This window comes from Trichoplusia ni, chromosome 9 (assembly GCF_003590095.1).
Source record: "Trichoplusia ni isolate ovarian cell line Hi5 chromosome 9, tn1, whole genome shotgun sequence".
Classification (NCBI taxonomy): Eukaryota; Metazoa; Arthropoda; class Insecta; order Lepidoptera; family Noctuidae; genus Trichoplusia; species Trichoplusia ni.
Genome location: NC_039486.1, coordinates 8,797,385 through 8,922,624, shown reverse-complemented (window position 1 = coordinate 8,922,624; position 125,240 = coordinate 8,797,385). Strand labels below are relative to the sequence as shown.

The following is a 125,240-nucleotide window of genomic DNA, read 5'->3' as shown; positions in this document are numbered from 1 at the left end:
GTACCACAATTCTAAGTCAATAAATAGTAAGTAGTCCTTATACGTCCATTTGGAAGTATTTTTCTGAGTTTACGGTGATAGAAAATATAAAAACAGGATTTATCAGTAATATTACACTAAAGTTTCACAATACGTATGAGTGGTTTCGTACATAGAAATCTAGGCAATTGAAATGATTCGCGGTATTCTGCAAAAGCATTCCCGTCTAGTCCCGAACCAAGCGGAAAATTATTCCGGTGGTTTTAGTCGGTAGGTGTCTGATGTTTTCGTTTTCTAGTCCCTTGGCTTGTTCCAGGCTGTAGGAAGTCCTTGAATGTTTCACCGGGACAAAAAAGGTAAAGGAAGCGATTCTATTGATCCTTAAAGAACATCTGTCACTACGTAGCGGTATTAACAGTTTTAAACATTTAAGTGACTTTAAGTTATATTTAGTTTGAGAATTCAAGGGTTAAGATATTGTAGAGAGGTCAATTTTATTCCCTCGGGGTACTCATTCATTTTGTTTTTAGAACTTCTAGGAATATTGTGTGGGCTAGGTTCACTGTACGTGAATACTATTGTCTAATTTGACATCTAGCATTTACATTGCTAAGTCTGAAGATTTTTCTAGAAAATACTTGTACTACTACCTATAACTGATATTGTAACTGAAAATTTGAAAATTCATTCAAAAGTTTTTCCTTTCGATAAGGTTATAAAATATACAATGTTATAAAACTAATGTTTTAACTCATGTTGTTATTATTATTTCTGAAAACGAAATGCGTTTTCAGAAATTATAAAAAGAATATCAATAAAAAAAAATAGTATACAGTATATACCGATAAATTTAATTATCTAGATAATAAAACACGGAAATAAACTAAATTAAAAGCAGGAAAAATAAAATGAGCACAACAATATCTCACATTAATTTTCTATAATGTACTTATATTATTATTACATAGATTCATGCCCGGTTCCCGAAACAATAAGCAGATTTCAAAGAAATTCAACTTATCACGACCCGCATCAGTTTCTGCTACCTTTCCCATTAAGCGTATCTCGTAATTATTTTATTAAATACCAATTTATTGTTTAAAGCAGCCACTGTGAACGTAATTGTGTTTTCAGCGGCGTAAACGAATCATAACCACATCACTAGCAGTGAGCTTCGAGCATAAAGCGGTTGCTCAGTTAATTAGCCTTGAATTTGTACACTTCCACGTACAACAAAGCGCTAGATATCTCAATTAATGTCGAGTTGCGGGGAACGTAAGGCACGCCCGACATATGGACAAATAAGTTTATTTGCGAACATTTAATATTCGCTTCGGGGTTGTGTTAATTAACCCGGGTTAGGCCCGCGTGCCCGATGCCCGATGGCCGCGCCCTCGAATCACCCTCGACTCAATAAAAGAAACAAAACACAAGCCACCAACATCAACATGGCCAGGTCCTCCCAGCACACAATACGTTTCATGGGTTGTTTGTCGAATTTAAAAAACAGCGCTGACAAAGTTTGTTCCGCAAATCACGGGTGACGATAAAAAAAAGAATGAATATACATAAACATAATGAATATTTAAGTAGGGTAAAAATATAATTAAACCACTATGAAAGTGTTGTATGTTTATATTTAGTACCGTGCCTACACTAAGGTAATAGTTTGACTATCTAATAATTATTTATCGGATTGATTCAGATGAATTCAGATTTATTCTCAAAGATAGGAAAGTATATGTCTCGTTGCCTGAGGTAAGACGCAACTCAGATGTAATAAGTAACTGCTTCCAAAGCTTGACCGATAAAAGACGATATAAATCTCAATGAAGGCCCCTCACGTGGCGCACACGAATGAATGATTAAACGGTGGCGTTTCTTCATTTGTTTTCACTTTAGTTCGGACAACACCACGGCGTGTGTAGTCTAGCCTTACTAAGGGAAAATTACACCGCCCGTGGGAACTCGCGCGAGTAAATCATCATTAGAAGCACCGCTGGCGCGCCGCGGCTGGGCGGCCGGGCGGCCGTGTGGCGGCACTGGGACACGCCTCGTCTTTATAAAAGATTCAGCCTGATACAAACGAGACGGACGAGTAATGGCTGAGTTACTTGTGCGTTGTTCGCACAACTTTACACACGCAGTATTTCATTTAGGCGCCATTAAAATTAACTAAGACCTATGGGTGTTCCGGAACACGTAAAAGTAATCTCGCCAATTAAGCTTTAGATCGCACAATTTATGAATGGAATCTTGTATAATTAATGCGAATTAGTACATAAAACCTTATTGAACACGGCACAAAGCCATATAGGTAAATGGTAACAGTTATGTAATCAAGATTTAGTCCCTAATTGCCCGGTTTCTTTGGAAAGCTTCCATGCCTATATAAAATTTTGCATAATTCAGCAATTATGCAGATACCGTCTGACATTATAGCTCTCTACCGATCAATATTAGAACCTTAATGTTGTTCCAAGTCTAAGTAATATATCTTTTAAAATTATGCTCCTGATAGGCTAGTACGGAGGAAAGCTATCTCCTCAAAAATGGTACCGAAATTTATTTTTCAGTGCTTAAAAACTGGGTGTTTCATGTTAAAAGTGTGAAGTTGTTACAGGCATTATACCTATATATACCGCGAACCAGAATGAACTTACTAGTTACATTTGCCTGGTTCTGATGCCCTCGGCAAGTAATAAAGTTGTTGAACTTGATGCCAACTTGAGTCGCGACTCGGAAACGTCACAGGTAAATTCTACAAGGTAACTGGTATATTATTAAGTTGAAAACTTTAAATGCAGGACATTTATGAAACTGTCAACTGGGCGGTGGCCGCAAAGTTTTGTTAATCAGAAAAGCGGCGAGGTGGCTGCCGGGTCAAACTAGTTAGAATGTTCACCTCGCCGATCCCCTGACATGGGCCGAACCGGGAATATTTTAAAATTATTCAATTTACATAGGTTAATTGCCCACTTATTCTAGGGAACTACATGTTTCCTAAACTTTGTGAACAAATTAATTAAATTGGCTTATCATTACGGAACTTTAAGGTTTCACTATTCAGGTAACACTGCCGAGCTTTTTGTGGAACTAATTCTTTTGAAGTTTGGCATTCGGATAATTCTATTTGTAGCGGGCTGTTTTAAATTCTGAAAGCGTCTTTAACGTTTTTATTTAACTGATTTAAAATCACGTGAAGCTTGATCAGTACAAACATTCGCTTTTTTTAACTATAATGCACCTTAAAAAAAATTACTTTAATGTTATTAATAAAAAAAGACACATTTTCTTGACTAGATTATTCTTTTGTTTCTTAAGTCAATTCATATTTTTTGGATTTTTTAGTAAGTTTTTGTAAAGTTTGTTGTCTCATTAGATAGGACATTTATAAAACTATGTATTAAGAAAGGTATTCACTTTATTTAACAAAATATTTGACTACGTTAAGTTTAAGTCTTCTTACCTGCAAATAAACTGCTATAAGGTTCCCGTGGGCGTCGTAAGAAGTCTGTCTTTTCGATGTAATCCCTCGCGGTGACACAGGCATAAAAGTAGCCGCACTTCCCAGGAATCACATACATACGTATTATGGTGACCCCATTGATGGAGAGGTTATGCTCCCGGAGCGATTCATAAACGAAAACATTCTTATGATTTGTTTAGAACTGCTTCACCCTCTTTATAAGCTTTTTCTTCAATTTGCTACGTAATGTCTGTTGAAGTCAAATCTTGCAAACGATTATCCAACTTCTGACATCTAGTGGGCATAAAATTATGTATTTTTAGCATTGGTATTACAAGAAGCGTAATCTTTTGTTTAGGACCTAAATTAAAAAAGAAAACCCTTTATATAGGACAAAGCAGTACATAGTCTAAAATTAGACAAATTGATAACTATGAATAGCGCAGACTTTAAAGCAACATGACAACTTTAGCGTAAGTAGGTCTACCTGTGCCACGAACACATGTAGCTCTAATAGTTGATCTCAAATGCAGTTGAAGTTTCTTAAGCCAAGAGCTTACCGACTTACAAAATTAATATGTAAAGTACTATCTAAACTTGAACACGTACATAATCATATTCAGTTGTAACTTTGGACATGTGACTCACTCAACAGAGCATTTAGTACCGATAAAATTGTATGCAAATGTAAAGAATCTACCTCTGACATATTATGGGCAACTGTAGCCATTACACAAATTAACAGCATGTTAATGTACGTTTAAGGAAACACTCCTGGCAATTGTGAACGTGTAATATATCAGAATAGTCCGCCATTATCTCCTTTATGTGAAGGTAATATTGTTTATTACTACATGCCTACGCGATATTAAATACCGGCCCTCGTTACACTTATGACGGAGATTTTTGAATGTGTGCGTGAAAAAATGCATATAAATTTTATGAAGGCTTCTTTCTTACACGGGAGAAAATTAATAAACTTGGCGTCTTTATTGTGAGTCGACCGTAACTAATTTTGACCTAAGACAAAAGTCGAGTGATATGCATAAACAATATTCATGACACATGATTAAAACTATTTAATTAGCTAACACTAGGATGGATTTATGATTTAATATCGATAATCTATTGAAATTAGATTTCGATATTAATTAAATTCCAGCAGCTTACATTTGCAATCAATTTAATTAGGGTCATGCAAACATTGAACTATTCAAAAGTTATTTATTCAGGTGTATATACAGTCATGTTACATAGTGGTTTCTTAGGTTTACGCGAATATTAGACATTGAAATGAAACTACTTTTACGGATTTTATCGCGGTTTAATTTTAGATTTTAGTTCCCGACGTTTCGAAACCTTTGCAGGTATCATGGTCACGGGCAGACTGAGATGGCGTTCGTCTTGACAGGAGATGTTGCTCGTTCTACCTTCATATTTTAATTAATTATTTGTGGTCCGACCTACGCAGTATGAGCTCACTGTGTCTTGATGTCTTGCAGCGCTGCTCTTGGGTTTGGCCTTGAGTTTATTTATTATTGGATCCCAAGTAGTTGATATCTTCCAGCCATCTTCTCTATTGAAATTAGGGTGTTTTTTAATCTCAATAGCCTCGCGAAACATCCTAGGTAGGAATTTGGATTCTTTAGCGAGGATCTGTGGTTGGTCAAATCTAATATAATGGCTGGAACCTTCAGCATGTTCGGCGACTGCAGACTTCGTTGGGCGGCGGTGTTTCACGTCAGCTATGTGTTCTTTAACGCGGGTCCCTATGCTTCGTTTGGTTTGACCGATGTAAGAGAGGCCGCAGTCACAATCTAGTTTGTATACTCCTGCATCTTGTAGAGGTATGTGACACTTGACGGATGGTAAGGACTGGCTAATCTTCTTGGGCGGCTTGAAGTATGTTTTAATTGAAGCTCGCTTCAGGATGTAACCAATCTTGTCAGTGACTCCTCTGACGTATGGTAGTACAGCAGGCAAACGATCAACAGTGGCTGGCTTCACTCGGTTTCTGTGACGGGGCCGTGGAACTTGGAGCTTGTTGTCTCGCAGTACTTGCTTGACGTGTTGAAGATCAGCGGCAAGGTGTCTGTCATCACAGAGTCCGTGTGCTCTCTGAAACAAAGATTTTCCCACGGTAGCTAACTGTTTAGGGTGGTGGTGAGATTCACCGTTTAAAAAACGCTATTGAGATTAAAAAACACCCTAATTTCAATAGAGAAGATGGCTGGAAGATATCAACTACTTGGGATCCAATAATAAATAAACTCAAGGCCAAACCCAAGAGCAGCGCTGCAAGACATCAAGACACAGTGAGCTCATACTGCGTAGGTCGGACCACAAATAATTAATTAAAATATGAAGGTAGAACGAGCAACATCTCCTGTCAAGACGAACGCCATCTCAGTCTGCCCGTGACCATGATACCTGCAAAGGTTTCGAAACGTCGGGAACTAAAATCTAAAGTCATGTTACATGTTATGCAACACATAGGAAATAGAAAAAGTAATGTCCGACAAGATAAAATGTTATGAAATGTACCTATTTATTTTTGTAAATCTTTGAACGTTACTAACTCATATAAAATTCACTAAATAAATGATCAGGATAGGTTAATCTATTTAGTCTGCTTATTTAATAAAACATTTGTGAACTCGTGTTTCCTGCAGAGCTTAGCTCTGTATTGTGAATGGAACATAAAATCTTTTACTACTTCTGAAAGAAACGGAACTTTTGTAGAGCAGCTGCATTCAAAAGTGTTTTTAAAGTCACAAACCGCACTGTATTTAGCAAAACTTCCAATTCTAGAGTCAGACGAGCAATATTGAACTTTCCCAAGTAGCACGAACAAGAGTCATAGATATTCATTAATCTCGTTACAGAACCTGGTCAACTTTGCTTGTAAACTTGTGTCCTAACTTTGTGTACACTAGAAACAATTCAACTGCAAAAGTTGCTGTTTCGGCAGCTCGCCAATCGACAACTGCACCTTTCAGCTTTCAGTATTCAATATATCTTCAAAAGGTAATGCATCCGGGAACATTAAGACGTCAACGTAATAGGTGGTAAACTTGACACTTGCTGGCTGACTTTTAATAAAACTTTAACGTGCATTCACACTTCACGTCCCGGGAGTTACCAGGGGAGCAGCGCCAACTTCTCGTACTAAACTAAGAGAACAATATTTCAAAGATAATTATTATATATTCACGTTCTTTTGACTTAATATGGCATACCGTTGAAAAAATACTTAATTCGTTTCTGGAACGCGGAAATGTAGAGCAAACGTTATTACTACGATATTAGGTACAAATATTGTTTCCTTTCTAGATTAACATTTATTTGTTAACTTGTAATATTAAATAAAATAATGAGGAACAGGGTTGTAAATCCCTTGCATTGCATGCGCTGATAAAATCTATTGGGCGTACGGCTGATAGAGTTTATTCTAATCAATCAGCCGGACTGATCTCGACGAGTTATGAACGAGGGCGCTGCCGGTTTGTTTTGAATTCTCACACAAAATAAATATCAATGCTAATAGTTGGAAAGATATTGGGTCCCGATATCTCCCCTTTGGGTATCGTACAACAATAGCGTGAGCCATTTCCAGGCATTTCCCATTTAAATTTGTTCCCTCGGTTTCCTTATCGACAGGAGGGTAGCGTCGACGTGTAAGAGACACGCGGCGGGTGCATTACATGAGGGGATTGTTTGATGACTCACACAACACCAACGACGTCTGCCCGCTACCAAGGACCCAAATATTGCTTTTTTATGTAAAACAGCGGCCTCGCAGCGACTTACGAGAATTCGAGCCCTGATAAAATATTTGTGTGCAGATAGAGCGTATTAACTTTTTATTGACATAGCTATTGACTAAAACTGTAATTACACAAATCGGAGGGGAATTAATTAAATTCCTCATGTTAGTCCCGTTTCATAGAAACAAACACATATACACGTCACAGTACATAACAAATCAGGTACTTTATAAATGGAAAATAATAATCTAAATCCTTTCTAACTAAACTTTGTTATACATAATATATATAAGTATACGTGGTGGCATCGACTACTATAATTAAATTATTGTGTTCAATTATTTTGTAAGTGACTCTTTGAAAGATATGACAGAGGTTTAACTAGAGACTGCCAATTATGAGCATCTAACAAGTTCGATTAAATGTTATGATCGGTAAATAATGATGAATGATAAAATAACACTGTTCCTCGAAACATTAATTTTAGTTATATTAGTTTATGTTACTGAAATATGAGTGACTAACTGAAATAATATTAGAACGCAACTTCGTCAGCGTGTATTTGAAAAATGAATGTTTTCAAATTTAGTTATTACTCTTATTAAGCGTCATACACGCGTAAAGAATTCAAGGGTTCCTCTTAATATTCTTGAAATTTTTACTTTGTGTAAAAAGCGCGACAAATATACAGACAGAGTGACAGAAAGATAGATAGGTATACGATATATCATTTATATAGAGATCCCAAGAAGTATTTTTTCTTCATTTATAGATAATATAGATAAATCACCCCTTTGCAGTGATATCATACGTACTCGCACAGATAACTTGTATAAGTGCCAATTAGTCCCGTGATCCTCAAAAGCCCTATTTTGAATAGTTGATCTATTTTATTGAATGAGGTTAACGTTGTTAGTATAATTTGTATTCACGGCAAGCTTTGGCTGGTGTATATCCGGACATTTAATGTTTTATTCCTGTTTTTGTCGAGTAATCGCGGTAGGAGCTTGTTCGCGCATTTTGTGTACAAATCGCGGTTATTAGATTAACGGTGGCGGTGACGGTGACGAATATCGTGATTTTGGATAGCATTATTAGTAACGATAAGATGACAACGCAGGTAAATACGAGTAAACAAGCTTTTGGTTTTAAGGATTTTAGGTGGCTTCGAGGTAAGATTTGCCTTTCAGACATATTTATTTTATGTTAGCTTGTGTTTTTGCCTTTTTATGACTGTTTGACTAAAAAATATGGAGTACGTGCCTACAAAACATGGTTTTTTTTTTGTTATTGGTAGATCATACCCATGAAAAGTTTTTGTAAATTGAAAAATTCGTCGATACTAAGAATTGTTATTATCTTTTTTTTTTCGGGCAATCGGAAAAAGACACAAACATTTTATCAGCGCATATAACCAATAACAATGAAAAAAAATCGGAAGAAATTTAATACAATACTCATTATATTCAAGACGTTCAAGGAATTTACGAAATTAATTTCAAAAATTATCTGCATCGTCGGCTATCGACAGCCGACGTATATTAAAGGCAAGCTATGAACTGGCTTCATAATAGAATCATTTAATTTAAACGCAAAATGGACATTAAATCGTAAGTAGTTAATGTTGCAAGTTTCTGTACCTACAGATGTAATTTAAATGTTTTCAACGACATACTTTTCCTGCGAAAACTCTGGGTAAAAAGTATAAACCTTTTCTGGTTGTAATCGAATCCACTACTCCGTTATAGTAGTCAGGACAACTAACCACTAGTCCAAAAGGCCAGTCGAAACTTGTTAATATACCAAAGTATGTAAGTATCATCACCCCAAACTACCGAGACAAACCTTAGAGTTGATTATCTTTTGTTTCATTGTTTGCTTGATGTCGAATAGCACTTGAAACGAAAGAACGTTTATTTTTCTCGAATGAAAATAATTAAAATTCGAAAAGCAATGTCACACACAAACCAGCATCGCCGCTGTCCACTATGCAGAATTTATTTTTATACATTGGCTACTTCTTTTTCGCGCTGGGCCTTGTTTGTTTCCATTCTTCACGGGAATGATAATTGTCCTTTACTGTAGTTTATTAAGTTTTCAAGTTTTTCAGTTTGATGTTTTACAACTGTTTACTTCTCAATCTAATTGGAACATTCTTCGTAAAATCTCTGAGGATTCTACGCAAGAAAAGCTTAATATTGTGATAGCAATAAGATTTTATCATCTTTATGTTTACTCGAACATTACATATTATAAAGTAAGAAAATACAAATACATATATATTAAATCGAAACAAAGCATTCACATTAGCGTATTATTATGAAGTTTGCCGTTGTAAAACAGTGAGAACAAATAGATATAAATAAAAATATACGAAAATGTTAACCTTTGTGAAATATAAATTCAAAAAAAATGCAGTATATTATAAATCTTTTACTTTTTCATTTTCTTCAAGATCGTCATTGTATAGTTGTATATTGATAAGGTTTTCTGAAAATAAATACAAAAATAAGCCACACATGTACCTTAACTTAAGTTTAAAGCTTACTTATATGTAAGTATCTCACTTATGGTGACTCTTGATAAATAATCGGTCAGGTCCACAGATATGATGCGCATGTGTCTTCGGAAAACCATAATAAAGACGTGTATAAATGTTGGGTTATTGGTGGCATTACGAGCACCCCAAGAGAGTCCTCTGGCGTAGATATTTAATTTAGATTGTTAGATTAGATAAGTATTACCGAAAAAGGGAACAATGCGCCATTTTGTTTTGCGGTTTCTTAAGTACGTGTAAGGATATCAATAACTGCAGGATTCCTTCAACCTAAATACGAAAAGAAAGAAGAAGCCGAAAACATTGACATTACTTTGTAACTAAAACATAACTGTAAATAAATACCTAACACACAGACTTGATAAACATTCTGAAAAAGGAATATTAAAAGAACGTCACAAGTAGGTAAATAAATCACAATTTATTACCCGTAAGTAATATATTGGAAAATAATAAGTATCTAACATGATGAGCAGGGCGAACTACTCACAACCAACTTGTATGGGCACGAACTTTTCACCCAAGGTCGGCTACAAAGGTAAGGGCTTGGTAACCTGACCTATTTATTCTCATTAGTAACTGAATATTGATTGCTTATTATACGTATAGGTCGTATACAACTATGTTGCACAACAAACGCAAGATAATTAAATGTCCGATGCAATGTTGTCATTGTCATGATTCATCATAAAATACAAGTGTTTAATATTGTTTTGTGAGCTACATGGGTAGCAATTAAGAATTATGAATATGTTTGCGCTATTTGTTATAATGTGATGTGTTGGCTTGTAGTGTGTTCGTGCGGCATCAGCGCGGTATTGGCGCGGCTTCGACGCGGGCTTGCATCCCCGCAGCGCATCATGCAGAGCACTGCTAACGGCTGCGTGACACGCGAAGCTGATTCACACATTTTTTGCCGATGCGAACCCTCTTAATGAACGTGCAGTATAGCGTTCAGAATCATATACAGAAAGATAATAAAATATATAACCGATTAGTTGCGAGTCGGACTCGTCGTCATTGAGAGTTTCGTAAAAATAAGGTAAAGGAAAAGAAAACAGTTGTATGGCATAAAAAATTGTGGATACCCATTCTAGAATGAATTTGTCGCCTAAATAATACTATAGTAGCAAAAATTTTTTTTTGCGTTTTTCAGTATTTTCGCATAAAAAGTTCGGTAGATGCAACCAAATGCATGTACTCGTACACGTTTACTCTCATTTGTTAAGGTAAGGTACTTAAGTAACTAATATAGGTATTATAAGGTAGCGTTGTTCCCAGTTAATAATGAATAATAAACTACTTGAAGAATTTCTTCGTATATGTATATGGTTTATACATCATAAATGAGCCAGATTTGAAACTGGACAAACTTTGTTTCATGATAAGCAGAGTGGATACAACTTTAATATCAGTGTTTCATTAATTATTATGAGCCATGTAAACCACATAGTTATTTATGGAAAACTTCATACATATAACATGTGACCTCCTTTAAATTAGGACTATATTTTGAATCCTCATTTGTTTTTATGTCAATTTTTGTCCGTCATTACAAAAACGTTATTTTTCTGCCAAATCATGCTTACCTCGGAACTTTAATAAAGGTACCATTAATTGTGTTTACCTACTTATGTACAAATAGCTTTAGGAAGTAGTAATTCACGTGTAGGTACGCCATTACGATGACAAAGCTGGAGTACTCGAGGGTGAAGCGGAGGGTTGTGATACAAAGACCGATGCTGATGTATTGGTCCGGAAATCGCAATTGTACGCAAACTACCCTTAGCCGACGTGGCCGGGGCCGCTTACTGAAATAAATGTAGTAAATACAAGAAATCGAGCAATTCTTCTTGCTTGTATAAGTGGATATATTTAAGTGGAGCTTGGTTTATGCTTATAAACGATTGTGTGAATATTGTACTTAGTCATTTAAGGGTTTAGTAAAACGAAACTTAAACAAAAGATGTACCTACAATACTGCTGCTTGTGTCGTAAGGAATCCCTACCAGTTTATCCAGGTCTAGAGGTTTTTATCCAATCGTTCATAGTTTTTGGGAGAATTGATAAAAGTCTAACCCAGAAAATGTAATTCAGAAGTGGCAGTGATTTTACTAAAATAAGTTTAAGTTTTTGGACTAGATAAATGTTCTCGACCGAATATCAAACTGTTTTTACAGAAATTTTGTCCCAATAAGTGGTTGGTTTCCCTCTAAAGAGTAGACCTTAAGAGTGAAAGATAAAAAAGCAGGATTGTTTGTCGCGAGGACCCTAAGATTTGGGTCGTTCTATCAGGCTCCTTAAGCCCGTTTTCGACATAAAATTGACACACGGGATACCCAATTTATTCAAACAGGATAAAGTTTGTTCCGCTGATGTTACATGGGGTATAGGTTTCGTGCAATTAGGTATGCTGTGTTTAAGATTAGATATTTCAAAGTCACGTATTGCTGAGTTTTCTTTAGGTGTATTATTGCATATTTTACGTGGCCGTTTTGACAGTCAGTTTTGGCATATACTATAAATGTGGGGTCTGTGGTAATGACAGCTAGGGATAAAAACCGTAATTTGTAGATCCTAAAGTTATTTCAATATAGGATATCTGAAAAAATAACTAGGAAACGCCCATGTAAAAAGATGGTGAAGGTAAATTTTAATTAGTAAATGAATTCCGTAGGGCCTATTGTATAATTTTACTTTATTAATACTTTTAAGAGGGGTAAAAGTATCGGACAGATTTTAATCCTCGAAGTTAGGGTCTCGGCACGTATTGCTCTTAGTTAGTCTGAGTCCCGTCCTATAGTCTTAGAATATAACAATATGTATCCCTTATTAATTAAAGGTGAAATAATCGGAAACAGTCAAAAATATGCATTGACGTTGGGTTCAAGTGATATGTAGAGTAATTTAGATATGAATAGACCAGCCTGGAGGCTTTTAGATGAAAATGGTGATGCAAATGATTTACACAGAATTCGAAGAACAAAGCATCTGTTATGTTTATTATTTTGATGATTTAGCAATAGCGTAAATATAAACTTAGCTTTAAATAAATCTGTGCTATGGTTTAAAAACACTTGAATTATACATTGTGTAGATAATAAATCTTCGCAGTGCCACCCACGGTACCGCAGTCGCGGACAAAAACTATTAGAATGTGAATAAGAATTTATTCCAGTAAAAATGGCACCCCTATTTATACAGCTTTTATATTTAATTCTGCTTGTTTTGAAGTTAGACGAAATTTCATTTTAATTACCAATTACAGCATTTTAGATGCTAAGGCTACGAAAATTCACACGTTATTACAATTTGGTTAGCCCAAAAACTTTGTGATAATAGTTAGTGTTTTGCTGAAAAGCGCAAAAAAACCGTTTAATTTAATAAAAAAAAACGATTTTGTATGTTTGTAAACCCCCCGTGACATGATCACGGGGGGTTTACAAACATACAAATCACATGCACAAAAACACCCAGACTCCGAACAAGCATTCATGGATCACACAAAAGCTTGTCCTACGCGGGGATCGAACCTTCGACACGATGCGCACAGTGGGACTGGCGTGGTGACCTCAGCCACTCAACTATCCGTGCAGTCTTTGACCCCGAGTATATTTTCCAGATGTCTGGTCAATAAAGACTTTTCACATTTCATTAATAATAGTGTTTAGAACAATCCTACCGATTTTCAGCCAAGTATGAATTTTCCACCCTTATGTTTTGGTGTAATTTGACCAGCCTATTGAAAACAAATGTTATTCATGGTTCGAAATCATAATTTAAAAGTTTTCCAACTTTATTCGAAAACAATACATAGGAAAGCACTTTCATAAAATAAGCTTTCTTGAACGAATTCTTGTGAAAATCTGAAAACTAAAATTAAGACAAATTACTGTAGTACTCTTTAGGGTTCGGTAGTCAAAAGTAAAAATGGAACCTTATTAGTCACGCACTACGGTCCGTCTGTCAAGCCGTACGCTACCTGGCTGTGTCTCAAAAACCGTTGCAGGACAGTTTACATTTTCACAGATGATGTGTTGTTGCTGCTTGAACAACAAATACCTACTGAAAATAAAGTAATAATACTCGACTGACATAGATTTGTTATCCAACCGTTTTTTTATTTAACATACTTCCCTCATTATTAAATCGCGCCATAATATGAAAAGGAAAAACAAATAACATCACAGGAATTAGGTCACATGATTTATTTATATTCAATTATTTTGAGCTACACGATATATTCATTATGTACAAATTCGTATTTATACGCTATAAATATTTAATAACAATAAGCAACAATAACTGCGAACCGCGTAGTCTCACAAAATTATATTACACGAGTACTTATAATTTATTGTAGATAGTGACAGTGAACCTCTCTGCTGGCACCGAATCTTGTTGGGACCACAAATTACATGAATATCGGAAATTCCAAACATTACTTGTTATTAAGAGCCCGGCACACAAGCCAATAAATCTATTGTAAAACTTGACAAAATATATATTGTATGCCACAATTAATGTACAATGGCAAATAATTGGATGCATGATGACACAAACACAAGTACAATGATCGAATTCCAATCGCATTTCCATGATCCCATATTGTAAATACCATAGTGCGGGAAATGTAAACATTATTTAAATATTTTCTTCGAAAAAGTTCGAAATAATTTTGCGTAAGAGCGGTAAATGAGTGAGAGTTACATGAAAACCTTTTAAAACTCTTTTGGGAAGAAAAGGTAAGTCGCGGTAAGAGGTTATTAAAAGCTGTGTTAAGGTTCTCCATTTCGTTTGTATCGACATTGAACTGGTTAATAGTCTTGCACAACACGAATATGTCTTGTTTTTTTTTTTTGAAAATGCATTTTATAATAACAAAAATTTTCTTCTATTTTAAGACTTCCTTTTTTAATAGTTCAAGTTAGTTTGATATCCAAACCCATATCTGGCAATATTGTCGTCTCTTTTTTAAATGATTTCGATTTCATCACGATTTTTTATTAGTTTTCGGTTATTTGTCCAAGTCATTGGAGGTCAATGTTCATCCCTAATACCAATATGACTTCGTTTTGTAATATTAACTTTTTGTAAATTAATTTCATTCACTTCCATATATTTTTGCTCTAATCTTGATTTAGAATATACGTTTCCCTGTACATTTGACGATATATCAGAATACATACAATATATTTCGCACTCTTTCGTATATCGCGATAGTCGAATATATTTTTTTATTTTGTTTCTTTTTTTATACCGTTGATAATGAAAAAAGCAGTGACTAGTAAAATTATAAATTGACTGTATCATATAAATTGATGTGCTAATCCTCTCAGAGTGATTTAAACTACAAAGGTTCGGGAGTTGGCACAACAATTTATTAAACCGTCTTTATTACAAATCCTTTTAATTTACAAATAAGTATATACATTGTACAACTGGCTCTTGAAATACGAAAGAGGAATAAGTGTTTAGTTGAGTAGTTGACTAGGTATTTATCTATTAGGCGCGGTAATGAAATCAATTGATAGCAAAGAATTAATTGCGTTAATTGGTAACGATATTTGGCTTTCCTTTATTTTATAATCGCTGTTTGTACACAATCGGATTAGTTTCAAAATTCTATCTATTTTAATTAATTGTATTGTTAGTCCGAAATGCTTCTGTGTTAACTATCAACCTGGATTTTGTAATTTCAATGCGAATCCACATGTTTACACTAAAATGAACTGACTATCCCAACAGGCAGATTTAATCTATCTAATTTATAACTAAACAAATAATGTTTTGTAAAAAGCATGTATTATTGCAGTAGAACATATAAAGAATATAGTAGAATATTTAAAATCAAAATTCATAAATGATTGCGGAAATCGCATGTGTTTAAAATTCACTAAACAAGAAAACTTATATAAGTTTTATGATAAATAAAATGGAACATCGAAGTAAACGTCGCCACAAACTTTAAAACACACTGGAATCGAGGACTTGTAGTGTTGTGGGGAGTTTGTCTATCGCGCGGTGCTTGCCGGACTTAACTTTTGCTGTATCTAATGTCCAGTATCTCAAGTCCCAAGTTATAGTACTCGTCGACTGTATATGTTGAAGCAATCACCTTTTAAAATGGTCGAAGTTCATACTATACGTTACAGGGTTTCAGCTTTTTTTTGTTGTTGTCTGAAACATTATATTTATTGAACTTGTCATCGAATATTTTATTTTATTATTTCATATAATTTATTTAGATGTTTGCGTTAAAACGTAAGACCAGACAATTTTGTTAATCAATCTTTAACTTTCAGACAAATTAAGAAAAATAAAATAAGTGTAGCAACACGTGTTCGCACTGCACGCGTCAGACAATCTAACGCATTTGATGTTGTTATAAATAACTGCAAATGTTAAAATAAAAGTAACTCCCGTTGAACATACTGCGCCCCATTTCACGATGGATGCCACCTTTAGTGACATAAAATACACGTGCGTTTGGCGCATTCGATGATTGCTACAATTTACTGTATGTGCCATGTATTTGTCAAGCCATATGTTTTATGGGATGAGGACTATCTCAGCTATCGTTGTAGACAGTTTTGTAGTGCCCTTAGCAACGTCCAGTTTGTAAGAAATAATCTATCTGGAGTTATAAACGACAATGTTTGATAGTCAGAAATCGAATAAGTAAATATAATAAATAATTTTATCTAAAATATGACTACAAAGTAAGCTTTACAAAAATCATACGATATACACAGGTATACTGAACAGACAATAGATTTGGTTCGTTTTTATATTCACGAAGCTGACCTTTTTCATTATTTGTTCTCAGTTTTGTTTTGTGAGAGCCTCACTCAGCGTATACAGAGTTAATGCGTGGCTATACAAAGTTAAATCGATCCTTAAAAGTAAAGTTAGTCAATGATTGTGATATGTTAACATTAGATTACGACATACTATATACAATAAAACAGTTTATCACCTTAAAATGGAATGACAATATGTGAAAACTCGCGTTTCTTAATATATTTGTAACATACACTGATAACACACATAAATGCCGTACTTTGGTTATCGGAATAATCTTTGGAAATAACATGAGGTGAAACTAAATACAGCTGGTAAATAACGATAGTTGATGGCACACAATACATCACAAAACCGATACTATGATTGTTGATGTTCATCCTAATAACATTTCTTACAATTATCAGACATGCAAGATTTTGGATACATTTGCTTAAGCCTAGTAACTGTCGTATTGAATTAAGCTTTTTATTCAGAAAGTTTCAGCACGTTTTCCTCACTTCGTTTCGGTAAACTTTTCACTTAATTTAGTCTTTTTCGCAACGTTTCATTTTTCAAATGTTTGTTTACGATTCGTTTAGTACTAAGTGCAGGAGCGCGGCTGCGAGGATAGCGTATTGCGCAAGCACAGGCGCGGTGGCGGCGCCCGGCTTGCCCGCGGCCTGTACGCGGTCCGCTCTCGATGCACCTTCCGCCAGCTCACGTGACCTCGAGTACCCCTTCAGTTTTTCACCTTGAACACTTTCTTCGTTACTTCGCCAGTACACCGTTGCTATTGTTGCGAGACACTATAACAATGAAACATTAGGAGTCTTTAACTTAAATTAATAAATTACTTTCAATTACCAAAACAAATGACAAAGAAACTCTTCATCTTGCATTTCAGAAGTTAAGAAAAGGTAATTATGAGATGCCCTAAAAGATTTTGTATCGTCTGTCAAATCCATACCGGTAAAAGTTGTGAAAGACTTTTACCATCACGATAAACCAGTAAAATTAATTCTGAATACTGTGAAAAAACACAATAGTGAAAATTTCGGGCAAAAAATAAGCTCGCAAATAATTTCGTACAAGTAAGAGTTTTATGTATTAAATGTTGTTACAAAAATAACTTGTCTATTTACTTTTGTAAGCATATTTCTCCGACGGCGACGGTTGATTCTGTCAGTGACATGTTTAGTTTACCCACACTTCATTTACAAAGTAATTCCCTAAGAAATAAATCTTACACGAAATCATATCTTGATTATTAACATAATGTCTATTGAAAATGGTATAATTGATGATCCGATATTTATGTGAGTTAAACTTTTTACATCAAAAGCTGTGATGTTTATTTTCAAATTTATTCAAACTTTCAGTTCAGTTGCTTGGCGTTATGAAGAAGTTTTCCAAAACATGTTATCCCGGATCAATTGGCACGTTACTGAGCTAGCCTTGAAGTGGTAATAAGTTGGGATCCAAGGGTGTTTTATATTTTGGAATTCGGATCTCGTGCTCACATCACGCGCGGAGCTAACATGACGAATTGGGGCGCGTTGCGGTCTGCACGTCTGGCGATCTCCATATCAAATATAAACGCATTTGGCACATATGCCTTGTAGATCACATACTAATATCTAAAGAATTTTAATATTATTATTAGCTGTAGCAGCTTTATAAAAAAATTCAGACGAATGATGGTACTACGTAAACACGTCAACTGAAAGAGAAAAAATAACTATTCAAATCGGACTGATAAATTGCTGGCGTTGCGTAATATGGTCAAGCAAGTTGCGGAACAGAAACTAGTAGAAAATGAGCATTTTTAAATATATTTTTATGGTTCACCTTTCATATATGTACAGCATACCTCTTATTTAAAAATAGCTTAAATCTGTTAAAACCAACCTTAAGTTTGAGATCTCCTTTCCTAAAATGCTTCGGCTTGACTTTGAAGTCGAGCGCTAGACTGGTGGTCTCCAGTCCGTCTTCATGCTTCTCATGCGTGGCGGGCAGCAGCGCGGGCGGGGGCGCCGGCTCGCCGTTAATGTACCAGGCGAGGCGCGTGGCCGGCCGCGACCGCCCAGACGAGCAGTTCACCTGGACCCGGTCCCCGATCTGGTACCGGAGACGAGACCCAGTGATAGTTGGCCCGTGGTCCGGTAGCGCTAGGGACAAAATAACGTTTCAATTTATTTTGGTTACAATACGGTGTAACCAAAATTATAGATAACTTTTTAAGTTGATTTTGTACATCAATGTAGGTCGGTTGGGACCTACTCGCAGATATAGGTACGTTTTATTGTTAGTCTGAAACGTATTTAATAGAACATAGTTATATATTTAGAAATTTGTTACGTTAAATTTGTTAAAATCAACTTTTATGTCAAAGCCAAAATTTTATTATAGTTCGGAAATACGAAACATGTCAAAACACATAATTGGTTTTGGTTTGTAAAATTGGTTGACAAAATGTCGGCCAGCGAATTAACTCTTTGTATAAATTCGAATCAGGTTCCAATCAACCGACGTGGCTTTCATCCATACTGATATTATAAAGAGGATAGATTTGATTTTTTATTTGCTAAGGTGTATTACGAACATCGTATTAAACCTGATATATAATTACGTTAATCTTCGCAAGTATTTAATTTTATAACAATATTGATTTTTTTTTTAATTCAATAAATATCTTCCGCCCTGATAATTTTTAAATAACTTTGCAATAAAGTCAGTCATCATATAGAGGGGAGGAGCGATAGTCCAGGCTCATATGTTACAGGGCCTGAAACGTGGATTAATACATAGACTAGGTACTTATACCGCGCTCTAATATATCCAGATCCATGATAGATTATTTAGAAAAAACATGCTAATTATCGGTTAAAGTTCATTTAAAACAAGTTTAGCTATGCTAGAAATGGTTATGACCGTTCCTGTTTCATATAAAACAACACCTCAACCAAAAAACAAATGTTAACTTTCTGCCTACCTAATTTGCTAACAAAACGTACTATTAAACCCAAAACATTACACTTGTAGGTCAATGTTATCAAAAGTAATTTATTAGCAATACATTACTTTAACAACTAACTTACTTATCCGAACGTACAAAAATGTAGTAGCGGATGCGATTACTTAATTGTGTTGCAATTCTACCAAGTACTGAAGCAATAAACTAATGCTGCTTCCATTTCCAAATTGAAATTCACATTTGGAGTAAACGTCATGATGTTCCACATGTACTACTAGCATTTACAGAAACATTCCGTTCTTCAAATTCTAATGTCGAACATGAATTTTCGGAATTTCAAATAAATTTAAATCTTAGATTTATGGTGACGGGTAGTTATGTTCTCGCTTTTGTTTATGAAGTGGTATTGCAAAGTAATATTTGTTTATTTAATTTAGCTTGAATTCTAAGGTTCCATATGAGATATTCGGAACTTACAAACAAATTATAGCCTGAAATATATTAGCGTGGACATATTATAAAATACATAAAAGACATATATAAAATTCGCTCAACCTTTTTTTTGGATTAAAAGTAAATAGATTTATTATTTCAATAGGTATTTTGCTCTTTTACCGTTGGTTGTCAAATAAAAAAAGAAAAAATATTTAAATGTCATCCAATCGGCTTAGATTCGTTTTTTAGGTATTCTATCCATTTCAAAGTGTTTCGGCGAAGTCAGATAATATTTCAAATTCCTATTCTGTGCATGCATTTAAACAACTTTTTCCGGAAAACAAGTAAAAACAAGAAGTATATAAGCTTGACCCTTTATTCAAATGTCCAGGAATATTTTTATTTTGCGAATTATTTGATTACCTAGAAGAGAGTTGTTCATTTTCATGTGCAGAAAAATATGTAAACAATACCCGGGTCCATTTAAACTGTGTGTTCCTGTACGTTTTTCACGTTTTCACTCTGAGTCGCTAGCGGGAACGAATAATTAATATCTTTAAGGTAAAGAACATTGGCGTGACTTTCTGATGAAAAACTCAATTTAAATAGAACGCGACTTAAATGAGTATGGTAATATGTACATAGGAACATAAGTTAGTGTTAGGATACGTAACAATTAGGCTTGAAATCCAGTCTACTTAAAACAGCTATGTTTTAAGTTTACTGGGTACAACACTGCTGCGTCTGCTGCATATCACAAAAAAAAACGATAGATCAGATTTAGTTAACCGACTTGTGTAGTGACCTATAGGTACTTGGAAGTGATAATAACATTCTTACCGACGATGACCATGTCGGCGTGGTCCGAGACGGTGGGGAAGAGTGGTCGCTCGCCCGACACCTCGCACCGGTACCGGCCCCCCGTTTCCAGCACCGCCGGGTACAGCGTCACGTTCGCGCCGTTTGGACTTGATTTCTAAAGCAATCAAGAATTCAGGTTAGAAAAATAATCTAAAAGTATTCAGTTTCAAAGAAAGATTGTTGCGGTTGTGGAAGTTGGGTGAAACAACATGGTGGTTTATAGTGGCACCCCATTTCCAGAATAGCAGCAGTCTTGGTGATGATGAGGTGGTTATCAGTTCAATACTTTGGCGTGAATGTAGCGCTCGAAAAAAGTGTATTTTTATAAGCTACCCTATATATATAGCTTAAAAAATCACTATATAAATGTTTGATATTGCTCAAAAAAATAAGAGATGAAAATATGAAATGCAAATATTTACACCAAAAATATTCGTTAATCTTTTACTCTATTGATAATATTATCAACCTTAAGACAAATCAAACTTCAACATAGCCTGCGATCAGAATCAGTAACAAATAGTTGGTACTATTGGTGGATGTGGAATATTGCCAAGTCTTGGTTCCATTTTCGCTAAATCGCAACACGATTATTCTTTGAGAACCAAAACGTTTGCTTCCGTATCACCAGACCTTACTGTTAGGTTTTCTGACACTTTATATATTTTACTATTTGCTCTTAAAAGAGGTTTTATACACTACGCTTTTGTTGTGTTGCATCGTGGGTGTTCCCCAAAATTAAATACCAAGCAATTCTTTATATTCGTGGCATATAATAGGAACAAAATATGTGTTGCGCCAATTACTTCAGTAATTTTATTGATCATAGTGTTTTTTGTCTGTATGTACATTGAATAAACATGGCCTCATTTACATTTACTCTAATTTGAACAAAAGAATTAATCCGACCTAAAGAAAACAGCTCTAAAAGCCTACAAATTAGGGAACGGAACCCTAAAAATACAATGTTATCCTTTTTAAAGTCGGTTGAAAATAGAAATATATGACCAAAGGCACCTTATTCAAAACATTTTGTTTCGCGAAAAACTTTTGTTTCTGTTTTTAAGTAAAATTACCTATCATCTTAAAACTAATATTTTTCATAAAATTTTCTTTGAAAGAGCCTTTACTCCCCTGACAGTGGCAAGCTTTCAGACGGTCTCTCGGAGGGAGCCGTACCCCCTTTCTAGCGGGTATCAATATTATAGCTTATTAAAATAATATCATAAATCAATAAGACGGTGTAGTCGACTTCTTAGAACGTTTCCTTAATAGTTGATTTGATATTTGAGTTTTTCAGCGATATCGAGAAATCAATTTTTTGTTCATACAATTTAAAATATGGGAACTAAATACTTACTAAAGAGTTAATTGGGGCTATTATAATTATCAAAGACATTAAACATCCCTATTAAATATATTTCTAGTAAAAATAGACACCACCAATAAGGGTGTCACCACTAATGAGGGTATCAAAACGGGTTGGAAGGGCATCAATCAGCTTACACAGTATTACGAGTTCGAGTCTCTTTATTGGAAGCTCGCGTAGGTGGCTTCCGAGAAATTAAAACCATGTTAACTTCAGAAACATCCAAATACCGTTTGCCAAAACATTTAAAGTGTGACTTGTTACTGAAACTTATTGACTTTCAAGAGATTTTGTAACTAATGCTAATATATAATTTTGTAAGTGAGTATTTTATTAAAGTAAAGTTATTCAAGTTTTAACAAAATTTATAATAAATTCTATCCTAAAAAATGGATCTGAATTATGTGTTTGACTTTTCCTAATTAAATAATTTAGTTTAACTTAAATTAAAATTCTAGAAAAATTTGGAAAGGTAACTTAACGAAAAATATTGATTAACGAATCATCCAGTATGCCGTGGGGTTACAAGGCTTACACACAATAACTTAACTAAACAATGTTCGTGAGTGCGGCGGCTAATTATAATGTTGTCATTAGGTCCGGCCGGCGGCAGCGCGCTACGCGGCTACGACATTTTCAACCGTATTTTATATATTTAAATCGTAAACATCCTTCTGAATAGCCCGAAGCTTCACTCACAAAATTTACCTACGTTTTTCCCAATGACGTTTTTACCTGATAGAAGTTTCAAGCTTAACAATATCTATTAAACAGGCTTCTACTAAAAGGATTAACCATAATACCTGCCCAGATATATTAACCCCTGTAATAACTCCTTGTAACTTGGTATTTTCCTCCCACTTTGAGTTATGGAGTTCCGTAACACATAAAACAACAGTGTAATGTAAGAGCGGATACTCTCCACATAAAAACTCCTGAATGTTACATTTATTTGGAGATATTGTTTTCATTACGTTTTGTTTGCTCGATAAATATAAAAAAGCAATAAAAATTTGTAAATGGGTTGTAGATGATAAGCGGCGGCAGCTAAATGAAAGAAAGTATAAATGAGTCCCACACGAGAGCCAGTCTGTTTACACCTGCGCCTCTTCACCGCGTAATATCCGGTCCAGTTTTATATTGTTTCCTCCCGGGGAGACCTAAGCAAACTCGACTCACGACCGGATTAATCCAATTATACGTAGCTACTCTTAAAGTTCATCCGCAGTATTTGGTTTGCCGGCATTTGTACAACTGTTCGAGAACAAGCTAACCTTTGATAGTTCGAGGCTCCCAATACAGAGGACTCTTCACACTCGACAATTGCCACCGCAGCCGTAACGCGAACATATTAAAAGTGTGACATGAATATCGATTCAAACAGAAACCGCTTATGCGAATGCAGTATTGCTTTCGATTTATTTTTTGTTTAAGGATCAACAATCGTTTCAAGTTAGTGCCAGTAAAACTTGAAGCTTAAATTTCAAGCGGATAAATAGTTTTGAATCGTTTGCAAAAGTCTCGCAGTGGTACCGCGGTCACAGCAGAGTTTCAATCTAATGAAATTCTATTGCGTTACTGTCGCACAGAAACATGGCCCGGCATTACAATTGACATTACGAGTCGTTGGGATCAATTCTGAGAAATTGTCGCAAAAACAGACGCGCTGCTTTGATAACATCAGTAGTCACTTAGTGTTGTCCTTTTAGAATTAATATTGGTTGAGAAAAGCGCTTGCTGTAAGTTAGCTGACCTCGACATCAACTCCTGGCAGCGGGAACTTCCTGCGCGGCTCGTGGTCGCGCGGCACGTGCCGGAAGAACTCGCGCCCATCCTTGTACCACTTGACGGAGTACAGCACGTCGGCGGGGCCCAGCGCCCAGCGGCATGACAGCGACGCGCGCGTGCCCAGCGCCACGTGCGCTGGCACGCGCAGCTCCAACAACTCCAGGCTTGTGACTCCATACTCTGTGCAGAAATAATCTAAATTAATACGAAATAATGGGAACCTTTCTGCAGGTGGAATATAGGGGCATGTAATTAAAAAATGGCAGCTAAAAATAAATCAACATCATAGCTTTCAGCTTACGTGTGAGTGTACTAGGCGAGCCGTGTTCTTACAAAACCTTTTTCAATAAAGGCTGCTCTACATATGCAAGTGTTACTATAAGTAGATAGGTACCAGTATTTTTATTTGGCTGTAGGTAGCGTGTTATGAAGGCAAAAATCCATTAAACGCCACGTCAAATAATTTCCCATGTGACGCTCGCTCGCGGCCCGTAAAAGAGGCACTATTGCCGTCGCCCAACGGTGGATAATATTACTTTACGACCCGCGGGGCGAGCTCAAATGTAAGTAAATTGGTGAATAAAGACAACGAGCAAACAATAACGGCACATGCCAATATTAGCACAACAATTTGGCTAGATGATGGAAGTCGGCGAGTTACTAATAAAAATTCAGAACGATCCCTTTCCTAATCTTACGCTTATTCGAAATGATTTACTTAACGCCGTTTGTCATTGTGTTTTACATTTAGGGACATTATTATCTACATTTTAAGTTATGAATGAATGGTGAGGTTGTTTGCTGGGAGCTAAGTAGATGCTATCTATTAAGCTAAAGAAAAGTTTTTTAAATTATAGGGCTTTTTGTAGACTGTCACTTCAAAAGTATTAGTATTTCCACCGAGCATAATATGACGTAATTGAAAACAAAAGCGCATGTTATCCGCGCGTGATATTTAGTTATTTTAGGCACGCATCCAGAGGGCTAGTGCACTCCGCTCTCGGTGAAGACGGAAGCGCTGGTAAGTGTGGAGTCAGCGAGCGAGCGGCTCCGGCGGGCAGAGATAGTGCACGAACTAGTCGCCGCACTTTGTGCACAGTCGAGGACTCTATACAGCTCGGTACACTGCAGCACTTGCATGTTTACACTACATGTTCGTCCTTTTGTAGCCAAAAATATTTAGAACACGCGTTTTCGATCGATGAATAAATATTTTGATACAATACATTGCATTATCAACTGCATTAAATATTTTTAAATTTGTAATCCTATTTGAATGTGCAGTTAGATTCGATCGTGAAGCAAAATTGAAATGAATTATAACAAAAAATAAAAACATAACCGTCGAACGTTGCATTGAAAAGCTTAAATTCGTCGTGTTCATGAGCACAGATTTTCATTTTAGATAAGCCCCCCGCAACAGTGGGGCCGAGTGTACATTATTTGAAGTACGCATAGGACATGCCCCTCTCTGGCCGGTCTAGCCGCTATCCAGAACAATTGGAAGCCAATCGTACGCTCCGATAAATCTAACGATGTTCCTCGCCCCGTTGGTGTGCAAATATCGAATTGAATAAGTATCGATGGAATACTTCAACTGCTTTTCGAATAATTGTGCTCGTTATTGTAGGCACTGGACGGAAGACAAATAAACGACAAGCCAATTTGCTGAATTATACATAATTTGCCGCTGAGAACAACTTTGCAGATGTACTACTTAGATAGTAACAGTTTATGTTTCACATTCTGATGTAAAGGCAACAATGAATATCGTATTCTGGGTATTTCTACTCTAGACTATTAAGTACGTACTCGTAGTGCTTAGCACAAGCATCTATCACGCTAGTATTACAACCAGCTTTAGTTGCGCAGAGCAATAACTTTTGAAATAGCACATGTCAAGTATGTAATTAAATAATTAACAGTTGCGTCATCTGTCTGGAGCACTTTAAGAGAGCCAGGCTTGTGTTTCCTTGGCCAATTACAACGTACGCCAGTCTTCTATGTGAGTTGTATCCAGACGACCCATTTATTAGTTTTTAATTATACTTTTCTTCACAACTGAGAAAGAAATTCAATAGACTGCAATTACAATGCCACTATTGAATGGGTTTTTTATGTCTTGAAAGTACTGCCCCTCTAGCGAAGTGATATTTTTACAATCGTTAACGTTAGTAGGAAAAGCTCGAATGTAGGAAGATGACAAGTCAAAATCAGGTGACTTATCGAAACTTAATGACATTGCCATACATTTAAACTTTAATCTTTGCCTAACAATTGTTGTCACTGTGCTAAAAGGACTGCACGGTTTTCCACAGTAATATTAATATAACAATACTAGCTGATCCAGCAAACGTTGTTTTTCCCCATTTTTTTTCTAGTTGTATGTAAATTAATGCCCCATTATAAAAGAATAAAAACAAACAATTTCATCCTTATCACTTAGGGGTATGAAAAATAGATGTTGTTCTATTCTCAGACCTACCAAATATGTATGTAAAATTTCATAAAAATCGGTCGAACCGTTTCGGAGGAGTACGGTAACTAACATCGTGACACGGGAATTTTATATATTAGAGGAAGAAGAAGATGACATTTCAGTAAAAATACTAAAAAAATATATTATGTAAGGTTATTAAGTCGTCGAAAGTGCCTGACGTTATTAACATCCCTATTCAACACGAACATTTAATAGTTCAAGTCTATGTCATAGGCCACTACAGTTAATGGCGCGATAAAAAAGTTATTCATTAGCAAAAAATATTGCCCCGCCTTAATTAATTACAACAAGTGAATGCAAATTTCTAATATGTCGTCGAACTACTTACTCATGTTGTAATTACAAGTAATTTACTGCAGCTACATATCATGCATGCGAGTATATTTTTGCCGCGCTCGGAAATAGGATAATAGCGATCGCGTACCACGTTTGTTTTTAATCATCTCTAAAACGTGCGAGTAAAAAGAAAGAATGCGATACCTGAATACTAACAAGCAATCTTGGTATCAGGTGTAGCGGTAATACCGAAGATTCCAAGTAATGTATGGTTTCAATATGTGTTATCAAAAAAACGGCTCGCAAACGTCGTCGGTTTGCATCTTTTATTATACGACGCTCCGTATCCAGGTTATTTTTATTTTTATTTCTGTGAATACACTTTGGTATTATTGCAATAGTTTTTGCTCCCCATTGTTCGGTGTTTTATGTACTAATTTGGCTGATAATAAACTACTTCTCTCTTGTTTATTGTACGTATATGGCGTATCTGTTTACTCACCCATTTTGTCGTCCTTGTTTTAGTTTACTCTCAATGATATTTTCATTCACTTTTCGTTTTCCTTTCTTAGATCGGTTTAGGGTTCCGTACGTAGAGTCACCAGTCTGTATCTCATGAATTGTAGGCGCTTAATATGATTGATTTGATGATTTATCGAGTAATCTGAGTAAATTGAGCTGATAACAATAAAAATTAAAACGTTCCTAAGTGTTAGCTACAATAATTTAAAATTATAAATTTCGTTGCTCCAAAACGTTTAACAAATCCAGGTTCCTATGAATTCCTAATAAAGCTCAATCCGCAATAGGTGGTTACAGTGATAGCTACATTGCAAGGATTTAACTGTAAATGGTATTGTCTGACATTTAATTTTATGAAATTGGACGTCCGATAGACTCGTGGTAGGAACCTTTACGTTCCCAGCATGACGTATGTGTGCGAGTCACGCGATAATCCACCTCTAATGAATTGACAGCTGTCTCTAAAATTACGAACACAATCCATGCTTGAATATGTGAGCAAGCTGTTCGTGATACCCGAGTTTCACTTGTTTTTATTTACTTCTAAGATAGAGGGAAATAAAAGAATTGAATTGTTTCGTGCGTAATACCGCAGTGTCTAATTGGATGACTCTGTATCCAAGAAATGGTTTTTCATTGATTAATGCATTAAATAAAGGTAAAGCTTGTAGATTTGTCAATGATTATGTGTGATGGATAACCTTATCGCTTAAGATCAGTCAGCTAATTAGGAAATTCTAATGCGTTTTCAAGTCTTAAATTACGTGTCAGTATTTTACCTATTTAAAATGGTATCAATTTTCAATATTTTCGTAGGTTTTTACAACGACCCGCAAAGAAATTAAATCCTTGTGTAGCGGAGGTTTTCTCAAATATTCCAGTCATACGCACGAATATATCCAGACTCAGAACATGCGTTCGTAGATCACAAATACTCGTTCTACTCAGGGAGCGAACCTGGAACAAGTCAATGAAGTACGTTGTCACGCTCCCAAAACTGCACTATTACACGATTTCTCACAGTAATCTGTGAGAAATCGTGGTAGGGCCCCAGTTATAATTCACTTAGTTACAACACTACATCTGCAACAGGCAACAGTCCGAAATAAAATTCCCATCATCACAAGTTGAGCGTGAAACAAAATACTCGAAAAGAGAATCGTAAAATATCGGCGCGTTCTTAAACAAACTACAAAAACTTGCATTCAATATGGCGTTGGGCATCTGTTTCGTGTCGTGAACAAGTGGCGGTGGCATCGCAGATACTTCGCACATGAGGATCGAATTGAGTGCCTTTTAATCGCGACCCACTTCCATTGATTACGAGCAGGCAAGGTACACACCAAATAAATACGCATTCTGTAACAGTATTTGGTTCGGCGATATGTTAAGTGCTATTGTTACGACCAGGAAACTGTTTGTATACGGCTAGTTTCTTGATTAAACATATTTTTTATGGGAGGAAAGTTTCGGAATTGCAGTCGAGTAAGTAAATAATGTACATTACAGATTCGATTCTTAGAAAAGTATTTGAATAAACACGAAGAGAAGACTAGAGATAAGTGTTTAACGCACAGATACCAAAAAGCTGTGTTCAACTATAACAAACATGCAAATGCGGAAAAGAACTATAGGTACTCCATTGGAAAACAATCTTGGTCTCTATTTCAATCTAAAAATAAAACACGACTTAAAACCAATAATAAAACATGTTCCTTTATTTTATTTCGTGGTTCCTGTGAAAATTAAGTAATTAGCTGTCATCTCTCTCTTCGGTTTCCTCACATCGTGCGCGTTTCTAACAACATAAAGAGCTACTACACAACCAGCACCGAAAGCATTTCTCAATCTACGTTCTCATTTAAATAAATGGTAAGTTCTTGGTATTTCGAAATTAACAATAAACAATTGTGCTGAACATTTTCCATTTCAGTATTCTAAGATCTAATTAGAATTATCTAGGTTAGTTTCTGATGCTAATTAAAACATCTAGGCGAAGTAACGTTAGTTTTGTAAAGCTCTTACTTAGCTTCAAAGACGGAGCTAACTTTATAAAGTGACAAGTATCCCCTCATTACCGACCGACTCGTTTTTCTGCGTAAAAGCCACTCTTAAAGTACTGTATACTGGGAACTAACACAGCCAAAGAAAGATACAAAATACGATTTATAGTAAGTGCTTTAAAGTTTGTTTTACAGATATTTTTTTGTGATTGGTGTATATTTTTTTAAGAGAAATCAGACTACATTTATAGTCACTTCCGATTCCTGATTTAATCGGGATAAACTACTAAAATGGTTATATATCAACATAGTAGTTCGTGGGTATAAATTCAATGTAGCGGTGACGTGTATAACTACTTCGTTATATATTTTTGGTTTAAAAAAATAAAGAAGCTGTTTAAGGTTCTCTTTTACTTCACGCAGTGGATCAGCATTGCCATTCAACTTGGCAGCAGCCTTGTTCGCACACTCCTCGCCGGCAGTGATACGAACAAAATAATTCGTTGCATTATTTTAGTTTTTCCGCATTTTGATTTTAAGTGTACATGCAATAAGATTAATTTGTTAATATTTTGTTGTTGTAAATAAATAACAATATTATGAGTGAACAAAAAATAGAGAAATTAGTTTTTTTTAAGTATGCAATTCAAAATCATGTCAATACTAGGACAAAGGGTTTTATAAAAGTGAGATGTAAAATATGTATAAATGATGTTCCGCTTTGTCGCACTCATCGCATGACAAGGGCAACATAAAAATTTCATGTAACAATAAATGAAGCTTGTTTCCAAAGTTAGTGGTTAATTGCTGAGCCGGTTCCCCGTTTTGCATCATGTACAACAAAATAAAAACGAAATAATTAGCGAAACTTTTTCTGTATTTTAATCGTTCCTTGTTTATGTTTCGTACTGTTTGGTGAACGTTTAAACATTTTAATTAAACCACTTACCTAGTACGAACAGCATTAAGTGGGTACTATACGATCGAGGAGGGTTCTTAAGCGCCGCTTAAAAATTCTAACTTTCTATAACCCAGCCCATTACTATAGGTACCTGTAGACGCTGTAAGAGTTTGTTCTCCTTGCTTTTTCAATATTTAAACCTAAATTGCCTAAGATCAAAATAGATTCTATTAAATGAAAGCCCTTGTTCGTAACGATAAAATAATTAAGGGCACTTGTGAATAATAAAAAGAAAGGTCGTTATAGCCCATATTTCTGAAGTTCAAGTTACATTATCTCGGCTGGATTGTTTGTTATGAGACGTTTCGTTGGCTAGCACTCGATCCGTTTCGATAAATAGGGAGGTACTTATAGTGATTTGAGTATCGGTGGGTATTAGTCGGGTACTACGTGGAATTAGCTGAGCGTTGGGAACTAGGCCTGTGTAGTGAGCCGCGTACATCATGACTACTTTGTGGGATATTGTCGTAGCCCGCGTTTGTGAACATTGTGCTGTTAATTTAGACTGGGCTTTATTGTGAACTGTTGAGCCGACATGATTATAATGTTACTACATTTAGTAACTAGACAAAAGAGGTAAATTATAGAGTCCACACTTCACAGTTCATAAAATGATAGAGAATAAAATTACAGTTTTCATTGAGATGGAATGTTAAACATATTTTACAATGTAACTTTAATACAATAGTCAAAACCAGCTACCAAATCCACATAAAACGGATTAATGTTTGCACTGCATTTGTCTGATTCGATTGTAACGCTAATATAAACATTAGTACACATCTTTGTTATTTCATTTGCTGAAAGTTAATTAATTCGTTGGCACTGCATTCAGTCCAGATAGCCTTTGTGTCGAGATGTTTGTGAAACAAACCTGACTTGGGTGAATTGTATTAACTGTTTATTTTGCGCTTTGGCCATCATCGGCCTCTGTTCCAGACCAACAGGTACAGTGAACTTACATGACTCAGTCAATGATTTTGTGAATATAAGTAAAGGACATAAGAACTTTTTGCTAATATACGGGACTTTTTGTTATAAATGGCACAACTTTTTTATTTTCTTTATTGTTTTGAATTATGTGATTTTTTTTTAATAATAAACATTATTTTGATTTTGCTTGATATTTTGTGATTACAGAAATTGTATCAAGATCTTACAACCAGTGTTAGTTCCTAACCAGTCTAGTTTACATGTAATAACTATTTCCATAAACTTAAACCTCTAAGTTAAAGTGGAGATATTTATTGTCCTTGGTGCAGATGTATAATATAATATAACTTTACATACATGAGGTCCCTTCAGCAAGCAATTTCGGTATTATGCCGTTATAAATGTCATCGATGGGTGACCGTTATTTACAAATCGAGACCCTTACAAGTTGCGTGGGTAGTTTGCTAAGTATCTAGACGTATTATCATAAAAAATAAGGGATTGAGAAGTTTGATTCAAAATGTTTTCTATCAAATATAGATACTCTTTTTGAAATCGAATAGATCGAAAGCAATAACAATTATTATTGAGATTTTTTGTGGAAAATTACGTCTTATTTCAATAGCAGACACTGAGATATATTTTTTATACCATACACTCGCGTTGTTGTTACTCCCGAACGAGTCGAATAGAATTAAGGACTCCGGTTAGGTCCGTAACTAGACGGGCGATTAACATTTGATTTAAACATTTGTAATATTGAAGTAAGAAGGTAAACTGTCTCGGTAACGGAGACGTTAACAGTAATAATATCTTTTCATCTTAATAGTACATAATAAGCGCATTCCTCTACCTAGGGCAGAAAGACGTAGGAATTGCATTACACCATAACACACTCACATTAATATCAAATCAAAGGAGATATGACCAAGCATGTCATTAAAGGCACGCCACCAAATCGTTTTAAGCTAAGACTTGTGTGGAAGCGAGACAACGTATAAGAGAGCTTAGTTCTGCGTCTCCCTTCAACAACATCAGTTTGGTGTTAGGTTCCTAGGTAACTCGACTCAATATCGTCCTCGTTGCTAGGCAACTCGATACGTAGTTCACATTGTGATCTATGGCAGTGGTAAGATCTTGCAGCAATTACTAGTGGGTATAAGTACAAGCCTACTTTCTAACGTCTCACACAAACATTACAGAGCTCAGTTGTTGGGAAATCTCGTACTAATTGATAGGGTTGGCAAGTGTAAAAATGTTGAAAAGTGAGTGTTTGAAATTTTAACAAAGTTTGGGTCAAATGTTGTAATTGTTGTTTTAAAGATTAATAATATATTTATGGTTCACCCAAGGGAAAAACGGAGCCATACAACTGAGGTAGGTATCACTGTCTGTCCGTCTGTCACCTGGCTGTTGCCCAAGCTACCGTGAAAGCCGACATAAGAAATTTAACGGTCGTCGTGTTATAGCTCGACAGTTAAATTTTTCTCAGATTATATATTACCGATGATGATATTTGCAACAAAAAATCAAGTTAAGCAACACTCTATTGGGTCACTGATGAAAAGTTATTTTTTACTAAGTTCTTAGGGAATTCTCAATGACGTGAGTCCGAATCGCTATTGACTAGTTTTGTAACTTAAATTATTATTTTATATTTGTCTAAAACATACTACAGGACATGTAGCCATCATACATTATCGCTTTATGACTAACTGTGAGCCTCTATTTCCCAAAGGGTTGTTCGGGTTGCCGGCTGATATTTGGATCTAAGGTAGAATTAACCTAAATAAATATATTTTAGGTTAATAGCTTAGGAAGCTAAACTTAATTCCAAATTACTATTACGTAGATTGGTTGAAGATTTGGTGTATATACAGCAACAATTCCTTAAAATATATAATGTTTTAAAACTACACGAAAGATATTCTAAAAATATTTTTTGCGTGGCAACCCTAAGCCAAGTGAATGTGTCAATAAAGATTCCGTTCAGTGCTCGATAAATGTCGTGGTGTAGTAAACAAGCAGTTGTGCATTTTATGTGTAATTAAACGTACTGAACGCTCGGAGACTCGTCATTTGTTTACATGACTGTACCGTCCCACGACCCTTAGGGAAAAGGTAAGGTCGCGGTCACAAGTGTAACTTGGCGCAAATATTCGTGTGAAGTAAAAATTCAACAAATATGTGAAGGGTATTTGTAGCTGCCTGAATAGTTGCAACAAAAATGTTAATTTGGTAGCGGGCCTGTCTAATAAGGGCGCGATGTAATAGTTTCGCTAATTTTAAACTTCTGAAAATATCACATAGCTACATTTAGTTACTTCTTCTTTCATTTACATGATTTTCGTTCTTTGATGTTAATTATCCATGAAATGAATACATAATTCACCGTAACCATCATAATTCACATACAATCCGTCAATCAAAATAAATAAGTGGCAGTAATATTTTCAAACTCTTTGTTTAGTTTCCTCAGTGACATAGAATTTTCTTTACAGATCAAATCCCTTTGTGTTTCACTTGATATTGACATTTTTGACATCGCGGCCATGTTCAATAAGCCTCTTATAGGTCACGACTCCGGGTCCATGTGAGTTTCACTTAACTGGAGACCAGTGACTCGCGACAATCGAAACAAGGGTAACTAACGTCCTTAACTTAAGTCCTTTGTCTGTTTACAATTGAATAGTTACTGTTCATTGCAAACAAAATAAGCAGCTGGAAAGTTAAGAAAGTGTGAATAGACTGACACTTTCTTAAAGTTCGTTTTTTGATTGAATTGAAACTCAGTCAAACATTATGAGATTATAGTTGAAAAAGAAACACTTTAACATATTTATAGAAATAGCCCAAATTAGTTTTATCTCCACACTTTACAAGATTCGTAGTTTCCTTGTGCTGTGCATGTCCGTTTTTCTATGAAGCTGGTGTTGATAGCCCCTGGTAGATCACATCTTAGATTAAACGTCTCAATAAGGCTTCTGCATGCCGAACCTGTGTCGTCGTGTACGCCTTTGAAAAGGACACTGTTATATGCGTGCAGTTATCCGATTGAATTGATTGAAATAGTTTTACCTATGTATTTTAGATCAAATACCTAAGCCCTAGCTGATGCCACGTTTAATTTATGGCCATTTTATAAAGCTTATGTTGTTATAGACGGTGGACGGTTACGGACGGTTACGGTGCGTGAAGATTAATAAATAAGTGTATTCGCTCGTGAATTTTAACTATCGAATGTCTATGGTATTTAGAAATTTTTTACAGACTGTTTCTGATTTTAAATCTGTCCGTCTTCAAGTCTTTATAGCAGTACAGATTTTCTTCTTGTTGTGCTTTCAGGCTCAAGTCGTAGTGAGCTAACAACTGATCTGATATTTGTATTTAATGGAAACATATGGTTAATATTTTTAGCGCGATGTTTAGATGGTTTATTTCAGCTGTTTACTCGTCAAACATTGTTCTATTATTTAAATGATCTAATTCGGTCACCTAAATATCCGTTAAATTTAGAATTACATTTTACAGGATCGCAAAACAATATTACAGTGGATGGCGTACTAACCGGTTCAATTAATTGATAACGGCATCAATAATTCATAACAGATGGATTGAATTATTTCAACGATAGCTATAGACAGTATTGGCTTACGATATTATTTATTGCTGAACGAAATATGTTATTGATTTGTTAAGTTCGTAATACTTTTCTATTTTAGATAACAATTCAACGGGTAAACTGAAGACTACGCTACTGATTCTGTTTCTACAATAGAGTACTGATATTTGCCAAAAAAAAACAATTTTGTTCACCAGGCAAATTAAGTATTAAAAATCGATTTTTTAAATTCATATAAATTACGAACATAAAAAGCATCAAGGATGGTGTAACGTATGAAAATGGGGGCTAGTAAAGTCGCTTGTCGGTAAAGTGTATATTGATAAGTGACATCAAGCAAGATTTTATCTAGCCGTTTTTTATGCGATGACAGAAAAAATACGTATCCTATATTTTTTGTTAATCCTTCAGACGGACTTTTTTTGACAAATACTTATAATGGTTTGTATAATGCTTTTACATTTATCACAGCTCAGCAGCTGCATTAAAAAAAATGGTTATTGACTATTTTGGACCATAGGACAACTCCGTTGGTTGTAAATCCAATGCTGTCTTACAATTAAGTCAGAATTAGGATCTTTGGTAAAAATATTAGGTACTCTTCGTACACTTCGTCTCTTAACATAGCATTCTTTTAAATGAGCCAGTAAAAAATGGGAGCTTCTTATAAAACAAGCTTGACGGTCAGATATTTTAATCTCATTTTTAGTTTAAAAGCATATTTATATTTCATTACCTAAGAACTGTTCAATTTTGCTATTGAGATATAATTGGCGAGTCAACGAGTTTGTTAAGTCGACCTAGGGAGCCCGGACGATCCTACTTAGACCCCTTCAGTCCATTGTTGCATCGCTTCCAATTAATCCCAATCTGGAATTTTCAATCTTCAAAGCTCTTGTATAGAAAATATAAATTATGAATTGAAATGTATTATCTTTCTCGTTATTTACTTACATTATTATTATTTTTTTCAAGTTGTTTCTTTTTTCAATATTCATCTGAATAAACAAAACCGATCAAGTGCGAATCGGACTCGCGATGCTGAGAGATACGTACAAATTAGGCTGGTATCAAAAGTCACACAACTTCTGTATGTACGAGTATCATTTTCCTGTACAAGTAACGGAACTCCTCCTAAAAGGCTGGACCGTTTTGAATGTTTTTTCAAATAATTTTGTTTGAAATTAAGAATATTCAATTCGAAATTGAATTATAAATATGAAATTATTCTATTATTTGTCATCCAAATAACCCTATCTCTTAAATCATGCTTAGTAACGTTGATCTGCTTATCTATTATAATCTTGTACAAATCTGTGAAGAAATACGAAAATATGTTCAATAACTATATCCTAAAGAGTCCTGCACTGTTTGCATCTCGAACTTTTCCTCAATCATTCCTAATTACATTGCTGATGGGTTCCCCTTGAAGGTAAAAGGGTTAAACAATTAACCTCCAACCAATATCATTAAATACTCCGTCCTTACTAGTCATTACCACTGAGTACGGCGATGTTTCCTTGGGACATTTAACACTTGGTTTTTACTATTTGTATAATTAATTTGGTTGCACGGTAGCCGAGTGATTGAGATCTCCACGCCAAACCGTAACAGCGTAACATGTCGCGGTTTCGATCCCCGCGTAGGAAAATTTGTGTGATCCACGAATGCTTGACCTGAGTCTGGGAGTCTTTGTGCATGTATCTTGAATGTTTGTGAAGCGAGTGAATGCGCAAGGCGCCTTTAAAAAATGCAAAAATCTACTTTTTGTTTATAAAACCTAAAGTGGCTAAACATTACATAAATAAAGAAAATAACATTTTGTAAATCTCTCTCGGCTGCTTAAAGCTGCTCTTATAACAGGGTAAGAAGAATGTCAAAAGGAATGCAGATACCAGAAAGCCCTCATGATTTTTTATTAGTCGAAACTGTCATCCAAATATGTCTTATCTTTTATCTAGAATAGCAGAGTACTAAAATCAAGAAATCGCGTTACCAAAGTACATAGATTAGAATTGATTGATATATTACAGAAACTAGTATTACGTACCCGGATGAAATCGTAGAGCTCAGCTAGTACATATATACCAACATATAAGATATATGTAGTTAATTAGCTAGTCAGATCTGTTTTGATATAGTGGTAATAGCGAGGTTGGCAACTACGGAGTTTAAGCCGGAGGTATTAGTCGCTAGCAGTGTAGTAGTGTAACCTGTACTAAGCCCTGCATTACGTTATGATCAGACATTTTGTCACACGATACATTATGGAAAACTTGTCGACAAGTGTTGCTGTAGGTACTGGAATATACAATATTCAGGTGACAGTTTCTTTCCTTATTAAGAAACGATCATTACGTTTGCTCACTTTTGGGCATAATAATATGATTGAACAGGTTCCTAATCTGTACAAGTTATGGAATGTAATAATGTATTGAGTATTAGCAGCAATCGGCTGTCCTTTCGATGTTTGCAAGTTGAATAAATATGTATGGAAAAATCTTGTTTGCCTTTTAGGTTATTTATGTATATTAGTTGAAACTGTATACCAACTAACCGTACATTTCCACAAAACGGACATGTACTATTGTGCAGCATTTCCAGAAAACTTATTGTTCTCACGGGAAATCAGAATGGCTGCATTATCGACTTGCAATGCAACCGCTGAATACTAAGGCTGGGACAGCGCAAGTTCCACGATATCTTCACAAATATACAAAGCTGAACAAAGCGTCTACTTAAATTAAATTGTTCTGCCTGTATCTGATATAGTATTACGTTATACGTACATGTATGTATAAGATACGAGACAAACGCTTATCCTTTCACACACATTGATAAAGTTTTAGCGCGTTTGAATGGCAATGGCTGACATTATCGTAAAAGTCGAAACTTTGTGTTGAAATAGCTTCAGCAAAACATAAGGGGTTCACGTACAATTGCTAAAGTTTCTAATATACTAGGATATACGCTCCTATTGTTTCCATAATATGTCATAAAAATGTCGTGCGATGTAAACTGTCTTGTTGAAGTTTGCGCGTGACTCGTTCCGCGCCCGGCGCCGCTCGCGCTCCGAAGGTACATAAATTAAGGAACAAATTCCTTAATCCTGAAAGTGAAGCCGTCGTCGCCGGCCGCGCGAGGGTCTTCCCGCCTATAGAGTTACATCGGTATCGGAATACACTTGAACAAGTGCTCAGCCGTACGTTATACGAAAATTAGCATTTTGAAGGACGTGTTTGATTATAATCCTTTAAAATATTAACGGATAATACCGATTTGTTTCAGTGGAAACTCATGTAAATAGTATTTACTTCTTTTCCTGCTGAGTAAGCTTTTAGAATATATTAACAGCCACCGAACCTCAGTTATCAAATTAACAGCTTACACAAACTTACTCAGCTTAAGTAATGGGCGATTCATTCTCATGTAGGCACACAAGGAAAAGATTACGTAGAGCTATTTACTGCCCGAGTTTTTCGGACTTCCGAGAGACGCCGTCGGCCTTTCAAGAGTCAAACATTTTACCGAACTAAAAGCCTTTGCCATTGCGACTAATGTCAAAGTACGTGTCAGCTGCGAATGCTGACTTAGTGTTGTCACGAGCACACAATGACGACACGAAACGTAATTGGCCGGCCGTCCAACTAATAGCCGCATCAATGTTGATACAACAGCATCATTAAACCGACTCAAGAGGAAATAAACTACATCTCCCGTCACTCCACAATGGAATACGATAAAAACAAAGCCTCAGTGCTTTGTAAACGTAGTTAAAACGAATGTCGGATAATAACGCGTATCATATGATGACAAGCGTCATAATACGTGTAACAAATTTAACATAATTACCGTTGATTGTTTACTCTTAATGCAACAATGTCTACAAAGCTCTAGTGAGTGGCATTAAGCACTTCTCACGTGGTCTAATTAAGTGTTACACTTAGAGTGGTGCCGGGTGAGGGTGCCACTCAATTATTCGCAACTTGATGCGGGATCACGGCGGCGCCTACGGAGCCGGCGCGCGGCCACGCCTGCCGCTTCACGCCGCGCGCCTTCTCCCACAAATCCGGCCGACGCATAGCAAAATTCCACACCGCAATTATGTGGGTTACGCGACACTCAGATGGATTATGTGAAATTAAGCGCAGAACAGTAACTAAGTGAGCATAATTCACACCGTCTCACCGGCGCTGTGTAAACGTTGCGTAACATTATCATTATAGATAGACCACTGTAACTAAATCGGATCCCATTTATTTAACATTGACTTTTGAGCTTTTACTTATGTATTAAACTTGATACGGATGGCATGGCCCCATGTAATGAATAAAATTATACATAGATTGTTGTGAATTTATTCGTCTATATTTATTAAAACTTTCAAGCCTTCTTCGAAAGCTCACGCTTAAGGATTACCTTTAGTACCGTTTTTTGACATGATTTACAAGCTGGTGATATAAAATCTCTCCGCCATTAAAACTCTATCAGCTATGGTAGAGCACATGTCGTCAATTGATGCGCGGCGCGGCGCCTCGCTCATGTAAATAGCGAAATTCAAATAAGCAAGGTATTGTTGATCTTGAATTATGCGCATAAATGGAACTCCAGTGCACAAAACAGCGCTGCGAGCCACGATTCCCATTTCATATCATTAAAATAAATGCACCAAAACTTTAATATATTTGCAATCTCTCATTTCATTTCCAAAAGTTGGAACGGTGAAAAAATGATTTTAAACTTTTAAATGCAGTTATTATTCAAAGAGTATTACTCATTTCATGCCCGTACAGGCTCGTTGTGTTGAGAATGAGTTCTATTTTCATAAAGTTAGGGCTCATTTTCCGTTGCTGAGAGTTTTGGCGTTGCCATAACATTGTGAGATTACCAGCGTGTCGTTACGATGCTCGTTTAGATATGGCGCATGAAGAATTGCAGATCTAGAAACGACACGAAGACTTAGCGGAAAGGCACGAAGAGATTCCGCCGTCGCTGCGAACATTTTCATGGCATCAAAGCTGTCCTTTCAATATCCAAGTCCTATACATTTTGGTCTATTGCACATCTTTGTAGGTAATATCAGTGCGGCATTTAGTTCCGTAGACGCTATAAATTAAGCGCCCACTCGCTGCCTCAAAGTACTCCATTACTCAGGTTATATGATATTTCACTTCGAATTTCCATTCGACATCCTTCATTTCAATTCACGAACTACCTACAGGCAAAACTAAAGTTAACGTTTCCGAGTTATGAAATATTCGTGCTCTCATTATTCTAATGTTTTTTTATGATTACCTAATACAGGTACCTACTGTCAGACTTAGTTTTCATAAAGCTAAAAGTTTTGCTCACTCTGTAAGACAAAACGTTCAAGTAGATAAGACAAGGTGATTTCACAAATGGTGTCGTTTGTTAGTGTTGGTGGAGATTACTTACAACGAATAACTGTAGGACAAAAGATTTCTTTGTACTTAACTTATTTATGAGGACACTAGACTAATGGAGATTTTAAGCGTCGGATTGACATTTCAAAAAAATACATAATCATAGTTTTCATTTTTTACAAATATGATACATAACAACTAAATCAAGTATGCTTTAGAAGAAGCGTTCGGGTTGGTTACTGGCAGACTTATTGAGTGATTTTATTTATTTTACGTTAAACTATTGTTTATTTCAGCTCTACAGTTTTTCCGCGAAGTTTTTTCAACTAAATCTCTTTAAAGATTCTCTACATAATAATTTATTATTTGACGTTTTCTAGTTAAGAGTTTGGTAATTTCTTCTTTGTCTGGCCGCTTGTGGTCAGTATAACGTGGACGACTTGCTGTAGCTGGTCGCGACTCTAAAAATAAAAGCTTTTAAATGTTTGTTTACAAATACTCCATTAGGTAAGTTGAATTTTACGGCGGTGGGCGGATAAACGATCTGTTTTATGATTTACAAGTGAAATTATATTATAACAAAGTAATATTCAGGTCGCTGTAACATCGTAAATGTAAACTCCGCAAACTTACAACTTGTAAAACAACAATCCTCCTTGATTTTATATTAAAACTTTAAATGATACATTTTTAAATTACGTTTGCCACAGGCGGCCGAGTTACATTGACATACTTATTAAATTGTGGTACATTGTAGCGACAGCCACCTGGCTTGGCGGTGTGGTGCCGTGTGACGTCGCCAGGGAACGGCAGGATTGAATAAAAAATACTCCATGATATGCACGTACCAAGTAGTGGGAGGTCGCAGATTACGAGTGTTCACCAAATTGGGGTCCAATATTGGGGCTAAAAATAATAATACAACCTCAGGGAAGGCCGGCGCAGTTCGCTCGCGTTCGTTCTTTGATCTTTATTATATAATAAAGTTAGTTCATTTCGCGCCAGTAATGAATATTAATGTTCTCGCTTAAGTCATAAAATAAACTTTATCTGAACAACGCGTCGTCGTTGCTCTGCCACCTCGGCCCTAGTGATAAATTCACAAAGAATAAGCCGAACTCGGTCCGTTTTCAATTATAACCGAAATTCGTATTGTGTACTTTCTAACTTCAATAATATCATGAATTATTTACGGCGCGCCGTTAATAATAACACGAATTTGTTGTGTTTAACAATGTTGGGTGCTGGCTGGGCCTCGCACCATCTGTACGTTATGCTGATTCCATTAATTTTATAGCCCCTGAAAATCCGTGATCTATAAAATTGTTTGATCTTTCAAATTATTCCACTCGTTGATAGTTCGCGTTTACCCACAGTTTGAATATCAAAACGCAAACGGAAACTTTGTGTTGACTTTGATTGAGGTATCATTTGGCTACACGAGTTGGGAGTATTCATAACCGGGATCCTACTACTAACTATGTAGCTACCCGACTAGTGTGTGCTGTAGTCATATCGTTTCTTGTGAAGGTGTACAGGTTGTCTGGTGCATAGCATTGCTTAATTATTGTAACTGTATCCTTTTGAAATTCAGCGAATTCCTCCGTACTCACGAATACGCCTGGCATCCCTCAATAAGGAGAAATTCTGAGTACTACTCGGTGTGAGTGCTGAAAATATCTTTAAACTTAACCAAAAAGGTAAAATACCTACGTACCGTACGTATGAGGGTTTACATTTACGTACTGAAAATAAAAAGAAAACAAAAGACTTAAAGTTATAATAACATCGATGTAATTTTATGAGCAGGTATATTATCAGGATGATTGCTTGTAAACAGAGGAGCGCCGCGTTCCCACATTTAATAAGGAAGAATTTTTAATAAATGTAAGCTATGATTTTGTTATTTGCTCGTCAGCACCGCGACTCGCGGTGTAAGTAAGACTATAAACAAGGGCTAATCTGGTTCCGCGGCCGTTACGTTTGCTCTACAAACATCCAGCATGTTTGTGCAGACAATAGCTAAGTACAATAATTGTGCATGAAGTGGCCGGGAGAGCCGTCTTGTTGGCACAGCGGGCTCTGTAAGCCTTTCCGATGTGTGACTAATGTTTGTGTATGGTAATGAGATGGTAATGACCGGCGCGCTAGTTCGCCTAAACTGGATCATTGAGCCCCCGTTTTCATCACACTCGTTCGGGCAGCGGAGCGGCGCGCACTCGAGTGGTTTACTAAGACACAGCTTGCACAAGCTTTCTGAATAAACAATGCTCTTCACTGGATGTAGCACGATAGTGGCCGAATGCCGCAAACAGTGCTGCCGTGAGTTGTATAATTCTGTGCTCAGTGTATACTGTATTACTTAGACTGACCGCTGCAGCTACAGCTCTTTCAATACTTAGTTCTCGCAAACCACATCTGACAACAACATTCTGCAGATTTAAGAATCTTTATCCAAGTTGGTATAACATTTAACTGTCTAGTTTGAACTTAAGTATTTTCGGCGCAGTCAAAATAGCAAAGCCCATGTAGCAGACATGTATTGGCAACAATGCAAACACACAATGCTCTCCACAGCTGTCTATCAGGCCGCGAACAATACTCCGAACTCCGAACAACACGCACGTATATAATTTAATTGGATCACAAGTATAACTTTCACGTCATTAGCGAAAGCCTCTCAACTCTAATTAGGCAACATCAATATCGTCGAAGCTGTACAATCGATAATTTAAATAGGCCTCTATTAATCATTCATTATCCATATCATGGTTTAGATTCGACTGAAATGTGTCGGGACGTAATACTGTTCGCTTAGTTACGGGATGTTTGTAGCGAACGTGACAGTCTGTCTGTTAGACTGGCGCCGTGACTGTAAACCCACTTTTATTGGATTGGCCTATAGTTAGGGAGTTATTGCAGAGATTTCTGGTAACAAAGAGGATAAACCTTTAAAACTGAACTTCATATTCGAGCTTATTGATTGACGGGAAAGGATAATTTTCCGGTCGGTTATAAAGATTTTAGGATAAACTAAGTTAAACGGTATAAAGTAATTATATTACAGCTATTAGTTACTAAAACTAGTCCTAGTTTATACTGATTAAAATGTAATATTATATTATAGGCCCTTGAGACTAAGAATGGTATTTGGAAAGTAAACTAAATTACACCAGGCCCGTAATGTTTTAAAACTTTACATTAAAATTATTTTTATGTTGACTAACGCATTAAATCTTAAAACTTTGATTTCTCATAGAATGATATTGACACAACCTAAATAAGTTCCAAAATGGATTACAACAAAAATAATTAATTTTAAAATCATTAATTTCATTGGAACTTTTTTGGAATCTGGGATTTTTGAACACAATTTTGTAAACAACACTTATAAAATAATTAGAAGAGTATTTTTAATTACTCCATTAATCAATGATCTCCAATTTTATTCTTGATATGTTTTAATGCGAGCAGGCCCCGGCCCCGTGGCGCAGACTACACAGGGACCCAGTTTGTTGTTATTAGCCCACTAGAGAATGTTATTGGCCATCCTCTCGACACGATCTCTTGGGTTTTACGACATACTCGAAAAGAAGAGGCCTTATCTTTGCCAGGAATACACTGATTGTGTATTCCTTAGAATTCAAGAGTAGCATTCTTCAATAGGTACTTTTAAGAATAATTCAAAGAACGATTTGTTTATAGCAGTCACTTCGATAGCTGTAAAGGTAATTCATCTGTTAACGATAACCTTACGTTTATTTTACGAGTTTATTTATAAAGTCTTATAAGAAGACCATTAAGTACTCGTGCCTACATATTAGAGAAACTGCCGAACTGTTCTACTTACAAAGTTTTGATATATAAGAATTTGAATTATTTATGAATTTGATTAATAATAGTTTGAACAAGGAGTAAGGAAAGAAAATTGGTTATTATATGCCTAGCTAAAAATACTTGAAGTAATCGTTAAACAAATTTGCCTAAGGCAACAGTTATTTATAAAATCCCAAACTAAATATTTGATTTTGCAAGATACGACAAGCAAGATTATGGTTTTAGGTTTAAATAACAAGAGTGGGAGGAATGAAGATTTCCCAGGAAATACCTAGAAGCGACAGACAATTTATGAAGGAAATATTATTAAACAATTTAAATGATTCAACTTTTAAAGGTCGTACAAAGCGGATAATTTATTGATGTAGTGTATAAATCAGAAGGTACAGCACAGTTAAGTACGCCATGTTATATTTAGAATCTTAACATTTCACTGAAAAACAGAATCAACAAAATCGGGCCGATTTTCAGTCAGAATTTCTGGGGTAACCAACATTAAAAAATGTAATACAGACGAATTGAAAACCTCCTACTTTTTGAAGTTGTAAAAAGCACAACTCTTACGTTCATAGAATACACAAAAGGTGAACAATTATATAATATCTGGAAACAACTCTGTCAAAAATGACACGCGAGATACTCGGCTTTAATCTAACACTTGGATCATTAAATATCTCTTCACGGCATCCTTAAAACGTACTAAAATGTAATACTCTCGCACCTAACACCTTATTTGCATAAGTATACGGTACCCAGTCTAATTAGGTCCTTATTGTGAAGCAGTGTACACTTTGAGGTGTGACACGGACTTTGTAGCTCGCTGTGGAAACTGGTCAACATGGAGGCACATGCCCGGTTCCCTCGCTAAAATCGATTATATATTCGTTGTTTGATGAAAGCGATAATGTATCGTCCCTGTAAGTAATTGAGTCCTTTCATTAGGATTGATTCAACTGGTCCTATCGGAAAATCTGTGTTCTCTAATGTTTGTTGCGTAAAATCGTTACTCAGTCAGCACAGGACCGTCTCTTGAATGTTTTGTACGAAAAGCTCCCTATTTTGGACGGTAACGACCTTGAGAAAGGAATAAAAAAAGACTATTTTTATTCTAAGTACTTACATATATTTCGCTAGACATTACAGTACTGTAGTTTCCGATTCAGATAAAGTAAATTATGACTGAGACTGAAAAAGGCTGAAGGAATTCGAGCGTTCTGTTTTTTTATTCCTTGAAATTGAGAATGAATAGTAGGTAATACCTAACTCTCAGGACTTTCATAAAACATAATATAACTAGTGATATTTAGGATAAAACTGAATGTATTTTATCTTCTTAAAATGCTACCAATATGAACAAAATGTTTTATAGTATTTTTACCTATTGGGTTTTTTTTATTGCAATTACTGTGAAGTAAAATATATTCTTGACTAACAAAAATAATGTCGTTGAACTTGATTCTCATTAGTGTAAAATTATTGTCCGTGATCCACCGAGCCTTTACAGAAGATATGTGTTGATTTAGAGTCTGTCTAAGCGAGCTAAACATATCTTCGCGTGAGCCTAGTTACCGAAGGACTCGTTGATATTTAAATGTCAAGTCAAATGTTACAGGATACGAACAAAATAAGCTTAAAGGGTCGCACTAGAGGCCTGATATTATCAATATGACAGTGACTTTCCGCGTATCATAAAGTTTATTTCACACATTACAACTGAAGTAATATACTGAAATTCAAAGAATTCAAAAGATTTCACGTGCAGATAGGTTGTACTTAACAATGAAATGAATATAAAAATAAACAACTTTTGCCCTCGTATCATGCTATTGTTATCCTGACACAAAACGTTTGCCGTTTCACGTTTTTATGATGAACTCGAAAAACTATAGATAAATAAATATAAAAGCCATTGAAAAATATTCGTACTAAAATATAAATCTAAAAATATTTACGGAACTAAATAAATTCCCTTTCAGTAACGGCTACAGTGTTTCGACAGGAAAAATTAATAACGGTCGCTTTGTTACCGGCGCCGGCGTGCAATCAGTCTCGCAAATTATTTGAAATTCTGTCATAGTGCGCTGGCTGAAACTAGTAGAAATGTTTGTAGGTTAACGTCATGCCTCATTCTAATAAAGCATATAATCACAGTTTTGGTTACTTTAATATTTTATTTGGTTGTAAAAGTGTATAATAGTTATTTGTACTAATGACACAAAGATTTGATGACACGTATTTTTAGGGATTTGCCTACTAGTTTCAGATGAAACCGGAGTCCATTACCCATGTATGAAGTTTGTATGATGATTTCGTAGGTAGTTTAAACGTTAACAAAAAATGTACAATGATTTTATTTTAATGTCAAACAGTTTTATTCAAGGAATTTTTAATGTAACTTCAAATTAAATGTCCACCATTTTAAAAGTACGCTGAAGATTTGGGCTCCATTATTAATCAATGGGAGTAATAAATACACTTCAAAGAAATGATTATCATGGCTTTATGACATATTAACGCATCGTAAAATCTTTGTTTGGACCCGTCGCCGTGTCGCCTTTTATTAAATTAATTGTACTCGTAGCATTGTTTAATAATATTTTTTTAATAGCGCCATATCTTCTGCATTCTTATTACAAATCTTCAATATTAAATATTTAAATTAAATGAAAGATTCCTACGAAGCACCTAGTTTAGAAATTCATTTCGATCTCACATTCGCAAAGCGTGTTACGATCATTCGGTTTTCTATGAGCTAATAATGCCCTAACTATGACGATCATTATACCATGCACGGTTTAAGTAACATTGTTGGGACGTGACTTTGAACAAATCGCTCGCAAACGCTCCCGCACGTAATCACGCCAAACACTCACAGAGGATTATCATAAAACTCATTTTTTGCTTACTGAAATTCAGTGCTTTCTAACCGATATTGAAAATCATTTTTATGGATATAATAGGAGCTTCTGTAAAAATCGGTCAGGTGCGAGTCGGACACGAGACTGAGAGTTCCGTACAAACAAGCGAAAAAATAAACTAATCGGCTGGGATAGCCCTCAGGGTGGTGAAATATTTATCACGTAAATTATGACCGTAGCAACTGTTGCTTAACCTCAATCTTTATTTATAGTATATGTTGTAACAGTGGCAAAAGAAAAAAAAATCCTAAAATTTAACTATCAAGTTATGAAGGTTGGACGTGTTGGTACAAATAGATTTAAAAAAATCCTTGTATATTTGACACCATAAATGCCAATTTCAGCCAGTAGTTATATTTTTTGTTGGACATTATTAACTGTCATATATTTTAGCACCATGCAATAGGTAGGTAGTTGGATAGTGCGTGCGATGCTCCTACAGGTAATTATAATAGACCCAGTCTGAAGAGGGTAAGATTGGAAGCGGTTCCCAGTCCTATCTACCAAGAAACTCTCGTTGCGAGTAACTGATTGAATTGCTATTTTCTTTCCAGGAAAATCGCCTTAAAACAAAAATGAGAAAATTGACGAGAATTTTGCACTTCGTAGTAATTTATTTATTTTTTGTTGGACTTTTTACTATAGAAAATAATGTTATAAGTATATTTATGTACCAACAGAGCTAGCATTGAGTTTTGTCTTAAATATTAGTATGAAACATTTTACTCTGATGAAATATAAATAGACAACGACAACATCATAATAATAAACCTCTGAATTGTTTGTTTTTTTTTAAACTGAAAGTAATTTTGCATTTGTTTTTAAATGTTACGTATTTTTTTTACCCGTCCGACGGTATTCCAATTTTGAACTTATACCTGACAAAATTCTTCAACTATTCTCTCTCCTTCGCCAGGTCTGAGCGCCGGAGTTCAGCATAGGCAGAAAACACATGGTTTATCTATGAATTTCATGATTATAGATTTCTTCATTGAAACTATCAGGCTACGCTGGTAGCATACTAGGTTTTTTTTAGAATATTCTAGGTTAAAGCCAAATGGTACTTGAATACCTTATGTCAAAGCCATATTGTCGTCAGTTGCCACTAGTTATTCATGAATACCTTGACTATTCCTATTCAAATTGAACATAAACTTATCGGGCACATGTTATTCTCGCCTGAGTAAATTAAACGGTGCAGTTATGTTTACATTGGCCCACTCCAACGTGAACACTTGTACCCCATATAGTGATTGTACATTTACTCTGGTTTGATTACTTAAAGACTTTCTAATGGTAGCAGGAAGTAACACATTACTATTGTTTCCCTTTTATTATTACTCCACACAGTAAAATCGCGAAGCTATTAATATTAATTATAAAGTTTATGGAAACTTTTATAGCTGTTAAACGCTGTTTTTGTAGAATTTTATGTGAAAAACTATTTTATGTTTGTTTTAAATTGTGAATGGTTATTTTTCTTGTAAAGTTTCTTATTTTCTATGTATGAACGGCATTCGTTTGGTTATGCTAGTGTGGGGAAACGTATTGTGCTCTACCTTATTAGTATTGCGCTGTTTTACTTTAAGACAGTTAAAGTGGACTGTTCCAGAGAGAAATGTTCTTCACCTAGATTAAAAAAGTAGAATAAACATGGGCGACGCAGTTAAGAGCAAACATAGGAGCGTGTCGCGGGTGAGTGTCGCGCGACGCGAGATTGTTGCACATAAATACTGCGCTGCATTACTTTAAGATGGTATATTCCGGTGAGTGCGGTGATAGATGTCCACTGCAATCATGAGAAATTGCCATTGTGCTCCTAAGTCCCAGGAAGTTTGGGTCTTGGTATATTTTCTTGACTCTTAAAGTCAGTATACTTTATGTTGTCCAGAAGAAATAAAGAAATTATAATCCTTGCATTGTACATTCAGATAGTTTCACCCATATATAGGTCTTTGTTTTTATGTTATTGTTCCTCGATTTTCCCTGCAAATATTGCAATTTCATGTAATGTATTGCTTATCGCCGTTCAATATTTATTAACTTCCAAGAAAGCTTCAGCTTTTATTTTTTATGTACCAAACCGCATAATTAAATTAACCCACCTTTAAAGCTAATTAATAAAATCAGTCTCTAAACAGCTTGCTCGGCTAACATTTACATGAATATTTTAGCATTCATGTTTACTAAATGACCGAAAGCATATGTTCACATAAACAATGCGTTCAGCTGCTCTGATAACAATATGTTTTCTAGAATAATAAAATTCATACCGGTTGCATTCAAAACGGGGCACGTTCTGTAACGTACAGTCCAATTTTGGCGCACAATTTACCTGCAGATGCAACAAACACAAAGAGGCTATATTTTCGCGGAGGAAGGTCGGCGAGGCGGAGGGCAGCGTGTGCGGGTCGGATTACGGCGCGGGCAGGGCGCGGGCACGGCGCGGCTCGGCGGCCATCTGCCAGCGACGCGAACAATCAGGCTAACGAGGCGCGCTCGCGACACCGGATTAAAGCCTAATGCCGCTGCGAACAATACCGTCGACGCCCTTTATCAGTTACACTTAGACGCTAACAGATCGCTCGTGTCGCGACAATGGCCCTTCTTGTTTATGGCTAATCCTAAGTGGATTACTCGCGGCCCGCAGCAGCGCGACGTCAAACAATAATCACGCAGTAGTTCAGCTCCATAAAAAGAAACGAGCTCCGAAGCCGACACTTTGATAAGGACGGCGTGAGAACTTTGACAATTTCAGGGAGATGTTCTCGTGTTAATTTGAAAATGTTGTAGTATAATGGCGATGCTATCATTTCATCGGCTATTGTCACGCGCATAAATAGTATCCATTGCTTACACGCGGCACAGCGATGCGCAGCCAACAATATGAAACCGCATGAAATGAATGTCGCTCCGCTATGGAAACGAGTTTGTCGATCGCAATATCGTTTGCTCACTCGTTGTTCGGCGGCAATGTGTGTACGCACTTATTAAGCTGTTGCAAGTCATAATGGTTTCGCCTTCAATTTTTGTTAATTTAATCTTTGTTGCTCTTCGATTGACCGAGTCGGTTGGATGCTGTCCAAAGTAGGCCTATTACTTAATGTGCAGTTACTTAATATAACTTTTAAATGTTAAATTCTTAACTTTGTAATTTGCCTTTTTTTTCGTACACTGCAAATGATCTAGTAATGGACGCTGCTCACTTAACTTACTGGTGTTTACCTGCCTCGTGCGGTAGCTTGATGACGCGTCAAGAGGCGGACACGGTGACGGATCGCCACTCGCTTGTTTATTCAATAGTTTCCGTCTCAGGCGACTTAACTCCGCGATAATCGCTTGTCCTTTTCATCGCGTTGTTTTGTCTTCGATGATTACGACTGCCTCTTTATCGACTGTTTACTGTCGAACCCAACACGGTGTTTATGTTACGCTGCGTGTTGACACTGCTAACTGTTTAAAGTATCTACCACATAAATAAATTATGTTGAACAAATTCGGTTAGTACGTACCATTACCATTTGGAAACATATAAGTATAAACTCTGTATAAAACCACATAATAAAATGACTAAGAATCTATAAAAAAAGCAGTTCGTCTACAGGTTAGTCCTCTAGTTCTCTTATGCTAACCCAATTGATATTGACAAATACATAAAAAGATGATGTATAAATAACCTTCTGCATAATTAACCAAATGCCGTAGTGTTAATAATATGCTCGCATTATTTCAACATTAAATGTTAATCCATATAACTTGATATACCAAACATACAATGTTGTAGCAGAATTGAATTTATAATCAGCCTTGTTTCGCGACCACAGCAGCTGGTGGGCGACCACGCCTCACGCCTGTAAAGAACGCCGCGACTTAAGGATACAGCTCACTTTATTTATTTCCATTGTTGTTCCACTCCGCAGTCAGCAAAGTTTTAAATTAAGGAGATAGTTATTGCTGATAAATCTAGAAGTGTTGCTGTTAGCTTACTGCGGGGTAGACTACACTCGGATAATGTGCGGTACTCCAGCGCCCTGTTTTTATCGACTTTGTTATTTATACAAAACTTGAGACTTTAATTTGACTTTTGGAAACATTAACAACCTCAATAAACAACAACATTAATTAACTATACGAAGTATTCAAATAAAGGTACAAGTGTGGTTAAAAGCGTGCAGCGTTCATTGTTAAGTGATTACATGAACAAGGCCGCCGGAGACGAGGCTTTGTTAGTGACAAATTAAAGAATGTTGTCGAGATTAGTTCTGATTCCGAGTGACGGGCTTCTGAATGGGGATGGAATTCAATGAATAGCTTCCCGGCTCGCACTAAAGTGGCCAATCTCTGCCAAGATTACGTCACATTAAGGGCCTCTTTTCACGATCTTCCCCTTCAAATAAAGTACTCACTGTTGACCACTCCTTAACCCTATTATTATAGAACATTTTTACGATTCATAATACTCCCCACTTGATGTCTATTTCATCCACTATAACGTTTATCATCAGCTATCTCAGTGATGGATGTATTTGTTGTGATATTTTCCGAGCGTTATCGGTTATTCTGAAAGTGCATCGGGTGCAATATTTTCCACTTATCGGTCGTACGACGAACCAGTACGCGATAGATCAGGGGCCGCGCGACCACAAACACTTGTCAACGCATCGCGGCGGGTGGGGCTAACTAAGCGTTTCTGCCAAAAGTACGTGACCTTAATGTATATCAATCCGAGTGTGATTTATACAGGAGGGATCTGTAAAATATGATATAAAATAAACATTGACAACCAAAACGATGAAATACGACGCAGCGATGTGATTTAAGGGCGTGTTTCACGAGATTTTATGGCGCTATAAAATCAGTTCGCGCTGTGCTCTCCCCGCCTCGGCAGAGAGCGCACGTACTGCACAGATTTGACAAAACAGACGACGGACATTTATTTGTTCGCTAGTTTTTTTGCAAGTTTTATGGACTGGTGCCAAGTTTATGGTCCACGGACAACGGCCGTATGCTTTGACAGTGTGAAATTGGGAGAAGCGATTTGATTTGTCTTTACCCTTGTCTAATACGTTTATAAAACTTACTTTTATCTTTTACTTTTTTTGAGGATATTTTCACAGGGTGCTTTGCTGGCAGGGCCATAAAATCGTGAGAGATATTTACAGCAGCACTTCTTTATACATACATACATAAAAGAAAACACTTATAAGAAATCAGGACCAAGAGTGTCAAGTAATCATCAAACACTCTCCTTTAATAAAACTTGGTTTGAGGTTAATAAAGATAGAATAAAGCCATAAAGTATGCAGCAGTAAAGTAAGTAACTAAATTCACTGTTAGTAATTTTAAGAGCATTATTTCTTTAAATATAGTTTTTGAAAATCTATATTGTTACCAAAAACACATTTACTTATTTAATTTGTACCGCAATACTTATCTAAACAATATTTTTTTCATTGTTAGAATCATACGGGTAAGCAATCTAGCTAATTAACATAGGTAAAAAGAATAAGTCTAGACGACTTTTAACAAAGTTTATTATGAAAATATATATATTTTTTAACAACTTAAATGTATATATATTCTACTTTTATTGTATCTTTAAGCAAAATATACTTTTATACAACTATTTCTTACAATATTTTTACGTTTCACTATCACATTTATAATAACTATATAAACTTGTCCTTTTAAATAGTTAAGTAACTTTTAATGGCCTTAATATATTCATGATATCATAAATATACATTTATAAGATACTGAGATGTTTGCGAACTAGATTTTTAAGCACAAAGTGAGTTTGAAAGTCAACGCTGTTACCTATTAGAAGTTGGTCGTTATGTTAGGAGTTTGATCGTGCTGTGATACCTAAGGGACTCGGAATTTCAGTTCGTGTTGTTGTAGGTGATGCATGTACGTACTTATAAAAAAAGCAGCATTATCATCATCATAATTAGCCCGTCTCAGTCAACTTCTGGAAATACGCCTCTCCCGTAGTACAGGGCGCCCTGAAGACCAGGTGGGGCGATCATATTCACGCATAATGAAAATTTAAATTAAAGATTATGATTGATTTTTACTCGGACGTGAACTTGCCCTATTTTCAGAAACAAACACAATAAATTATAACCAAACTATTTTCTAACATAAAATACCTGGATAAATAAATTACGGATTGAACGTAAACGTGTGGCTTTCCTTCGTGCTCGCAGGAAAACCACACTAAAAACAACATTTATTTTCGCGATAGTACCCTTCCATGTTCCTAATCAGTCTTAGTTCCCGCGTTGACAACACAACTGTTATTTCGGTAGTAATATATCACGACTGTTATGTACCGGTAATCGTTGCCACTGGGCTAACGTTAGAATGGACTCGTTCGAATTTCACCACGTCATTTGTTCTGTTTAATACATGCCGTGATTGCCGATAGCCGTAGCTAACGATAGTGAACAATCACGAAGTTTGCGTGTTATATTTGTTTCAGATATTGAGCGGCCATTTTCCTCCGACCTAGTGAGGTTACCCCGCCCCACAGATAACAGACATTTCGTCAGGTGACACTGACAGCCTTAGATGTCTATCTTGATTACCTTCAGTACCTAGTTTTCGACGCTCGATAACGTTCACAAATGAGTTTGTTACTCAGCCTTACATTCTTAAATAGGAATATATTCAGCTTTACATTTGTAATCAAATCATTTTGGTTTCAATTTAATTTTAAACAAAAGTACGAAATAAAGTCTTCTGTTCAAGTAGGCACTTGTATTTTTTATACAGTTAATCAATATCATAAAGTTCAATAAGTCGTGTGAAAGGGGCTGGAATCACGGCACTTCTCAAGGTTTGAAAATTGCTTTTCAACTTTTTTAAAGTTTATACATCAATGACCTTTAAATAAGAAATTGTATTTTCAATCGAGTTAAAGGGTTGTGTATTAAATATTAAAATAATATTTTAACGATTTATTTGGGAACTATTAGCTTTATCTGTATTTAGTTCGAAAACCGACTCTATTGTAAGAGGAAAGGGACTATATTGATATTGTTTTTTTGTGCCGGGTCGAAGTATTCGTTGTGGTAACGAATTGGCCAGTCAGCAAGTCAGTAACGAGGTTGACTGCCCAGGGAGCGCTTGACTTACGTCGACGTCATCACTCACGGAGGCGTGGACTTCACAGGTCAAATAAGTCCACAATGAAACCATAACCATAATTTACTTGTAACTATCGTAATTCATAAAAATATCATGTCATCATTTTTATTAGTCAGACTTAACTGCTAATGTTTATTTTTCATTAGTGCAAGTAAAATAAACGCCTACATTTTGCATTAGTGAAATGGATAGGAACCTTGCTCCCGTTCTTATGAATAAATGGATACTTTACCGTCGTATCGGTGCCTGTGGGTTTTGCTTTTATGCTTTCGTAAATGATACAAGGCTATGACTCTTTTTTATAAGGTCAACGTTTGAGACAAAGTTCACCATTAGATACCAACATAATTGTGTAAAAAGTCATAAGCAAAAGTGTAACAACAACACGTACTTAAAAGAAACAATGGAGTGACACACGGAGACAACTGACTCACACAGGCCATTGTCTCCAAATTGCCTCAGGATTATAAAAATCCTAATGGGATTATTGTTTAGTGGGCGACGACGCGACGGACACGGTCTGAACATTTCAATTACTGCACGCATTGTTTGAAGCGGCGCCTGTTTATCGAAGCCCGCTGACTCTGATGAGAGCCGCCACAAAATGATTAATCCTACCGTACAGTGTAACAGACGCGGTTGCGATACTGTGCTGACTTATGTGCGCAATGAACACTGGATCGTTTTAAGCCCCGTTTTATGTGCAACTCAGAGAGCTTACTTTATTTTATGTTTCACTTACAGGGCGCAGTGAGTGCATTCTGTCAGGAAGGAGTTATGAACAAGAATTATGAGGAAAGGATTAAATAAAAACACAAACCTAAATCAAATTCTTGACTAATGTAACGACTTCAAGAGGATTAAACATGATACATTACGTGTTTAATCTTTAACAAAATAGTGGAACACGAACGTCGACGACAAGGGACCGTGCCGTCCGTAGTAATCAGAAAGCTCGATGGGGCTAAATTAGATCAGCGTAAACAAGCGAACGAGGTTGAAGTGGATCTTACGGTAATTTAACATTAACTATACAATAAACAGAAGACGGCGTAAATACAAAATGTCAACTCAACGAAGTAACGAAGTAAATTATAAAAATTGCTCGTATTTCTCTTGTCTCAGATAAAAGACGAATAAAATCTCACAATATTAGCCCCTCTTAATCCTTTCTAGCGATAGATAGTGTTTGTTTTTTCTAAACATTGTTTGTTCTGGCTTTAGGTGCTCCAAAATTTTATATAAATGGAACATTTCTGGGTTGAAAAAATAACATTGTCATGGTTAGACTAGATGAATTTGGGGGCGTATTTTAGAATGGAAGTTGTTTATATCATCGCTTGTTGTTTTTCCCAGGGATTGCGTTCCGTGTCCCAGGACAATTTTATTATCGTGTTGTTGAGACAGTGGCATCGAGCGTGATCAATGGCGTGTTTCTAGGAAGCCATGCACGAGGAATTTTTCTTCCCTCGTGACGACATGCCACGGATTGAGCTGTTAAAGCAATAAATTTTAGACATATTTTATGTATTCTCTGGTTTCCATGTATAATTAACAATTACGTCCTTAGATTGACAATTAAAATGGCAGAACTGTGTGATTACGTCATTGCCATATCCTGCCATAACTGGGGAGTTTGTTGCGACGTTTCTTCTCTCACTGCAAAAGCACTTACGAAACGGTGAAAGATGGTTGAAACTGGGTGCTGTCCAATGTAATCTGACTTTCAAAAAGTGCGTCTTAGTAGCCTAATTTGAATAAATGATTTTTGATTTTATCGTATTTAAACTGCTAAGGAGCTCTGCTTTTACTACATCGCTTTTGAATAATTACTAAAATATATAAAAGTTTACAAAATATTATGTTAAACGTTACGTTAGTTAGTAAGAACATAATGTTACTTCTGCCGCCATCAGACAATCAATGAAACTAGGTCATTCGTAAGAATTGGTTGTGATGTGTGAGTAAATAGTAGGTAATGCCTGGTCCGTAGAGATCCGCGGTTAAGGATACTCAACTCGGGTAATGTAACGGTCTACGACTTCTACGAGCACTGAATTGTTTCAGGAACCCTTTTCTATACTCCCTATACCTATATTTTTCCGACTTCCCATCCAAATGTATACAGAAACTCGATACTATTTCACCTTTACTCATCAATTATTTCGTTATTGATATAAACAATGATTTATTCAAATATAATTTTCTAATTCACCGCGGCAGTCCGCGACCGCAATTGATTCAAACACAATTATGCTTTCACCTCAAAGCGTAAATATCCTCCATAGAAGCAAATTTTGTTGTTAATCCGTATATTTTCGCTTCGTTGTTGAAATGGCGTAATCGGTTATTTTCATAGCTGTCGTCGTTTTGACAAAAAATAAAGCAACGGGCGCGCAATAACATGTCAAAAGTTTTAAACGAAACATACTGTTTATTAATTTTATGAAGCAAAATGCTTGACGTCCATAATATCATATTACGAAATAATTGCGAAGGCCAACATTTATTAATCACATTACATAAAATTAAATAGACTGGATCATATGAAATACCACATCTGTGTCCAAATGTGTTATAGACGCTAATTATGTTGATACAAGTGGCGGTGGCGTTGCGGTTCTATGCATGGATTTGAAGGCTCGAGGTCGAGGTTCGATCCCAATGCAGGGAATGTAGGTACGAATGAGACTTTTTCAGAGTTATTTTTTTTACAACTGATAAATCTTCAAGGATAATATTGGATACTGTAATCACCAACCCACAATAAGACAATTATAGGCCTGTATATATTGATAAAGTTTGTTTAAACATTATAACAGTCTCACAAATCAGGCGATACTACAAAAGACGTGCGATGAAGCTCACCATACGTTGATAAATGGACTCAGTTTAATGGGATTTTCGAACGTGTGATGAGAAATGGATTGATTCTACGTCACAACCGAAAACGCACATCGCTTGACTCGAGTGATAATGAATGAAAAGGCCAACGTTGAAAGATGATTGACGCTAATACATATTATACATATAGGTACTAATATTATACGGCTGAAGAGGCTGTTTCTTTGAATTGCCTCTTTAAAAAAAAAACCTGTTCTTCTACAGCAAAAAATGTGTTATACGAAAATAAAAAGCAATTAGGTATTTTGTTAACAAATATCACTCCTGCAGATCTTATTTTGTTTTTTTTTGCAACTATCGCGAAAATTCTTAACAAAACCAAGGCTATGCTTCGTAGTTTAGTAGTACAAATGTATACAGCTCAGCCTTTTGCAATCCCGGTCGCGTCGCTCATGTCGGCCGGTCGGTATAGGATTCCTTTTAACGAATCCCCTTGTTTCGAAATATGCACAAAATAGGATCCTCATGGAGCCAGGTCCAGTATCGCACAGTATAACGGCTGTGCTGGAACGAACAACGAAGTATTTTGATTCTCTCCGAGAGTATTGTCAGTCCACCTGTGTTTTTTATGCCTCTTATTAACGGCATTGTAGGCTGAAAAACGTGAAATCGTGTATTTAAAGGGTTTCTTTCGTACGTAATGGGTAAAAACGGTACTGTATTACCGAACCGAATTAAGTGATGTTTAAGTTTATTACTGCAAACTTGAATTTTCAACATTTTTCTAGAATTTAATCTTGTTCGTTTTATAGCCCCGAAACCCTCTGTATGCCAAATTTCATGAAAATTTGTGGAGCCATTTCGGGCCATCCATTTACAAAAATAACTCTTTTAGAGATATAATTTATAATAAGAATAATATAATAAGTTACTCCCAAAAAATTTGAAATATTATTTTTTAATTAGTAAGTATTTATTCTCTCGAACTGTTGCCGATTTTAATTTAAAGGATTTCTTGATTCATATAAAATAAAACCTCTTTGAGGAATACTTAATTTTTCTTGACAATTAGTACTACTTTATACTTTATTGAGTAAATATAATCGGTGTAGTTTTTCTCCGACAATCATACTATTAGCAAAGAATACTTTGATAACCCAAAAATAATATTACTTAATCTCATCTCTCAAGTTTTAATCAATGAGTTTTATACACATACATACAGTTTTATACGTAGGTATATTATGTACACATTTGTTTACCATATGATTCTACCCAACAATCCAGTGAGTACTATAGTTATATGCCACAAAACTAGCGAGAAGTATTCAGTAGATGTATCGCAGTAATATTTCAGGCGTCAGATGGTACTCCCGTCGATACGGAGGCGCCTCCCTATATAAATAATGACTCAAGTAATAGGCTATTAATGTTCCAAGTGTGAGATAGAGAATACACTTACATACTGCCTCTTAAACACTGCTAATATTCATAATGTTCGAGACGAAAACATTGTCAGTACATAGAGATTGTTTGTTTATGTTTTCACTTTCAGTATTTGCTGTTAGTCTTCTGAAACAGTCTGACATATTTTTCTTTTTTGGTAAGTCTGATAAAAGGTTGTAAATTATTTTGGACAACTTTAGGTCGTCTGAGAGGTAATAAAAAATGTGATACAAATATTTCTGATTTCATCTGAATAATAAAAATTTACAAAGATCAACTACGAAACATTTTTTGTTGTTACAAAGTTTCATTGTCTATTATTTGATTAATGCATGTTTGCGATCATTTTATAATTAAAAAATATGCATCCATTATTATTCATGAAACTTCATAGAGAACATTAAAATGACATCATCCTTGTTCAAGGGTGATCCTATCCAGAAAAAATAACAAGATAAACTAGGTGTTGAGCATAGATTAAGATATACTAACATTATGGTTATCTCAGAGGAGGACAAAGATACACTAATTACAATTGAATAATTTAAATGTAATTACAAATCAGTAAGTAGATGTTTCCCTGCCTTGTCGACTAGTAAATAATTTATTTTCCTCGTGAGTAACGTTATCGAGTACTCAATATTTAAATCAAGTTTAGTTTTACAAGAATTAACATTCTGAGTAAGTACAAACTCAGTATCAACTTCAGATAACTCAATAGTGCTTGTAATTGCCAATTTAATGAACATTAAGAGTTTCTAAACTAAATACGTTTAGAAAGAATTTCGTCTCACAGTTTCTTTATTAGATCTTTTATCTGATTATGTTTCAAATTCAATATAATTTGATCTGTGCTTATATACGTAATTGGATTAGTTTTTTTCGCTGTTCTCTTAAATACAAATAAAGCTAATGTTAATCAAATCCCTCAAATATATTAGTGTCACATGAAATTTGAGTGTCTTGGCGAAAATAATTTTATTTTCATACTTAGGCGTCTTGTAAAAATTTCGGTCTATGGGAGCCGACGATCCATATAAGTACTAAAACACCACTTATGCATGGTATTGCAGTTCCTACCGTTTTCCTAAAAACTGCAAACATTTAATACCATAACACAGCCACTAATGCATCACTAAAATAGCTCTACACGACATTATCAAAGAGACACATCATATCACGTAGTTCTAACAATGAATCTGCGGGTCTTAAGTCTATATATCACAGCTATTAACTAAATACAGTAATAATGTAATGTTAAATGGCCCTAGAAGGTACTATAGTGTCAGTGTACCGACCGCTGACCCATGAATACACTCTCTGTTATGCGTCGCTCTGTTGCCGACGACAACTTTGTTACATTTTTATTAAACATCAAAATAGACGCCTTTGTTAAAGTTGAATGAGTTTTTATCGATTTTTATTTATGACGGGCTTTTACAATTGTTAAACATAAATACTAGTTACCGAAAACACATTGTGTACAGCCTTGAGGTCGTGAATAATCGAAATATGAAAAACTTTTTCGTAATCAATTTACAAACTTTAGTTTAAAATTTTACCGATAGAAAGAGAATAAATTGCGGTTAATTTAAATGTAATAAACTGTGGCAAATAGAGCGTAATAAACCGGTATCGTTTGTATTAAACAGGTACGAATTTATCGCAAGTTTATGAGATTTTAAACAAATGATTACATTAATTTGTTTACTGCACTAAATATGCATTTTCCTCCTTGAAAAAGCCCCGTACACCAATATTAGGTGAGATTAGAATACTCGTAGGGAAATTATAATCATCTTTGACCGGTGTTCTCAAGAACGAGGAATCTTGACTTCAATCATGATAAATGAGTCAACCCTTTGATAAATGAAAGATAAAGTACACAAGGAAGTCTGAGCAGGACAGGAGTTCGGAGTTCACGACGCTTTATACGTATACAGGGAACTGTTATTTATTATAGCTGTCATTTATTTAAGACATAACTGTGGAAGTAGCAGGACCAACGGTAGTAGTCTAGAATTGCACATTCTATTTAAGTGCAATAATTGTTGACGCTTTAAATAAGTACCTTTAATTTCGGATCAAGTGTCAGCATATCTTGTACTTTTGCTGTCATTGCTGATCATTCCAGAAACCATTTGATTTGTATCAGCAGTAATTAAGACGCAAAAGTTATAGAGCCCCAGATAGTGATGATGAAGGCTTAAACATAGAGCTGATAGTCAAAACAAGAAATAGTACACTAAACAGCTGATTTGCCGGAAAGTATTCACCGTCCGTTACCAGGAAAGCTAACGAAGTGTTTTGATAATGTTTGATCAATCAGCGCTCTTGTCCGGGCCGGACACGGTCGCACGGTCCAACCGTCCGGCGCTCCGTAAACTGGCCCAAGTGTTAACGATGATACGGTTATGTCGGTCGTAACGTAATGGTTACGGCTAAAATTAATGTTTCATTGCCCATAACGTTTACATAAAGCGGAATATTTCAAATTAATTACTATTTCTTAAAATAGAAAAGCTTGAGCCTTCTTAGGTACTTAGTTACGTGCAGGCTTTTCTGAAGTGGTTTCTGTAGTGAAGCTTCATTTGCCTTTCATGGAAATGTCTGTATAAGTATTAACACAATCTTTCACTATTCTCAGCACTTATGCTTTTTTTAACAATACGTTATAATATATTCCAAATAATACGTATAAAATCCGTTTTCTGCACTAGGTATTTAGCTTTTGCCAAAAAATAAACAGTGACACACTCACTTATACCTTACATGCTTCCCATAATGTCTATATACACCGTGATTTTTTAGTCGTCTTACAAAAGCAGCCCAGTTCATGTATCCAATGACTAGAACACGTTCATGATAAAAAAAAATAGTTATTTATGAAATTTGAAAAAATATAAAATGCAATTTTTATTCAATATTATGATATAATTCGTAGTTTTTTAGAAACACAGCTCTGTTGCGAGCTCGGTCCGAACCTTGTAACAATGGTGAGTGAACAATCAAGTCGCTTAAATGATGACAAGATCGGCCTTTGTGTTTATATTATAACCAATAAATATGGTGTTATACTTAAACACCTTCTTCGAATACCTAGTGCATCTGATTCAATTTACTTAAGAATATAAAACGACTGGAGAAAATTATTTCTCATTTCTCCAACATTTAGCTGCGTAACAGTGTTTACTGTAATTAAATTTCACATTAAATTTATCGATAATATACCGTGAAATTGTAAACGTTTTATAAAGTGAGTGTGATGCACTTGACAGCCGCGGTCACGGGCCCCGGACACTACGATCAGAAGCGCCAGTGTGTGACGAGTGGTCATTGTGTTTACCACTCACGGGAAATACTCATCCAATGTATTTAGTGTCATTTAATACAAAAATGATGACAGTCACTCAGTTACAAACCAAAATGTAACGACAGAAAATGTAACTTTGAATCGGAATTGGATGAACAAAATCCAATGTTTGTTCTAGTACAAATGCCCTTTAAAAAAACAATTTTCATCATTACACTTATAATTTGAATTCGTTAAGAAATTTCATTTGGTTAAATTATACAGTGAAAGCAAAATATTCAATATAGGGGTCGGTTGGCGCAGCAGTCGTGGCCCAAATTAACATATTATGGCCTATGTTTATACGAACGTATCTTTGTGGGACGTTTGTAAACAAGATTATACCTTGAGGGTCCCGCGAGTTATGAAAGCCCGACCTCCGCGGAAATACGGCTAACAATGAACGTTACTGGACCGCATATTGCGTACTTTTTGTACTTAGATCTCCTTACCTTAAAGTTCGTTAGTGGAAGGTAAGAAAGCGCAACGAAGCCGGCTCATCTCATCAGCTTGAGTTATTACGTCGTACAAACTGGGGCTACTGTAAAAATGTACGTATATTTACCTACATTAAGTTCATCATCTCAGCCTATAGCAGTCCACTGTTGGACATAGGCCTCTCCATAATTTCTCCAGCGCGACCGGTTCGTTGCCACCTGCATCCAACGGAACCCAGCAGTTTTCACCAGGTCATTACATTAAGTTACGTATATAAAATAATTTTGAGGTTTGTTTCTGGTATTGTAAAAGCTAAAAGAATAAGCGGTATCTTGTTCTTGTAACATCCAATTAATATAAGCCACAGGCTTAATTGCAATTCCCTGTTCATTCAACAGCCCGCAGAGTACTACTTTATCAGTAGCCTCTAAGTTCAAAATTCAAGCTATTCTATTTAAAAACCGTCTCTATTTTTAAATTAAGGTATTCATGCATCTTTCGGGTGTTTTCAGTTTACACAACGACGTCAGCCATTATACTCATCTCGAAATTCTTTTCATTACTTTTTAACCCATTTTTTTCAGGTTTTGTTTACCGTTTGCAAGACTGACATCAGAACTGTTTGAGAAACAACTAGCTGCCACGCGCCCACACTGACTATATGGATAGTTGAACGTTAAAGGTCACCGCGCCAAACCCACTGAGCGCGTTATGTACCTAATGTAGCAGGTTCCATCCTCGCGTGGGACAAGCATTTGTTTGACACATGGACGCTTGTACCGTCCGTCTGGATATCTTTGGGCAAGTGATATCAATATTCTAGAAGCGCCAGTGATACAAGAATTAAGTTTGTAATTGTTGGAATTATTTTTCTATAAGCAAAAGAGCAGTTTACTTAAATACTCTCTTTCTAAGGACACGAACTAAGTGAGGAACAACTGTCTGTTGATATAAAACCTAGACTGCTATTTTAATAAAACATAATACAAAAATTTTATAATAAAAAGCGATGCCTTTTAATTAAAATACCGATAAATTAAATCAGTATATACTTCATTAACATCATAATATTTCGGAGTTTACTTTGTTGATTTGTTTATAAACTTGTAAAATACTCTCAAAGATAATTTGAGGCAAATGGCTCTAAAATATAACATCAAAACATTTAATTTGAATACATAACAATTCAATTTGTTCTTATTAATTTTTGTTCTTACGAACAATAACGGGAAATTTAAATTAATTAATTATAAGTTACATTCTTACTTGAATTGTTACGTTTAATGTGTATGTTGTTCATTGTAATTTACATTTCATGTAAAACAAACCATTCATTTTGTGTGTACTAATAATAAATATTTAATTGGAGTGTGGGAGTGTCTAATTACTTTGTAGACATATAGACACATAAAGTAAATGGGACTGGTATATTACAACAATGAAAATGTTTGTTAACATCGCAGCTAGTTTTTAGCGGAAAGGTAGAACGTCAAGCCATTAATATCACGTCAACTAGCCTATTATAAAATACTGGATTTACAAGAAAACTAAATGGTTGTTATTCCTGGAATTCCATTGATCCCGTTGACTGAAAGTGAACTAAAAATGAGTTTTTCCGGATGGGATATAATCATATGACTCTTCCCGCTTCCCGTTTTACCGACTAAAGCCCACGCATGTTTCTTCTTTTGCCCTTTGCGTGCCGGAGCTGCGGTAACCCTTTCCAAAAATTCCGCTGACTGATGGAAACATCAAGTAAAGCCAAAATACTAACTTAGTATATATACCTATTTCTTAGTTGTATGATTTTTGTAGAGCCATTTAATAAGGCTTCGATCACATCAGACTTGTATTACGTAAAGCAGATTTTATTAAAAATATTCCTTCCAAAGAGTTTAGACTGTATTAGCGTAATCGCTCGGTATCATCGGTTGCAGATTATTATGTTAATAAGGGCAGACACTCGATAGACATCGAACCCACATCAGGAGTTCTTATTAGATGCGATTGTATTACAGATATAACGGAGTACGTCCCGACTCCCACCACAGTCTGCTCTGCATGCAAATAAAATCAAAAACTTCTTAATTTATTTATTTGAGTTAACATCTGTATAAATTCCTTTTTGAAATACTAGGGCACTTTATTATTGAAATAAATGACTTGAAAAAATTAAACAACATTAAATACATTATTTGCACTCCACTGATTTCAAATTATATTTTTAACAATTATGGACCTTATCGTGCACGGAAATAGTAGGAGAGATGAATATAAACGTCTGTGTACATGCAGAAGTATATATGACGCACGAAACTCCAAGGAGATAGGCATCGTCGAAGTATCTAGATACTTTTAATTTATATATGTTTTTGGTATAAGTAAAACAATCACATAATTCAAGGATCGTTGGAAATCACACGACCGACCTGAACCGAACGAGATCCGACTTCCGCATGAGCAGTCTACAAATAAAGTTTGGTATACTTTTCATATGGTAACAAAGGGCGATCGCAATTTGCAATTCACACAATACCCCACAAAGTTGGTGAAGCAATTATAAAGATATCAAAAGGTTGAAGTACCGGCCTAGCTGCAATCCCCGGCTGAATATTGATGACACTGCTTCACTGTAGCCAATCTGTGTTCTATGCATAAGTAATCAAGAAAATATGGAACCTAGAGTCAAGTGAACGATAAATATTGACATCAGACGTCGCTCCCAGGACCCATCGCACGAATCATTTATTGAATACATACTCAGTAACGAAAGTAAACATAAAAAAGAGAAAATAAATAGATTCTGCGAGAAGTGTGAGTAGTTACTTTCATAACGTAAATGGATGTTTAAATGATTGATAGGCATTGGCCTACTTAATTTTCATGATTACACTCAACTTTTGACGAACTACAAACGGAGTCTAGTTGGACGGAATGGATAAAATAAAATGCGTTTTCCAAACAATGATTCTCAAATAAATCTAAAATGCAGCAATCTAGCATTCACCAGGGCAATACACAAATTGTTGACTAGCAAATCTACACCACGATATCCAAGTGACACTTAACCCACACAGGCTTAAGTAACAAAATGAGACACAAACATATATAGCTACATGAGAAAAACGGTAAAACATTTAAATAAATTAAAGAAAACCAGACACTTTAATGCCTTAATGGTACGATTGTTGAAGCAAAAAATGTTTATACAAAAGTACAGACGGAAAACAGCTGAACAAATAATCCAGGCTTCACTATTTGAAAGCTTTCATTAGGCTTAGCTGAAACTGGTAGTAATGGTTTTCGCACCATTACGTACTTCAAGAGAATTTAGACTTAGCAGGGAAATAATTGTATTAGAGTGCCTTCAATTATTGTACGTACTTCACTTTACTTGTAATATCAAGACTTATTTTTATAAATCTTAATTTGGATTTTAAACTCGATACAATCCATAGCCTTGTTTGTGTAACATTCGCTTCAAGCTTAGACATCATTACTTAAAAATGGTTTCACAAACACAGTTTATTCTGCCATCCGCTTTAGCTGCAGCAAATTCCCACGCTTATTACCGCATAAGTCTAATATACTAGCTTGTTGCAATAACATTTTTAAACCCATTTCTTTCATTCCGTATTACATTCGCTAGTTATTCAATGAGAGCTTAAAACGGAACTTTAAACACGTTTTCTTCAAAACATTTCAATTTCGAACACTTGTTCCTAACAAGGCAATCCAACATCTTTAGATACATATATTTTGGAATACAGAATATTGAGAGGCAACTTACTGCAACAATATGGCTGCACAAACCGCATACACAAGACATGTCAGAGTTTTTCTTTGTATTTATTTAAGCTTAGACTTAGATCCATCGTGTTCTTCCTTTGCCTTATTTCAGGAGTAAGAAAAGTTTTTGCAGTTATCAACAAACTTTCGTGTTTTAGTATAGCTCGCGTCGAATACGTCATCTCTAAGGATAGCTCTAGTTTTGAACTCGTGTTACAATTTTTAAGTTTAGGTATTTTTTTCGAGTTTTAATGCATTGCGGTATGCTGCACTGTAATCCATGGAACACATTTCAAAAGCAGTTTAATTATTTTAAATTTTCCACTTGTAGGTATAGGCTTCACATACACAAAACATTACAAAACCGAATGGAGGTATACATCTTCTTCCTCATCAACTCATCCTTAGCTGGTTTTAATAACTTCTATTAAGAAATAAGCATGTGTGTGTATAAAAGGCCAGAATTAACGTGCTTTAACAAAAAATGTTTGAGTGCCTTTAATTGGCACCGTTTATATTTGTCGTCATCGAATTAATTCCGTGACAGTATCAATTAGTCCCGACTGCCTCTCGTATTTACGAATGAATGAGAAGTACGAAGCTAATAACGATAATAGGATACTTTCAGCGATCAAACAAAAATAACGGAGTCATGTACTCATAATACATGTCTTTATAATTTATTAACTGGTAATTATTCAAGCTTTCGAATGTATTGAGTTTCGTGAATACTGATAATCTGGAGTATTTATGTCAAGTATCACTTAGATCCGTTGACAGCCCTTATTAGGATTATTATCGGTAATATCGGTGTATATTAAAAGTCAGTGATGTGATTTATTCATTTAACCCATTTACCAACCTTCAGCGACACACGTAAAAGATGAACGCAACGCACGTGAACTCTCTTTAGCCAAGCTTAAAAGCACGCTTAAAACGTCAGTATTTTTATCTTCGTATGGCTAAAGTACAGCTTGGTGTCAAAGTTTAAGCTAACTGTACACCTCTGACGTGGATTGACACCTCGTTAAAAAATTCTCAGACGTGCCTGGTTCCTCACGAGGTGTTTCTCCCCTAATTAAAACAACTTTATTGTATGGACATTGAAATAAAACAACTAAAATCGGAGATGAGAACCTATACTATACTGTGGCCTTTGACTTAGCAGTCCATCGGACATATCCCTAGGACATCATAAGGCACTACAAAATGCGTCACATACGGTATTTAAGAACGGGAGTGAATTAAAATTTTCCCTTAAATACCATTGTGAAACGAAGCAAACAGACATTCAAAAATGTCTCCGTACAAAGTTTTCGTTGAACTGCTATTAGTATTTCTGCTCTCGGACAAATACTTTTTAATTAAAGAGGCCGGTTGACCAAAAATACGCTTCAGTAGTCCATGAGGCCCCATGAGATTAGTTATAACTACAATATATACATGTATTAAAACCATTATAACTATGGGCATGCTGGCATTTATGACAATTTACAAAGTAATGTTAATAGTAGAATACGCTTACAAAAACTTTTTCATATTTATTTATATTACCGCGACACAGTTATTATAATTAACAATTTCAGTTGATATTTTATTAAACAACTTATAAAACAAATTTTGTTAGCCTATTTGTAAGTTCAATCAATGATGCCCAATATTGTCGGCTGGCAACACATTAATTTTAAATGGCATTTTCATTTGTTCTGAAATAAATAAACAAAGAATATACATAGTTCGTATTTTTTAGCTGTGACATAATAATATCTATAGTAATATTATTAAGGTGAAACGTATATTTGTTTAAACGCGCTAATGCGAGGACCTACATGTCCGATTTAAAAAATATTTCAGTCGTATATGGGAAGGTGGGGTAAGACGGGGTAGCGAGGTAAGATGGGGACCCTCCAAAAATATATAATACAGTATTAATTGAAAAGTTATTTTGACGCCATCTAGTCGTATTTATCAGTACTTGTTAGAGTCGCAAAAAGTTTGTTCGAAGGAGCGCACGATTCTTCATGGTAAGTACATTTTTAAAATTTGAAGTGGTTTTATCTAATTATTGAAGCATATAAAGTGCATGACTGTTATAATGTATGATAAACATAATGTGTGACATATTTTTTTTGTTAATTTGTATTTATTTTACTATTGTAAACTCATTAATTCATGCCGGTTTCTTTTGATTTATAACCTCTAAAAATTCAATACAACTTTTAAGTCCAGTTTGGGAAAGATGGGACACTTATGTGGGGCAAGACGGGGTAGGTACCCGATCTTATCCGCTGAGTTGTTATTCAGTTTGTATTGAGATTGCATTCAACATTAACTATTTTTTTATAGTACAGTTCCAAAAACAGTAATGTTGTCATTTCCTGATGCTTAAATGGCTACACCGCCGTAAATCATTTAGCAAACTCTCCACCTCCACCAACTGCTTCAACCTCATGTCTCAAGCAGGCAACAGTAAATGATTATATAGATAATGATGCATTCCATCTGGTTAGCCCGAAAAAGTTAATGCCTTATTCGCGATTCGCCGAAAAAAGACCAAGACAAGTTCGAAGAAGGGGAAAAGCAGCTATTATTACTGCTTTTCTATATAAAAAAGAATGAGAGGAAAACTAAAATAGGTAGAAACTAAAACCACATGTAACAAACAAAAAGTAAATGACAAAAATAACAATAAAGAGAACTTGAAAAACCGAAAAAGCGAAAAGGCACAGAAGAAGAAGATACAGAATGTCTATACTGTCGCGGCTTGTATTCCGATTATCATACTTGTATCACTTATCGTACTTGAGGCAAGTGAGCGCATTGTGTCTGTGCAGGAGTGGAAGACAGCGATGACGAAGCTGAACATATCTGCCCGGTTTGTGAAGATGACGGCGCTTAAATAGTCTATACCCCATCTTACCCCAGGGGTATACCCCATCTTACCCTATAGGTGGGGTAAGATGGGGTGATTCAGTTATTTTTTAAAAGTTTATATTTTTATGAGAAGAACTTATTTTTTTTTGTTTTGACTGATTGTTATTAAAAGAAGAAAGACTGATTATTTAATTAATAAAAGTTCCTACGTTGTGCAATTAAAAAAGATGGGTTTTATTTATGAAATACCTTAAGGTCCCCGTCTTACCCCACCTTCCCCTAAAGCCAGTTTATTATGACAGGCTATTAGATATATATCATCATTCATTAATAGGAGGCGAGCAACTATGAAATATTTTTCAAAAACGGGAAAAGATGGTTGCTTTCTAAAACTGTTAATCCGATTTCTTAAATTCCTTACTTACATCTTCATTGCCACAAGGACGAAGTTAGTCGCAATAACTAGTGCTATGTATAAGGAAAAAACAGCAAGCAAGAGATGTGAAATTATATTTTATAATTAAGAAAACTAAGTAGGTACTGTCAGGAACAGAAATTCGCTGACATAACCTCATTAATTAATGCTATTATTTTTCAGTGAAATGTAAGTGTTCAATATTTTATACACTTAACAACTACATAGTCTGTAGGTATTAGGTGTTGAGAACATTTTACCTACTAACACATCACCAATTTATTCAATTTGATATCATCAATATATTTTTAGACCTAATTTTTTACCTTGTTGCTTCTTTCTTTCTTTCTTCAAACTCGGTAGCTGTAAATAAACTGGTGAAGAAAACCACGATTTTTTCAAGGGTTTAATTTCAAACTTTAGTATGTCATTAAAATATGACTTTTTTGAGTATTAAAAAGTTTTGATCACATGTGACATACGACAGCTGTCACTTACCAGCGGCCATATTAAATTTCTTGACACTTACAATCCGTGTAACCAAATGTGTAACTTCTATTATTATGACAAATGTAACGACACAATTCATTAGAGTGTATAGTCGGAAAAGATATGTAAATTAAACCGACTAAATGTAAAAAGGTTAACCTTCGTTTTACATATATTTGACGATAAAATTATGTGTGCGTATAAAAAAAATGGATATTTGCGATAATGTTAAAATTAAATTGATATAATAGTTAAGAGTATACCTCTATTTGTAAACATTAATTAAACGTAATTGTTCGCAATTTATATTGTTTACACATGATAATTAAACAGTAGGGAATATTAATAAATGCGGTTGTAGTTATGTAAGTACTTAGCTCTATTAGATGCCTAACCCATTAAAAAGTTTAATTAATTTAGTCCTAAAATAATATTGTATGAACATTCCTGGTCGTAATTGCGAGGCCGAAAGGTTTTGGCCGAGGTTAAAAAAGATATATAAATTTGTTTGTTTTATTCTGATGCACAGTTTGCTTAGCTAATTTACAGCGCTCGGGTTAGGCCCCCCGACCAAGTTGTTTAAGGATGTTTTACGAGTGATTTTTATAGAAAAAACATTTTATGAAATTATCTAAGTCACTACAAAGGTCGTGAATTGGAAGTTTTGCAACCGACCAGGTTTATACTTTGATAACAAGTTTAAAAAAAGATAAGACTTACATTAAAAAATAAAATTTTAATTCTAAAATATTACAGCAAAACAGCTTGAGGGATGAATATCAATGGTTAAAGTTTTATAAAAGAAACAGAAATAGTTCGTTCCTTAACTCGAATACCGATGGGTTACACACATAAAACCATTGGTCTTTTTCTCTAAATAATACGTAACGAATGAACCATCTGTCCCACATAGCATTTAATCGCCAATAAGAAAATCGTCAATTAATAAAACTTAAGAATACCTATGGTATGGTACCTGAATACATGATCGAGTTGCAGCAACATTTGCAGTGTTCTATTTATCACCGCCTCCAACAATTGGCTTTCGCGTTCAGTCGCTCTAACACCAATCATTGATCTAGTCTTTCTATTATTTGACAGGTCCTAAATAGAAGTTTCCAGCTGAGAATGATTCACACCTAGAGAAGCTAGGACGCAGAATGTTCCACTTGTTTTCAAAGTAAACTTTTTATCCCGGATATAAGGTAAATTTGGATGGAGTTTCTTAGCAAATTTGTCCTTCGAAATACCCCTTGCGGACCGAGCTGCAAGATTTTATAGCAAATACTTAGTCACTAACTTTACTTGGTATTAAACCTTTTCGTAAACTTCAACAAAGATAGTCAGCTATTGCTACTACAATTGGCAAGGAAATATAGGATAAAATTGCAATATAAAACCTCTAAAAAAATAGACAGGATACCGATATTTGTCATCCCACTGCAAATTTAAATAAAACTGGTAAGAGCCTCATAAATTAGCGCAATAACAACAAAGCAACTCGTGAGAGCACTCCGCATTACTCGGCGATAGCGACTCATCATTTCTCTTTCGTTGTAATGACGCCGGCCGTTACCTCTGAGAGTGGAGTACAAAAACTGGTGGTTAACCTTCTAGCAGGATTTATCGTGCAATCCCGGTAGTAAGCTGATGGTAATTAATACAATTTGCGAAAATTGATCTTAGTACGCTCGGCTAATCGTGACACGTCATGGATAAAAGAAGTTTGCCAAATTTTTATCTATAGATACTTAAATCATGTCCTTGTGAGTTCCCTTAATCACCAAGAACTTATAAACATTGATTGATTTCGAAGTACCATATTGTTATAATCTGTCTAAAATCGAATTGGATTGTAATCCGAACTTGATTGACCATCAATCTATTTTGTTCGTTTAACCTGATCGCGATATCATTGCAAGTGATATAAAAATATACATGTAAGGAATCATTGCAGAATTTTCTAGATCTCCAAATAAGGTAAGAATAAACACGACGAACATCGTCTCTTTTTGTTCTAAAAGATATTTGTTCCTTTTTCTAAAATACTTACATTTAAGAAAGCTTTACGAATCGATACCAACATTCAATATTCATTTTATTGAGCATAATTGATTGCATATTGCGGTAATATTATATTGAAGACCAAAATCATGTTTCACTTGTAAATGGATAGACTTGCATTACGCTTGTATTAATTAATTACTAGGTGTTGGTAGAAAATATAACTAGATACAAGAATATTTTATTAAAGGTTTTTCGTAGTCCCGGTTTTATTTTATTTTGCTATGGATACATAGTCAGATAAATAGTATTTTACCATTATAAATCAACTATGCAGGTAAAAAATGGTGAATAGCTTTTAAATGTTTTTACTGCTACCCGTATACTGTTTTTCGATACTACATTATGATGCTGAGAGATTGTAATTTCTTATTGTACTAGCTGTTGCCCACTTGGTCCGCGTGGTTAGAAGAAATTGCGACTTTAACTTGAGATGTAAACTATCCTATCTCTCAAGTTGAAATCGAACTGCACATGGTGTGCGAATTTTATTATAATCGGTTAAGTGGTTTAGGAGTCCATTGAGGACAAACATTGTGACACGAGATTTATATATATTAATATTGGTTTAAATTATCTTTGTATCCTAATGTAATTAAATTGTAATATTGCCCAGATTGGCAAACGTACAGTGTTAATACTTGAATAGTAGCTATATCATTTATAAGATTAATCCTGGGGTCAACTATTTCACGTGCCTTCCGAAACACGGAGATACTCGTTAGGCCTTGGTCATCCATCCAAGGACCGACATCGCCAAGTGTTGCTTTACTTTTGATCGATCGACCATTGAGAATATTACTTAGCTTAAATTTTTTAATAAAATATTATTGTACATATTGTAGATTATATAGGTCATAAAATTACCTACTGAGTGTCTTTACATTCAATAATAAACATGTTTATCTATCTACATTAGGCTTCAACGTTTCTAGACCAAACTTGTCAAATATTTCGTTTGAAATAAACAACATGATAACTTAATTTAAAACGAAATCGAAAATTGATGAAACGCTTTACAGAGTGTAATATTGTTAGGTAAATAGAAATTAGCTATCCGGCGCCACGATCAACCTAAGCTTTACGCGGTAACTGTGTCGGAACTTTGTCGGGTGAAACCAAGTTTGCCTAGAAATATACCCATCTACACTATCTATAACAATCAATCAACTAGTGGAAAAATTATAGCTTCGAATCTAATTTTTTTTATTTTTAAAAGAAACTTTTGCCCCCCGTTTTGCGGAAGCAGCAAAATCATTATCCTCCAACTGAACTTCATTGTTTTAATCTAATCTGTGAGCTGACCATATATTAATGTTTTTTTTTATTTAGTTTATAAGTTTTTGTTGTTCTAATCTTTTCCTCTTGCCTTCAATTTTTCAATCTATTAACAGTTTTAAAATGTAATTTTGTAGAATAGTAAGTAGATAAATGAAATTCGTAGTATGCAGTAAACGCGTTTGATGACAGTGTTTTTGATACTCATTCATTATTAATACAGATATATTATAAACCCAAAAGTTAATTGTATATTCTTACGCTCCAAAACTCACCTATACGTCCCGTCTGAAAACTCCACCTTTATGAAGTAGACTCGTGTAGGTATTCCTCGGATGTTCTCAAAGTCCTTGAGCCCACTTATTACCTACTTTGTGTATTAATATTTGATACGTGTATTCCTAAACTACGCAATAGCGTTACGACGTGAATCATGATTATAATAAAAATAGGATACTTCTTAGCTCACTTGAGATCTCCACGATAAATTGAACATACCTTCTTAGTAACTGAAGGGTAATATAATATCTTGTCTAATACGGCCTCATAACATAGTCACTACGTAACGTTGACAGAACTCGGAATGAGAAATGAGTTCTAAGTACACTTTACCCTAGGTAAATCATACCGTTATAAAAATAACTAAAAGATTTCAGGAATGTGTGAGCTCTACGTGGGAACTTTCTACCTTATCATAAAAATAAACTTAAGGAAAGCAGTATTTTATGATTATGAATTTAAGCTATTTTTTATATAAATTGTCACAATGACACAGTTTCGAAAGTCGCGATTACTCGAGACGCGGAAACAAGAGTTACCGAGAAACTGTATTAAACGTCGCTTTAACATAGTCTATATGAAAAGAAAATAACATCCCATATGACACCATTACAGGAGACAGCCCTCGGTAATGGAAATTTGCATACGCACCTTAAAATTTTATTCATAAGGAGAAAATTGTTTCACATATTCGGCGGGTGTGTTCAGGAAGGCGTCGGCGGCCGCGGCGCGCTCGAGCAAAAATATCGAATTATTGTCGAGCATTAGGAATTTGGGCCGCATTACCTGGTCGTAACGAACGCGAATGATTACGGTGTAGCCAGCGAGCCCGCACTCCCCACGTGTGTACGTGAGCCGCGAGCCGCAAACCCGACATTCAATTGCTTCTTCAATTTAAAAATCAAGCTCTTGATCTAACGTCTCCTCAATTCAGTCGATGCCTCGTATTTAGATTAATGATTAAATAGGGTTGTTACCTACGGATAACGACGGGAATAGCGAGTTTTACTGCCGCGGACTAAGCCGAGGCAATTTCATTGGACCTGCTTTTAATGGCCTTCGTTTTGAGTTATTATCTAACAAACTTTCTTGCTTGTTTTAAATTGCGTTAATCTATGAGCAGAGAATTTATACATTCAATGAGCTATAATTTTTAACTTCGAATTGCAATACTATAACTTGGTCAAAATGTTATAAATATATTAAAGTTTACTATGGTTATGGGTAATTAACAAAAGCAGTTGGATAAATGCTAAGAGAAATAAAAAATAGAAATTTTCATGTTAAGGCTTAAAATGTATGTATAATTTATTTTCTTTTCAAAGTATTTACCTCATTTAAACTATATTAGTAATTTCTATGCTCTAACGGTGGCCGGGGAACATGCTGAGCCCCATACCCATTTCATCACAGATCGGAACTAGCTCTGATACTATTGACATATCGGACTATTACAAAGTGACTACGTTATAGATTCTAGAACTAACATTAAATTTAATATTTGATGTTTCCCATTAACTAAAATTCGGGTACAATTATATCGAAAGGCAGTCGGTCTATCTATTTGCGGTTCACGAGGTATAGCCTAATGGAGAACGAACTTACAGACAGAGAACAGCTGGACTTAGGGTTCAAAGAATACTATATTGAAATTTCCTGTCTGTTGTTTATACTACTTAAATATTTTTGTCCACATTACAAAAAACAACAAAAAATCATTGAAAGAGTACATACTCTAAAATACTTTAAAAATTCAAATTTCTACTACACAACCCTATAATAACAGCGTTTAATGAATAAACCTCTGGGCCATCCTGAAACTCCAAATATTTATGTTCTAGAATTTATTTTAAATAACATTGCCATTAGATATGCGTTTTTTTTTTCATATAACAAAGTTTTGAGTAATTTAATTGGGCAAGCAAAAAAGAGTTACTCTTTTTCAATTTATATTTTAGATTTCTATTTTACATCACTTAAAAATAGCTTCTTTGCAAACGCTAAACTTCAAAGACAATTAAATAAACAAAGCTCACTTACACCCGTAAATTTAATCAATATTCATCATAAGAACGTTTCCCAAAATGGTTCCGTCGTATTTAAGATTTCCATCGATAACAATATAAACGTCAAGTGTTATCCGCATGGCGGCACGCCTCTAGCCTTTATTAGAAAAGTTATTATGTCATATTTCATAAATTATTTGAGGCAACGATTACCCGGGAAACAAGGGCAAAATAATAAGGGGATGGCACTTGAACGCGACTGTACTCTGTACTCAGTACTGGGTCTGTAGACCACGATACCAATATTTGCGCCTGTGTTTTTAGTTTTCTCAACGACTATACAAAATTGAGAATCACTTTTTGCATTTTTTACTTTTTATTCTTTCATCTCGAGTTGCTAGGATTCGAAACGATCTGTCAACTTTTAATTATTGTATGTCAAACAATGCGACCTTCAGATTTTTTACCGCTATTATTCTTTTACCGAGTTCCAACTTTGTACATTTTCTATTAAGGTCACAAAACCAATTAAGGCTAAATTAGATTATCTTTTTGTTGGGCGAAGCTTCTCTTTTTTAACTTACCCTTAGGTGAATACAGGCAGAAATATAACCCGAGTAAGTGTATAACAGGTATAACGTGGATATTTTTGTTCTTAAAAAGGTTTTGTAGAACGTAAATTCATTACTAAAATGGTAATTAAACAGATTATGACAGGTATATATTATCAAAAATGGACATTTGAGATCTGATTTTATATATCAGAACTCCAGTTTTAAAAAGGCTAAATTGATTATTAGTTTAAAAATAGCTTAATAAACACGATGAGAGCATATAAACTGTGAAGAAAGGAAATATTTCTATGGAGTCACGAACCATTCAGTGTAAAATAAATTTAAATAAAAATGCTGTACAGATTTAAGAGTAATTTGCTTAAAGGATCACGATATAATAAATCGTTTTCCACCTTACGATAAAGAAAAAGGGATTCCTGTCGGAGACGCGCAGTCGCCCACGTCACGACACGCGTCGCAGATAAACTCTGCAATACAAAAGCAAACGAAATGTCAACTAAATAAATACATTCACTAAGTGAACGCTACACAAATAACTCTACATCATCAGGTAGAGCAACGCCCCTTATTAAAATTTAATACTCCAACTCCACGCTGCATTTTAAAATCATAAAATCAACTGTAATCTCAATTTCAATACCGATTCCAGCTCATATTTTGTACAATTGTAACGAATACAATTGTTTCCGTGTATCGCTATCGAATTAATCGGCGATATCGATAAGTCAGGATATGACGGAAGTTATTTTTGTTATTCTTTGTTTGTAGACAATCAGGGTTGAAGACAGGTTGCGGTTAAGCCGGACGGGGTGGGCTTTGAATACCGATGACGGAGCAACTACGCGACTCGTTTCAATCTGTACTCTATGCATAAGTAATGTGAAAAGTATGGAGATACAGCTCCAATGCGGGATACACGCTCTTCTAAAATATCGTTGTATATTTTTATGGTAACGACTTCAGTTATTTGTTCTTAGTACTGAGTCTGCCTCTGTGTAATCTGCGTAGTGTTTGAGCCGCCTTTGCGGAGTATTTGTTGCTATATAAATATGTTATGTTACGGTTAAAACCTTTTGAGATTATTACACTACATCATTGATGAGGGCTTGTTTAGTGTTTTTTTTTCATATGTTTTTTTATTTGAGTATTACCTCAACATTAATTAACCTTTGCCCATCTTAAAAAGGTTAACTCATTTGTATATTGAACTAATATAACCGTCTCATAGCTGAAAGCCAAACAAGCAGTTTAGGCTATCTTAGATTCCCTAGTAATTGGATTACAATGTTCACTTCGAGGCACGCAACCCGTGTAATACGTTGAACACTACATTTACTTCAATGGAGTCACAACAAGTCGATTCATAATCCATTCTCCATTTAAAATCACGTAAAACGTATTCCAAATTTAGATGATTTTAGTAGGAGAAAGTAGGCTATTATTTTTGTTAAAAAAACGTTGTTTTAAAATATAAAATTAATAGAAATCATAGAACTAATTATAGCAAGCTGCATAGCGCCTGTCTCGAGCCTCGACAACTTATTTCCGATTCACTACACCTCATTTAACAATGAAATCAATAAATTAAGAGAATTTTATATTCGTTCTTATCAACACTCAATGAATAGGAAATAAAATCTATTGTTTATGCCTTGATACACAAAAGGTTATTAAATTGTTGAAATATTTGTTTAATTTCAGAGTTGTAATAAAAGAACGTGATATTCTCATCTTAAGCTGGACGAGTTATTGTGGATCGAAGGTTTATTAGAAAAGACAAAGATTTTGTGAAAAGATTTGCAGATAGACTGTTCAGATTAAAAAAAAGTTTTATTAGTTGGCTACGCGACAACTCTCCTTATGGATCTTTAGGTTTTAATTGTCTATAATAATATGTCGTTGGTTGCTTTAATTCATAAATACACAACACTAATTCAGCGACGTTTTACCTTAATAAGAAACACTGAAAGTTGTACTGAACTTGAGCTTAAAAATATCTTAGAAAAATGATTTTAAACAGCATTATATAATAACAATCTAGTTTTATAACTGAATTTTATACAAACCTTATCCATAACACATTTCTAGAAAGTAGAAATATTTGATATAAATCAACTGACATGAAGCCATCAGGTGTTATGAAACGTGATTTTAAAAGTTTCAAATGCATTCTCTTCAGCTATAGGTTATGCATTTATATTGATTCATTTGCTCAGTGATCCTGCATCTAGTTACATCTCGACGTGGATGAAATTTGCCCAGTAATGGATGGATACCTAGCTCTGATAGTCATACGATGTTACTTACTCGTGATAAATATTAAGTGATTCATTTCAAAATGGTGGTTCAGCTGTTTTATGGTAACATAGTTTTAACGAACATGTTTAATGTTTTTACAATTGTATCTTTGTTAAAAAACAGGCAATTCAACAATCCTTAAGACCTGCACTTTATAATCTAACTGATGATGATGTCCTCCTAGACGTTTCCGTCGACAGCGACACCCTGGCATATACTGGCAGCTTGGTTTCGATCATGTGCTCGTATATGACTTGCGAAACCAAACTTGGTCTTGAACACGCGGTCACAAGTAGCGCAATAGAGTTGTCCTTGCGCATTGTAGGTGTAATTGTAGGAGGGCTTGGGACGGGATTTTCGGAGCTCGCGTTTGGCGTCTAAGTTTTCAAGACGCCGCTGTTCAAAGTCTTGTATGCTCTGATGAACAGCTCTTCGCCACTCTGGTCTTTGTGTAGCTAGCTGCTCCCAAGAGGTTGGTGACAGGCCCACTGATTTAAGATTGCGCTTCAGTACGTCTCTGTATCGTAAATACTGCCCTCCAGACTGACGTTTGCCGGTACTAATCTCGGAGTAAAATAAGTTTTTGGGTAATCTGGAGGACTCCATACGGACCACGTGACCGCACCAGCGCAATTGTCCCTTTATTAGGTAACCCTCTATACCCGATATGTTTGATCGACGGAGAACCTCCGTGTTGGAAACTCGATCTTGCCAGCGTATGCGGAGAATAGCTCGGAGACATTTTAGATGGAAGATAGATAGATGCAGATGTTTTCCTTGCAGGCTGTTTCAGTATCTGAATAGATACAGATACAGATAATCTAACTAAGAAGTTTTCGAGAAGAAATGTTTTTATTTTTATTTTACTTTTGAAATATACTCAGATTCTTACAATTAGTTGCCGGCAACGAGATAGTGCTTGTCGTAAAGAAAACAGTACCTGTTTATTTTAGATTGAAATTCATCAGGATTTTGATTTAAAGTTTCAATCAATTGTATATATTATATAACAATACAATCATTACAATAATTTGTTAACATATTGTTTATTTCAAAATATATTTGATAACATTAGACGCAGATGATAATACCTTTAAGAAATCAAGAGCTCCCACGATATCGTCATCGATGCGGACCCACTCCTTACACAAAGTTATTTGGTCGGTAAACACTTAATTAGGGGAGTAAACAGCAATCTGTATCGTGTAACCGGCTATGTACAGTGTATAAGGAATAATGGCCTCATGCCCGCAAGAGGCTAAGGATAAACCTTTAGCTTTCACTTCGTTTCTCGCTCAGGACATATTTCTCGAGAACAAACAAATATCGGCTTTAAATAAACCCAGGTGGTAGAAATAAGTGAGTTGCTGCGCCTTTCTTATTGTGCGCTGCGTAAGTAATCTTGGCTTATGCGAGGGTTCGCCGCGAACGCCTCTCGTATGAATATCATTTGCTATACTTTGCTTGTGCATGTTATTGCCACTTGGCATCGCGACGAGTCAACACAACAACGCGCCAGTCACCGTAAAATATTAAACCTTGACACCATCTGCTGCCTCCTGGGTGAAATGTCGCCTTTTACGAGACTCCGCTATTAGATTTTACAAAATATAAAATGCAAATAACATAATAATGCTCGAAAAATCTAGACAGTCTTAAACAAAAAAAAACCATATTTTTATATGCTGCTTACGGTTCCCTTTTTAATTAATTACTTGTCCGTCTTGATTGCGTCAATTACCATACGTTTGTCGTAATGGCCGAACATAAGGAAAGTGTTATTAGGAAATGTGACGCCAGGATATCACTGTAATAACGATGGCGTGTAAAGATCCGAACCATCATTACTGCCAGTAACAACGATAGAAAGAAGGCAATGTTATTGCTTTTGGTAACTTTGTGCTAATAAGCAATAGTCTCTTACACAATAGTATTGAACAGGAATGTTGATCGTGCCTATTTGTGTACATGAGCTGGTAGATACATAGGGTAAAGGTAAATAATGTTGTCGCTTGTCGTTATGAAAGGCAATCGTTGAATATAGCCGCGGGCATCGATCACCGGCCGCAGCGCGCCACAGTAAGACATTTCCACATAACAGAATTATGGCATGGATTATGGCATGTAAATAAACGAGCGGTTGGCGTGGCTAGTGTCTATTCCGACGTGGGCAATAACTACGCGATTATCCTATTTGGGCGCACAACTACGAACAGGCGTGACTCTATTCGCATTTTTCATATTAACCAACTTGGGACACATTAGGGCTGCGCTACACTCCCGTGCTCACTGGCTCTCCAGCGGGTTTACTAGATATTTAATGGCAGTCGGAGCGTAAACACCTTTTATGGCGAGTGAACTTGCGACGAATGACTTCAACGTCTCGTTACGCGTCACTAGGTCGGGCATTTGTAGTTATTGATCACGTTATGTTCGGGTTCTACGAACACATCGCACATAACTTCTTTGAACCCTAAGGATAAGGAAATCTTACTTTAGTAGTTACAAGGAAAAGATTTTCTGCAGTTACGGCACACTGATTACTAAATTTGGTTGGCAAAACCTTGGGGAATTTAAAATTTCCAGTTTCATGAAGAACGGTAAAACGAATTAAATTGTAGAAAGACAGTTAATGCCACCGCAAATAAAATTAAAATACGCATATTCTTCTGAAAACACAAAGCCGAGTTTTTTCTCGACTTTGCAAACTTGTATTTGAAGTGACGGGAATGCAAAATTAGGAACGAAAACATAAATATTCAGCAAGACTATATAAATAAACGAAGTTTGGGCCATTTATTCCGATACACCGGGACTCTGTGCACAGACTGGAAAAGTTAGGCGGAAACGGGATTTCCTAATGCGATTTTAATTCGTTCTTCCCGCGACGAAGAGGGTAATTTCAATAAAAGCAAAGTCAGTAGATATTTTGTCTGTGGGAAGGGAAAAATGGAAAAAATATTGTGCCTTGATTTCTTATTTTGTTGTGAAAGTCGTGGCGTAAAGTGCACTTCCGTGTACTTCTTTCTGTCGCGTTAATTACGTTATGAGCGATCAATAACAGCTAATAGAACTTATACAAGAAGAGTGTACTACAACCATACGAGTACACTTTCCCTGATTAACATGAAATTAAATCTTAACAAAACATCTGCAGCTTACCTAGGTGATGTTACCTAGACATTAGTGTACAATAGACGTTTCTCATATTACCGTCGCAACGTTCTTTTAAATATTTCCTAAAAAGCTTTTGACATAATTTACTGGTATGTTTCGCTGCAATCATTTATATTCGTGACATGCTCTTGATTACATTCATTGTCCGAATACCGTACCATGAAAACCACTTTTTATAGTGTTCTGAAGTAACCCTAGTGAGTGAGATAAACTACTTACAATGAACTTTTGAAGCTGGATGGTTGATTGTCTCCATCTCGCTTCTACAACAGCACCAACGCATAAGCGAGACAGCACGCTACATTGCTTGTAGCTTTGTCTCGCGTGCACAACGTCTTAAAGAATTCATAGTACCGGCACAGGTACATTGTTTCGCTTGCATTCGACTTTCTAGAATAAGCACTTGCTTAGAAATTAGCTTTAGCGAATCAAGGTAGAAAGCGATCACAGCGCGCTATTAGGTAAACTAATTTGTGTATATTTACATACTGTTACTTGGTAGCGTGACTATCTGCTTCCTTGTGCGGTGTACGTGCATTTTACTGCTGAGTAGCTATTTAATTAACTATTGTAGGTTTTGTACTAAAATCGAATTTGCTGTATGAATATTCAATGAGAACATACAAATGTGTAACTTAGCGATTGATTTTTTTATTATGAGTACAGGTATATATTGAGATATTAGTTTAAACTTACATTAAACTAAAATAACGCTTTAAACTTTTGAGACATTTGCTCAATATTACCAATTTATTACTTAATCCGGAAAAAATGTAGTCGATAGCAAGCTAAACTCAGTTTGTAGGAGGTTTCTGACCGTATTACATCGCGTGAGAAATATCGATCAAAATTAAGTTTAGAAACATTACCCCGTTGAGAACATTCCTGAGAATCATGGAGTTTAAGTATTAACCTTAGTCACTTGAGACAATGATATATCATTAAACATCGATAAAACTAAATCATCTCTTTTAGAATACAAATGATCCAATATCGTGGTGCAAGTCGTAATACCCATAATGCAGAGATTATAATGTTAAGGGCTACCTCATCTTATGAAAGTCGGATTTCTTTTATATTTTTAATATTAAATTTTTTAATTAAATATTAAGTTTTGAATATAGTCCATCTGAGAACAGATACCTAATTGTGATTTCAATCATTTTTAGATAGAATTCAGGACTTTACACGTATGTACAATCACTGACAAATCTTTTAGCACATACTATAAAATTTTGCACACTTTTTTACTTTTAATATTTTCTTATTGTAATTACCCGTTAGTTATGTAACAAATGTGCGCTAATTAGCGCTCAATTAATAAAACATACTGATTTCTACCTTATTTTTTTGCCGTTAAAATAAATATAACGTTACTAACCTCTTGTGAGCAGCATAGTCACAAGGACAAGCAGAATGGGATGCGCGAGCGCCGGTATCATGGTGCGGCCGTGTTCACTGCAGCTGACAGTCGCAGGAGCAAGCCGGCCCACCGCGCGACACCCTCATCCTTCACACCCTGCGAAAAAAATATTTATTAATAACAATCGATATTTTTTATACGGGGAACGATTTTCAACTGACTGGGCTAGTTTAAGAACATGCTACTAATATTTTGTCTGCACGGAGAGCCGAGTGGTAGAGGTTACCATGCCAAACCCACGGAGAGCGACGTGTTGGGGGTTCGATCCCCACTTAAAACAAGCACTTTAGTGAACGCTTGTTTTTAGCCAGTCTTTGTCACATGAATTGTGTGTTTGTAAAACCCTTCGAAACACAAGGATTAAATTCTTTATTGTCGAAGTCGTTTATTCGCCCTAACACTTCTAAATAATATTAGAAATCATGAGTGTGTATTTGTAAATAGTTTACTGCAGTAGGATGGCTAATTACCTCGTCACTGTCATCTCGTGTGACACTGTTTCCACAAGTCAGGAGTACCGTATTTTTAGGCCGATTTTCTATTTAAAACCTAGCCTAGTTCTTGCCTTCATTCCGAATGCGGTTTGATTCCTGAGCGCTTACTTTTCGCTGTATTCATTTTTGTTTTTGCAACTCTTTGCAAATTCTACGCTCTTGAATAAAACGAATGCTAGAGGCAAGGTAATTTTGTAAAGAGTGTTTGCGGAACACTAAGTATGTTTTCTTTCATTCAAAAAGATATTAACTTGTAAACCAGTTGTAATAATTTGCTTTGTATATAGAATAACATTTTCTATTAATAAGCTGTCCCTAAATTAAAGTCGCTGAGGACATAAACTGAAAATCTGTAGTATTTATTTATTTAGTTTTAGTCTTTTAAGGGATGATCGTTTTAATTGTTAGTATAATAATATGTATAATAGATATTAATCAGCATAAACTAGGCATAAAATATAATTTGTAAAAATGTTTAACATTATGATAAAAAACAAGAAAAACAAACTGAACTTTCAAAGCATTACTCAAAAGCATTGTGTTCACAATCTTGTATAGCCAGAAACATACACTACTCAATACACATTTGCGAACTTCATCGAATAGTTAGTCGTAGTTTTAACTGTAACCGACTGTATGCAAACTATTTGTTTCCTAACCTTTACAATATCAAACTGTAATTTAAACAGGTGATTTAAACAAAATTTTAAAGCCGACTGTACCATTCTTACATTCAAGTCATCCCAGCAAGTAAGCCATTTCCTCAATACTTGATTCACTTTATTTCCTGCCATCACTCTTATTCCTCGGTTCTGCGGTTCCTCAACGCATGTTAAAGAGGTCACGGACAACCGCCTCGACCTTTGACATAGGGGCTGCAACTTGACGATCAAACATCGCCGAAATAATAAGGGGGTGTGACCCCGATTAGGGCTAAATCATAGTATTTTAGGTTGCCTACATCAATATCAAATACTGAATAAAGCGGTGTACATATTGCTTTCCAGCTATCAATGTTTTCAACCCTTAATTCTAACTCTTTTTTTTAATCTTATATAAAAATGTAATTCATGGATTAAATTGTGTTAAAAATTATTAGGTTGAGTTTGTAATTCATACATTGTATATTTCAGAGTGACATCGATCTTCTAAAAGGTGTAAACTTTAAACAGAAAAACAAGCCATGAGAAGCTATAACATTAGGAAAACAACCAAAAAAAATGTACCTCAAATGTATTAATTAATTAACTTCACAATGTTTATCTAATCGTATCATATTATTATTTATGAATGTGAACACCACATCATAATAAACAACACTTAATGTGGATGGTAAAAATAGTTAGTTAAATAAACAAGTGGATTTGGATTTCGACAAACTATTTGTGAAATTCAATACCGCTTCAATAACTAATTTTATAATTTGATTAATTTATATAATATGTACCTATTTGTTTTTTTTATGAACTTTAGTAATTGTGAATAGTAGTTTTACAAGCAATTTATTTTAAAACTCTCACTCTGTGGCTATTTTACAGTTTTAAGTGAAAGGAACAGATTGAGGTTTAAAGGCGACAGCCTATAGAATTTAGAAAAAAATTGATCAATTATATAAAAATGACATTTAGAATCTATTATTCACCTGTGATTTTAATTGATTTGAGGGATTTGTAATATGACATGATTAGGCCATCTGATACTTTATTCATCACCCCGTATAACCTACTGCTATAAAACTTACTCAAGCTAAACAAATTCGTTGAACCTAAACACAGTACTTAACCTTTCATAGCCGACGATAATGATGTAAAAATCTAAAGCATCCCCGTCCCAGCTGTTCCCGTAGGTTGGACTTAAATAAAATGTTCGGGTGTGCTTAATTGGGCTTTTTTCAAACATTAATCAAGTGTTGGGGGAGAATTTTTACGTCGGCCGCGACGGGCGATAGCCGTGACGGATGACAGCGGGTCGCAACCCACGGTGCATTCATCACCCCAGGACTTAACCACCTTCAGACTTGGTGACTTATATTCCAAGCCGATAATTTAACCTTGAGCAACGATTGAAATAAAACTTTTGTTTCTAATTAACATAAGTGAAAGGATTTCACTCAATGAATTAGTTTAAGACACTTTGAATCGAAATGTATCTATTACAAAACACGGTAGCAGTTATACAGACAGCGAGGGAACCAAAATTATGTCAATTGATAAGAAGGAAAAACTTCAGTAATTAAATTAACAAGTTTCTAAAAGAATTATAATACCGTGAATTGCCCTTACGAAGCTTCATTTGACTTAATTGTACAAATTCAGCATGTCCTGTCGCTTCTTCAAAGCGTATAAAATTCTGTGAAGTACGGAATATATGAACAATTTCATAAACCTCGGATTCATTTGATACGCACCTCAGTTGAAGTTTAATAATAATATTTCTTTGAGTTACCTCACTCAATCGAAGTTACTGAAGACTTCCAAGACCCGCACTGAGTCGACAAAAACTTTAGTGTCCCAGTGTGAACTTTTAGCAACTCAATGTGAACGAACAATCTTTGAAGGTGACAAATTTTTCCTCAATTTTTCAATGTACAGTTAGAGTTCGTTCCCCGGTATTTAATTACTCCGGAGTCAATGTTCTGGAAAGTATTACAGTTTGGGAAATGTTCCTTTTTTGGTTTATGGGAGCGTCGAGAAAGATGCATAGCAAATGTAAAAATGTTAATGCCGGCTCCTGGGCGTAATCTACGAGCGACACGCCGGGATAAATTGATACCTCACGGTTTCAATTAGACCGGTATTTATGACGACACAAACAGCACTGTATTCGAATTTTCGAATAATTGAGCGAGTTTAAATGAGAACTAATTAATTGTAATGAAAAAAAAATGGGAATAAACTTTATGCAATAATAATATGTTAACAAAATAACATACAACCGTCTTCAAATAAAAACAAAATAGGGTTGACAAATGTATAAATAATATGGGCGAATTGAGACCCTCCTCTTTTTTAAGTCAGTTGCAAAGAGTCGAACATAAGAAATTATAGAAAATTAATATTTTGGGCATTTAATTGGATAAGAAGTAATCGTATTGTCACATAAGCCGTTATTACTTGCGTCGGCAACCAATTACGATAAAGAGGTATTTTTTCCTTCTCATAAAAGACTATTGTCATATCGGTACTTGAGAAACGGTCAGACACAATCAATATGAGGAAAGGACATAACGTAATAGAAAAGGGAAATAAAACATTTATTCAAAAATATACGTCGTATGAATTGGAGATAGTTCATAGGAGCTTGTCACTATGCCCACAAATTCAATTTAAGTATGATTTTTCAGCTTGCATTGGAAATGTATGTTTCTGTTTTCAATTTTATCCTAGAAATAAGAATCTCATGTTATCAATCATCTTTGCCTAGTCTTAAACATTGAAATGTAACTATACACAATACCTATATTTTAATCCTTGGGTCGCGGAGTTTTCACAAACATTCGACAGGCTCAAAGACACCAACACCACAAGTTTTTGAACTCATTTGCAATCGTTATTCCAAAACACCTTACAGCAATCAATAAGATCATAAATTATTTTCTAAATTCAAAGCGAATAATTGAGAGCGCTCGGGTGGTCTTCAAAAGAAAACTGCGCAAACGCTGGCATGTAAAAATAAATAATAATTACTGAGAGCGACCGGCGCGTGCGCAGTTAACGTGTCGTTGCGGTCGCTCGGGTAAACATGGCATCCGCGTGGACTTCCGACGATATCCGATACAACGGCCTTATTTATATTACAACACGCTAAGTATCCCAAAAACAGGTTTAAAAGTAAAAAAGGTTATTAACAATATGTTTCAAAAACAAGAGGTGATATGGATTCAGAAAATGTAGGCTTCAAAATGACGTGTCTGCTTTAAAAGACTAAAAAATGTGAAAGATTTTTTAGCAATTCGTCAATGTTAACAATTCGAATATTGTATGTATATCCTTGTAATAATGATAACGAAAAAGTGCGAATCCTACTTTTTTTAAAGTTAACATTGAACAATATTTAAATAGTGCAGCCAATTACCCAACGCCTAGCGCGTACCTATGTATTTATACTAGCTTACAGCGCTGTATCGCCTAAACTCTACCCGGTTTTGATGGATGAGTTGTTAATCTACTTTTAACTGATTTCAAGGAAAGAGGTTTAACGGTTTTGTAATTTATTTTGATAACTTTATATTAATTGATAGAATTACTACAGTAATCAGATATTCTCTTTGCATGAGTAGAGTTTTAAAATGAAAGACATTTTTAATAAATACGTTTTTAAACGATACGTAATGGTGATCAGTTACAAAATTTTGGTTTTTATGACCAATTTGTTCAAGGGTCAAAAAAGCAACGACAGAACAAATTTATGTTGAACAACAATCATCAATCATGTTCGTGTCACCCCTTTAACTTCATTATCTACCTTCTATCGCTCTAATCACAGACAAAGGAGCTACGAGGACTGTCTTCAAGTAAAACAGCTGCAGTTGTGGAAAAGAGAGGCCGCGATACATTATGTATTGCACTATCTCCCTTTTACAATTGAAATTATAAAAGCAGCTTCCCAGGCATTACAAAATATATATTTCTTGAAGTGTGCAAACGAATGGACGAATGTAATAGTGAACTTTAAAATTTGCAATAACTGTTTAATTACAGAAATCAATCTTTAAATATGAGGACAACAGTAAAAAATACCTAATCTTTATTGTTTATATCATAAGGTGTGTTTCTCTCTTTTGCATATCTTCCATCTAAATAATATATAGATTTATAGTGGGTTACGCCATTAGTACGAGCGAGGGTTCAAACCCGCGACCTATTGATCGGCAACCCGACATATACGCTCGGCTGTTGCCTAGAGACAATATAAATCCTATTTATAGTTTACAGGCTATGGTATATTAATAAACAGTTTCTAATAAATACCGCGCAATACAACAAGTTCGTTTTAACAAGCAATCAACTCTCTACCTATCTTTCGTAGTTTGTAGTTGACTTGAATTATTAGCTGAATTTTATGGAAATTACCAGTTTAAGTCTTGTGGCATTTTAAAGAAATGTCATCACCATTATTATGCTATTGCTATCTTCGTAGATAACCGGGAAAGGGATACCTGTCGTGAACTAAATATCCAGGATAATTAACAGAATTGATTGGAGTAAGCAATACATAAAAAAGACCTCATCAAGTATGATTCGGACTCGCGACAATAAGAGTTCCGTATATGTAATCTAAAACAAATTGAGAATATCCACGAATTTATAACCGTAACATAAATTTGCTAGACCGCGATCTTAATTTTTTTGGATTAGTTTCTGTAGCGCCCGCACTGGGAATTTTAACTAGGTATCTCGGTTCATGAGATACAATCTGATGACAAAAGGAAGGAAAGTCGGCCAGACTGACACCGTAACCGTACGGTATACATCCGTAATAGACTGACAGGTGGCCAGACGGGAAAATAGACGGACAGGGATCCTCAGTAATATGGCTCCATTGTTTTGGGTTCGAAAATACATATTAAAAAACAAAGCCCAAAAATTTCTGTTAAGTAAACAGAATGTCGCCGTCGTTCAAATATTTACCATGTAACAACAAAGTTTTATTATAAATTAAATATCAAGCAAAACTATTTCCATCATATGAATATTTGATATCTATATCGATATAGTTCTTTTATTGTAATTTGTTACATCACTTTGCAAGTAATTGACAAAGGATGGGGTACAGTTGACGGCAAGGACAAACAAATCGAATTTATTGTTTACAAACATATTCGTTTGTGACATTCATATTACATTATGTAATCAAATACGGACAAACTCGCTTTTACTATCATCTGTATGTTATTATTTTAGGTATACATTTATAAAATCATAAAGGTTTCCTGTGTCTTCCATGGAAAGCAGAGTTTATCAAGGTAGTTCGAACAAATTTTTTTAATGCTCATTAGTATTTTAAGGAGTTCCATACGAAGGGTAAAAAGACAACCGTATTTTTGAGACTCTACTTTCACTCCGTCCATCAAGGTACGGATCCTTGAGCGTCGCGAGACCGACTTTAATCTGACTGATTTTTATAAAAATCTCACGTCAAGTCGATGTTTATCCCTTTCCTAGTTAAAACAAAAGAAATCTAAGGAGAATACCGAGGAGCTGTGGTTGTAGAGAATATTTAAAAGACAATGCTTACTTTATTTTCTACTCTCCCTTTAGTACTTGACTAAGGAATTAAAGCCTTCAAGATTCAAGTTGCATGTACAAAGACGCCCAAATTACATAAAAAATAGTGTTGATGAATCCCATTAGATATTGTTTCATAATTATTCATGTGTACGACAAAGCCGTTAACTAGAAAACAGCTGTTATTTGACAGTGTAATTAATTATATTCGACACAGCAAAGTGTGGCCATTCACAGATAAATTATTATATTTTAGTTATAACTCAATGGAACCGCAAACGTTTAGAAATAATGTGAAATCAATATTTTGAATGTGGTTATTTATACTTTTAGGTTAGGATTATAACGAATTTAAACAAATTTGTTTATCTGTACTGTATTTCAAACCGAAACTGTAAATAAACAATAAATGTTAATTACTAACAAAAATCAGCCTCTTTTATACGAATAAATTAACATTCAAATTATTATATGAAATAGTGTTGCTATTACGAACTAAATTACATGTTAATTTAGCTAGCATTGAACAATTCAAAGTTAATTTATAAACGACTCTCTCGTACTTAGAAATTTAATCGTTGTGACGCGTTGGCTCTCACAAACATTCAATTCACAAGCACAAAGGTACCCAAAATTGCAAAATTTACGTGAAACAAACAAAATATAGAAGGAAAAATGCAGAATCTGAATTCTTCCAACCGCACTAGAATCACTCGAATGATCATTGGGTCAAACATAGGAAGCGAAGTTTGTAGCTGTCACAAACACTTTTGTTGTAGGTTCATACGAATGGGACGTACGAGAGTCTTATAACTTTGGAGCGAGTGGGCGTCAGCACATTCAATAGATTTGCTTCACTACAACATATATTCCTATTCGTTTTTATTCGCATTCTGTTATTGTAAAGAATTGAATCAATAAAACTGGTTTCGAATAGTTTCTATATAGAATATTATTTGATATTTATATAAACACTAGCTGTTGCCCGCGACTTCGTTCCCGTGGGTAAAAGATATAAGTTATAATTTATACCTGCCCTATTTCGTCACATTTTCCTTTGTATGCTCGCTCCTATTAGTCGCAGCGTGATGGTTTACAGCCTAAAGCCTTCCTCGATGAATGGTCTATTCAACACAAAAAGAATTTTTCAGTTTGGACCAGTAGTTCCTGAGATTAGCGCGTTCAAACAAACAAACAAACTCTTCAGCTTTATATATTAGTATAGAAGTATAGATAAAAATATATTGATAACTAAAACCTTACAAAGTAAGTATCTCTTAAAAAAGAATCTACGATGTTTGAAGTGTTTGAAATCACTGTTTACGGTTTACTGATTACTGAATACTCTACCAACGATCATAATAATCAGCGAACTCTAGAAGTTCTATCAATCATATTTTATGCTTTTATATTGATTCTCTCGAACCCCTATAAACACAACTGATTGCCTTAACTTTCAAACGAACGTAACTTCACCGCGAACCTTCAAAAGCATGTCTGTGCAAACTCAGCGACACGTCCATCAACTCCAACACTAACAGACAGAAAAACTTTACATTTATATGCAAAAACATATTTACGTTACATGGGCACGTCTAGCGAAAGTTATAGCCGCAGTTAATATCATGTAGCTAAAAGTTGGCAAAAATAAAGCTGCGAGCAGTTACCGCAAAATGTTAAACCTAGATTATCCTCACATTTTATATTTATTGTGCGTAAAGAACCTGTCACATTGTTTAATACTCTGCACTACGGTGTGACGTGATACGGTGACAATTTATTTTTAATATCGTTTATATTTAATAAACAATTTCAGCTTTTAGAGCGTAGTACACGTTATAACATAAAACAATTTAGCGTTAAGTGTGTTTTTATTTGTGACATTAATTCTCTTGAAGATAATTTATTTATGGGAAAAGTTTTATGCTCGCGATTCTGTTTTGTTTTATTTACAGTAAATACGTATCGCACCAGTGCACTGTGCCACTACTCCTGTCAGCTGACGTTAAAAGTTAAAGTAAATACATCCAGTTAGTTATTCAATCAATCGTCGAAACCAGGCCAATGTGCGGGAAACTTTCGATACTTAGTATACGACACTAATATACTGGTTTCTAAAGATTCAGATGTGAGATTTTAGGATTTATATGAATGGAAAATCCGCAATGTATGCATGTGCACGAATTAATACTGTGTGCTGTCAAGGGTCGATGCTACCTACATGATTTTATTTTAGATGCTTCTTTTTTTTTTTCATTAATTTGAACGTTTTTACACGTAGGTAATAATAATAGTAAGAAATAATATGATGCATTATTTTAAATACTGCAATTGAATAAACATGCAAGTAATAAAACAGTTATATTTATTGGGCACTTATTCTCCCACGTTTGTATGATCGCTAGCAATAATGTCTTGCGTGACACAATTTTCTCCTTCATATTATAAAACACGCCTTTGCCTCGCCTGGGGGAAAATCCACACATATCAGGACACAGAACATCAACAAAATTAACGAAGAAATATCCACGCATCAAAAGATTTGCTTACACGCAATATTAACGTGTTAAACAGAAGGAAAGTCTTTTAGCTCGCATATCTAATGAAAAATAATTTGGGTGTAGACAGGCGGCATTAATGTTAATAAATAATAAGGTGACGGTTCGCACGGTAGTATATAAATCCGGCGCGCTGTGAGCCGTCACAATAGTAATATATTAGGACAAATGTTATTACAAGCTCGACTCGTTATGTTATTTTTGTTCGTTCCCCCGAGTTAAGAATTGAAGGCGAGCAGGCGGCGAGGGCGACCGCAGAGCCGCGTGCGCTGCCGGCGTCCGCGACAGTTGGCGCCCTCGCCGCCGCACTGTTCCGAACTATACGCCGCGCGCCGTATCCGGTCACCGAGACCGTCTAAATAATTCACCCACTCTTGAGGCTACCATTTAACCAGCAGCAATGCCTATTTTGAAATTAATATTATAATACACGATTAGCTAACGAACTCTCAGCTTTCCCAAAAAGTCCTTGCACCGCTTGTTGTTCACGATAGCTTTAAGCCACTAATTGCTGTGTTCCGTGGAAATACAAAATTACGGTTTAATATTTATTGATAAAATCGTCGTCTGTGCAACAATATTATATTATTTGTTTGACCTATTGAATAGCGGGTCCTCGTTAAAATACAGCGGTGCAGTACGACGAGCGAGAAACACGCTCGATATTCTCCGACTGCCCTCACCGCAACCGCCACCAGACTTCCGAGAACCAACTACCCGATTTTATAATTAATAACCTCCTTTGAAGTCACTGTTTCACACTACTCCTTAAGTAGGTACAATGCAAGTACTTTAAACATTACTTCCCCTTGGAGCTTGTTTAAAAAATATACAAAGCTGGGGTCTTTAGTACACATTTCCTTTTCGCCACACCGAAAATTATAGCCGCAGGCCCCATTTATAATTACGTATCTGCAAATAAACTCGCAATTTTAATGTTTTCGAATATTTTAGACACATTTTCCTGGCATTAAACTGTAAAAATACGGTCAGTACTATCACTCTAAATTACAGTAAATATAAGAAAAACGGTGCGCCACCATTTCACGGTTGGTCGCCAAAAATACTCTGTGTAACGTCGGAACGTGGGTACTTCCTCTTCTTACAAAATTTCTATAGGTAATGGAAATTCGCTTTGTGAACCAACATCTTTGGAATAGAAGACTTGTGTGGAGGACACAAACTCAATGCAGACTCTATTAAACTTTCAAAACGTCTCCGATGAGGGATGTGGGTATAATCGAAAATTCAAAGATCTTATCATTAGTTTACGGCGAAATAATTATCAAGGAGTTCGAGTTCACTATGTAACTGTATTTGTTACATAGTTAATTAAATAAGCTAATTAGATCCGTGCTTAGAACTTGGTGCTCAGGTTTAGTATAGACAGCTAGTTGCCATTCCGGGAAAGTTATAAAAGTCTAATGAGAGAAACGGATGTGTTAGTTTGGTATATTTTTAGTGTTCAGTCCTGATAATGAGGAGGTCGATACTTTAATTATGAGGTATTTGTGTTTTGAACATACTTCCCGTTTTTAGGTGTCAATATTTTTTTAAATGTTAGACATTATAAAACATAAAGTGGGAATCAGTTTAGCGGAATTTAAACTAAGATAATAACGATATTTTACGTCTTACTGCTGAGCACTGGACTTGACTGGACAGAGCAAAACATCTCTCGCCATAAAGAAGAGGTTTTAGATTAAATCTCATAATTGCTTACTTTAAAAAAAATTAGTTATAACAAAACTGCTTGGAGGTTTATAGCTGTAATTCGTTTTATAAAATTCTAAAATCGAACGTAATATGTAGATACTCTCAATTTTTCTTGGTAAAAACATATCGCGGATTATGTTACACATTTTTATGAATGCAATTTAGTGTTAAGTTGCAGAGAGCTCGAGCCTTCACACCTACAACCTACAACGACCAATTACACGCTGAGGAGGCGTTAACATGTGATACTACTACGGCCTCCTTACTCCTGAGAGCTCGTTAAGACTTTTCTGGCGTCACTCCTAGACCGCAATAACCAGATTTTATACTCGTGATCGAAGGAAGGAAGTGGACTTTTGCTAAGGTATCATATATTTTCAATGTTTAATCAAGGAATTGTAATTTAATTTAAAAGAAGATTGAGTTAACGGCTTGTAAAAAGAACTTTTGGTCAGTGAAAATTGTGTCTATTTAAGACATAAATAAATATAACCTATTTTTTTAACATACAATAAAACACGAAATCTTGGAATCTCTGTTCGTGGAATCGAAATTCACCAAAAAGTAGGTACTTGAAGAATTTTAAATCAAACTTTGACTTCTAGAGTCAACTTTGCAAGCTAAATGTCCACAAAAGCTCATCTTTATGTAAACCGGAACTTAAAGGCACATAAAGGTAACAAAGCGAGAAACCTCAACAATAATACTGCAGGAGCCTGAAGAGACGAATTCTCATTCAACTAAAATAGGAGCTGCCAAACACTACTTCGTTCTTGTATTATTGCTCTCTGCTAGAATATTACCACGCTATAACTACATATAAGTATTATTAACTATGACTTGAATTCATTTAGAACGTGCGAAATATGTATTCTTATATATTATATCGTTATAAGTCTTCCCAACACTTTAAAATCCTTTATTTAAGACGTTGCATTTATTTTAGTGTTTCGACATTCACTAAGATTTACGAGGGATCAGTCAATTGATTGACTCACAATAATCTTTATTTTTAAGTGTATTGTTATTTACTTCAGCTCAAGTTAAGTCGGAACTAAATCCGTATTGGAAGCAATTCAAACAAACAATATCTTCGATCGAGCCGCGGCGTGGCGCAGAAGCACATTTGTATAATTGCCAGTCCCACGCATGATTGCACAAAAACATTCCTTGTTATCTCCGATCGAGTTCCACCAATAAATACAAACAAACCCATAGGGGTGCTTACTTTAATTTGTGACTTTTTAATTTTATTACGTCCGTAGCGCTTTAAGGAGATTAAACACGAATTGAACGAGTTGTGACCGTGGAACTGTATGGTGAAGTAATTATTTTTTGTTAGGGTGTTGAGTTTAATGGGCCGGTGACATGTGGTCGAGCGCGCCGACCCAGGCGGGGATTAACTGTTATAACATCAGCCCTGGACATATGGAAAACTTGTCCCGACCACGAAACGTGACCTCTGTTATTGCTCTACGAACACATAGCTATAAACTCATAGACATGATCGTCACCACGGTAATTTATCATTATTTTAAATAAACAAAAACTCTTTACCTAAAAATCCCTTAAGAAGTTCCGTCGCATTAGAATTTTTAAATATTTATAAGGAATACATTTTACGAATTCAGTCGTAAATAAAAACAAGCAAAGCTTATTTGTTTTAAAAAATACCAAATATCTGTTCTGTATAGAAGCCATTTTAAAACAAAGATAAAAGTTGTCTACTTCTTTCAGATAATTTTTTGTCACATAATGCAAAATTATGCAAACTGCAAGTAAGTAAGTATGTGCTCTAAGTGCATCCTTTGTGCATAAGTAGTGAAAGGCTAGTAACACGCCACTCCTCACATTGTATGCATAATAGTCAACCTTAAGAGAACACTGCTTGTTGGTCTTTAATGCTGCAATATTTACAAGTTTAACGTTTTTGAACTTATTTTATGAGCGCTAACTTTGTTCGTTCAATTTACGTAGAGTAGCACGCGATCGCGAGATTGTACCTAAATTTGGCATTACCATTCATATGGATGGCTGAGTGGAGTCAATTATACAGCATGGCGGGTGTAGCAGCGCGCTGGCGGCCCGCGGGCGGCGCGCGGCGAGAGCGCTATAAAACGCGGCTCGACGGCACTCGACGCTCGTTCCCGATCACTTTGATCGGCCCGGATGTCACAGTCGTTTCAAACTGTTTCGCCAAACTGTCCGCCAATAAATACAGCTTAAATTTAGAATAATTCGCAACAGCCCCAGGGACCACGATTCATAGTTCATAAAGCGATCCAGCAAGTTGTTTACTGCGCTATTAATGTAATGTGTCACAATCCTGGAATACGGTTCCGAACGAAACGTGACGTTAAACAGAAACGAACTGTGCCATATCGTGATAAAGAACAATAACAATTCTACTTTGATAGTTTCTTTATGAAATTCTGGATTACAAATATTATTAAAAAACAAACACAACATAAAAAGTACACAAAAATATTTCAAAAGCAAACACGACTTTGCATATAAAAATATTAACATTCAACTATTTGTTTTGTGTTTGCAAAATGAGTCATAAAACTTTATTATTTGTTTAAAAAAATACTGTTTGCAATATTACGGCGATCGTTAGCATAATGTTATTATTATTAAAAAACAAACTTAAAGATTGAAATTGGTAATATGCAATCAATCATCATGGGAAACTTTTTATAGACATTGAGCTTATTCATAAAACCTCTGATTTAAGCTTGATCATATATGTAAATATTCGGTATTAAAATAAGATGTTGGTCGGCTGACAGTTGACACATAGATCGGGATCGGCGGTCACATCGCTACGCGCAGATGTCGAACCCGCACTCATTTGCGACAATCGCCGCTGCCATTGACGACTGATTGCTTAATTGCTTCGTTTAATCAATTGACCGCTTGAGAAACGCACTCCCGCCCTGCGGACGCGACTCGGTTGTTACTAAACTCCGGGTCAATAAATCCTTCGATTAAACTACGGTTTATTAACGAATCCGTTGTAATGTTCACTGGTGCTATTAAAATCTAATGCCATGTCCCGAATTGTCGATGATAACGGGGAAATAAACTACAGTTACAGTCTAGTTGGCCTTCTGTTAGATTACTGAAGCACGCCAGTCGGTGAGACACGATTTATTAGAAAATGTCCATCATTTATCAGTTACATATTAAATACAACAAAATATTTGATCATATGTATAGCTACGACTGTATCGTAACTATATTAATATAGTTGTATTAGTTATCCTGGATAATATGGACATAACAATATTTTATATTATATCTACAAGACAACTATTATTATTAAAGTAATTAACAAGTTGAATATTTGTCTCTAAACAATTGTAGTTGAAAGAACATAAATATAGCACTGCGATAACAATTAATTTTGTCTGATGAGAAACTAAATTAGAACCAGCGGGGGCAGGCTAATGAGGTCTGGTTTAATAGTTCAATTGAGAGGGATAGTGACATCTGCTTATACAACTTCAACCCTGTCTTTTGCAACTACTAGCCTGATTTTGAATTTTAATACAAGACCTGCAGACCAGCAAAATTTCGCAAAGCGGTGACAATCACAAATCGCTCAAATGAATTGAACTGATAGCTCGAAGTCACGTCACGTTGAAAAAGTAGTCATACACAGTAAAGTACATCGTCTAGGTCATGGGTAGTTCTCCCTATACTCTAAAACATAGGCAAGACCCACTGCCTTAGCACTGGAACCAGAGTAGACAAGATATATTTTGTTTTTGTCGCCGATTTGAATAACAATAAAATATACAGGAATCTTTTGAACTACTTCACGTATCTGATAAACATCAAAGACTGGGGGGGGGGGGGATTAGACAGCGAATAAGCTATGACGTCATCTTCTAGGAGAGCTAAGACACTTGTTTCTGCTTCTTTTAATTCCATGACCTAGAACAATTCAAAAAAGGAGGTACATTTATTAAATGTACTCGTTTAACTCTCTAAAATAAAAGACGCCCGTTTGAAACGTGCTGCTCAAAATATTAGCTTTGCCTCTGATTGCGTGGCTGTTGTTCCGAGCATTCACCAGCCGAACGGTTGGCTGAACTTAGTGAACTTTCATTAATTATCCAAGTCAAGTCTAGTAATCTATACACTGCTGGAAGTGGAACTAGTTTCTGCTGCAGTCAATAAATTTACCTATTTCAACAACAAGGAGTTTTCACGAAATCACTTATATTAACTATGATACAAATTAAGTAGAACTATTAGCATGAGGAGTAAAAGTAATATCCGAGGTCCCAATATTGTTTAATAGAAACGTCTTTCTTTTAGGTATTTAGTATTTTTAGTAAAATTGTAAAACGCAAAATGCTTCTTTGTACGATATGGTGTCATTTATATTTAAAAGATTAACATATTGAATTTCTTATCAGTTCTTCTTCATAGCAACATAATGACATTTTGAATCCAAGCTTCTAGAGTTACCAAAACTGTACTTCACGTTTCTGAGGCGCCTGTTTAAGGCCATCTGAAAAATTACAATTTGGTTTTCGTTTCACAGTACCATTACTAGTTATGTTATTTGATTGTATTCCAGAACATTGTTAATCTGATAGTGTTCATGAGCTTTTGTTGCCGACTGATTTAATGTATTGTGCAAAAAAGGCTTCCAGATGTGCCTCCACTAACAAGCAGGTATAATACCTCATGACAAAGCCTATTGCTTCCAATTGGCTCCGTCTCAGAAATCCAGCACGTACGGTAATCCTTTTATCCTATTTAGGCCAAGAATCGAGCTTACGTTCAACCCACACAAACATTATTAAAATTACATAAATTATATCAAACGCGACATACTAAATTCGATACACTTTAATAATTTGACCTCTGTTAGTCAAGCTTTCTATTAAATTGTTCCTTTAAATGATAACAGACAGTTTACCACGTGCTTTTAGTGATTAGTTTAACAAATTATTACGGGAAAACCGTTTTATTGAAACGATCGTGGAAATAGAGTTTGTTGAACTAATATTAGTCAGCCGTTTTTTTAATTTGACTTTTTGATAAATTAAGCGGCATTGGAAAATGAAATATAGTTAGTTAAACGACTCCATTCCCATGACGTACAATGAGCGAAAGACTGCCTTTGAAAAAGCCGTTCGGGCGATCCCCAAGGATTCGGCCCAATTGCTAAATGAAGTTATTTTTTTTTATAAAATGCATGTAGTTTGGAAAGGTGTACTGAGTTTTGTTAAATTAACTAAACATAGATTTGAAAATTATTTAATTAAAAAGAAACTATAGCTAAACGTGAGCCACGAAGCTAAAAAACTCAGAGATCCACTTAAAAAAAAATTGCATCATCTATTTGACAGTTCTTGTTGTTGTTTTGTTACTAATGACTTAAGTGATAGTTCACGTCACCCTATCCAACAGGGTTGCCATTGTCGGCGTTCCACTTGTAATAGTTATTTGCAGTGTTACCAGATCGATAACACGCTCAGACACATTCCCTCGTCAATTGAGTTAACTATTTCTGGAGTCATTGTTAATCTTAGCTCGGTTTCCGTCTAGCTAACGAGACTCAAACCAGATCAGGTTTATAATACCTCACAGGGTGCTATTATTTAAAGTTTACTCGTACTCGTACCAATACAATATACGACATGGTTCCATGAGCATTGAAAGTTTGTCTGAGAAACATAGGTTGTATTCTCGAGATGTAAACGTCAATAAACTTATTCCTTTATTAAACTTTGTTTGTTTTGCTTACAATTAATTAGGCCAGAAATATTCTTTGAAAAGGACAAACGGAAGCAAAAAAACAAACAGTCTATCGTTTTGGAACCCCTTTTCGGGTTCATTCGAGAGCTGACTATCACACTTATATTGATTTTTTTAGCTATTATTAGTTATGAAAAATCATAGCAACGAATTTCTCTATTAACGCGCTCTTTTCAAGTAATAATTCTAAAGTAGGTTATTACTGTCCTGGAGAAGAGGAATGCAGGTGCCGCAAACAACGAAAGTTTCTCAGCGAGTCAGGACAGACGCCAGACTTATTACAATAGTGGAAGAGCGAACTCTTATAATTTTGCGGCTGTACGTCATAGAGAATCACCTTGGTATGCACAACCTGAACTACGGATAGTACCTAATTAGCTATGGTATATTTTTACATAATTATCTGGCTTACAGCAAATTGACTGAGGGAAATGTAAGAAAACTTTTAACTTGAGCCTTAAAATAGAGACATGCCTTAGTTAAAGGGAGATATCGCTCTACATGATGTAGTACACTGTCTTGCTCACACAACTGCCTCACTAATAAATATGCAATTTAAAAATATGAACGTTAAAAGTTTGATTAAAGTTTCGATTGCAACGTTTTATGGCGCCAAATGGCTCGTCAATAATTGTTTAACGACTTGCCAGATTTTATGTTAACGCTGATGAACTTGCCAACAAAGATGGTGCGAAGGAAAGATTTGAATTTTAACATTTTATTTAAATCATTTTATCAGTCTAAAATTAAAACTGTTCTTGAGTTTAAAAAATAACTACTAGTTATGGTATATACACTGCACAAAATGGTTACTTAAATGCCAAAAAACACACGAAAATTTTGATAACGATAATAAGAACGTGAAACTAATTTAAGTTCTGCTTCATAAACAAATGTTATGGAACACTTATTTTTCCCACTTCAGAATCTACTCGAATGCATTCTACATAATAATGACTTCATTCCGTCAGAGGACTTGTAAACAAACCCAAGATGAAACCACTTGAACAAATGACAGCGCTTGGTTAGCGGATTGGCGATTACTGTACTCGCAATTATCAAGAAGGGTTCTTAACTCACTGTACTGAGGCTATTTCATTTACATGTACAGTGTACACAAACATTCCAGTTATGTTACAAACAAGAATAGAGAATGAGCTGATTCTCTTTCGTTTTTATAAGTTTATCTAATCCTCTCTGAATCCTAAGTCACTTTACTAGTTGAATAATAGATTATGTTGTTAGAACCTCGCATTATAGAAACTAAATCCTAACTAAACAGCACCAATAGTTTCCGTAACATGCAGTTCTGAAATAGGTGGGCACAAGTTCACGAAACTAAGTAAGCAAGCAATTTCGCTTCACATTTTAGTTGCGTAGTGATTTCAATTAGGTAGGGTATGTAAGCTCCCCTGTACCCGACGCCGGTTAAATCAAATAAACCGCATTTACAGAATGAAAAGTTTATTCGCTTCTAACCACGTAAAATAATACCACTGAACTCTGAAAGTCTATATAACTTACTACGGTTTTTGAATTTAAATTTAGATAGGGTTAACTCCGAATGTTTTCGGTACGGTGTTTTACTTGCCATGGAGTTGTTCCATGCCACTATGGTCGAGGTGGATCCAGGCTTATTAAGAGAGAGATTTGAACACAGTCAATACTAAACAAAAAAGCTTAAACTGGATAAGCTAAAATTCATTTAAACATTTATACCGTTCGGGCCTCCTTCTTGGGATAAACCAAGTGATATGAAACTGCTCGATAATAATATTAATATTATTTACAAAAACATAACCTATTTGCTGAATACATAACATTACTCATAGGAATAACGAAAAGTAAAGTAATGTGACGCATTATTATTGTTGATAAAAATATGTCAACGAAATATTTTGTGTTATCTCTAGTTTTCAGGGAGAGTACCATTCGTTTTCGCGATATTTCCCTTTGTATATAAATATGCCCCAGGATAGTTCCTTGCGGGTTGTATATGGTTCACGAGGGAGGTACACATCCCAAAGTGGACCTTTACGGACTGCTACATTCACTTTAATAGATATTCAAAAGGGTAATTATAATTTCAAGGTAAGACGATCGTGAACTTTCCGTCCCTTAGAGCCATAGAGGTTTAATCACTTATTAATTAATACTATAATACGAAACTTGTTTAGACGGTTGGATGTTTGTTAGTCACACATCACGAGACGGATTTACACAATATGGCGTGAGCTACACAAATGGAATACTTGTCCTGAAATGTTGCGGTAGTGACAGCATAATACGACAAACTTACAGTGCCCGTCGGGGAAATTAGGACTTACATTCAACAGCACATAATATACGTCAAAATGTGTTTTAATGCAATGACAGTTCTAACAATATGACGCTGTAAATGTCAGCTTTGGATAATTTTATACAGAACTAGGTTTTATTCGTGGTTTCGTCTTAGCCTGAATAATAAATGCGAAAATGAGTTCGTTTATTACGCTGTCAAGGCTTTTGCTGAACTGTGTTTGATGAGTATGACTGTGTGAGACTAAGTTTGTGTGAGCTGCACCTTTATGACGCTAGCGTAGCCTAGAGGCAAATTCAAAATGTAAACGTTTCTAACTGATGTTTTATTTATAAGTACGCATAAGCAACTCGACATTGCACATTAATGTAAAATACCAACATTCATCTCATTTCATTTCTCACTTTCTCATTTCTTTTATAAATTGTTCTATAATGTTTGCATCAGTTTTTCCACAGCAATTATGCGAAACATAAAGAACAATTTACGCAGACAAAACCACAGGTGCTGCAACTGACCTTTTTTATAACAATAGGGCAAAGGCTACTCAAACAGAGCGTTCAGAAGCTTTTTCAAAAGCTTGTTCACTGAGCACTCGTTATTAATATTATAATAAGTTTTTTCTGTTTATCTGTTACATCTAATACTAACAAGATAAACCTGCGTGTTTGTTTATTTAGCTTGAGGTATTTAGAACTAACCAATTACTAGAGCTACTCTAGGATTCCAGTATTTCTAATTTGAATTTTGCAAAATGTTTGCGTTTTAAATAGTTCAGGGTAAGAAAACATTAATTTTAGCTAATTTGGGCTACATGCTGACTACATTTTACATTTGAAAAAATATTCCGTACATAAAGTTTTGAGCAGGAAAAAGTTAATAAAAATAAGTTAGAATACGCCAAAATATGCACATATTGTTCCCCTTGCTACAAATGAGCTGGTTGCTTACATAATGAGGTTCAAGCGAGACATTTTTCGCAGACGTTCAAATAAAGAAAACAAATGAAACTCGCCTGCTTGTATTAGTCATAGGGGGAGACTTTTCAACACTTAGTAGTCAAAGAGTACACAGAAGGAGAAAAATAAAGCTAGCTAAATAGTAGCTGCGTATAATGATAGTTTTTACAAAATTATCAAATTATAGCTAAATTTACGTGAAATTTTTGTTCTGCTAAAACTGCATTCATTTACATGTAGCTAATCAATGAGGTCGCCCGGTCGTACTGAGTTCCATTTATTATCGCAGACGTTAAGTAGGAATATCATCAAACGATCTATCCATCATTTAAATTAAATATAAGATTGTAACCGCACCGCGTGTTTTGCTGATTCCAAACAATTGATCAAAAGACAGATTTTATCGCGAAATTGTTTTTCTCTTGTCTCATCTGTCTTCGTCGCATTTTATACTTTGACAGCTGTTTGAACATGGACATTGGACGTTTATTTATACTAACTGAATATTACTGTTTTCATATTAATACTGTTAGTCTCTTTTCGACAACGATAGCTATACATGATGTCAAAATTATTACGCTAATTTATACGCTAAGAAAGAAAACCACTACATTTTTATCATACTTTAAACTTAATTAGAACCTAAAAGATTAACATTCAGTAACATCCACTCAAAAAATTTAATCTCCGAAATACCTTTACAGACCGTACGAAATTCTTTTGTCTGGCTCTATAGGAAACGTTAGAAGGATGTGTACATAAATTAATGAAAGCCCTGAAGTGCGTTTAAAGGAGTGGGTGGACAAAGAAAAGGACTGGCCCACAAGGGCGACATACGATTTCATTACGGCCGAATGTAAGTACTCATGTAAGCTAAGTAGTGTTTACTGAACGACTTTGTCTTAGGTTTACGTTATTTGGGCTCAGTACGTAGAGAGAGGTTAGGAGGACTTCGTTAATCGTTTATTAGATAAGGGATGGTATTTGAAATTAAGATTGATTGGAGAATATGGAATATACGCGGTTGATATACCTACTACAAAAAAGGTGTGACCGTATACAATCGGTAATAATTAATTAATAAGATTTACTGTTGGCATGTCATCCATCGCTACCCCTTTCGCTTCAACAAATGATTATCCGTTGATTCATCTTTACATAAGATATAGTTAAGGGGTCATCAAAGCACGTCTTGAACGTTTAAGTGTCTGTAAAATGTACTCAAGTGCGGGGCCATTTTTAATTGCTCTCACTCAATGGCTTTTGACGGCCAAATGGCAGGCGACGGGACGTCCGCCTTGTGCTTACAAGCTAGTAACGTTCACAAAGATATGAAACTACGGGATCATTGTCATGGAGGAAAATATGTTTGACGTAGACCGTAGTTTTTGACGTTTTAGGATTTGGTTTGGGTTGTTAATTTTTCAAATGGGTGTACATGTATCATGAATCTAAAAAAAAACCTTCAATTATGAGACTAGCGTAATATTAAATTACTCCAAAAAATGGGTAATCTAGTATTGTATCAATACAGTAGAATACATTACAAAAAAAAAAACAAACTTAAGCTAAAAAAAATACAAAAACATTTTGATTGCAAAATCCGTGGTCATGTGTTGAGCTTATCTCTGCTTAACGATCAAATCTTTTAAACAACGAACCAATATTTATTCCTGGCCTAGATTTAGCACGTGACTTGTGTGTCGGAGTGCATCCGCGATACAAACCAAGACTCGTACGTTAGGCTCTTGAGGTGGGCATTCACGATCAAGCCATTTGTCTGACTTGAAATGGTCAAACGTCAAAGGAAAAAAAACATAAATCGAAAATGCTATTTTTTACGTGTTCTATAGGATTGAAGAAAGCTTTTCTCTTTAATGATAGTTTCAACACTCTAACCCTCAACGAATGGACGAACATTATAAGCGCAGGGCCATCACCATATGACGAGATTGGCAATCAAAATATTACAATGTAAATCCCTGCGATTTGGCGCAATGTGCATGACCGTGAATGTACCATAGCAGAGCGTTTAGCGAGGAGCTTAACGTCTAAACAGAATCCTCACGTACTACTGTGAAATCAGTAGTACCAAGAGCATGTGTTATAGGGGCTTATGATCGTCGAGATCGTAATGTATTGGGACAACCCCCACTAATCTCTATGTGATATCGCTATCATAATCATTGACTGCTTATGCCAGTTATGTGTCTTATAATACATTATGGTATAAAGTTTTGAGTATATGTATATTTAGGGGCGATACGTCATTTCGTTGATACCCGTTCTGTTATTGTGAATTTATTCATTCATCGGCCTAGCCTTTCCCCAACTATTTTGGGGTCGGCTTCTAGTCTAACCGGATTCAACTAAGTGTTATTGTGATTATTGAAATAAATAATTATAAAAACAAAATATATTTGTAATTTCAAAACACCTGAATCAATTCTGGTCTATCAAAAACTTGACCACTTAAACTTTTTATGCTGTCTTGTTCGTTAGAATTTGGGTCGTTCTGCTTTTTCATGTGATTTCAGTAGAATTAAACGTGTAGGTTAATTCTATAATTAGATAATATGATATTAAAAATAAAAAATCATAATTTGTCACTCTATGAAAGTAGATTTATTGATTATTTTTGCGTATTTTTAGCGAAAATATTGCAAAACTGAGGCCAGTTTTATCTTCCTATCAATAGGCTTTGTAACCAAAATTACCCTTAAATTAAATTATTTATAGCTTCTATAAATGCTCGTACATACACACGAATTTCATTGACAAAGGATTATGTAGAGACGGGTAGGTAACTCCCACGTTCAACCGGAGAAAACAATTCAAGAAGGTGCAGTACAGGCTATAATAGTGTTATCCATTCACTTTTAAGAACAGATAGTATTTCTTATAACATGATAAATAAAAGTCTTAAGGTTATCAAGATTCCGCACTGCTCTACACCTCAGTAACTAGGTACCTATATTTTTACCCCAAGTCACATAAAACAAAGTAAAACTTACATTAATCAGAACTTTATACTTATATTATGTCCTTAGGGCATGAACAGGGGTACTTAGTAACGAACAAACACATTAAATACAGCCTGAAATCTCACGTACAACCATTTTTGTATCTAGTACTGAATAAATATATTCATAAAAGCATTTTAACGTGGTAACCTAATAAAATATTCCAACATGCATTATTCATAAAAATATGACGCATGCACGATGCATGCATACAATTTATTATGTATTTGGATTAGGGGTTACCAACTGCTTGTAATTTATTACATAGGTCACTGAAAACCCTTTTCGTGTAGTATAACACTCACTTAGAAACTAAGTTTCTATGTATTTATAATTTAAAAATATATTTTTATTATATCAACTTAAATGATTGTTAACACTCAGTTTATCAGTTAAAACTAAATCATGTAAAGATATCTTTTTTAACCAAAATATTTTTTTGATAATGTTACTTACCCATAAAATGATTAAAATGCATCCATTGCAGAGCAAGCAGTGCAATATCCAAAACTATTCAACGATAAACAGTTAACCCAAACTTTTAGCATGCACAGAAATTATTCTACGACACAGCACTATATAAATAAATTGCACAAATTGCATCCAATTTGGTCCGGGGCACTGCGCACTTTCCCAGTTCGGAACTTCGACAAAGTTTACGTACGTGCGGAGGTACTAGCGGTGTGCGGGCGGGCGTCCGTGCGAGGCCGGCGGCCGACAGCGCGAGAGTGATCCAACAAGCGCGACTCGCGCCGGCAAGCGCCAGCTTTAGCCATCGCTCGGTCATCCGTTACCGCCCATACGCCTCAGTTCCACCCTCCTGTTGCCTCGACCAGATTGTTCATATTTCACTCGCGTATCCACTAGTAAATTCAATAATCCGTTATTAAAAATCCTGCGAGCCCTCAGTAAAGTTTCAGAAAATTTTCAGTAATTAACGCATCCGTACCTGTTTTATGTTTTCAACATAAATAACAGTAAACGAGTCGCGTATCTCCGACCCGCAGACAGGTTAATTTTCATATTGTTGCACTCGCATCATCTACATAAAGTCCGACTTAAATGCGGTGCTGTAACAAATTATTATTGTTCACAAAATAACATTTTATGCATGGTTATGCATGCAGATGAGATAGCACCCAGACAAGAAGTTCGTGGAGATTCTTGTATGCACTCTGATAGAACTTATGTAATACCTAAACGTAGTCATAACAAGGATAATATAAAATTGGAGAGTGTTAGGTTGGTTTTTTTTTGAAAACCCGTATTCTGTTTGGTTTGAATATCAGTTCGACATAATTGGGTTCGAATCAAGAGCGGCCAACTGTCGCGCGACTGCCAGCGTATGTTCCCACTCACAGCCGGTCGTGCCTGCCGCCGCACTCGGCACATTTCAAGCGCTGACTGTGACGCCATCAACCATCGATCAGCCTCACTTGTGCTCTATTAACATTTCAGTAGAGTCGCGAGAAACCACGTTTAAATCGTTAAGTACATTTTTATCAGAAATCTAAAAATGGAGAATGTTATATGCAGAATATTCTACGGCGACACCATAAAATAATTTAACGAATTCATCGCTTTCATTTTGATCGATGACCGAAAGGTGGAATACATGCGATGGAGTGATTTTGAACATATTCTAATCGGTCTTTTTAGATAATACCTGACATACTACTACGAATACAACTTGTTTTAATCTCAAGGTATAACGGCAAAATACTAGCATCCTCTCACGGCTCTCACACTTGTAGCGAGTTTTCTATTTCGCTCTAGACACTAATTACCCTTCTCTAATTACTAATCAGCTCTCCAAGCTCCTTAACCGGCTGAGGATACAAGCAACGCACAACTGTTTTACTCTCTTCTGGGATAAAATGCGATGTGACTTGATTTAAGTTTTAAATTCAACAATGATTAGCGTCATACATGAAATTCGAATACACGTCATTTGAATAGTGAATGAATTTGGCCTTTTTAAACAAAAATAAAACAACATAAATTCTTAATTCAAACCTTAATTGTAGTTGGAACACACACATGATAAAAGCTCTCGTACTGCGTGTTTTGTTTACGCGGCTCAAGTCCACAATAAACTTGATTGTTAACGAACAGTACTCGTCAATTAGATTCGATCAAGGAAATAATTGCCCCTTAATCGGGGGTCTCAAAGACAGGTAGCAGTACCCACGTCGTGATGTTAACATAATTGTTAACATTGTTCGGTTGAAGGCTTTCAGTTCACTTGAACTGACAGTTTGCAAACAGGGGACCAGAAGTTGATAGAACACATATTTATGTATAGCATATAAGCTTCAATCAAAGAGAGAAGGTTGCAGATACTTTTATGTTTAAAGCTAACTTTCGTTTTTCATATTTACTACAGTAGATATTTTTATTGTGAAGCGGTGAAGGGCGGGCGATACAGGGTGCGGTCTGTTTGTTTATTTGACTTTTAAAAATTGCTGTATATAGCTGTAGCCTGTCTTGAATGAGAAGATTTTCATTTATAGTGTTAAAATAAGACAACAAAATTTTCTTGTCTTGTCTTTAATTGAAAATGCTGCACGTCATCTAAATGATTCAGTCAACTAACGTGTACTTTCATTTTTCGATTACTCAGTTTCTGACAAACATATTCTAAGTTCTGTTTTTATATTCCATTTCTCTTAAAATAAATTGAAGTTGAGATTTGCATTGTGTTCATGCATTGATACGTCTCTGTCTTTCGGGACTTGAATCAGACATCCACAAATGGAACCCTTTTAATTATTTATATTCAAAAAATACAGAAGCTATTATTTTTTCTTTAATTTTATATTTGTTTCTATCTCTTCGGCCATTGAACTTTCTTCATATGATTATCGTACAATAATATTTTTCATTGTTTCATAAATTTTGTTTGAAAATTATTGAATTTTGACACTTTGGGACCGTGCAACTTTTTAAACGCTATATATAGTATTATTACTAGTTAGGGCCTATTTGAAGTAACAACTTTTGATTTTGATTTTTGATTTTGAATCACCAATCCATTATTTTCAATTGTTCCATAAAGTCATTCACGGGATAGACTAAAATATTGTGTAAAGTAAAACGAGTACATCTGTCTGACGTAGGTATACAATGATGAACCAATAGATTCTTTAAATGATAAATGCGGCATTATCTGTAAACAACTAACTTTTAAAATAAATATACGAAACAAATTAATAAATATTCACTTAACGAAAACAATAAGTAATGGACTTATCAAAATCGATGTAAGAACCCATTAGAATATCGAAATCACTAACGTATCACGTATCAATCACTTAGAATTCAATTTGCAGTTAACGGCAGCTGCCAAACGTATACTGCCACTAATCATGCAATGGTCTCGATAATGGCTGCAAATCACTGACCACAACATGTGTGGACTCCTTGGATTGTTTGCAGAGATCAGCTGCCCGCGTTAGACTGGAAAAAAAAACTTTTAAATTTCGCCAGCCTTTGGAGAGGAACTTTGGTGATTTTAACCAATATGCTAACTTTATTACGCTATGCAGGAATCTGAAACTGAGTTCTTAATCATAAGAGAGTCAATTACAATTTAATTCGTCCAAAATGATAGATTTGTATCACACAAATAAAAAAAAACTTTTCGGTTTTTTAATAGATGTCTTTGTAGTTCCTGACTTGCAGAAGTTGCTATCATGTGTCTGTCTAGTTCCTCAAAGAAGAAAATATATAGTCACATGACTGATATCGAAGCTTTATCATATTGTGGTTGTCCTTTTAAAGTTTCCCATCATCATCGGACCGGCAGTCGTCACGTGCGGCGCCCTCTGCATTATCTGAAGCTAGCCAAGCGAAAAATTGATATTTGTTATGGAATTTACATAACCAAATCGCGTTGTTTATACATTCTATTATAACCTTCATATAAACAAGCAAACGGGTATTATTTATCCAATTTATTTAACAAAAGCCGCTTGGGTATAAAACTAATTTGTTAGTATGCTTTTATTTTGTATAGTACATCATTAATTGTATTTGCATTGCAAATAAAATAATGGGAATAACATGCTGTTCAAATAACTCTATGTAATAGGTATATCTATACAACCCTTAGCTATAAATATACCTTGTTTGATAGAATAGAGAAGTGTAAATGCAGTTTCAAAATTTATATGAACTAGGCTGTAACAGTCACCATATATGAAAGCCATTTAATCCCAACTCTACATTTCATTTCGTATCGAATTTTTTAATTACTCAGGCCTGAAAATACATGCGTATTCAAAACTACAAATCCATTTACATTTTCTCATTTACTCGCACCCACTGTATTGAGCTATAAAATTAAATCAAACAAAATCGATTGTAAAATAAAATGTATGAACTCATTTCCGAGCGGCAGCGTCCCCTCTCGGCCGGCAGTGCACAATTTTTATCATCACAAAGGCAATTTCCATCAAAATGCACGAATTTGGGGCTTGAAGCGTGAAGCTATATGCACTGTGCACTGTCCACTTTACAAACAAGCGGTATGTGCCAACCGTTCGTTTAAAACTGCGTGATTTCGGCTCAACATGTTCTTTGCGACGAGAATACATGCGATATTTACAATAATTAAGCGCGTAAGGGATTCCGATATTTTGGGATGGATTCATTTTAATGATATTTGGTTCGTTTAATACAAAAATGAGTACTAGTAACCCTATTATCGTTATTTATTTCACTTTGAACTATGTCGACTATGAAACTCTCTGTAGCGACTTTAACGATCAAAATGTGTTCTGACTATGGTCCCTAAAATTAATTCAAATAATTTAATAATTACCCGGAATCAGGTAGGGTTTCTAATGCCCGTAAAAGATACAATGACTCTGTTATTAAGGTACTTCATAGGCCGAAGCCTTAACAAACTGCGTGCAAATCGCTTTCGAGTAATTTGGCCCAAATGTCACCAAACAATTTCTGTCGTGGAAAAGTTGTTAAATACTTTTTCTTGTATTGGAAGCAGTTACGCTGAAACTGGAAGCCATTGATGTCAAATAATTGTTTTTCAGATTAAATTTAACAACAAAAGAGTTTTTGACCTTGTCAACTTTTAATAGTTTTTATTTCACAAAATATTTACCATTGTTACGAAAAAGTCAGATAAATATATCTAAAAATATTTATTGTTTGAATGAATAATGAATATTTTGTGTAGGTTTGGCTTACATTGCAGCATTTTTTGCGTAAATCTAAAAATAATTCCAAATTCATGCGAAAACCTAAATAATTGTTATCGCTGACCTAAAATCAGTTCCAGATATTATAAATCAATACATTGTTGTCTCAAATCTAGATTTCGAGCAACAGCTGTGTACACCGCACATCGGCACGTGTTTCATATGTATACACAGTAAAACAACATTTATAAAAAAGAGTAAAAATACATAATGTCACACTTGAACTTTATTAGTCTCTTCCTTATCGAAACCAAAGGTGAAAAAAGAGGTTTTTTGAAATAATCATAAGAGTATGTACGCACAGTAACCTTACAAAGGCATTTTATCCTTTCTTTGTGCCATAATTATTAAAGAGACACAAGAACCCCAATTTAACTCAATGAGTTTTTTCGTTGTCCTACATAAAAAAAAACTCATTGAGTCACACTGATAGGCAAAGACGTTTCAAAGACAAAAAAAAACGAGTCTTACCCAAAATAAAAACAAAATTCACATAAATAAGAATAAAGTTGCGTGTCAATGCAGCATGTAATGATAACACATAAATTAAATTCGGCTTAGCGAGGGTGAGTGATCGATACCGTGATATTAATAATAGCGGGAATGGGTGCGCGAGCGTCGCGTGCGGGCGTGGGCTGCGCACGCGCCGCCAGGTGAGAACCGGAACATCTGCCGCGGACAAAACAGACGAACACCGCTTAGTGTTACTGGAATGCCCCGTTTATGGCTTCTTAGGAATATGCTCGTAAAGTAGTTCACGTGTGTGCTTTGTGTGGTTAATTGTAATTTTAATATAGGTAAACATTATAATTTCCAGGAAAAGGGACTTTTTAAGTTTCAATTTTTTTTTTCGTAGGTATTAATTTATTTTACAGATATTTTTTATTTGCAGGAATACCTAGTACCTAGTAGAAAATATTTTGTAAAAAAGACTACGTTCATGTCAAAAAATAATGGATTACCAAAGTCACTTCCAGTAGGTTTAGTTTATAAATTGTAAGATTTCACTCACTTAAAATAAACGCGTGATAAGTTTGGTATCCAATATCACCCTTCAAGCAGACTGGTCATGTTTTGTCTAAATATGCGTAAAATTGTGAACACATCGATACGGCGAAAGGATTTCAATTGAGCTGTGAATAAATTATGAAGGAGACTTCCATAATGAAGGCATAGGTCTATCTCCAATATTGACAGGGTGGTGCCGACTTAATTGTACGGGGAGACATGCCGCGCCGCGAGATTGTTCCCGCGTTATTTGCTTTCAAAAAATTACAAAATACGCAAACGGCAAACTTTTTAATGTATCGCGACATTCTATTTGTTCCCGGACTCCTTTCTTTTCGGGGGCTACGACAAAAATTCAATTTACATCTCTTTGCCTCGCAGTTACTTAATTCTTTCTCTCAGTGAAAATAAATCTTCCGTAATTGATTCCGCTTTAGTTCAATTTGTCTTCGTTAAAACTCAATTTCCGTAGTCTATTTGTGAATAATAAATTGCGTACTTCAGCAATGTGCCGCGATGCTTGTTTTGTGTATGGTGCGACCTGAAAACAAATTTCGCTAGGCACGAAACAAGTCAATCTAAATTAGCGGGACCGAGTGACATGGTGACAGAACTCTTTGCTCGATCCTCTTTCACACACGATCTGTGATCGGCTCTCAATAATGTATCAATACGTTTGAAAACAACTACCATTACACGTGTCTTGAGAACGAGATTTCACGGCTCAATAGAATGGTCATATTCTCAGAAGTAGACCTACGGTTTTTTTTAAGTTGATTTGTTTTATACCACGATCTTTGTGTAAGACATTTTGATAATACTATAATCTCGTCCAGGTTATTTTTAGATCTCTAAGTAAATTTTGAAATTGTCATAGTTTGTTGTTCGCTGTAGGGACATTTTAGTAGCTCTCGACATTTTTGTATCCCACCCATCAGTCCGTCATCCTCAAAGGCGGACTTTTGATTAGTTCGGTCAACGACGGAATAACCAATTTGTTTATACAAAAGTACGTTCAGTGCTCCAACCAAAGCGACTCTACGTTAAAATAAAGTGAGAAATCGCCGTAAAAAGTGTAACGCGTCTGCGCAATAGTTATAAAGCTGCTAGTTTACCGAGAGCCGTTACCATTAGGCTCCTTCTTGTAACTGCTAATAAAAAGCTAAAATTAACACTTTAATATTACAGATGTTTACCGCTGATATTACACACGCCAGTTATCTGGAATTGGACTGTAAAAAGATAAGGTATGCAGCAATGGAGTCGTCAATGTAACGATTTCACATATTGGGTCCCGGTCGGCACGTCTCGGCCGACCCCTCGCCTTATCGGGCGGGACATCGCGGCTCGAGGGTAAACATCTAATCTACCGCACAAACAAGCTGTCCAAATTGCCTCTAAGGTTATCGAATACTAAATTAAATTGGTTACATGTTTCTATAACCGACTCAATTGCTGAACCTAACCAAAAAACTTTGGCTTGTAATACATATTTAAAAGGGTACAATTACGGTACAACGCGGGCCCCATAATCTTTACAATAGCTGGTATTTATCTATTTATATCTGCGTTATTTACTCATCTAATTTCATTAATATGAGCGTCGTAGAACATGGACATAGAGATGAGCGAGGAATACCTACGTGGTACATACATAAAGTTTGGTTTACAAATTGGTAACAGAGCTTATAAGTTGGAACGCACAGGCTGAGTCACTTCAACCGTAATTCAATGTTAGTGGCGTTCACGATGTATAGTTAATAAAGCAATACGGAAGTAGGTAAACAGTGAAAGTTTATAAATTAGTGTTAACGACGGCGAGTTTTAATAAGCAACGAGTTTACTTGTTGCGAATAGCAATTAGTTCGGTCTTGCGTCACGCGTGGACTTAACGTGTCTAGTTTGAAAAGTCAGACCGCGTCTCGGTTTTAATGAGTTTTCGTCTAATGCCTTCCTTGCCAAGAAAATTTATGTCATGAATAATAATAGATGGTAACAGAACAACGATTAAATCCCGAAGAGACACGTCCGGAGATAATCCGCGCGAGAAACATCCTAATAAACACTGTTTAAATGAATCGGTGACAAGAAAAGCTGATGGTAGGTCGGTGCGAGGCGCGCAGCTCGCAGTGCGTGCGGGCGCCGCGCCTGCCCGCGCCGCGCCGCTGCTGCCAGCCACATTAATCCCGCACACGCAACCGCGAGGCTTACGAAGCGGCTTATTAACTTTCAGACGTGCGCACAAAAATCCGCAAACATCCAGACTATTCCAGACCTCAAGAATTTAGTACTTTCACTTACAAAATTTATTCGAGTTTGATATAAATGTTTAAACCCACTCCGCTTAAAGTGTCTATTACTGTCCGTACCTAACTAATACGCTATTTAAACTTCTTTTGTTATAAATCTCCAGCTAGTTACATTAAATAAACATTACATGCGGAGTCCGGTGGTACCTACATATTTAAATCTTCCTACATCCACGCGAGGTACGAAATGTTTCATTTCAAACGGCCACTATTCATAAAATGTAACAACTTCACCCGGTATTTCATGAGACCTCGTACAAAATTCCCTACGTGTTTGTCTACTAATTACTATTTTACTGGGGTAAAAGATGAGGTTAAATCTCATAGAAACCAAACTTACCTTTTTAAATTATATAACTTAATTTTAGCTACTTTACATGTCGGGTACCCAAATACCATTTATATTTTTATGTGTGTAATATCAAGTAAGCACCAAGACTATGACACTATAATGTGTAATAGTTTGAGAGTCAGGTACTACGTCCAAAGTGGGTCATTCACTTTCAAATGCTATTAGCTCTTCGCTTCGTCACACTAGGAATAATATGTTGGATTGCCCCATTTCCCTCTCATGCCAATTTCACCAAGCAAAACAAAAGAAAGATTCGAAATATCCAATTTAATAAAAGACGGATGGACTTGCCGATGTCTATGAATAAATAATGAATTTATAAATCTGGAGTTACCTCAAGCGAATGTTTCACACATTTTTCAATCACTAGTAAATAAAATCGAACTTTAACATCCATTGAGACGAATAAAAGAGCTTGCATTGGAAGGTGAGATACAAAGTGATACAGATAAGTGGAAGTGAATGCGCTCAGGGATTGAGAACCCATCGAGAGCGCCGATAGCTAACCAGTGCACGTCACTAGCGCGCTCCGCCCTAGAACTATAGATATCTAGATTAGACAAACTTTTCATGTGGCTCTTTCGTTACTATGAATTCAAAAATGTTTCTTTTATTTTCATAAAGGAAAAGTTTCCCATTAATGCTTTTCACGAGACACCTATATGCAGAGGAAGCGAAACGAGCATGACTCGTTTAAAATTAATAAAAAAATGTGAATTTCTCGGTAAGACATTACATTTTTACTGAGAATTGCAGGTTGTCATAGCGTTGTCAAAGCCGTGCAACTTTATTCAATTGAAAGCTAACTATCTTAGAGCTTTGCTTTTGTCCTGAAAATGAGGAACAACATAACTCTGATCACATATTTTTTTCCAGTATAAACAAGATGGCGACCTCCTCACTATAAAATAATTGTCATTACCCATAAGCCATAAATGTAATTAACGTCTATCAAGCGTTAAGTAACTAGTAAATAATAAAAACTAGATTAAATTTAGTATCTTAATCTCGAGCATCTAATATTTGCACAATGGCAAATCGTGACAAGCTATGAAATGCTCTCATTTGAAAAACTTAATTTAAATAATGAAAAACTTGTGTCTTGCTGATACAAACAAAATGTTGGTTCTTACGGAAACAAAAGTGAATTTAGACATAAACACTTTACGAGTACGAGATTCCATAAAATTATCAATAGTCTCCAACCGCTGGAAGTGATAGAGAATTTCGAATGTAACCCAATATCAGCGAATGTTATGATCCTAAACAGTCCTATATTGGATAGCTATTTTACATATCGACGTGGGTTCGGATGACTGAATAATCAGTTTTCGATTCACTGACATTCGCAACTATTGGAGTAAAATGTGGCCGAAATGGGCAGTGCGGGCGGCGCGCCGTCCGGGTCCCCGGCCGACTTATCCCGCAGAGTGTTTTAGCGACATAAATTGCCGCCGCCATTTACATTACGTTGTCGTGAATTAACATATCCGCGGGTATTCCCAAGCCAACAACCTGAATATCCCAACAAAACTCGCTCAATTTACAGAAAAAATACCAGCCACGCACTCTCTCGAAGCGAAATTGGTGTACTTACCTTTTTAATAAGGAGAGGGTTTTTTCTAATTATTTAATTATTATTTTTACCCAAATTTTCAGCTTGTTTCCGCTTTAGCGACGACATTATAATTTCAGTTTTTATTATTTTTGCACGTTTCGTAATAGAATTTAGAATACCCTTTTAAATAATATAAAAAAGTTAAAGCTCGTGAGGATATTGTACGTTTTGTGCCGAAACTGTTTCAAATCTTTGATGTTCTTTTGTCATGATATACTGATTCTTTTGGGACAATACTTTTCCTTTTAATGCCAGATTCTGTGCTGACAACTACACCCATAGCCATTTACTTCTACTTAATAAGTTACACCGTGTTGTGCTTGCGAGCTTCTATAATAATTTAGACATGTGTATCACTGTGTGTATATTCCAAATTAACATGTGGTTGGACACGTGTGACAACAAGTTGACAAGATTTGTATAAATGTGGCATTCGACAGAAAATCTGTTTGTCACTTTTTACAAGGTTCTACTAAAAAAGGTTTTACTAAATCGTTAAAAAACACACATAGTTTGATAAACGATTTGTTATTGTTTTGGTCGATTTGACAGTTTTTGCTACAGCAAGAAATATCCGTCTTTACTTTTTGTATATAGCCTGTTTTAGATCCCACTGCTGGGCAAAGACCTTTATGTAAAATGTATAAATGTCATATCAACAATATATGTATGTATAAATAAAGGTTAAGAGGTACTCGCATTTAAGATAAATATAACTCTAATCAACAATAGAGTCACATTTATCATAGTCACAGTTAAAACCTCAAAAAGTTAATAACACAATTATAATAGATCTCTTTCAATCATGAAACTCTGCCTCTTAAATCATTTGTGACAAAACGGTGTCCGATAGAAATAAGTGAGTTTATTTCTGGAGACGGGGTTCCGTCCCTGAAGTCATGCGTTTATTTATAACATAAATTACTGACGACAAAAACGCCCAACAGTTTAAGTATTAGAAACATTTTTAGTTCTAAATTCGTTATTACAATGTTTAAATTTTCAAAAGAATACCTAACTAACATATCTTTACAAAATTAAATATAAAAAATACTTCTGTTTTACTAAAACAATGAAACACTAAAACAAAGATTCTGATTAAAGGGTTTTACCTGTCAAATTGCGGATCCCTAACGATCTGTTTTGTTTACTTATTCATCTTTTTTGTGTGATGTCTCACATGTCGTGTCAAGACAAATTTTATAACACATTTAAAAATCGTTACAACAGCAGAACGGTACAAAAAAGGGCAGAAACAACAAAAAAGTATTTATTTCTTTAAGGATTTTAAAACGAATCAAGTATAAACTTTGATCTCTCAAGAAATTATATGAATACATTCACAATTTAAAAAATTGCTATCGAACTCAACACCTTTCCTTTAACGCAACCCACTCACATCACTGGGCTATCATATCCGAATCATGTACTAAAACTTTTGAGGTTTTCATATTAAAAACAAACATCCCTCGGTAATCAAAAAACATTATTGGGGCTTGTATTAAAACCATTAAAAAAACGTATTGGAGTAATAACATAACAAGCTATGTACACAAACTGTTAAATAAATCAACAGGATTACAGGCATAAAGGGCGATACTGGATCCTATTTAAATTAAAAACGGCTAAACGATATAAAGCAAACGTTTTTACTTAAAAAATATATTTTTTTAATTTCATGTGGATGGTTTTGGGACGGTATCGGCATCATCCCATTTAGGATTGCATGGGAAAACGTGTCAGAGCACTACGTGACGTGGAGTAGCTTTCTTAATTATTGAAATACTATGAATTCGGTACTTCAATATACTCTCAGTAAAGGCGCATTCATTCCCCCACTAGTTTTAGGCTCTCAGTAAACATACATTTAAAACATCTTATTTCTGTGCAGATAATCTCCTCAAAAATCAAAACAATCAAAAACAATAACTCGTTTGGTTACGTGCCGCAAACCGCGTTCTTCCTGTTCTTATATAGATAACAATTTGTGTACATAAATAAACACACAATTCTGAAAGAGGTGTTTAAAGGTCATTATCGGTGGTAGCGTAACGATAAATGAACAATTCCATATTATTATACTATTTGTCAGACCTAACCTGTTCCGTACGCGTTCAAACGTACACTCTTCAGCGAGCATTGCTTGGAAAACCAAATCCATGAAGTATAGTCGACACAGCGACCTTAACACAAGGACCTTCAAAATGAATCAACCATTTGTCACGATAACGTGAACAAATATTTCTTTCTCTAACATTATGTATAGCAGGTCGCAGTTAACAATAAGACAAATGACTGCGCCGTATGTGATCCACAACCACCGTCTCCGCATCGAGATCTCCCATATAATAAAAAAGGTTTTCGTGATATACGCGGGCTTATTACTGTCTAGCACACTTACGATGTATTTCAATAAGCCTTGTACTCTACCCACCACTTACTACGAATACGTGCAAACGACTCAAATAAATCATACGACCCGTAAAATGACGGAATACCTAGAACTGAGGTACAGTCGTTTAAAGGAAACATTTGTATTATTTCGAACTAAAAAGTATATCATAACAATCAATAACTTATGAAATTATCCGAGCGTGACGTAAAAGTTATCCGAACAAATATGTATACAAATGACAAAAAAACTAGGTGACTGCTTGTACTGTTATAAGTGATAAAGGTCTAGAAGTTAAAGATTTATTTTTAATTCTTCATTCAATGACGAATATGACCTTTCTATCAAGTACTAAATAATTTCCTCCAAATAGATTTGAAATTTACACCTGTTGCCACTTCTGTGCTCCTAGTACGCAGTTTCGATCAATCAACACAGCATAGCCATTTTATGATAAACATAATAGATCTCACATATGATCCTCCACTCAAATACTGTAAAGTACTCGCATACAAAACCCGACTCTAATTAATCTAAGACCTCAAGCCTTGGATTAATTAATACAACAACGAAGTAGGTAACCTGAATAGAAAATAACAAGAATATAGAGAAACTCTTGAACAATTACTGACAAACTTCACATCGAAAGCTCAAGTGCACTCATATTTATATATTTCGTCCACTTATTTACTAATGTAATATAAATTGAATGATAAAAATCGGTAGAGCTGTTTATTTTAACCAGGCAACATTCAGTTTGTCATACACACAAACAACCACTCATCTTAATCATGTATACGTGTGCATTATTGTACATTATTTTTACTGTTGCAGTTGAATATCTCTTTTCAAGGTTTCTTAAAAGAGACACCCTTGGTAATAAATGTATTTGTTGCGTCACGGAAAGATTCACAAATGTTCAAGTCCGGAAGACTCGGAAAAAATGCCTGTCCTACGCAGGCATCGAAGCTACGACTCCGCGCACAGACACCTATCAGATGTATGTTATATGTTACACAGACATTTTTCTGATGTTAGGTACAACTTCTATTGCGTTCCATCATTTGTTTGTTTTATTTTTTTAATTTAACATCCCCAATAACTCCTCGACTTCCAAATTCGAAGAATAATGAAGTCCCCAAATGACATCTTCAAATCAGAGTAATATCAAAGCCAACAATATTTACTACACCAATAAACTTCAGTCAGGGTTGACGACGACTGTACCTAGATTTGAGTCTCTCATTCTGTGTATTCAACCAGAATTCGGGATCTATGTCCGTTTCGGAACTGTAAGTACCTAATAGACGTCGTACAATTGAGTCCAACGGCTCGTTAAACTATACGGTACGTTGTAAAACCTTTGACAAGGAATATCAGAATTATTTTGATACCTAAAGTCAGTTTCTCGAAAGAGTAGGCTGGAATAGGCAAACGTTTTTATCATGAGTAAGTATCATGATGTAAAAGTATCAAAAGAACGTTCGCATTCGCTATTTTTAAAATTTATTAAATTTGTTTTCTTAAGGTAAGCAACTAAAATCACTAGCTACTTGTTAGGGTTCCATTCTAAAACGATAGAGTGAATGAAAAAAAAAAGTTGATACCTGAAAATTTATTTGTCACCCAACTGATTTCTTTTTTCTTAAGCCTATTTGGACGATATCCTCAGCGTCGCAAGTAAGTTTGGCCGGTTAAGTTTACTATTTCAATATTATATCAATCGATTTAAAAATGTTTCATTACTAAATTATTCTACTAGTAAACATTTTTATGTGTTATGATTGCCATTAAAAATGAATCAATACAAAATTGCAGAGTTGCAAATTAATCTCTACAATAAATCCTTTGGCCGATAAATATCATCCAATTTCAATGAAGGTAAACAACATTTTTCACCTGACGACCAAAAATGGTACCATAAAGTACCCATTATTAATTTAACAGCAATCAAACTACGTTTCAATTTGTCGTAAATTTACGTCACTTTTGTATACCTATAAGCTTTTGGTATTGCCATATTAAAATTTATTTTCAATTTGCTACAAAAATTAATAGGACTTTTTTGTCATTGTGATTATAATTTAAAGGTAATCCCAGTGACTACAAAACTCAGAATGAATATAAAAGAGGATTCCTGATATTCCATTTTTTTACCATTTATATTTAATAAAATAGTAAAAACGTATGTATTTTTGTTCTTGTTGTTGAACGCTGTCTCCATACGCTTTGTCTAGCTTTTTTCTGATCCACTTCATACCATTTGAGTTAAAAATACAAATCCTTTCTAGATTTAAAGGTATTTTAATGTTTGATTGGATTTGAACTTACATATGACCTTAAGCAAATAATAATTCTTAGAACTTTCAAATCGAGGCTGAACATACCTACGGGCACGATCAGATTAAAAACTAATATATTAAACTTTGACAAGTCCTAATTTGTTTATGACCCCGATTGTACCTAAATTTAGATGACATTAGTTGAAAATAATATGCTTCACATAAATAATAATTTTATTTTCAAAGTTAAATGCTATTCCGATTGATTAAAATTCGTGATACTGCCTTCCATCGCTTTCTATGGTAGGATATTGAATAGCAATTTATTAGTTTTATTTTGTATTCATATTAAGTTTAATATAGTTTGTAAAATGTAACTATTAGATACATGTTAATATAACTCAAATAAAAAAGAAAGTAATAAATCTACATTATATTTTTAACTAATTTATTCTGCGTAATTAAAAACAAAATTACGCTGGAAGGAGCCCTACAAAGAAGAGGAAAGTTTACTCACAACTTCAACTTGCAACAAATGAAACCAGAAACCAAACTGTCTTAAAAACAAACCACGACAAAGGTCGGTTCAAAAAGTTTGCAGTATGATAGCCAACTATTAAGCATAGAGCAACAATAGCGCTGTCAAACCGAGCAATGCGCGCGCGAGCATGAAATACTGGCTTAACACGGATATATCGAGTGCCGCTCTGTGATGACTGCCAGACGATTTACTATTCATGTTTATCCCGTACTGTAGATTTAAATGATCTATTACTTACCTATGTATTGCTGTGATGTTTAGGTAAACTGTATACGTTTAAGTAGTAAGTTATTTAAGCGGTGAAACCAGTATTGTCGTTTGAGAGCTTGAAGCTTGATGGCGGTCGTAGGTACGTATATTTTTTTTGGGTTATATGAAGTTTAGCTTTTACATCCGAATTGATCCCTTTTTTAATTTTAGACAAGATAGTTCGTATCTTTTACTATAAAGAAGATTATCTTAGCAACGAGTTATATGATTCACAATTCACAGCAAAAAAAATCAAGCAAACATTTCTTTAGTTGCCATTAAAGATAAAATTATTTCCCATACAATTAATAAACATTAGTTTTACTTACATTTATCTAGTAGAGCAGTAAAATCCTTAACAATTACGTAGTTTGGCAGAGAACATTTTTTCCCGAATCTCCGTCGCGTAGCTGTCAGTTTGGCAGAGTACGTGACGTAGGTAACCATGTTCTTTGTTTTATATAACAACGGCCTTTGTGGTCATCAATCCTCTTTGTCAATTGAAACCTCAAAAATGCTTTGATATCAAGAGAGGCTTTTGATTTCTCAGTAAACGAATGTTACAGTTTATTCAGTATAGGTAGTTTAACTCATCAGTTCACGCGGCGCAAACAAATGAAAGTACACTACTTTACCACACATATTTATTACAAGGAATAACCACACAGGACACAGCGCTGTGAGAAGTAAAATATGAGTTGAATTGAATGAGACATCGCATCTTTTTAATTTCATCGTATGAACTTTTGTATAAATGCTTTGAGCTAGAATGAAAACTACAATTAGTTACAAAACAAAAAAAAATGAACTGCCAAGGCCATGAAAACCGAATGCAAAGGTTCACCCATTTAGAAGCTATGGTATCGCAGACACACACCATAGCGGTCAAACACAGACACACACACATAACAGTAAAAGTTAGAACCTCTATTTTTGCGTCCGAGGTTAAAAAACATCTTCAGACGTCTCGCACCCTTTAACCGACTTCCAAGCTGACTCGTAGTTAATCGGTTTTCTCACCCCTCTATAGGAATTAACACTACTTGTGAAAATATATGATTCTGTAGGTATCTATCTATATACTAATATAAAGCTGAAGAGTTTGTTCGTTTTAAGGCGCTAATCTCAGGAACTACTAGTTCAAATTGAAAAAATATTTTTGTGTTGAATAGACTATTCATCGAGGAAGGTTTTAGGCTATATACCATCACGCTGCGACTAATAGAAGCGAAGATACAAAGGAAAATGTGGAAAAAACAGGGCAGATGTAAATAATAACTTATATCTTCTAACCACGCGGACGAAGTCGCGGGCAACTGCTAGTTATTAAATAAAGCTGCCAGTATCCTAATTTAAGGACTAAAAGGTAAAATTAGAATTCAATGTTTCTCATTGTAAAGCCTATGTCTATTTGCAAGTGAAAGTCAGAAACCTAACTGAAACGACTCATTAAATACAGAATATTGTTAATTTAATTATGGTAAGCACATAAATAGCCTGAATATAGTAAGGCAGTGTTTGTGAGATCTCGCCAATCGAGTTTGGCCCGAACCGAACTCCGCTAGCCTACGGCAGTCCTTGTAACTTTAACACGAGTTAACATTTAAATCCCTTAGATTACAATTATTTAGTTAGCTAAGTATATAACCATTTACTTTTATTTGTTTTACGTTACGTGCTTGAATTATAGTATTCCATTTATATTAATAGAGTACATATTAAAACTTTGTTTTGCATTTACCTTATAAGCAAACGATTTATTTAAAAAAAAATGTGAGTAAACAAATAAATTAAACTCGGAAACATGTCTTAACACGATATGGTATTTATTAACACAGTCACAAACATGAATAATGAACACATGCTCCATTTCCGATAACACAGTTTTAAACTGAGAGGATTATAAAGAAAAAGGAAGAATTCATGTGTCCTTGTTAACAGTTCTTGGGCTGCAATATTCCTGCTAGTGAGTTGACATTTCGAGGCGACAGGATTAGCTTTAGATCTTTGGATATGCGGCTCAAAATCACTCGTTTTCCGAATCAAAGGCTTGTCTCACTAGAGTAGTCAAAGAGATTGCTTTCTGATCCGAACCTGTAATGAAGTTATATCATAAACACGGCTTTTGTTCATAATCTAAATCTAAACCACAGATTTAGAATCATCTTTTTAGTTGCCAAAACTTCTATTAATCTTACCTATCTTATAAAGGCCTACTTCACGCACGCCAATTGGAACCTGAGGACCATGTGCACGAGTTCTTTGCAAGGCAAGGCAACTCGCAAAGCATTTGGTCGACTCCACTCGTGATCAGAAGGCTGGTCAGTATTTGCTCAAAGAATTGGCATCGTCTTTTAATGTGGCAATTTTGCGTCTGATCGTTTCCCGACTTTGTCAGGGTTGAAAATGTCTTTTATGACGCTTTGTACGTAAAACATTTCAGACTTTAATTTTGTATTAATAGCTATGTTAAGTTTAATACAGTTTTAAAAAGAAAGCATTAGGTATTAGGTAAGTACTTAATAAATAAAATCCTAGTACCGTAGCAGACACGTAAATGCGAAACTTTTGCTCTCCCATTTTGAACATTGTCGCAAAAGGGTGTACATAACTGAGAATTTCGCTATGTCCCGTTTTAATAAATCTCTATTTACAATTCCGCGCTCGGCGAGTGGAAGGCTTAAGCCAAGACATTTTTCTTCATTCGCAAGTGTGTGCTAACAAACTCGGTGTCGCGGCGAGGCGCGGGGTGACGCGCGGCCGGGGACGTTTACCCATCTCAATCTTTGTGAATTCGGTTACAATCATAATACTATAATAAAATGATTTGTTTTTTAATCTCCCTTTAAGAAAGCCAATATGAGTATGTTGACACTACGATAATACTTTGATATCTGAAACGTACTCCTTCCTTTCTTGTTCTTCTTACATTTTGCTGATATCCTGAATCTTGAAGAGGCGCAACTTAGAGAGACCTAGATCCACCTGAGTTGATTTATTGAAACGAATACCTTACCCAATTGTGATTTCCCAATTATTACATACTTTCATTTTATTTCAGAGTCTTTGTTACTAACGCTATAACGGTCTCTACGTGCCCAGAAAGCACGTCCCGGCGTCACACCGCGCCGCTACTTCGCCGAGACATAACACACAAGCTTTTTATTGGTGTTGACAAATGGCATTCGCCAAAACCGTAGCAGTGATATATTAATATTGCCGATATTTTATATTTGTTTGTATACATATTATGACGTATTAATTTGTGAACTGTCGTTTATTGAGCTAAAGGAGTTATGAAATTCGTAGACTTCTAAAGTTTTATTTAAAGGTTCAAATAAATTTCAGTTTTCGGTATAATATTTAAATT

At 35.3% G+C, this 125,240-nt stretch overlaps 1 protein-coding gene and 1 long non-coding RNA gene across 2 annotated transcripts; one reads left to right on the top strand and one right to left on the bottom strand.

Annotated features, from left to right (window-relative positions):
• The first annotated feature begins 11,184 nt into the window (after positions 1-11,184).
• Positions 11,185-18,427, top strand: LOC113497256. The gene is made up of 3 exons (XR_003400881.1): positions 11,185-11,379; positions 17,463-17,649; positions 17,938-18,427. It is a non-coding gene; the product is annotated as an uncharacterized LOC113497256 (long non-coding RNA).
• LOC113497254 lies at positions 15,977-106,890 on the bottom strand. The gene is made up of 6 exons (XM_026876726.1): positions 106,354-106,890; positions 82,799-82,936; positions 23,951-24,165; positions 20,808-20,943; positions 18,467-18,726; positions 15,977-17,364 (listed from the first exon to the last, which is right to left on the bottom strand). Exons 2-6 carry the CDS (start codon positions 82,857-82,859, stop codon positions 17,143-17,145), a joined length of 894 nt encoding a protein of 297 aa, XP_026732527.1. The 5' UTR covers positions 82,860-82,936; positions 106,354-106,890; the 3' UTR covers positions 15,977-17,142.
• Between the last annotated feature and the right edge of the window lie 18,350 nt (positions 106,891-125,240).

Excerpts from the sequence above, each read along its gene's own strand:
- LOC113497254 (XM_026876726.1), bottom strand. The coding sequence starts at position 82,859 with ATGATACCGGCGCTCGCGCATCCCATTCTGCTTGTCCTTGTGACTATG. Across the intron at positions 24,166-82,798 it reads GACTATGCTGCTCACAAGAG|AGTATGGAGTCACAAGCCTG; the intron begins GTTAGTAACGTT and ends ATTTCTGCACAG. Across the intron at positions 20,944-23,950 it reads TGCCAGGAGTTGATGTCGAG|AAATCAAGTCCAAACGGCGC; the intron begins GTCAGCTAACTT and ends TGATTGCTTTAG.